General features: G+C 43.4%; 5 protein-coding genes across 9 annotated transcripts; all 5 read left to right on the forward strand.

Annotated features, from left to right (window-relative positions):
• The first annotated feature begins 13,986 nt into the window (after window positions 1–13,986).
• On the forward strand, window positions 13,987–16,516 carry LOC139410062 (SWI5 homologous recombination repair protein). 2 transcript variants are annotated; one of them, XM_071155498.1, is made up of 5 exons: window positions 13,987–14,243; window positions 14,959–15,007; window positions 15,100–15,203; window positions 15,476–15,570; window positions 15,898–16,516. In XM_071155498.1, exons 1-5 carry the CDS (start codon window positions 14,140–14,142, stop codon window positions 15,960–15,962), a joined length of 417 nt encoding a protein of 138 aa, XP_071011599.1. In that variant the 5' UTR covers window positions 13,987–14,139; the 3' UTR covers window positions 15,963–16,516. The 2 variants fall into 2 exon arrangements, with proteins under 2 accessions (XP_071011599.1, XP_071011600.1); XM_071155499.1 differs by having other exon boundaries at window positions 14,022–14,243; window positions 15,901–16,078.
• Window positions 16,517–18,468: 1,952 nt separating this feature from the next.
• On the forward strand, window positions 18,469–49,970 carry LOC139408910 (long-chain fatty acid transport protein 4-like). Its single transcript, XM_071153360.1, has 13 exons — window positions 18,469–19,003; window positions 23,787–23,948; window positions 30,646–31,040; window positions 33,450–33,608; window positions 33,915–33,984; window positions 38,045–38,136; window positions 38,571–38,680; window positions 40,521–40,730; window positions 41,289–41,415; window positions 41,787–41,924; window positions 42,746–42,910; window positions 45,153–45,299; window positions 45,525–49,970. The coding sequence occupies exons 2-13, from the start codon at window positions 23,788–23,790 to the stop codon at window positions 45,680–45,682; spliced, it is 1,932 nt and encodes a 643-aa protein (XP_071009461.1). The 5' UTR covers window positions 18,469–19,003; window position 23,787; the 3' UTR covers window positions 45,683–49,970.
• Window positions 49,971–61,473: 11,503 nt separating this feature from the next.
• Window positions 61,474–66,816, forward strand: LOC139408912 (prostaglandin D2 synthase a). Of its 4 annotated transcripts, none has more exons than XM_071153365.1 (7): window positions 61,474–61,688; window positions 64,592–64,734; window positions 64,861–64,937; window positions 65,148–65,258; window positions 66,065–66,166; window positions 66,291–66,317; window positions 66,429–66,816. In XM_071153365.1, the coding sequence occupies exons 1-6, from the start codon at window positions 61,593–61,595 to the stop codon at window positions 66,314–66,316; spliced, it is 555 nt and encodes a 184-aa protein (XP_071009466.1). In that variant the 5' UTR covers window positions 61,474–61,592; the 3' UTR covers window position 66,317; window positions 66,429–66,816. The 4 variants fall into 4 exon arrangements, with proteins under 4 accessions (XP_071009466.1, XP_071009464.1, XP_071009467.1 ...); XM_071153363.1 differs by having other exon boundaries at window positions 61,495–61,688; window positions 66,065–66,178; XM_071153366.1 differs by having other exon boundaries at window positions 61,496–61,688; window positions 66,404–66,816.
• A 145-nt stretch (window positions 66,817–66,961) lies between these two features.
• On the forward strand, window positions 66,962–74,830 carry LOC139408911 (alpha-1-microglobulin/bikunin precursor). The gene is made up of 10 exons (XM_071153361.1): window positions 66,962–67,701; window positions 68,368–68,510; window positions 68,635–68,711; window positions 68,986–69,102; window positions 70,188–70,289; window positions 70,441–70,502; window positions 70,711–70,798; window positions 72,797–72,964; window positions 73,594–73,767; window positions 74,676–74,830. The coding sequence occupies exons 1-10, from the start codon at window positions 67,588–67,590 to the stop codon at window positions 74,702–74,704; spliced, it is 1,074 nt and encodes a 357-aa protein (XP_071009462.1). The 5' UTR covers window positions 66,962–67,587; the 3' UTR covers window positions 74,705–74,830.
• Window positions 74,831–79,482: 4,652 nt separating this feature from the next.
• On the forward strand, window positions 79,483–80,442 carry LOC139410063 (cyclin-dependent kinase 5 activator 1-like). Its single transcript, XM_071155500.1, has one exon. The coding sequence runs from the start codon at window positions 79,483–79,485 to the stop codon at window positions 80,440–80,442; it is 960 nt and encodes a 319-aa protein (XP_071011601.1).
• Window positions 80,443–144,179: the final 63,737 nt, after the last annotated feature.

The following is a 144,179-nucleotide window of genomic DNA, read 5'->3' on the forward strand; positions in this document are numbered from 1 at the left end:
CAGTCATGAAGCGGGCACAACAAAGCCTATTCCCCTTCAGGAGACTGAAAATATTTGGCATGGGTCCTCAGATCCTCAAAAAGTTCTACAGCTGCACCATTGTATGGTTGCCTGGTATGGCAACTGCTCGGCCTCCGACCACAAGGCAGTACAGAGGTTAGTGCGAACGGCCCAGTACATCACTGGGGCCAAGCTTCCTGCCATCCAGAACCTCTATACCAGGCGGTGTCAGAGGAAGGCCCTAAAAATTGTCAAAGACTCCAGCCAACCTAGTCATAGACTGTTCTCTCTGCTACCACACGACAAGCGGTACCAGAGCACCAAGTCTAGGTCCAAGAGGCTTCAAAACAGCTTCTACCCCCAAGCCATAAGACTCCTGAACATCTAGTCTAATGGCTACCCAGACTATTTGCATTGCCCCCCCCCCCCCCCTCCTCACCACTTCCACTCCCTGTTGTCATCTATACATAGTCACTTAAATTAATTAGCTCTACCTACATGTACATACTACCTCAACTAACCGGTGCCCCGGCACATTGACTCTATACCTGCACCCTGCATATATTGTTATTTTTTACTGTTGCTCTTTAATTAATTGTTACTTTTATCTCTTATTCTTATCCATATTTTTTTTAACTGCATTGTTGGTTAGGGTCTCGTAAGTAAGCGTGTGACTAATACAATTTGATTTGATTTTAAGGATACTATGGTGTTGAAGGCTGATCTATAGTCAATGAACAGCATTCTTAAATTAGTATTCCTCTTGTCCAGATGGGATAGGGCAGTGTGCAGTGCAATGGTGATTGCATCGTCTGTGGATCTATTGGGGCGGTAAGCAAATTGCAGTCTAGGGTGTTAGGTAAGGTAAAGGTAAAATGACCCTTAACTAGCCTCTCAAAGCACTTCATGATGACATAAGGGAGTGCTACGGGGCGGTAGTCATTTAGTTCAGTTACCTTTGCTTTCTTGGGTACAGGAACAATGGTGAACATCTTGAAGCAAGTGGGGACAGCAGACTGGGATAGGGAGAGATTGAATATTTCCAGTTTGTCTGCGCATGCTCTCAGTACGCGGCTAGGACTGTCTGGGCCGGCAGCCTAGCGAGTGTAAATATGCAGAAATGACTTACTCATGTCGGCCAAGGAGAACAAGAGCCCACAGTCCTTGGGAGCCAGCCGCGTCGATGGCACTGTGTTATCCTCATAGCGGGCGACGAAGGTGTTTAGCTTTTCCGGGAGCAAGACATTGGTGTCCGCGACGTGGCTGGTTTTCCCTTTGTAATCCATGATTGTCTGTAGACCCTGCCACATACGTCTCGTGTCTGAGCCATTGAATTGTGACTCCACTTTGTCTCTGTACTGATGTTTTGCTTGTTTGATTTCCTTACGGAGGGAATAATTACACTGTTGGTATTCGGCCATATTCCCATTGACCCTGCTATGGTTAAATGTGGTGGCTCGCGCTTTCAATTTAGCGCCAATGCTGCCATCTATCCACAGTTTCTGGTTTGGTAGGTTTTAATAGTCACAGTGGGAACAACATCCCCTATACACTTTGTGGTGAACTCAGTCACTGTGTCCGTGTATACATCAATGTTATTCTCCGAGGCTACCCGGAACATATCCCAGTCCGGCTGATTAAAACAATCTCGAAGCATGGATTCTGATTGGTCAGGCCAGCGTTGAATAAACCTTAGCACGGGTACTTCATGTTTGAGTTTCTGCCTATAAGAAGGGAGGAGCAAAATAGAGTTGTGATCTGATTTGCAGAATGTAGGTGGGGGAGAACCTTGTAGGCATCCCGGAAGAGAGAATAGCAGTGGTCGAGTGTTTTCCCAGCACGAGTACTACAGGCAATGTGTTGATAGAACTTCGGTAGTGTTTTCGTCAAATTTGCTTTGTTAAAATCCCCAGCTACTATAAATGCAGCTTCAGGATATATGGTTTCCAGTTTGCATAAAGTCCAGTGTAGTTCCTTGAAGGCAGTTGTGGTATCTGCTTGAGGGGGAATATAGACAACTCTGACTATAACCAAAGATAATTATGTTGGGAAGTAATAAGGTCTGCATTGGATTGTGAGGTATTCTAGGTCGGGTGAACAAAAGGACTTGAGTTTCTGTACGTTTTCACAATCACACCATGGGAGGTTAATCATGACGCATAAACCACCACGCTTCGCTTCATTCCTGTCTGTGCGAGGTACTGAGAACTGTGGTGGAAATTTCAACATCATGTTATTCACATTATTTTTCTATTAGAACTTTCACACTCTGTCTGTTCTTCTGAGAGGAGTCTCTGAGGCTTAACGCTGACAGTGGATTTACGATGCCTTGGTGATAAAACCTGAAAACTGCATTCCATTATTAGTGTCTGTGTGAAATGTTGGCCAGGCAAACCCTCCCTCCAGTTTATTTCTCCCACATCACAGATGAATACTGCACTTCATCATTTGTGGGAAGCACCTAGTGTCCTATGTTTTTTTATTTAACCCGTATTTTACCAGGTAAATTGACTGAGAACACATTCTCATTTAGAGCAACAACCTGGGGAATAGTTACAGGGGAGAGGAGCTGAATGAGCCAATTGTAAGCTGGGGATGATTAGGTGACCAGGACGGTATGAGGGCCAGATTGGGAATTTTGCCAGGACGTGAGGGTTAACACCCCTACTCTTACAGTAAATGTTATGGGACCTTCGGTGACCACAGAGAGTCAGGACACCTGTTTAACATCCCATCTGAAAGACAGCACCGTACACAGGGCAATGTCCCCAATCACTGCCCTGGGGCATTGGGGGGAAAAAACATTTGGACCAACTGGAAAGGGTGCCTACGACTGGCCCTCAAATACCACTTCCACCAGCATCTGGTCTCCCATCCAGGGACAGACCAGGACCAACCCTGCTTAGCCTCAGAAGCAAACCAGCAGTTATTATGCTGCTGGCTTGCTACATTCGTTTTTATCTATAAACAAGTAGTAAAATCTTGCTGTCTGTTGCATGAGAGTACAATGTACTCTTGTAGAATTTTACATATATGTTATTTGTCACGGAGACCCAGGAGGACTATAAAGAGTTGTAACCTAACCTAACCCAGCTAACTTTAGTTGTTAACAATGTTGGGCTGTGGTGGTTAGTTAGCCAGATTAGTTAGCTGGCTATGCTAGCTAGCAGGCTAAAATAGCTAACATTAGCTGGCTGGCTAGCTTGCTGGCTAAGATAACTTCATATAACATTTGTTATGTATTTCCAAAACATGTGGTTACATTTTTGCTACCTTAACTTTAAGGCTGCCCTGAAATACAAGTCACCAGATTTGATGAGGTACTTTTATTATGAAAAGGCCTCCACTGCTGAAACATAAGTCACTTCCCCCTCCCCCCACTGACGGCTTCGTTCTCACTCTTGGTTGTTACAAGCAGTGTGGCAGTGAGTGTGAGAAAAAGCACTGTGCAGCACCACCATCATTACTCACTGAAGTAATTGATGCTCTGTGTCATTCCATTTCTCCAAATGTCAAATTTTTAAGTTAAGGGTTAAGGTACGGGTTAAGATTTGGGATAGGCTTCGAATAAAAAACTAGAGTCCACGACTGTGATCAAACACACAACCTTCTGATCCAGAGTCATGAGATTACCCCTACCCACCACCCGTTTCCACAGCACCCTATGAAAATCCTAACTTAATTTATTTTAAGTGCTCACTATTGCCCCTAGTGGCTGGTATTGAAGGTATTTCCTGATGTCCTCAGGATATGGATAGACGTCCAATTTCAACGTCAATCTTGAAGGACCTGGCTATGTATCTAACTAGCTAATGCTGGGTAGTTCTGGCTGTGTGAAAAACTGAAGGGGAATTTTTTGAAGCCAATAATACTTGCAAGCTACAGAATTGTTTCCACAATCACCGTCTTAGTTTTCGTCATAGGGTCAGCAAGTTGGCTATGGATTGTACCACCAGTCAAGAACAGAAAAACAATATATTTTTTCAAAGGAAGGGCAGGTAAGTAAGGTTCTCAACTGCCTGCACACCACCCCTGGCAAACTAGCTGGCAAATTTGAGAACTTTCAACTTAGATGTCATTAACTTAATCACAGTGATCATGGGTCGTGAATGTGTGTTCCATGTTTTAAAACTTTGTTTGGTGCTATCATGATCATAGCAGGAGAGTGACAGCCATGAACAGACAGACAAGCAGAGAGAGAGAGAAGCCACAAACCAACAGGTAAGTCAGAAGTGCCTCTCCAAGCCAATAGAGTTCATAGACTGGTGATATGTCACATTGTGAATCAATCTGAATTCTCATATATGGTCTCTGATGAAATGATAGCATCTTAAGTCTAGAGGGTGTATTGCATGTGTTAACATCATTTAGGAGTGAAGCAGCCATGATGATACCAACAAACAGACACAGGCAGAGAGAGAGAGAGAGAGGCTACAAACCAACAGGTAAGAAGATAGTGTACAAAATGGTGGTTTAATTGAATATATCCACATTAACAGTCACAGTGGTATTCAGTACAGTATGAATGGCCATGGCCCTAAGACTGATTGGACTGTACCAGAGTAAGTGCCCCTCTGCAAGGCCCCCATTAGCCTTGTAAAATTTCCCATTTGTAAGTTAAGATTTGTCTATATCCTTTCCTCAAAAGTCACTAGAATTTAAACCGGCATGCCCCCGAACCCCCGTAGCGGAATGTGTCCCCCCTCAATGTCAGGGTCGCTCCTACGCCCCCTCTCTCTCTCCGTCCCAGTGGAGAGCAGGGGGGTGTCTGCCATGTGATTTATAATGTCTGGCAGTAATACCAGTGAAGTGTTGTTAAGATGCAGTGCAGGGGGGGGGCATCATGAATTATAAACATGATGAAAGCCACCGCCGCCGCCTCCTCCTCCTTTCCTCCCCTCTCCTCTCTTCCATCCTCTGTGTCTCTCTCCTCTTAACCTTCTATCCACTCCTCCGTCTGTCCTCTATCTTGAACCCTCCCTCCCCAAAGTAAAACATATTTTCACACTACCCTCCCCTTGTACTCTAAAATAAATTAAACAACCTCATAGAATTAACTCAAAATAATGTTTCCAAAACCACAAATAACAATAACTGTATCGACCCTGTGTTTATAAACGTGGATGTCGACTTTTCCACTTCAACATGCTCTTGTGGCACAGTGGATGCCACACAGGGCTACTGGCCCGAAGGTTGAGGATTCCCCGAAACCACAGACAAGCTCACTCTCCCTGCCTGTTTCATTACACTACGATCAGAGACAGCTGCAGACAATGATCAGCTCGGGGGAAGTCAGATTATCTACATTTTGATGCCATATTTATAATTATATACAATATATGCAACCAATTTTCCACCAACAGGTTTCTGTGCCAATGCAACACACACAAACAATAAAAAAAGAATACAGAATTCGATACTTTAGAATCAAGGTTTCCCTATGTCAATCTCGACGAACAGAAATACACTATACGGCCAAAAGTATGTGGACACCCCTTCAAATTAGTGATTTCGGCTATTTCAGCTACACCCGTTGCTGACAGGTGTATAAAATCGAGAACACCGCCATGCAGCCTCCATAGACAAACACTGTCAGTAGAATGGCCTGTACTGAAGAGCTCAGTAACTTTCAGTGTCAGCATCATAGGATGCCACCTTTCCAACAAGTCAGTTCGTAAAGTTTCTGTCCTGCTAGAGCTGCCCCGGTCAACTGCAAGTGCTGTTATTGTGAAGTGGAAACGTATAGGAGCAACAAAGGCTCAGCCGCGAAGTGGTAGGCCACACAAGCTCACAGAACGGGACCACCGAGTGCTGAAGCGCATAGTGCGTAAAAATCGTCTGTCCTCGGAACTGTGCCCCCCAAAAAAACACACAACCCTCCCCAAAGCAAAAACAAAATGTTTGACAACCCTCCACTATTTTGGACCACCTCTCCACCTCAGTACATTGCGCTCTGACCCTTAGTTGCTGTGTGTGTGTGTGTGTGTGTGTGTGTGTGTGTGTGTACGTGTGTGTGTGTGTGTGTGTGTGTGTACGTGTGTGTGTGTGTGTGTGTACGTGTGTGTGTGTGCGTGTGTGTGTGTGTGTGTGTACGTGTGCGCGTGCTAGTCAGTGTTTGGTCCATTGATCTTAATTCTGGCTCTGGTATTTCTTTGTTATTTTAATAAAAATGGTAGATACTGTATATACAGACCCAGTCAAAAGTTTGGATACACCTACTCATTCCAGGGTTTTTCTTTATTTGTACCTTTTTCTACATTGTAGAATAATAGGGAATACATCAAAACTATTAAATATTACATATGGAATCATGTAGTAACCAAAAAAGTGTTAAACATAATGACAGCTTTGCACACTCTTGGCCTTCTCTCAAGCAGCTTAATGATGTAGTCACCTGGAATGCATTTCAATTAAAAGGTGTGCCTTCTTAAAAGCTAATTTGTGGAAGGTGAACGGATGATCTCCACGTGTGTGGTTCCCACAGTGAAGCATGGAGGAGGAGGTGTAATGGTGTGGGGGTACTTTGCTGGTGACACTGTCTGTGATTTATTTAGAATTCAAGGCACACTTAATCAGCATGGCTACCACAGCATTCTGCAACGATACGCCATCCCATCTGGTTTGTGCTTAGTGTGGAAATGATTTGTTTTTCAACAGGACAATGACCCAACACACCTCCAGGTTGTGTAAGGGCTATTTGACCAAGAAGGAGAGTGATGGAGTGCTGCATCAGATGACCTAGCCTCCACAATCACCTGACCTCAGCCCAATTGAGATGGTTTGGAATGAGTTGGACCGCAGAGTGAAGGAAAAGCAGCCAACATATGCTCAGCATATGTGGGAATTCCTTCAAGACTGTTGGAAAAGCATTCTAGGTGAAGCTGGTTGAGAGAATGCTAAAAGTGTGCAAAACTGCCATCAAGGGAATGGGTGGCTACTTTGAAGAATCTCAAATCTATTTTGATTTGTTTAATACTTTTTTGGTTACTACATGATTGCATATGTGTTATTTCATAGTTTTTATGCCATCGCTATTGTTCTACAATGCAGAAAATAGTTTAAAAAATAAAGAAAAACCTTTGAACGTGTGTCCAAACTTTTGACTGGTACTGAATATATTTCTGTCAAAAAATCCAATGTACCTGAAAGAATATAAACTCCATCTCAACTGTAAGATGCTTCTTCTATCACCTTTCAAGTCTATCTGTTACAAAATAGATACCAGATGCCAGAAGCGTTAAAACACCCAAACAGAGTTCTGATGTGACGTGACCTTTCTTTACAAAGCCAACAAACTTCATCCTCCTGTTCTGTGGCTTAGCTGGGGGGAGGTATGTGGGTTTATAAAGGCATATTGATTGCTCAACTTCTTTCTTCTGTCTATTTCCACCTCAGGCTAAACAGGTATACAGAACCACTCAGAACATGTAGAGTGGTAGATACACCCAGTGGTAGCAGCATTTAGAAGGCAGGGAAACCATGAAGGGATCCTAGTGTATTTGTATTTGTATATATTAAGGATTCCCATTTTCCTGGGGTCCAAACACATTAAGGCACACATCAGATAACATTATTACACCACTACATCCAGTGGGGCAAAAAAGTATTTAGATTGGATCTTCCTATTATTGTGAAGCAGAATTCACCAAGCGTTGGATGGTTCACCCACTAATAGGGAACGTGAGTTGGGTTTAGACCGTCGTGAGACAGGTTAGTTTTACCCATCCGTCTGTCATAGCAAGTTCTCCCACACTGTTCCTGGTGTTTTGGTCCATTCCTCCATGCAGATCTCCTCTAGAGCAGTGATGTTTTGGGGCTGTTGCTGGGCAACACGGACTTTCAACTCCCTCCAAAGATTTTCTATGGGGTTGAGATCTGGAGACTGGCTAGGCCACTCCAGGACCTTGAAATGCTTCTTACGAAGCCCCTCCTTCGTTGACCGGGCGGTGTGTTTGGGATCATTGTCATGCTGAAAGACCCAGCCACGTTTCATCTTCAATGCCCTTGCTGATGGAAGGAGGTTTTCACTCAAAATCTCAAGATACATGGCCCCATTCATTCTTTCCTTTACACGGATCAGTCGTCCTGGTCCCTTTGCAGAAAAACAGCCCCAAAGCATGATGTTTCCACCCCCATGCTTCACAGTAGGTATGGTGTTCTTTGGATGCAACTCAGCATTCTTTGTCCTCCAAACACGACAAGTTGAGTTTTTACCAAAAAGTTATATTTTGGTTTCATCTGACCATATGACATTCTCCCAATCTTCTTCTGGATCATCCAAATGCTCTCTAGCAAACTTCAGATGGGCCTGGACATGTACTGGCTTAAACAGGGGGACACGCCTGGCACTGCAGGATTTGAGTCCCTGGCGGCGTAGTGTGTTACTGATGGTCGGCTTTGTTACTTTGGTCCAAGCTCTCTGCAGGTCATTCACTAGGTCCCCCCGTGTGGTTCTGGGATTTTTGCTCATCGTTCTTGTGATCCTTTTGACCCCACGGGGTGAGATCTTGCGTGGAGCCAAAGATCGAGGGAGATTATCAGTGGTCTTGTATGTCTTCCATTTCCTAATAATTGCTCCCACAGTTGATTTCTTCAAACCAAGCTGCTTACCTATTGCAGATTCAGTCTTCCCAGCCTGGTGCAGGTCTACAATTTTGTTTCTGGTGTCCTTTGACAGCTCTTTGGTCTTGGCCATAGTGGAGTTTGGAGTGTGACTGTTTGAGGTTGTGGACAGGTGTCTTTTATACTTATAACAAGTTCAAACAGGTGCCATTAATACAGGTAATGAGTGGAGGACAGAGGAGCCTCTTACAGGTCTGTGAGAGACAGAAATCTTGCTTGTTTGTAGGTGACCAAATACTTATTTTCCACCATCATTTGCAAATAAACAATGTGATTTTATGGATTTTTTTTCTCATTTTTGTCTGTCATAGTTGAAGTGTACCTATGATAAATTACAGGCCTCATCTTTTTAAGTGGGAGAACTTGCACAATTGGTGTCTGACTAAATACTTTTTTGCCCCACTGTATCTACAGTACCAAATGTATAATACCACCATACAACAATATTACAATGTACGTGTATGTACAGTGCATGTGCTAGCATGTGTGTGCATATGCGTGTCTGTTACTGTGTGTGTGTGTGTGTCTCTTCACAGTACCCGCTGTTCCATAAGGTATATTTTTATCTGTTTTTTAAAATCTGATTCTACTACTTGCATCAGACACCTGATGTGGAATAGAGTTCCATGAAATCATGGCTCTATGTAGTGCTGTGTGCCTACCTTAGTCTATTCTTGACTTGGGGATTGTGAAGGGACCTCTGGTGGCATGTCTTGTGGGGTATGTATGGGTGTCTGAGATGTGTGCTAGTAGTTTAAACAGACAGCTCGGTGCATTCAGCATGTCAACACTTCTTACAAAAACAAGTAGTGATGAAGTCAATCTCTCCTCCACTTTGAGCCATAAGAGATGTACATGCAAATCATTGATGTTGGCTCTCTGTGTACATTTAAGGGCCAGACATGCTGCCCTGTTCTGAGCTAATTGTAATTTTCCGAGGTTCCTCTTTGTGGCACCTGACCACACGGCTGAACAGCAGTCCAGGTGCAACAAAACTTCAATGCATGTAGGACCTGCTTGTTGATAACGTTGTTAAGAAGGCAGAGCAGCACTTTGTTATGGACAGACTTCTCCCCATCTTAGCTACTGTTGTATCAACATGTGTTGACTGTGACCGTTTTACAATCCAGAGTTACTCCAAGCAGTTTAGTCACCTAAACTTTCTCAATTTCCACAATAATTATTGCACGATTTAGTTGAGGCTTAGGATTTAATTAATGATTTTGTCCCAAATACAATGTTTTTAGTTTTTCAAATATTTAGGACTAACTTATTCCTTGCCACCCATTCTGAAACTAACTGCAGCTCTTTGTTAAGTGTTGCAGTGATTTCACTCGCTGCAGTAGCTGACGTGTCTAGTGTTGAGTCATCGGCACACTGTACATAGACACACTGGCCTTTCAGGAAGTATTCATACCCCTTGACCTTTTCCCACACTTTGTTGTGTTATAGCCTGAATTTAAAAAGGATTAAATAGATTGTTCCTCACTGGAATACCCACAATACCCGATAATGTCAAAGTGGAATGATGTTTTTCAACATTTTTACAGCTGAATTATCATGAAAAGCAGAAATGTTTTGAGTCAATAAGTATTCAACCCCTTTGTTTTTGCAAGCCTAAATAGGTTCAGGAGTAAACGTTCGCTTAACAAGTCACATAATAAGTTGCATGGGCTCACTCTGTGTGCAATAATAGTGTTTAACATGATTTTTGAATGACTACCTCTTCCCTGTTCCCCACACTTACAAATATCTACAAAATAACGACACTCGGGCGAGCAGTGAATTTCAAACACAGATTCAACCACAAAGACCAGGGAGGTTTTCCAATGCCTCGCAAAGGAGAGCACCTATTGGTAGAGGGGTAAAAAAATAGAAGACAATAAATATTCCTTTGAGCGTGGTAAATTTTATTAATTACACTTTGGATGGTGTATCAATACATACAGTCACTACAAAGATACAGGCGTCCTTCCTAACTCAGTTGCTAGGGAGGGAGGAAACAGCTCAGGGATTTCACCATGAGGCCAATGGTGACTTTAAAACCGTTACAGAGTTTAATGGCTGAGTTTAATAGGAGAAAACGAAAACATGCATCCTGTTTGCAATAAGGCACTAAAGTAATAATGCAAAAAATGTGGCAAAGCAATTCACTTTTTGTCCTGAATACAAAGTGTTATGTTTGGGGCAAATTCAATACAACACTCTCTGTATATTTAAGTATAGTGGTCGCTGTATTATGTTAGGGGTATGCTTGTATAGTTAAGGACTGGGCAGTTTTTCAGGTAAAAAAAATGACGGAATAGAGCTAAGCACAGGGAAAAACCTAGAGGAAAACCTGGTTCTGTCTGCTTTCCACCAGACACTGGGAGATGAATTGACCTTTCAGCAGGACAATAACCAGAAACACAAGGCAAATTTACACTGGAGTTGCTTACCAAGAAGACAGTGAATGTTCCTGAGTGGCCGAGTTACAGTTTTGAGTTCAATTGCCTTGAAATACTGCACAATTCAGGTGTGGAAAGCTCTTAGAGACTTACTCAGACTCACAGCTGTAATCACTGACAAAGGTGGTTCTAACATGCATTGGCTCAGGGGGTTGAATAGTTATATAATCAAGATATATTAGTGTTTTTCTTCACAAATGTGGGGTTTTTTTTACAAAGAATTTTGTACATTGATATTACAGAGTACATTTTGTGTACATCGTTGACAAAAATGTTGAATGAAATTCATTTTATCTTTGTAACACAACAAAATGTGAAACATTTCAAGGGGTGTGAATACTTTCTGAAGGCACTGAGCATACGAAACATTAGGAACACCTTTCTAACGCTGAGTAGCACCTACCAGTTTTGCCCTCAGAACAGACTCAATTTCTCTGGCAAGGTGTCAAAAGTGTTCCACAGGGATGCTGGCCTATGTGAACTCCAATGCTTCCCACAGTTGAGACAAGCTGGCTGGATGTCCTTGGGTGGTGGACCATTCTTAATACACACAGGAAACTGTTGAGCTTGAAAAACCCAGCAGCGTTGCAGTTCTTGACACAAACCGGTGCGCCTGGCACCTACTGCTCAAAGGCTCTTAAATCTTGCCCATTCACCCTCTGATTGGCACACATACACAATTCATGTCTCAATTGTTTCAAGGCTTAAACTTCCTTCTTTAACCTGTCTACACTGATTGAAGTGGATTTATCCAGGCTGTATCACAACCGGCCGTGATTGGGAGTCCCACAGAGCGGTGCACAATTGGCCCAGCATCATCCGGGCTTGGACGGTGTTGGCCATCATTGTAAATAAGAATTTGTTCTTAACTGACTTGCCTAGTTAAATAAAAATAAGAAAAAATGTAAATAATAAAGTGGCATCAATAAGGGATCAGAGCTTTCACCTGGTCAGTCTATGTCATGGACTTCTTAATGGTTTGGACACTCAGTGTACAGTACTGCTAGAATATTCCACAGCACCAGAGAGAGAGTAGCCAGTGAGAACACACACATACACACACACACACAGACACACATATGTACTGCACGCACACGCAAGCATGGCAAGCTCACACACAAACTTGACATAAGCACACACACACCTTCCGACACACACATACCTGTTGCATAATTATCACAGTTTCAGACCCTGAGAGGTCACTACAGGACCATTACCACATGTTTTTGATCCCCTGATTTCTAAAAGGAGAAAGAGGCTATGTGCCTCTCTGAATGTTTCATTCTGCGCACTCCTCTTTCTGTAACGTCTGATAAATAAAGCAAGAGGGCTCGCAGAATGGGATGCTTCTTTTGGTCCTTTATTTTGTATGGAAAATGTCATCTCGTTTTCTCCTTTGATATTTTCCTAGTGAACCGTGAGGTAAAAAGACAGCTTGTTCATGAGGCTTTATTTGGATAGTCCATCTGTAGATGCTATACAGACTTAGTAACACTTACTAACCCTAAACTTAACCCTTAGCTTAACCGTTAACCATCATTCTAAACATATCCCTAACCTTAGCAAGCAGTGGCTTATCAACAGATAGTTTGTTGATCAGTATAACCATCAGTAGAACATTCCTGGATGGACTATCTGAACTATCCAAATAAAGTGTGACCGCTCTTTCCTGAGATAGCTACAAGAGTACCGACTCTACGTTACGATCAACATCAAATCAATTGCTATTTGTCTCATGCTCCGTAAACAACTAGTGTAGACTAACATTGAAATGCTTACTTGTCGGCCCTTCCCAACATTGCAAAGAGAAAAAAAGACCAGATAATAGAACAACGTTAAAACACGAGGAATAAATACACAATGAGTAACGGCAACTTGGCTGTATACGTGGGGTACCAGCATCGTGTCGATGTACAAGGGTACGAGGAAATTTAGGTAGATATGTTGTGTACATAGGTAGGGATAAAGTGACTAGGCAACAGCGTAGATCATAAACAGTAGCAGCAGTGTATGCGATGAGTCCAAATAGTTAAAGGCGCTGCATGGTCAATACGTCGTCTGCATTGCCCGTGCAGCATTTATGATGATACGGCCTGCGCAGAACTCAAGGCATTCATACGTCTAGCACTTCGTCGACCAACGCAACGCTGTTGTCAAGGAAGTTGTCAAGGAAGTGAGTTTGTGTTGATACAGGACATCCCGCTCTCATCTACCGTCAAACCAATCATGTCAATGTGGAGCTAGATATACGTTGCCATCCACATGTTGCCACATTGCTTCTACACCGTGCTTCTACACCTGCATTGCTTGCTGTTTAGGGTTTTAGTCTGGGTTTCTGTACAGCACTTTGAGATATCAGCTGACGTAAGAAGGGCTATATAAATAGGTTTGATTTGATTTGAGAGCCACACAACGATGCGGTACAGAGCTCGATTTAGCCTCTGAGTGCATCCAGAGGCTCCGTCTTTACGTCACATACGAGTCCTCCGACCACATTTTCAGATCAAGGATAAATTGGTTAGTGCAAAAGGGTCAATGCAGATAGTCCGGGTAGATATTGAATAATGATACAGCTTCTACCCCCCACGCCATAATACTGCTAAATAGTTAAATAGTTCATTATAATTCAACAGTATCACCATGGGTGCCATGGAATTTGTGCTGAGGGGAAAACACTTGCTAGGCCTATACAGTGCGAAAATTAAAAAATATATATATGTCAAAAATGTAATTCAATATCAATATGAATTTTGCATAATTCAACAAGGGTATTTTTATTTTATTGTCCTTGAGACCTTCTGACTTGGAGTTGGGCTTGTCTCCTGGTGAAATAGTTTTGGTTAATGCCGCCGCTTAGCGGTCAAATAGTAACATCACACATCGACCCATTTAATGCTGAGGACCAATGAAAACGCCGTACGTTTTCTTAGCGCGGGAAAGAATGATGTCGATAACTACATAGGCAAACTACAGGGAAAAGGCGAAGACACACACCCCACGGAAGCCAGTTTTGAGACGTCGTTTTCGCATAGTTTGTCATTTCATCTTGGCTAATATCCTTCGAGGTGCTATGGCTACAGAACGGAGTCCTGAAATATGTGGGAATGTCCCGGATGTAACGTTGTCAACGCCAAAGGGGAAGGACTTCTCTACAGCTAAAGGGGCTCATAAAAGGTACGAAAATAGTGTTCCACAAAGTCCCAAATCTTGTTAACTGGACAGGGTCATAGCTACCTTTTTATAGCGTGGGGTGACACTATTGTAATTGCTCCACATTCAATGTACTTTTCTATCACTGTGTCGTAGTTAGCGTCTATTCAGTTGTTCGCTGAAAGGTTGTGATGCTTCATCTTTGCCGCTAGGTGGCGGTAGTGTAGCGTTATTGAATGTTACACGTTTGAAAACTATACAACGTACAAGGCAGGCAGATTACTTTTTTTTTTAAAAGATGCTATGATCAAGTACACCTAGAGTAATAAACCAATATATTGAATGGTGCCACACAATGGACTTTTCCACAAGCTAACTGCACTTCCATCAAGGTACAAACTACCTGGCAGAGAGTACTAGTTGCATTTTCATGAATCAATGAAGTTTGTGGCAAAGCAAATTCCATAGTGTGGCACCATTTCAACATCTAGGTTGAATAATCTAGGTTTATTTCACATTTATCATACCATTCCCTCTTGAACACAACTTGATATAACTTTGTGACAGGATCTTGAACGTAATCTTACCTACCTTATCTTTAGGCCTAGATCCCTGATAACCTGGCCAGACTCTTATACACACTGAGATGTGGCATGTGATACTATTCCATCTAGGTTATAGATCAGTGATTTCATTGAATAGGAAATATTCTACTTGTTTTCTTTTTCCTCCCCTTTAGGACCCCATACTCGGGACACACAAAAGTCCATTCCAGCTTCAAATCACCTGTAAGCCTTCTGATGTGGAATTGCTTTTGCATATCACACACACACACATCACAACATGTTTTGGCATCATCATAGTCCTTGTCTTTCCCCAGGTCCAGACCTCCAGTACTGGCCCTGCCAAGCCTGAAGAAGAGCTAGAGGAACTGAAGAAGAGACGGGCAGAGTTAGACTCTGAGATTACACTGTTGGAGAAAGAGTGCGTACAATGGGGAATAGAGTTGAATAGTAGAGCAGTTTAAATGTCATTCCTTAAGATGTCCTTCACTGTGGTTATTCTACTGAATGGAGTGAAAATCTTTTACTTGTTGATTAGGTTGTGTGTGTGTTATCTGATAGTGATGTCCAATATTTGCAATAACATTAACACTTCGGTTTCTATACTGTTATCAGTTCACAAACAATGCATTGGCGGTATAAGATGAAACCATGTCTGTTGAGAGACTAACCAATTTGTGTGGATTTCTACAGTGGGATCAGAGTTGATGAGTTGGAGCAGCACATCGACTTGCTACATGAGTACAACGACATCAAAGACATCGGACAGTCACTAGTAGGCAGGATAGGTGAGGCCTACACACACACGGGCGTACACACACACACAGGTGTACACAGTATACAAACGCACACACACACAGATTTTCACATTCACTAACTACTCTGCCACAATCTAATCAGCTTTGGTGGTAGTAAAATGTTTTTCTTCCATTCAGTAGAATAGCCATAGTGATGAAGGACATCTCACGGACTGACCATAATATCATTTCGAACTCTTCTACTTTAGTTATTCAAATAATTTCAACTCTATTCTACTTTTCTGAAAATTACATTAAGTCAGGCAAGCACAGATCGTGTTGGAAATGATTTCAAACGTGTGTGTGTGTGTGTTGCAGCAGCCCTGAGAGGAGTGACCACACGAGACCTGTATGGCCAATTTGGGCTTGAGCTGGATGACTGAGGGAGAGCGAGTGGGTGCCCATCCTATGCTCTGCCCCCTCCAGAACAAGAAGGAGGAGGGGCTAAGTTGCGTTCTTCAACAGTCTTTTCTTTGGTGGGTGTTTGGTGCGGTATGGCCTAATCTATATCGGTATAACCATGTGTGTAGGCAGCACAATTGCCTCTGGGCCAACAACAAAAGTGGAAATTCAGAACAGTACAGAATTAATTGTTGCACATCGTTCTCTTCTACTAACCCCCCCCTCCTGTTATGGGTCTTGAGTGTTGACAAAGAACTAAGAGAACGGATGAATCTTAACTTCAAAACGGAATCTACTTGCTCTCCTATATTGCACTCATATAAGAGAGTAATGCATTTATTTCCATTAAGTATAGTAATGGTGCATACTCTGCTTCAGAAGTTCAAGGGCAAACTGACTTTAAACTAACATCTGCTCTATTTCCAAAAGTGGTGCTGGCAAGTTTATTAGTAAAACAAATCTTTTACTTCATAAATGTATTATATTTGCAAATTAAGTTCTGGCAAGTTCCAATAAAATAACTATTTGTGCAGTATGTTTTGTTTTTGACTGCATGTTTAGAGATAAAGTGAATTGTCCCTCCAGTGTCTTCAGAGGTTTTTGTTGGGCTTGTTTTTTGGAGGAGAACGTTCTGTTGAAGATCACTGAGGAGAATGATTGTCACTGATTGATTTAAAAAAAATAAGAGGTGCCTTGTCATAATCTATGTGGAAACCACTAATATTTTGTCTTGAGCTGAAAGTGGCTGTAAGAAGTGCTGCCGCACTGCCCAGATGATCCAATGATTAATGTGGTAGGCTTTGTGTGTTTTATCTCCTCTTTAGCATGAGTCAATGAGCATACCCAGTGGACGCAAGCTAGTTGTTTCAACTTAATTTTTCAACGTGTCATGGACAGTACATTGGATTTGCAAAAAGTCATCAATGTAAACTTGTTTTGAGAGTGAAATTTCAGCCATAGAATTGTCATCATGGTAACCCATTTTCAACATAGACAAACCTTGAATGAAATATATTCAATTAGTGCCTTTGAAACATCAGATCTTCAATGTTCTATCCACTATCGGAATAAACAAAAGGCTGGGCAGCACCTCCTACTGGAGAATTGATCTATCTACAGCTATCCATTTGGTCTTTCCTTTCCTGAGATAATCCATCCACCTGGCAGGTGTGGCATATCAAGAAGCTGATTAACAGCATGATTGTTACACAGGTGCACCTTGTGCTGTGGACAATAAAAGGCCACTCTAAAATGTGCAGATTTGTCACACACATCAATGCCATACATTTGGAGATTTGGCAGTATGGATGAATGCCGGTTTCAATTGTACGGGCAGATGACAGACAGCGTGTATGGCGTCATGTGGGTGAGCATCTTGGTGGCGGTGAGGTTATGGTATGGGTAGGCATAAACTAAGGCCAATGAATACATCTCCAACTAAATTAAAAATTAAAGTTAAAGAATAGGATTAAGCCAGTGGCTCAGATTAAACTATCCGAGCCTTAGATACATGTCCTTTAAATGTTGGTTGAGTTGTCCACCTAACACAATTCTACGTGACTTTTGTAAATAGCCTATCTTACAAACTAAGTTTTTATTCAACCTTAAAACGAGTAACACAATCCATGGTAACATTTTGAGGTTACTGTAACTATAAAAGTCTTATGTAATCATAGAAAGTGTGTATGTTCAAGATAGCATGCAAAGGTTTCTGGTCTGTGGAGATCTTCACATATATAAATATCTGTGCAGAACCTTGAACAGCATTGATCACTTACACAATTATTTAAAAAAATATATGTAACCTCAACTGCAATACAGGTCATTTGGTTGTGCTATTAGTTGAAGCACAGTGATAACATATTAAGTTGTTGTATAAATACAACATATCTTACATTGTATTCCCATTTCAACTTTATTGTGCTTTTTTGAGTGGGCGAGTAAAGGTTGAAATTCCATTAATCAACGTCTCAACCACAAATGACCCGAATTTCCATGTTGAATTGATGTGGTGTGCCCAGTGGTTTCCTCTGACTATAGCCTACCGAACTGGCCAAGTGTTTATTCACACTTCCTGCTTTAGAAAGAGCTTGCAAAATAGCAAGCAACCGCTCATTAAATTAAAAAAGGGCTTTCTGTAAATGATTAAGTATTATCCTGTGATAATTTTCGCAGCCTAAAAACAATTGCCTGCACAGTGCCTCACTGACTATATTGCCATAAAAGAATGTGGTTATGGTGTGAAACGAATGCCTTATTGAACCCTGCACCTACCTCGGTCCATATCCGAGCATCCGAACAGTACCAGTGCTGCGCTCTGGTGGAGGCCTGGGTTTATTATGGACAGACTAGAACTACCGTTATGCGCAGGTCTGGTACAGTGAGCGGCTCCCACGATATGACTGTATACGGTGATCTACCCTACCCTACGATTTGATGCTGTGAGGGTTTTACGTGCGTCTCATAGACCCGCATCAGGGATATGTCACTACCGGGTGGAAACGGTCGTGCACCCACTCGTCTGCAGGGCCGCATTTCCTTGACAGAATTTCTGCGGCAAGCTCCACCTCTATCGGAGTCAATTATAAACTATGGGCGCTGTGATTCGTCGTAGGTCATGCCACTCATCGTTTACACATAACAGTGTATACGAAGGGGGCGGGCTCAACTAAGAAAATTATAGTCATTTGAATTACTGTAGCGAGAGAGCTCATGGCTACAATGAAGCTGAAAAAAAAATGATACTGACGATATGAATTAGCTGATGATTTAGATGGGGGCAAAGTCGAACCAAGGAGGCAGGCGAATTTGATATAATCCTACAGGAGGAAGGGCAGTTCGCTGAAACCCTGGTGTGTGTGCTGTGTGTGTGTTGGGTGTGTGTGTTCCAACGCACAAGTAAAAGCCAGAGAGCGGTGGAAGGCTTTGCTAAGCCGATCAAGGCGGAATTGTAGACTACAAAACGGGTTCCACGTCCGGTGTAATACGCACATTATTGTGATTGTGGGGGACGTGAAACAAGGTATGTCAAAGAAGAACACTCACACCACTTGTCATTTCTATTTCCCTCAATGGGCTGGTTTCCGGCTCCATGATTATTTAGTAGCCTAGTGAGGTCCGAATAGCGTAGGCTTCACCAACTGTCCTTTAACAACCTTGCCAGTGTATGGAAGCCTGTGTTTGAATGGACCAGGTTCGAATCTGTTGGACGATTCTATTCCGTTATGTAGAATACCCTAATATTACATCTTGTCCGTGCCAAGAGGGCGTGTGGCCGAAAATCGGCCAGCGTTGACACACTAAATTGAGAGGCTACAGAATAGCCACCACCACTTCCATTCTGGTGTGTATTTCGTTGCGCACTATAGCGACACATGCAACCTTGCTGATTATCACCTTATCATAAATCGATCGACACCATGGACGTTCGATCGGATGTACATGATTGAAACCTTTTAGAGATGTAACGGTTCTGATTTATATTTGGTCGGGTCGCGCACATGGAAATAGCTGCTGGTGTTGGTCGAGTCTTTTTTTTATTTCCCATCAGCAGTGAGCCTGCCTCTCTCTCTCTCTCTCTCTCCCTACTACCGCAGTACTGCTGCTGTGATGCTACTGTACGCGCGTTTAAATTTCCGGGATGTAGGCTATAGCTATAGACCATCTATAGATGCGCAGGTTGCCAAACATTCTCATTTTCCAAGCCCCTGCGTAAGTTGTGATGTTGAATGATGATTTATAGCCTAAATAGTCATATTATTTAATCGCAGCGATGTTTAATCCTCTTCTGTGGGCCATAGCCTAGGCTACATTATAAATGTATGTAGCCTATTGCCATGCTGGCCAGATGGTGTTATATCCGCTGATGATGAGCACTTTGACGCAAGCGATAATTTGTTATCATAATCATGCTCCCGCCTCCTAACAGAAAATATTAGAAATAAGAATCATGTGTTCTTGTTGACACCGATGCATAGATAGGAACCTTTATCTGACGCGACTATCTCATTAACAAAAGGCACTGGCCATATCAGATAGCATTGAGATGGACCAACGTCAACACATTATTGTTACCGCCGGTGTCCTCTGCCCTCTGGCTCTGTGCTGGTTCTGATCTGTATGTCCAACAGTAAATAATACATTTTTATGTCATCTGTGAGCCCAAGCTTGCTCTGTAAGTGGACAGATAAAATTGTAACAAACAACATTTCTCACCTGTAGCCTACTGCATAGCCTACTGCATACTGACATGACACTAATGGCCCATAGCCAATTTTATAATTCTTTGATACCAAAATATGTCATAGGCAGAGACACCTTTTGGCTTTGTTTTTACGTCAATATGGCGCTGGCCTGGTACCTGGCCTGGAGAGCCCTTGTGGTCAGGACATTCCCAAACTGGACCTTGCAAAAACAAATCAAAATCAAATTTTATTGGTCACATGCTCCGAATACAACAGGTGAAGTGCTTTACTTATGAGCCCATTCCCAACAGTGCAGAGTTTTTAAAAAGTAAGACAAATATTTCAATAAAACAAGGAAATAGTAACACAATGAAAACAATAACAAGGCTATATACAAGGAGTACCAGTACCGAGTCAATGTGCAGGGGTACGAGGTAGGTAGAGGTAATAAGGTATGTAGGGGTAAAAGTGACTAGGCAACCAGGATATATAGTAGCAGCAGCGTGTGGGAAAGTGTGTCTATATGTGTCGTGTCAATATGCGTGTGTGTGTTTTTTGTGTATGTAGTGTGTGTGTGTTGGAGTGTAGTATGTGTGAGTGTGTGCGTAGAGTCTAGTCAGTGTGCAAAGAGCGAGTGCAAGAGAGTCAGTGCAAAACAATTAAGATAATAAAATAATAGAGGGGGTCAATGTAAATAGTCCGGTTAGCCATTTGTTCAGAAGTCTTATGGCTTGGGGGTAGAAGCTGTTCAGGTGCCTTTTAGTCACAGACTTGGTGCTCTGGTATCGCTTACCATGCTGTAGCAGAGAGAACAGTCTATAATTTGGGTGGCTGGAGTCTTAGACATTTTTTAGGGCCTTCCTCTGACACCGCCTGGTACAGAGGTCCTGATTGGCAGGGAGTTCTGCCCCAGGGAAGTACTGGGCTGTACGTACCAACCTCTGTAGCACCTTGCGGCCGGATGCCAAGCAGTTGCCATACTAAGCGGGGATTCAGACAGCCAAGATGCTCTCAATGGTGCAGCTGTAGAACTTTTTGAGCATCTGAGGGCCTGTGTCAGCCTCCTGAGGGTGAAGAGGTGTGGTCGTGCCCTCTTTTAAAAAAAATATTATAATTTTTTTTTTAAATGTAACCTTTATTTAACTAGTTAAGAACAAATTATTTTTTACAATGACGCTGGGCCAATTCACGACTGTGTTGGTGTGTTTGGACCATGATAGGTCCTTAGTGATGTGGACTAGAGGTCGACCGATTATGATTTTTAAACGCCGATAGCGATTATTGGAGGACCAAAAAAGCCGATACCGATTAATCTGCCGATTTAAAAAAAAAAAAAAAAAAACGTAACTTAATATAAAACATCAATAAAATCAATTTAGCCTCAAATAAATAATGAAACATGTTCAATTTGGTTTAAATAATGCAAAAACAAAGTGTTGGAGAAGAAAGTAATATGTGCCATGTAAAATATGTGCCATGTAAAACATTTAAGTTCCTTGCTCAGAACATGAGAACATATGAAAGTTGGTGGTTCCTTTTAACATGAGACTTCAATATTCCAAGGTAAGAGGTTTTAGGTTGTAGTTACTTTAGTATTTATAGGACTATTTCTCTCTATACCATTTGTATTTCATAAAGCTTTGACTATCGGATGTTCTTATAGGCACTATAGTATTGCCAGTGTAACAGTATAGCTTCCGTCCCCTCCTTGCCCCGAACCAGGAACACATAGACAACAGCCACGAAGCATCGTTACCCATCGCTCCACAAAAGCCGCGGTCCTTGCAGCGCAAGGGGAATAACTACTGCAAATCTAAAAGCGAGTGACGTTTGAAACAGTATTAGCGCACACCCAGCTAACTAGCTAGCCATTTCACATGGGTTACACCAGCCATTAGGCTGATAGGCTTGAAGTCATAAACAGCGCTGTGCTTGCGAAGAGCTGCTGGCAAAACACACAAAAGTGCTGTTTGAATGAATGATTACGGGCTTGCTGCTGCTCAGTCAGACTGCTCCATCAAATCAGACTTAATTATAACATAATAACACACAGAAGTACGAGCCTTTGGTCATTAATATGATCGAATCCGGAAACTATCATTTCGAAAACAAAACGTTTATTATTTCAGTGAAATACGGAACCGTTCGGTATTTTATCTAACGGGTGCAGGCATCCCTAAGTCTAAATATTCTTGTTACATTGCACAACCTTCAATGTATGTCACAATTATGTAAAAGTCTGGCAAATTAGTTCGCAATGAGCCAGGCAGCCCAAACTGTTACATATACCCTGACTCTGCGTACAACGAACGTAAGAGAAATGACACAATTTCACCTGGTTAATATTGCCTGCTATACTGGATCAGTAGTTATAACTAGTGATTATGATTGATTGTTTTTTATAAGATAAGTTTAATGCTAGTTAGCAATTTACCTTGGCTTCTACTGCATTCACGTAACAGGCAGGCTACTCGTGGAGTGCAGTGGTTAGAGCGTTGGACTAGTTAACTGTGCGGTTGCAAGATTGGAACCCCTGAGCTGACAAGGTGAAAATCTGTCGTTCTGCCCCTGAACAAGGCAGTTAACCCACAGTTCCTAGGCAGTCTTTGAAAATAAGAATGTGTTCTTAACTGACTTGCCTAGTTAAATAAAAGGTATACAAAAAATCGGCGCCCAAAAATACCGATTTCCGATTGTTATGACAACTTGAAATCGGCCCTAATTAATCGGCCGACCTCTAATGTGGACACAGAGGAACTTGAAGCTCTCGACCCGCTCTAATACATATTGCAAAGGACACCTTGCTTTTTGAAAGGCTGTGAGGAAAAAACATGTTATGAAGCATTCTTGGAAAAGTTACAAAGCATAAACTAGACCTTTACTTTCGTTCACTTGTAATTTAGCATAAAGCCTATCCAAAAAGACATGTAGTGTAGGTCTAAATCTGGAAATTATAAATAGGTAGGAAGACGTTTAAAGGGGGAAATGGATGTGCAATACAGAGAACCTCTATAGAGATTTAGAACAGAGAACGTTTGAGTCCCCACTATATTCTGATCGAGAAGAGCCTGAATGATCAGAATGGATCAGCAACATCCCGACCCCGACCCCACCATACCCAGCTGTGAATGCTGCTCAGGAAAGGCTCGGAGGCAGCGAATGTCAAAGGTCGCATTTTTAGTCTCCTTCCTCATCTAGATAGGCAGGGTGTAGGCCTATGCACGGTTACACTTGACACATCACTTATTCAGTAGAGGCTCCTATCCAGAGAGACTTACAAAAAGTGCATTCGGCTAAGGAAGGCGAGTCTACCACACACCACACACCACAGGTTCATTGAAAGTGCAACCTCTGTGCTAGAATAAAATGACATACCAGTAAATGAAAGTAAAGGTCTAGTTTATGCTTTGTAACATTTTATCATGTTTTTTTCCTCACAGCCTTTCAAAAAAAAATCACGGTGTCCTTTGCAACATGACAGGCAAATACCCTCTCGTCACGTCACCGACTGTACAGTAACTTGTGTTCAGAACTTGGGACCACTGATTTGAAAGCCCTTAGAAAATATTCTTGAAAATTGATAGAATGTGTTGACATTGTGACTTGTTTCCTACTCTCCAGGATGATGCGCCTGGCCTGCTGCACTGTCCTGCTCTTCGTGCTCCGTCTCCTGGTGGGCCTGCCCTGGTTCCAAGTCCTCCCCTCCATCCTCATCTTCTACCTGGGCTCTGGAGGTTGGAAGTTCATACACATTTTTGCCAAGACCATCGGCAGAGACGTACAGTGAGTGGGAGTATAGTGTGGGCTGCGGTGTGTGTGTGTACCTGTCTACAAGTACACAGGTTTGTTTTTCAAGTCACTCAGAAGCCTGTTTTATGGAAACATGTGTGTCAGTCCTGCTTGGTTTTAAGACCTTTCAAACAACAGATAATTTGACCATGGCTAAATAGTTGTGTAATCATCTCCAGCAAAAAAAAGCAGCATATTCCTGTAAGACAAGCTAAAGTGTGTGACCGGGGGGGGGGGGGGGGGGGAGGAGGAGTGTTGAGGACTCCTGAGGTTTGTCTGTGTTGTGACTTCACAGCTCGCTCGACAAGACCATTGGCCGACACCTGGAGTGAGTAGGGGGTTAGGGGTATGTGTGTTACGTTCCCCAGCAAGAAAACAAAAAATGTACGCTCAAAAAGTAAGGAGAACTAACAAAGAGTCACTGACAACAAGCAAAACTAAACAGTTGTGGTTTTAAGAGGGGTTCTGAAAGACACTCATCTGGGTGTCCACTGAAAGCTGACGAGCAACAGCAACTGAGACCTAAAAGAAACACACCATGAGCGCCCACTTAATTTGCCCAAAAACAAGCAAACAAAATTTAAAACCAAACTTAAAGACAGGAAGCAAAGCAAAAAAGTGGAGCGAAACAACAACAGGAAGTCATTGCTCCTTAAACCAGTTTACAGCTTTGCAGAACAGATCTAAAACAACAAATGCGACTAGGACTAGGAGTGCAAATGTCTCCTACAAGAAAATGATCCTATTCCTATAAGACAAGCTAAAGTGTGTGACAGAGGGAAGAGTTGAGGAGTTAATCAGGTCAGGTATGGAGGGTTATTTCAGAGAGAACAGAGACATAGCGCAGACACACGAGAGAGACAGGTGCTGAGGTTTCTCTGCGTTATAAGCTGTTCACCTTTTTTTTAGTTTTTTTTGAACCTTTTATTTATACAGGGTTTTTTCTCATTGAGATAACATCTCTTTTCCAAGAGAGACCTGGTCCAACAGCAGCAGGGGGAACAGCGTGTCAGACAAAACCATGGTGACAGGTACAGCCACTACCCCTCGCCCCCATGTAACCTTTCAATGTTTGCAGATCTGAACGGTCTGGAATGGTGTAGTGGTGTTGACCTTACACATCTGCAAACATTGAAGGGGAAGGGGAATCGGTTGTTACCCGTATCTGTCACACTGCTGAGCCAAGCCGAGCTGAGTTGTACTACTCTAGCCTGGTTGTGCGTCCACCATGGTTCAGACAGGAAACGTCACGTATTAGTTTAGCCATTCATTCGAAGAATGCAATACATGCAGTACTGTACGTTAGCCTTGGCGTTAGGCTTTGCTCCTTCGGGGCTAGCTCACTGACCGATCATGCATCATGTAAGATGTAATAATTCCGGCAGAAAACAAGGTACTGCTATACCAATCCCCCTGATCGAAAACAAAAGCAGAGCCCAAACAGGTGGAGGCTGGGGTGGGTGGTGGGAAAGCAGGAACACAGACAGGCATGGCGAGTAACGCATGTTACAGCATTAGCATGTCACCGAGAACACCAGCGCATAGCTTGTGCACGGCAGCCATCGGAGTATGTGTGCGTTAACCTGGTTGACTAATAGACCACCATTTAGTTTTTATTAGGATCCCCATTAGCTGATGCCAAGGCGCTACTCTTCCTGGGGTCCAAACAGGAATGAAAGAAGAAACAACACACCACAGCAATAATCTACATCAGAAACGCAACAAAACATCACACAATACATTGTGCACTATACAAATGTACAATGCTCCATCATTGCCATTACAATATTGGTGTGTGTGTGTGTGTGTGTGTGTGTGTGTGTGTGTGTGTGTGTGTGTGTGTGTGTGTGTGTGTGTGTGTGTGTGTGTGTGTGTGTGTGTGTGTGTGTGTGTGTGTGTGTGTGTGTGTGTGTGTGTGTCCACAGCTATATTGAGGTACAGTGATGAATCAAATTGGTGCAATATCAGCTGATGCAACACTCGTGTTTCCTGTATGAGCCCTTTGCTCTTTATTTCAGACAGGAAACCATTTTATTAGACGATGACAATACATGCAGCAACATCAGCAGTGGAGCTCGGCTCTGCTCCTTCAGGGCAGCTCACTGCATGTCCGATATAATAATAACAGGCAGATATCAAGGTATGCTATACCAATCCCCAAAACAGACAATGGACTATGTGCACGGCAGGCGCACGCCACCAAGAGCTTTTAAGATCACCTATGTAATATGGTTGCTACTGCATATGTGTGACGTGAAGGATAAACTACGTGTAAGCTACAGCAGGCACACCGTACTGAGATAGCTCCTCAGAAAACCACGAGTCGGCTATATACCTCACCCCCTCGGGCCTTATTGCTTCATTGCAGAGAGAATGCAAAGAGTGCGCAAAGCTGTCATCAAGGCAAAGGGTGGCTACTTTGAAGAATCTAGAATGTATTTTGATCTGTTTAACACTTTTTTTTGGTTGGTTACTACGTGATTCTATATGCGTTATATCCTGGTTTTGATGTCTTCACTATTATTCCTCAATGTAGAAAATGATAAACATCAAGAAAAACCCTGGAATGAGTAGGTTTGTCCAAACTTTTGAATGGTACTGTATATAGTAGTAATGACACGATTAGCAATTACTGCAGTAACTCATCTAGGCTTCCACAATCTCTGTTCGTAAGCAGCAGAGGCCAATGATCTTGAGGTTACGCTGGGACCTATTGAGAAGCAGTAGCAGCGTCCATGCTGGAGTGGGCTGTCTGTAGCTCAGAGCTCGCTCTCAACGCTGGTCGAAGGAACCAGAGCCATGATGAGTTGCAGTATCTTGTCATTTTTGCTAGCATCATTGTTCGACAGGGGTTTGCCAGGTGCAGCCCGTGGTCAGCATGCAGTTAGCATAACATGAACGAGAGGACAAAGGCAGTGTTAATTCTAGTGATGACAACTGATGTTCCATTGCTAGTCTTAAATTCTTGGAGTGTATGAGAATACAATTAACATGGGAGTGGTCATAAGCAGCCAGAACTTGAGAGATCATACAAGATTTAAAGGGATGGAACATATGGTGTACTTCGGAATGACGAACCCATAAGAGCCATCACACGCCTCTGGAAAAGCGTCAGTGCTTTAACGTCAAAGTCAAACTTGTGTTCTAATGAGAGAGGAGAGATACTCTTTGATATACACGATGGTCGCTTCTTCGTAGGCCATGAAGAGGTGGTCAGATGTTATTCCCGAGCAGACTACACGCGGAAGGGTCCTGACACCTAAAATCAACTGAAACCCTGCTATTGGACCGTTGGTGAGGAAGGCGGCATTCGCCTGAATGAGATTTCTAAAAGGAAACGACACAAGGCGAGAACCAGATGCAGACACAGGAGGCAAATGGTTTTAGCTCTGTTTATTATAGTCCAAGGGATAGACAGAAGGCAGGCCGGAGACAGGCAAGGGTTCATAGCCAGGGCAGAGTCCAAAAGGGTACAGGGCGGAAGGCAGGCTCGAGGTCAGGGGCAGGCAGAGTGGTCAAGCAGGCTCGAGGTCAGGGGCAGGCAGAGTGGTCAGGCAGACTCGAGGTCAGGGGCAGGCAGTGTGGTCAGGCAGACTCGAGGTCAGGGGCAGGCAGAGTGGTCAAGCAGGCTCGAGGTCAGGGGCAGGCAGAGTGGTCAGGCAGACTCGAGGTCAGGGGCAGGCAGAGTGGTCAGGCAGGCTCGAGGTCAGGGGCAGGCAGAGTGGTCAGGCAGGCTCGAGGTCAGGGGCAGGCAGTGTGGTCAGGCAGGCTCGAGGTCAGGGGCAGGCAGAGTGGTCAGGCAGGCTCGAGGTCAGGGGCAGGCAGAGTGGTCAGGCAGGCTCGAGGTCAGGGGCAGGCAGAGTGGTCAAGCAGGCTCGAGGTCAGGGAGAGTGGTCAGGCAGGCTCGGTCAGGGAGAGTGGTCAGGCAGGCTCGAGGTCAGGCAGAGTGGTCAGGCAGGCTCGAGGTCAGGGGCAGGCAGAGTGGTCAGGCAGGCTCGAGGTCAGGGGCAGGCAGTGTGGTCAGGCAGGCTTGAGGTCAGGGACAGGCAGAGTGGTCAGGCAGGCTCAAGGTCAGGGAGAGTGGTCAGGCAGGCTCAAGGTCAGGGAGAGTGGTCAGGCAGGCTCGAGGTCAGGGACAGGCAGAGTGGTCAGGCAGGCTCGAGGTCAGGGACAGGCAGAGTGGTCAGGCAGGCGGGCCCAGTGTCAGGGCAGGCAAAGATCAAAATCAGGAGGACGAGAAAAAGAGAGACTGGGGAAAAACAGGAGCTGAGAGAGAGAACTTCTGGTTGACTTGGCAAACAAGACGAACTGGCACAGACAGAAAACACAGGTATAAATACACAGGGGATCATGGAGAAGATGGGCGACTCCTGGAAGGGGGTGGAGACGAGCACAAGGACAGGTGAAACAGATCAGGGTGTGACAACATGGTTATATGACAGAGAACACCGTACAGAGAGAAGAGCTGACATTAGACTGCGGCAGATCTCCACAGCTCAGCCATGACATACCAAAATATACTGTGCATCTGGAAAGTATTCAGAACCCTTGACTTCTTCCACATTTTCTTACGTTACAGCCAATACCACATAATGACAAAGCAACTAAAAAAAAGGCTCATTTATAAAAAATTTAAAACATCAATATTACATTTATTACAAGTATTCAGACCCTTTACTCAGTACTTTGTTGATATGTGTGGAAACGAACCCAAGCATGGTTTACGCATAGATTTGTGCCTACGCGTGACTGATAAATGAGGACCCTGGTCTTTTGCCTAAATCTTAAGTGTGAATTGTTAGCTTCTATCTGCAATATTCCAGTCAAGGAAAAGTAACATAATTTGGGCTTACCACAGTTTAGGATCAACCGGAAAGATGCTCATTAAACTTCAAGCCTATTAATTGCAACAACAAAAAAACTAAAAGAAGTTGAACCAATGGTTGCAGAGGGATTTATCCCTGAAAAGGTTGAGTGTTGCTATCTAAATCTGAGGGGCTCCAGGCTCCAGGCTTCCTTACACAGCTCAGTCCCAACATCTTGATAACAAAATGGGTAAATCTGTTGACCAGATGCTTTTCGGAAAAATCGTACACGGAAAAATCGTACACGTTATATTAGGAAATCTGTCGTTATGAACGCATGAATACGGTGGTGTCCATTTTTGTGGATTTCCCTACTTTGAATAATACTTTTAAGGTAAATTGGACATTCCTTAATAAATAATACAACTTCAACTTGGAATTTCATCCCTCATATCTTCTCCCGTTTTGGTGGCTTCAATTTGTTTCTGCTTTGCAACTACAACATTCGATGAGATTCCTACAGAATCATCTGCTTTTCATCGACAAGTGTTCTTAGCGTGGTCATTAATATATAACCCTACTTTTTCCCCGCATAGGTATTTCATTTGGAACAATAAGGATATTTTGTATAGAAATTACTTGCTCCCTCAGAACAAGAACAGATACTTTATTTCAAGGGAATGTTGTATCTATTCATGATGTCACAACTTACTGGAATACATTAAGTCAATCATATCTGTTGGAAAAAAAAGGTTTGGTTATTACCACTCAAATACCTGCTTGTTAACAAGGTCAAAGAGGTCTCTTTTACAGGATGATTTATAAGTGTTACCCTGCGAATCATTACCTGAAGAGACAAACAAAAGACATATTAACGTTAACTCTACTTGTTGTGATGAGCATCCAGAAACAGTTTTGCAGTTATTTAGTCATGCTCTACATGTGTAGAGATTAAGGCAAGGTATTTATAGATTTACAATTGAAGATGTTCTTGATGACTTTTGTTTGTTATGGGAGAATGTACTGCTCGGGATTTCCTTAACTATAATAAGGATAAAGAAGAAAAATGTACCTCTTAAATTTGCTAATGTCATATTCATGAATGTAAATTCACTAAAGGGATAGTTCACCCTAATTACAAAATGACAAATGTGTTTTTCCTTAGCCTGTAAGCAGTCTATCGACAAGGTATGACAGCAATCCATGCTTTGGTTTAGTTAGAATTTTAACTTTTTTATTTAACTAGGCAAGTCAGTTAAGAACACATTTTTATTGTACAATGATAGATTACCTCTGCCAAACCCTCCCCTAACCCAGACGACGCTGGGCCAATTGTGCGGAGCCCTATGGGACTCCCGATCACGGCCGGTTGTGATACAGCCCGGGATCGAACCAGGGTCTGTAGTAGCACTGAGATGCAGTGCCACTCGGGAGTAGTTAATTGAAAACAATCACAGTAACATACTCAATTGTTACCCATAAATGATTTGATATTGATATAAAAATGGCTACATTGGATTTTTAAGAATACAGCATAGAATTCTAGAAATTTCTCAATTTGAACTTTGATACCAGATGCAAAACAGAGATCGATGGTATTGCTTTATCACTATGTACATCACGTCCACTGCTAAATAGTCAGGAAAAAACATGCAGAACAACATCAGGGTCGTGTTCATTAGGGCACTTAAGTTTAGGTAGTCCCTCCCTGTTTCAAACTGATTCTGTCTGTTTGGTGCCTAGTGAACACGGCCCAGTTTACTACCATGTCTCAACATTCAGATTAACTTTGTTGTTCTCTTTAGACTCTTAGCACCTTTGAGCTGTTGTTGTTGTTGTTGTCGTCGTATTCTCACCCTATCCTTCACCTCCTTCCACCCCTACAGTGCAGCGGGCGTCCTCATCAAGGTGAAATGGAACGTCAAGCGTCACCTGCGGGAACGAAATACCCTCCCGAAGATCTTCGCAGAGACCGTGCGTCGCCATGGGGACAAGACAGCGCTCATCTTTGAAGGCACCGGCGAGAAGTGGTCCTTCCGGCAGCTGGACGAGTACTCCAACCGCGTGGCCAACCTGCTGCTCCAGAGGGGCTTCGTGGAAGGGGATGTGGTGGCTCTCTTCATGGAGAGCCGGTCCCAGTACGTGGGCCTCTGGCTGGGTATGGCCAAGATTGGTGTGGAGGCGGCCCTGATCAACTTCAACCTGAGGCTGGAGGCCTTGGTGCACTGTGTCACCATTTCCAACGCCAAGGCTGTGGTGTTCGGCAGCGAGCTGACTAAGGGTGAGGAGAGGGGGGTGGAGGGAGGAGAGGATGTAGGACTAGGTGAGGAAGTGGGGGGGATGGAGGGAGTGGACGGAAGGAGTGATTGGTTGAGTGACAGGTTGCTGGAAGCAGGGCGAGGTGGCGATTAATACTCCAATTTTAATTTTAATTTAATATAATATATCGACGCAAAGCGTATAAAAGAGGGGCAAAGTACTGCTTTTTCAAACCGATTTGACTCATGATTCTTCGACTCACGCACATTTTCTCTGTCCTTCACATCGGAGTGTTGCTGCAGGCTCTTTGCATGCCATGACCAATCAGATTCACGGAAATTGCAGGTAGCGCGGACCGGGCCCAACGCACAAAGCTCAAGGGGCGCTCTCCACTTTTTTAACACATCACTCACGACCACAGGAGGCAGGCGAGGGGAGGATGGCTCATTATAATGGTTGGAATGGAGTGAATGGAATGGTATCAAACACATGGAAACCATTCCATTTATGTCGTTGCAGACACTTCTATGAGCCCGTTCTCCCCAATTAAGGTGCCACTAGCCGCCTGTGCTCCCGACAGACACAAGCAAAAACTCTTGAGTTTATATTTTATTAGACCTACAGTTGCATAGGGCAGGACTACACGATGCAAACCTGCATAAAATCAAGCTCAGCCCTGTAACTTTTATTGTCTAATCATGTTGCTTCCTTTGTGTCTGTGTATAGGAACCCCCCGCAAGTCCTTAAAATATCATTCATATGAACAAGTACAAGGTTGCAGTTTGACAGGGTTTTCATCCTCCCCGAGGAGTTTTTCCAGGAGTTTTTTAAAACCGTGTGACCTGATTAGAAAAACTGTGGTTCCATCATAGCCCATATTAAACCTTTTTACAAAAGATTAATCACGTTATACTGTATGAGGTCCGGAGTTTTACCTGGTTACGTTACCAGATCAGGAAAAACTACTGGGCCCAGCTATTTTTTTTCTTCTCCCCAAACCACTCTGGGACCTGTGGTGCCACCTCTGGCTGAAAGCCTTTGTTTTAAGGAAATTGTATACACCACGGGCTGGTTTTACAGACAAACAGTGCATTCGGAAAGTATTCAGACCCCTTGACTTTTTCCAAATTTTGTTAGTTTTAATTCTAAAATTGTGTCATACCTAACTTTATCTGCAACGTTATAATCCATTTTGTTGAACTCAAGCTATAATTTCTGCCGCAAGCATATTGCCTTGTACTTGTACTCGTTCCTCTCGCTACTGCGCGACACACACATACTGTACACACTTTTATGGTCATTATATGCTGCTGTTACTCTGTTCTTTTATTTTACTCTTATTATTATCTATCATGATACCTAGTCACTTTAGTTTATTGTCCTTCTGAAAGGTGAATTCATCTCCCATTGTCTGGTGGAAAGCAGACTGAACCAGGTTATCCTCTAGGATCTTGCCTGTGCTTAGCTCCATTCTGTTTATTTTTTTATCCTGTGAAAACTCCCCAGTCCTTAACCATTACAAGCATACCCATAACATGATGCAGCCACCACTTATTATTTATTATCTATCTATCTATCTATCCTGATGCCTAGTCACTTTACCCTGCTTTCATGTACATATCTACCTCCAATATCTCGTACCCCTGCTCATGGATCTGGTACTGATACTCCCTGTATATATTGTGTATTTTATTTTATTCCTCTTGTGTTAAAATTGTATTATTATTATTTTACTCTGCATCGCTCTGCATTCTCTTGGGAAGGGCTTGTAAAGCAAGCATGTCACGGTAAAGTCTATACCCTTTTGTATTCGGTGCTTGTGACAAATGCAATTTGATTTCATTTGGTTCAGAAGCAGTCTAGCCAGTCCACAACAACGTGTCCACTAGCTAGCTAATATATATATATTTTCTTTCAAACTACTATGCTTCCGACGTGTTTACGCGTCCAACATGTCTGCCTACGAACGCGAGGAGGAAGTGTTCCAAATTTGCAGGCCAGCCTTTATTATATTTGAACTGGAATACACAGACGAGGAGCCTCGACAGATGGAGGATGACAGAGAAAGGAGAGAGAGAGAGAGAGATGTCTAATCTATAGTAAGAAGAGGAAGGACACATGACTATTAACTATGTAGAGATGTGGGGTCCTGTTCAGACTAATGATAAAGCATACAGTATATATCAAGTCTTATCTTTTATCCGTTGGTTTATATGTTTAAGTCAGGGAACCCTGCACCCCTCTGCGTTTTAAACATGCCAAATGCAGTCAGCATATTTTCCTGCTGAGAGAATGCAGACCGAGTAGGTTTTTATTTTATTTGCGTCTCTGTTTCTGTGAAATTAACTTTTAACTCACTCTCTCCTGTCATTTCTCTCTCCCACTCCCTCCCTCCGTCCCTCCCCATCCCTCCTCTCCCTCCGTCGTCCAGCCATGTGTGAGGTACACAGTTCCATGGGGAAGACAGTGCAGATGCTGTGTTCAGGGGACTGGGACCCCAAACAGGTTCCTGTGGGGACAGAGTGCCTGGAGCCTCTTCTGGACGCTGCCCCCATCCACCTGCCCAGCCGCCCAGACCGCTGCTTCACAGGTCAGTCAATCTGTCACTCAAAATATCCATCCAATCACACTCAGACACTGTATAAGGAGCCAGACCTGGGCTCAAATAGTTTATTCTTACAAATATTTTGAGCATTTGATTGAACCTGTCTGAAGTGCAGTGTTTCCACTTTTGGGACTATTCCATTGCTTCCATTGCGCTAGCCAGGCAAGATCAATCAAGCCCATAGTTGTACTGGTTTGTCCACTGTTTTCTATTGTATTTCCTTTATTTTGACTGTTTTTTCCCTTATTTGTTTTTGTATGTGTTTATTGATTTCTTGTCTCTGTCTTACAGATCGTCTGTTCTACATCTACACATCTGGGACCACTGGGATGCCCAAAGCTGCCATTGTGGTTCACAGCAGGTAGGCACTAAGTAGCTCCTCTTCTCTCTCTCTCTCTCTCTCTCTCTCTCTCTCTCTCTATTCTCTCTCTATTCTCTCTCACTCACTCACTCCCTCTCTTTGTTTCTTGTCTTTCTCTACACTATCTCTGAGGAGCTCCTTTTCAAAGAGGAGTGTTTGTAGAAAGACGAGTGCGGGTGCTCTCTCTATCTATCTATCTATCTATCTATCTATCTATCTATCTATCGTGACTTCAGGAAGTATTACTGCCCCTTGACTTATTGCACATTTTGTTGTGTTACAGCCTGAATTTAAAAAATGTATAGATGTATTTTCTCATCCGTCTACACACAATACCACATAATGACAAAGTGAAAACATGTGTTATAAGATTTTAGCACATTTATTCAAAATGAAATACAGTAATATGTAATTTACAGTGGGACAAAAAATTATTTAGTCAACCACCAATTGTGCAAGTTCTCCCACTTAAAAAGATGAGAGAGGCCTGTAATTTTCATCATAGGTACACTTCAACTATGACAGACAAAATGAGAAAAAAACATCCAGAAAATCACATTGTAGGATTTTTAATGAATTTATTTGCAAATTATGGTGGAAAATAAGTATTTGGTCAATAACAAAAGTTTATCTCAATACTTTGTTATATACCCTTTGTTGGCAATGACAGAGGTCAAACATTTTCTGTAAGTCTTCACAAGGTTTTCACACACTGTTGCTGGTATTTTGGCCCATTCCTCCATGCAGATCTCCTCTAGAGCAGTGATGTTTTGGGGCTGTTGCTGGGCAACACGGACTATCAACTCCCTCCAAAGATTTTCTATGGGGTTGAGATCTGGAGACTGGCTAGGCCACTCCAGGACCTTGAAATGCTTCTTACGAAGCCACTCCTTCATTGCCCGGGCGGTGTGTTTGGGATCATTGTCATGCTGAAAGACCCAGCCACGTTTCATCTTCAATGCCCTTGCTGATGGAAGGAGGTTTTCACTCAAAATCTCACGATACATGGCCCCATTCATTCTTTCCTTTACACGGATCAGTCGTCCTGGTCCCTTTGCAGAAAAACAGCCCCAAAGCATGATGTTTCCACCCCCATGCTTCACAGTAGGTATGGTGTTCTTTGGATGCAACTCAGCATTCTTTGTCCTCCAAACACGACAAGTTGAGTTTTTACCAAAAAGTTATATTTTGGTTTCATCTGACCATATGACATTCTCCCAATCTTCTTCTGGATCATCCAAATGCTCTCTAGCAAACTTCAGACGGGCCTGGACATGTACTGGCTTAAGCAGGGGGACACGTCTGGTGCTGCAGGATTTGAGTCTCTGGCGGCGTAGTGTGTTACTGATGGTAGGCTTTGTTACTTTGGTCCCAGCTCTCTGCAGGTCATTCACTAGGTCCCCCCGTGTGGTTCTAGGATATTTGCTCACCGTTCTTGTGATCATTTTGACCCCACGGGGTGAGATCTTGCTTGGAGCCCCAGATCGAGGGAGATTATCAGTGGTCTTGTATGTCTTCCATTTCCTAATAATTGCTCCCACAGTTGATTTCTTCAAACCAAGCTGCTTACCTATTGCAGATTCAGTCTTCCCAGTCTGGTGCAGGTCTACAATTTTGTTTCTGGTGTCCTTTGACAGCTCTTAAGTCTTGGCCATAGTGGAGTTTGGAGTGTGACTGTTTGAGGTTGTGGACAGGTGTCTTTTATACTGATAACAAGTTCAAACAGGTGCCATTAATACAGGTAACGAGTGGAGGACAGAGGAGCCTCTTAAAGAAGAAGTTACAGGTCTGTGAGAGCCAGAAATCTTGCTTGTTTGTAGGTGACCAAATACTTATTTTCCACCATCATTTGCAAATAAATTCATTAAAAATCCTACAATGTGATTTTCTGGATTTTTTTTTTCTTCATTTTGTCTGTCATAGTTGAAGTGTACCTATGATGAAAATTATAGGCCTCTCATCTTTTTAAGTGGGAGAACTTGCACAATTGGTGGCTGACTAAATACTTTTTTGCCCCACTGTACATAAGTATTCCCACCCCTGAGTCAATACTTTGTAGAAGCACCTTTGGCAGTGATTACAGCTGCGTCTTTCTGGGTAAGTCTTTAAGAGATATTCTCACCTGGATTGTGCAACATTTGCTTATTATTATTTTCAAAATTCTTCAAGCTCTGTCAAATTGGTTGTTAAGCACCTCCAGTGTAGATTTTGCCTTGTGTTTTAGGTTATTGTCCTGCTGAAAGATGAATTAATCTCCCAGTGTCTGGTGGAAAGCAGACTGAACCAAGTTTTCCTCTAGGATTTTGCCCGTGCTTAGCTCCATACTGTTTATTTTTTATCCCCAAAAACTCCCCAGTCCTTAACGATTACAAGCATACCCATAACATGATGCAGCCACCACTTTGCTTGATAATGTGGAAAGTGGTACTCAACAATTTGTATTCAGGACAAAAAGTGAACTGCTTTGCCCATGCAGTATTACTTTAGTGCTTTGTTGCAAACAGGATGCATGTTTTGGATTTCTAAAAATGTTGTACAGGCTTCCTTCTTTTCACTCTGTCAATTAGGTTAGTATTGTGGAGTAACTACAATGTTGTTGATCCATCCTCAGTTTTCTCTTATCACAGCCATTAAACTCTGTAACAGTTTTAAAGTCACCACTGGTGTCATGATCAAATCCCTGAACCGTTTCCTTCCTCTCTGGCAACTGAGTTAGGAAGGATGCCTGTATGTTTGCAGTGCCTTGGTGTATTGATACTCCATCCAAAGTGTAATGAATAACTTCACCATGCTCAAAGGGATATTCAATGTATGCTTTTTAAATGTGTACCCATCTGTCAATAGGAGCCCTTCTTTGCGAGTCATTGGAAAACCTCCCGGGTCTTTGTGGTTGAATCTGTGTTTGAAATTCACTGTTAGACTGAGGGACCTTACAATTATCTGTGTGGGGTACAGAGATGAGGACGTCATTCTAAAATCATGTTAAACACAAGTATTGCACACAGAGTCCATACAACTTATGATGTGAATTGTTAAGCACATTTTAACTCCTGGCCTTATTTAGTTTTGCGATAACAAAGGCGTTGAACACTTATTGACCCAAGACATTTTAGCTTTTCATTTTTAATTCATCTGTAAAACTTTCGGAAAACATAAATCCACTTTTGACATTGTGGGGTATTGTGTGTTGGCCAGTGACGACAAATCTCAATTGAATCCATTTTCAATTCAGACTTGTAACAAAAACAAAATGTGGAAAAAGTCAAGGTGTAAATACTTTCTGAAGGCACTGGATCTCTCTCTTTCACTCCACCCCTCCTTCCCCCTCTTCTAACTGTCTCTCTCTTTCACTCCATCCCTCCTTCCCCCTCTTCTAACTGTCTCTCTCTTTCACTCCATCCCTCCTTCCCCCTCTTCTAACTGTCTCTCTCTTTCACTCCATCCCTCCTTCCCCCTCTTCTAACTGTCTCTCTCTTTCACTCCATCACTCCTTCCCCCTCTTCTAACTCTCTCATCCATCCCTCCTTCCCCCTCTTCTAACTGTCTCTCATCCATCCCTCCTTCCCCCTCTTCTAACTGTCTCTCACTCATCCCTCCTTCCCCCTCTTCTAACTGTCTCTCTCTCTTTCACTCCATCCCTCCTTCCCCCTCTTCTGTCTCTCTCTCTTTCACTCCATCCCTCCTTCCCCCTCTTCTAACTGTCTCTCATCCATCCCTCCTTCCCCCTCTTCTAACTGTCTCTCACTCCATCCCTCCTTCCCCCTCTTCTAACTGTCTCTCACTCCATCCCTCCTTCCCCCTCTTCTAACTGTCTCTCTCTCTTTCACTCCATCCCCCCCTTCCCCCTCTTCTAACTGTCTCTCTCTCTTTCACTCCATCCCTCCTTCCCCCTCTTCTAACTGTCTCTCTCTTTCACTCCATCCCTCCTTCCCCTTCTTCTAACTGTCTCTCTCTTTTACTCCATCCCTCCTTCCCCCTCTTCTAACTGTCTCTCTCTTTCACTCCATCCCTCCTTCCCCCTCTTCTAACTGTCTCTCTCTCTCCCACCTGTGCTTGACAGGTACTACCGCATGGCAGCGTTGGTATACTATGGCTTCGGGATGACGTCTGATGACGTGATGTACGATTGCCTTCCACTCTACCACTCTGCAGGTAACAGTGCTGCGAGTGCGGGTGTGGTGTGTGTGTGTGTGTGTGTGTGTGTGTGTGTGTGTGTGTGTGTGTGTGTGTGTGTGTCTGCACGTGGTGTGTGTGTCTGCACATGCCTGTGCGTGTCTGTGTACGTGCATGTGTAGGTGCGAGTGTGTGCTTGAGAGGGTGAAGCTAAATGTGTGTGCGTGCACGCGTGTGTGTGCGTGTCAGTCATAGTCGCGGAAAGTAGGGGTGCTGAGGTCGCTGCAGCACCGCCTGAAAAATCTGACTAAAAACAAATACTCAGAACTCGTTTTTCTTTTTATGAATAGCGCAGGCAAAATAAAAACAAATTCAGCATCGCCCACCCAGCAAACTACTTTCCGTGGCTATAGGTGTCCGTGTGTGTGTGTGTGTTACCTCTGAAATACTAAACACATACATATGTTGCCCAGGTAACATAGTCGGAGTGGGGCAGTGCCTGATCCATGGCATGACAGTGGTCATCAAGAAGAAGTTCTCTGCCTCCCGGTTCTGGGATGACTGTGCCAAGTACAACTGCACGGTGAGCCACAGACACACACACACTCCGCATAGTGAGCTATCTAACTCCGTAGCCGAATGAGTACAGAGTAGCTCAGAGACTGGAGGATACATCTGTACAGAAAAGGAAAGTGGGGATCAGTAGAGACTGAGAGGAGATACTGTACATGTTTTGGGTTAGTTTGGTTTAGAAGGTAGTGTTGTTAATGTATTGTTCCACTGGGCTGATGTTTATCTACAGAAAAGCTCAACGATAGCGCAGGGAGATTTGGTTTTAGGATTAGGGGGTCTGGGAGAAATCTGTTCAGGATGTCTAAGTAGTGAAATCTGAGGTAGTGTTTTTGGGTAAGGGCTCTGCAAAGGGTTGTAGACAGCATTATAAAAGCAGGTTGTTGTCTGTTTTTCTACAGAAGTACCCAAAGATACACTACCGTTCAAAAGTTCGGGGTCACGTAGAAATGTCCTTGCTTTGGATAGAAAAGCAACTTTTTTTTGTCCATTTAAAATAACATCAAATTGATCAGAAATACAGTGTAGTTATTGTTGTAAATGACTATAGTAGCTGGAAACTGCATAATTTTTATGGAATATCTACATAGGCATACAGAGACCCATTATCAGCAACCATCACTCCTGTGTTCCAATGACACGTTGTGTTAGCTAATCCAAGTTTATAATTTTAAAAGGCTAATTGATCATTAGAAAACCCTTTTGCAATTATGTTAGCACAGTTGAAAACTGGTGTGCTGATTAAAGACTAGTTGAGTATCTGGAGCATCAGCTTTTGTGGGTTCGATTACAGGCTCAAAATTCCCAGAAACAAAGAACTTTCTTCTGAAACTCATCAGTCTATTCTTGTTCTGAGAAAGGAAAGCTATTCCATGCTAGAAATTGCCAAGAAACTGAACATCTCATACATCGCTGTGTACTACTCCCTTCACAGAACAGCGCAAACTAGCCCTAACCAGAATAGACGGAGGAGTGGGAGGCCCCGGTGCACAACTGAGCAAGAGGACAAGTACATTAGAGTGTCTAGTTTGAGAAACAGACACCTCACAAGTCCTCAACTGGCAGCTTCATTAAATAGTACCTGCAAAACACCAATCTCAACGTCAACGGTGAAGAGGCGACTCCGGGATGCTGGCCTTCTAGGAGAGTGTCAAAGAAAAAGCCTTATCTCAGACTGGCCAATAAAAATAAAATATTAAGATGGGCAAAAGAACACAGACACTGGACATAGATATGGCTTTCTCTTTGCAACTCTGCCTGGAAGGCCAGCATCCCGGAGTCGCCTCTTCACTGTTGACATTGAGACTGGTGTTTTGCGGGTACTATTTAATGAAGCTGCCAGTTGAGGGTTTGTGAGGTGTCTGTTTCTCAAACTAGACACTCTAATGTACTTGTCCTCTTGCTCAGTTGTGCACCGGGGCCTCCCACTCCTCTCTCTATTCTGGTTAGAGCCAGTTTGCGCTGTTAGCTAACACAACGTGCCATTGGAACACAGGAGGGATGGTTGCTGATAATGGGCCTCTGTGCGCCTATGTAGATATTCCATAACAATTCTGCCATTTCCAGCTACAATAGTCATTTACAACATTAACAATGTCTACACTGTATTTCTGATCAATTTGATGTTATTTTAATGGACAAAAAAGTAGCTTTTCTTTCAAAAACAAGGACCTTTCTAAGTGACCTTAAACTTTTGAACGGTACTGTAGCTCAAGAAGATTTGTGGAATAATAAAGTAAGGGTGTTAAGAGTGGTGTGTGTGTGGCCAGGTGTTGTAGTTCCTCACTCATACCCCCTTGTCTCGCTGTGCTGGTGATTGATGGATTGACTGACTGATTGACTCTGTTCTCCAGATTGTCCAGTACATCGGGGAGATCTGCCGGTACCTGTTGAACCAGCCAGTAAAGGACATAGAGCGGCAACACCCGGTCCGCATGGCGCTGGGTAACGGCCTGCGCCAGTCCATCTGGGAGGAGTTCACCTCTCGCTTCAACGTGCCACAGATAGCAGAGTTCTATGGTGCCACAGAGTGCAACTGCAGCCTAGGCAACTTCGGCAACATGGTGAGGCGTTGAGGCGGACATTTTGGTTCTAGCACAAACCTAGATCTCAGATGATATGGCTCTCATGGGGCATGTTCTGGTCTTTTACTATAGTATCTAATCCATGGGGATCGACGTCCACTTTGTAACGCTGCCTGGTCTTAATTATGTTCTCACGGGGCTCAAAGAACTCACCAGTCTTGTCGTTTATTGTATGGTATTTAATCATCAGGAGTAAAATACTGTATTAGTTGTCACTCTACATTGAATTTCTCCCATTGGTTTGCCTCGTCTGACCTACGTAGCTATTGGCTGTAAGGTTAACAGAGTTTCAGTGCACCGTTTGTCTGTAACAGTAGTTGAATTGGGTTGACCAGTAGTTTGGGTTGACCAGTAGTTTGGGCTGACCAGTAGTTGTATGTGGTAGTGTTGCCTCTATTGTCAGACGGTAGCGTAGCGGGTCCAGCAGCCAGATCCTCCCCTTTCATCTACCGCACAACCCTGTAGTGTACCCACTAGTTGTTAGTTGGGTTGATGTTACAGTGTGGTAATGTCGTAGTAATGCTATCTATCCACCAGACGGGAGCGTGCGGGTTCAACAGCCAGATCCTCCCCTTCATCTACCCCATCAGACTGGTGAAGGTGGACGAAGAGACTATGGAGCTCACTAGAGGGCCCGATGGAGTCTGCATCCCATGCAAGCCTGGTACGTCCCCGTCCTATACCCATTCAATACCTATTTATACCTTCTTTTTTTTTCTCTTTACAGTGGTTGAATATTTAGTTTTGCCCCCCACCTATAAAGTCACATTTTAGTTCACCAATGTCTATTAGGAGAAGCAAAACCCAAAGCAAACTGGTGGAATGGACAACCGCAGACTGTGTATACTTGGTTAAGTAAACTAAGTAAACATTTGTTAACAAAAGCAGCAAGGTTGCACAAAAGGTCGCTGTGACTAAAATGTTGTGTTTGTTGTGTTTGCAGTAGTTGAGTTGGCCAGGCCTGTTGCTTTATGTAATAGACTCTCTGTCTCTCTCTCTCTCTCTCTGTCTCTCTCTCTGTCTCTGTCTGTCTAGGTGAGCCCGGCCAGTTGGTGGGTAGGATCATTCAGAATGATCCCCTGAGAAGGTTTGATGGCTACGTGAACGAAGGAGCCACCACCAAGAAGATCGCTAACAACGTCTTCAAGAAGGGAGACAGTGCCTATCTGTCAGGTAAAAGGCTACTAAACTTAATCATAGATCCCCCTGTCTCTATCAATCAATCAATCAATCAATCAATCTCTCGCTCTCTCACGCTGTCTCCTTTTCTCCCTCTTTCTCTCTTTCCCCTTTTTTTATCTGTCTCTCTCTCTCTCTTGTTTTCTCTCTCTTGTTTTCTCTCTCTCTCTCTCTCTCTCTCTTGTTTTCTCTCTCTTGTTTTCTCTCTCTCTCTTGTTCTCTCTCTCTCTCTCTCTCTCTCTTGTTTTCTCTTCTCTCTCTCTCTCTCTCTCTCTCTCTCTCTCTCTCTCTTGTTTTCTCTCTCTTATTTTCTCTCTCTCTCTCTCTTGTTTTCTCTCTCTTGTTTTCTCTCTCTTATTTTCTCTCTCTCTCTCTCTCTCTCTCTCTCTCTCTTGTTTTCTTTCTCTCTCTTGTTTTCTTTCTCTCTCTTGTTTTCTCTCTCTCTCTCTCTCTCTCTCTCTCTCTCTCTCTTGTTTTCTCTCTCTTATTTTCTCTCTCTCTCTCTCTCTCTCTCTCTCTCTCTCTCTCTCTCTCTCTCTCTTGTTTTCTCTCTCTTGTTTTCTCTCTCTCTCTCTCTCTCTCTCTCTCTTGTTTTCTCTCTCTTATTTTCTCTCTCTCTCTCTCTCTCTCTTGTTTTCTCTCTCTTGTTTTCTCTCTCTCTCTCTTGTTTTCTCTCTCTCTCTCTCTCTCACACACATTCTGTGGTGTTGAGGCATCATGGACCAGTATGGTTACTTGTAATTTACAAACGCACGCATACACACACACACACACACACACACATTCTTATGCTTATTACCCCTGTCTCCCTCAAGGCGATGTCCTCATCATGGACCAGTATGGCTACATGTACTTTAAGGACCGTACTGGGGACACGTTCCGCTGGAAGGGAGAGAACGTGTCGACCACGGAAGTGGAGGGGACGTTGAGTCGTCTATTGGACATGAAGGACGTGGTGGTCTACGGAGTCGAGGTCCCAGGTACAGTAACACAGATCTCACAGATCTCATATATATATATATATATATACACTGAACAAAAATATAAATGCAACATGCAACAATTTCAAAGATTTGACTGAATTACAGTTCATATAAGGAAATGAGTCAGTTGAAATAAATTCATTAGGCCCTAATCTATGGGTTTCACATGACTGGGCAGCGGCACATCCATGGGTGGGCCTGGGACGGCATAGGACCACACCCTTGGGAATCAGACCCACCCACTGTAGAGCCAGGCCCAGCCAATCAGAATGAGTTTTTCCCCACAAAAGGGCTTTATTACAGACACAAATACTCCTCAGCACCCACCCTCCCCCCTCTGACGATCCCGCCGATAAAGAAGCCGGATGTTGAGGTTCTGGGCTGGTGTGGTTACACGTGCTCTACAGTTATTAGGCTGGTTGGACCTACTGCCAAATTCTGTAACACTGACGTTGGAGTCAGCTTATGGTAGAGAAATTAACATTACATTATCTGGCAACAGCTCTGGTGGACATTCCTGCAGTCTGCATGCCAATTGCACACTCCCTCAAAACTTGAGACGTCTGTGGCATTGTGTTGTGTTACAAAACGGCACATTTTAGTGGCCTTTTATTATACACAGGTGCACCTTGGAGAGAAATTGGAGAGAAATAAGCTTTTTGTGCGTGTGGAAAATTTTTGGGATCTTTTATTTCAGCTCATGAAACAAAGACCAACACTTTACATGTTGCATTTATATTTTTGTTCAGTTTTGTTAGGTTCTAAATTAACCTATTAAAACTCACGGATGCTTAATAAATCTCAAACCAAGTTTATTCACACACAGCTGCATAAGACAAAATACATAATCACACAAGCGCTGGTATTTAACCCTTTCTCCTATGCTGAGTCTCCTCTTACACATCTGAACAGCCGATGCATCTCTCTTGCTAGGCAGAGCCTTAGTGATATCTGTTCTTCCTCAATTCATTTGACCTGACCTCTGCCCAAAAGTGCTCACTCCTCCCCAACTCACGGCTGTCATGTTGACTCGTACCAGACCGTCTATTTTCCTCCCATAGGATCCTTGATGGCTAACAATAACATATCCGGACAGAATGTAAACATTATGCATTCCCCTCTCTCCCTCCGTGACATGAATAAGTATATTTCATATTCTCAGAACGGTATATGTATTTGGGCAGAAGGCAAGGAGAGGTGAGGGGAGTGGTGATTGAAGGGAGATATCTTGCTCTGGCTCCACCCCCGAGCCTTATATGGACTTCCTGCCCCAACGAGGCAAGCATGTGGATCATTAAGCCATGGAGTGCTTGGGGATAAAAGAGGAAGCGGGCTGCACAAACAGGGAGAGGTGTGCGTGCGATCTATATTAACTGTTGTGACCTGGACTGCCCCCCCCCCCCCCCCCCCCCCCCCCCCATTGAACTGGGTGAAGTGGAAACCCCACCCCCCTGAGCCTGCTACTATATATATGACCTAAGGATGCTAGACCACCCTAGGTCAGCACGGCTCTTTTTTTTTTCAGCAGTGGGGACATAATCCATGTTACCCTCACCCCACCTCTTAAGCATTATAGTTTCCCCACGGAAAGGGTCATAGATACCCTGGCACTTTTTTAACTTTCTGTGGACAAACCCAGCCACACAGCCAAGAGAGCGTATCAATCGATGTTTCTTCTGCATGTGACCAAACAGAATGTGTCAAAGGAAGCACTTTGCCGTTCTACGAGGGGCGTCGGACTGAGTCGCCATGTCGAAATAGAGCACCACGTTAGCTTCAAAGCTTATGTGAAACTCTCCCCAGTTCTGGTGATGGGAGGAGAAGAGGAAGAACTGCAGCGCTGTGACTGCCAATGGCGTGTCACGGGTGTGTGCTTTGCTTTGCGCTCTCAAGGATATGTTGTTAGTCACGTCTGTCTGCTTGACTGTGCTTTGCCGACCGACCATGTCGCCTACTGGCGGTAATGTGGTGGCGGTGAGCACTGAGCAGCAGACAGGCTTTGGAATGTTTGACCCCATGATGTCATCACTAAAGCATGTTTTCCTCTTTAAGGCAATTCCAGCCGCCTCTTGGTTGTTACAGCAGATGTGAATGACTTGATCTTTCACTAGTTGTATGTACAGGTCGCCCTTTCAAAAGAGTTGTATAACCTCAGTGGTCTTTTCCTGGTTAAATCGAGGTTAATTAAATCGAGGTTAGTAAAATAAATAAAAGCTTTTGGGGTTTTATGTTGTCTCAGGAGCCGAGGGGAAGGCTGGGATGGCTGCCGTAGCAGACCCAGAGAGGTCTACAGACCTGGACAAGTTTGGGAAGGATCTGGAGAAAGCCCTGCCGCCATACGCACGACCCGTCTTCCTACGCTTCCTCAACGAGGTCAACAAGACAGGTGGGTTCAGTCTGGAGCTGTGTCCCAATGATCTCTCCTTCCTCCCAAAGTGTGCATTTGTTCACTTTGAAATGAAATTACTGGTATAAGAAATGTGGCGGAAACTCCCACTAGCCCATGCCTCCGGCAATCCAATGCTTTTAGATTTGTGGGAAGTAGTGAACTAGTGCACACTTCTCTACCGCACTACCACCTCTCCTCTTCTCCCTCACTCTCCTCCTCCAGGCACCTATAAGTTCCAGAAGACAGAGATGCGGCGGGAGGGTTTTGACCCAAGCATCACGTCAAACAAACTGTACTTCCTTGACCCCAGCAGGGGGCGCTATGTGGAGCTGCACCAGGAGCTCTACAGCAGCATCATCTCAGGGAAGCAGAAACTGTAAATGTGACATCTGATCTGGTCACTCTTTGCCCCCCCCCCCCTCCCCCCAGCCAATATTCCTAAACCATCCCTATCCACCCCCCACACACACACAGAAACACCCCTATACCTGAAGTCACTCTCCCTCCCCCCAGAAAATCTCTAACTCCCACAACCCCCCTATCTGCTCTCTCTAAGCCCACGCCCCTCGTTACCTCAGCAACCAGAAAGGGGCAGCTGGGTCTCATCTGGAACACATGACAAGCCAATCTGACACCCTATCCCATGATACACCTAGAGCGACCTTTGCCCTTTGACCCCTGAGGCACTTCCCCCGACCCTTCGTCCGCACCCACCCCCCACCCCACCCCAGAGCGTCACATGACCTGGACCAGGAGGAGCGCCCGCTGGAAGGACACAACTTGTTCGCTGAGAGGGGCATGTGGCATGTCTCCAGAATGCAAAAACATAATAACTTACTCCAAATCTAAAAAATAAAAAAAAACCTAGTTAGAGGAACATGAACATGGCACAATGAAGGAACGTGAATTGAACAAAGGAAACACTCCTATTGGTCTGTCGGGTTTGTCTGTCTAATGTTGATGAGGTCACTCCATCTGAGGCCCAGCCTGCACAATGCCCAGTCAGTGAACAGTGGCTTCTGTTGTGACACAAAATGACAGATGGTTTTAGTGGAGCGGGGTCTGCCCATCCATGTTAGACATACAGTACAGCAAGCCTAGAGGCTGTATGTCAGGGGAGGGAGATTCACATGTGGTTGAAACTGGGATCCAGCATTGGCAGATCAATAATCAGCCAGCCATAAGGTGATCTGAGAAGAAGCTGTCTATAATATTGAAATATGTCTGCATTACACCAAATATATTTAATTTGTAGAATAGTCTTTACATATTTAAAAAAAAATAAACGATGATGTTTAACATCGAGTTCCTAATAAAATGCTAATCAAAATGCTAATCATGTTATGCCATGTCCACGATTGCACTCGGCTTTCTCCTGACTTCCCCTTCACTACCTTACGGGGTTCTCCTCCCCTTCTTCAACCAACCACCGGCCGCTAGAACACATAACTCTCACAGTTTCAAACATGATTCTGAAAGTTCTGAATCTGGGATAGAAGATTCTGATTCTGAAAGATTCTGAACCTGGGATAGAAGATTCTGATTCTGAAAGGTTCTGAATCTGGGATAGAAGATTCTGATTCTGAAAGGTTCTGAATCTGGGATAGAAGATTCTGATTCTGATTTAGATGGGGAGGGTTTCTGTCAGTATTGTGCAGGTTGGGCCTAAATGGTATGGCATAGTGGATATTTTAAAGCCGGATAAAGAGAGCTGAATTGAAAAGCACCAACTTCTGTCCGTCTCTGTGGCGGATTTAATATGAGCAGAGTAATATTCTGGTGCCTCAGAAGGAATTCAACTCTCTCTCAGACTCTGGTGCAGCAAACCAAACGATCGAAGAGAGTTGAGAGGAAAGGGCAAAGATCATTCTCTTCGTCATCGTTGTTTGTTCTTCTTCTTCCTTGTTTCATCTTCTTAGCAGCATGAATGATCAACACAAACAGAGCACTGTGCCTTCACTGTGAGTTTACCGACTCAGATTCACAGGCCCTGTCCCATAACACCCTACTCCTTCACCCCTCACTCCCTTCTGTCCTATAGTCTCTCCCCTCAGTCTCTTCCCTCTCTCCCCTCAGTCTCTTCCCTCTCTCCCTTCTGTCCCGTAGTCTCTCCCCTGTCTCTTCCCTCTCTCCCTTCTGTCCCGTAGTCTCTTCCCTCTCTCCCTACTGTCCCGTAGTCTCTCCCCTCAGTCTCTTTCCTCACTCCCTACTGTCCCGTAGTCTCTCCCCGCAGTCTCTTCCCTCTCTCCCTACTGTCCTGTAGTCTCTCCCCTCAGTCTCTTCCCTCTCTCCCGACTGTCCCGTAGTCTCTCCCCTCAGTCTCTTCCCTCTCTCCCGACTGTCCCGTAGTCTCTCCCCTCAGTCTCTTCCCTCTCTCCCTACTGTCCCGTAGTCTCTCCCCTCAGTCTCTTCCCTCTCTCCCTACTGTCCCGTAGCACCCTATTCCCTCAATCTCTATCCTTTACTTATCCATTCAACTCTCCATCATATTATTCCCACCCTCTCACTCCCGTTAGGCATGTCTCCCACCAAAGTACCTCACACTCTCATCCCACCCGGACACTTCTGTTTTTGATCCTTGCTTCTCTTGCGGCTAGACATTTTCTGTCATGCTGTAATTTTTCTCAGAGCACATAAATGCACTTCTACCGTCTCCACTCCGACGACTGTCAGTGTACACTCTATCTCTGTGTCCTCTCAAAACAAGCAAACAAATCATGAGCCAGTTCGGCAAGCCAAACATCCTGTCTGTGTGAAGTCGATGGTGGAGACCAGGGGAGAAGGATTCTCCTACCACGCTGAGGATCATGGGTAGTGTAGTTTGCCAGGTTCCCAGGTTCCTCCCCTTTGTCTCCTGTCTGGTGTGTCTGTCGTCTTACATACGTGCACACCGGGATGATGAGGAGGAAGAGGAAGTGATGACATTGCTCTCCAGCTCTATCCACCATTTTGTGTATTTATTATTAGTGATGATCGTTTTGTTGCTCACAATGTTTAAAGAGGAAAAGTGTTTGTGGAAGAAAACAATTAGACCAATAGTTATGTTGTAAAGAGGAATATATACATTTTGGGGGTTATATATGAGAATGCTGCTTTGACGTTTTTGATCCTGGGGTGTCATAGGATAGTATGACCACGAGGTGGCGCATGACTGGGCAGGCCCAGAGGAATCTGTATGGGCATTGGGCAATAGTCTGAAGTGGTTTCCTCGCTTGTCTTCTTTCCTTCATCTGCACTGATATGAAAGGAGTGGAGACAAGTGAAAAACAGCCATAGCCGTATTGCTTTCACCTAACCTGTTGTGTTGTTGTGTTAAAGGAGAGGAGACCAGGAGCGGGATCTATTTTAGACTATTGAGATGCACCTCCTGTCTGTCCCAGATGTGTTTCCCACTTCCTTTTTTGGGGGAATTTAAATGATACATATTTTAAGTATGAATTATTCCTTATTTGAATGTGCATTGACTGTGTCAGAGCTATGCGTTGTGTTTGTTTGTTATTTTTCTCTGTGTGTAATCAAAGCTTTAATGTGTCAGGATTCTGGAAGTGAGTGAAGGGGCTCCGCGAGTTTGTCTGCCTGTTAGACCGTTGACCAGCACCCACACCTATGACAGCCCCTGACCACTGGAGGGCGCCAAACGCCATCCCTTCTATACAGTCTGCTGTGCGGAGGCCCTCTGTTTTCATACCTGTCCTGCATTGGTCACAATGTGACACACGCACAGATGAAAGTCGAAGGAGAGTATGGCAATATCAGAGTGTATTGTTTGGATAGCTACAGTCCAACCGCTTAAGAAACAGGTTTAGTCCTACATTCCATTCCAATATGTCTCCTGTCAATCAATCAATCAAATGTATCTATAAAGCCCTTTTTACATCAGCCGATGTCACAAAGTGATGTGGAGAAACCCAGCCTAAAACCCCACACGGCAAGCAGTCTCGTCTCACAACTGTGCAGAGTTCCCTGAGTCTGGCGAGCGAGATTACTCTGTCCCCAGCAGAATAAAAATATGTGGAAACTTGAGATGAGTATGAATAATGGCCACGTGCTTACTTTATAAGCCATTACATCAATACTGTTGCTTTGCACTGTAACTTTGATGCCGCTATTTCTAAAGCCTTGTGGGCAGGCGTGTACAGAGAATAGGCCTACCTAGTACCCACACATCCCAATTTCAGAGTTATCTTTACATACTGCTATCTTATTCCTGTGACACTGAATAGAGAGACGCGAGTGTCACAGACTCTCTGAGGTTATCAGTTTACTCTGTTTGGTGATGTCCAGAGACAACTCCCTAGCTGCTAGGAAGTTGTGTAGAACGCACACACTAAGGGGTAAGAGGCTAGGAGTTGTTTCTGGACAGGGCACATGTGTCACAAACCAATGGGAGGTATTGTAACGTGTGTGTGAGGGACAGGGTGTTGGTCAGGTCTTTAACCAGAGGGAGGCGCTGTTTCCCAGCAAAATCATCCTGGCTGCTGCCTAACACACCAGTGAACCCTCATTCCATAGGACTAAACATTATTATTATGTCCTACTAACAAACTGTATCAAAGAATGTCTGATTTATTTATAAAATATATTGTTGAAATATCAATGCATTGCTCTTCTATAGTACTGGGGTACTGGGATGATGGATAACGAATAAAACTGATTGATGAATGGAAACTTACTTTGTTTACCTTGGTTGTATATTGTGTTGAAGTGAAGAGTCCCAAATGGTAAATAAATAATGCTCTATACCTTTATTTTGTATGATTTGGTTCATATCAGTTGCATGGTATGCTTGAGCCAATCATGAGACCCGATGATACTGACAAACAGGAAGTAGGATGTAGCCTGCATTGAATATGTTAGGTGATTTTTGGAGTCATGGGTAACTGCATAGACGGAGTGTGTCTGAAAGTGGGCATGTAAACAGAAGTGGTAGGATCAACAGAAGCTACGTTAGTTCTCTTAACCTGCAATGTAAGCTGGCCCCCACTGTACACCTGGCTGTGGCCCGTAAAACCAATAATGGAGTACTGATGCTACACCCATCGCTATTGATCCATCCACTGATGTTAAACCCATCGCTATTGAGCCATCCACTGAAGTTACACCCATCGCTATTGAGCCATCCACTGAAGTTACACCCATCGCTATTGATCCATCCACTGATGTTACATCCGTCGCTATTGATCCATCCACTGATGTTACATCCGTCGCTATTGATCCATCCACTTCTTTTGCAATGCCCACTTTCAAACACACTCCAAGTATGCAGTTAACCATATTTAGATTTTTGTCTCCTTGTTCTCAATGCACTAGCCCTTGATATATCAATAAAACTGCATCAGACACCTAAACCTATCATGGGGTAGTGAGGATACTTGTAAGGGTTTTCAGAGGTGGAAGAAGGATCGGACCAAAGCACAGCGTGGTAAGTGTTCATGATGTAATATTTAATGAAACGAACTGAACACTGAAATACAAAACAATAAAGTGAACGAACGAAAACCGAAACAATACCGTGTGGACCAAACACTCACACGGAAAACAAACACCCACAATCCAAAAGTGAAACCCAGGCTACCTAAGTATGATTCTCAATCAGAGACAACTAACGACACCTGCCTATGATTGAGAACCATACTAGGCCGAACACAAAAACAAAAAAGTGAAGGACGATTCTGGCATCGCCTGGCTGACTGACGGCTCTGGCGGCTCCTGTCTGACTGGCGACTCCTGGCGGCTCTGGCGGCTCCTGGCTGACTGGCGGCTCCTGGCTGGCTGGCGGCTCTGGCAGCTCCTGGCTGGCTGGTGGCTCTGGCGGCTCCGGGCTGACTGGTGGCTCAGGACAGACGGGAGACTCTGGCAGCTCAGGGCAGACGGGAGACTCTGGCGGCGCTGGGCAGGAGGAAGGCTCAGGCGGCGCTGGACAGGCGGGAGCACCTGTAGGAAGGAGACGGAGAGACAGCCTGGTGAGGGGGGCTGCCACCGGAGGGCTGGTGCGTGGAGGTGGCACCGGATAGACCGGACCGTGAAGGCGCACTGGAGCTCTTGAACACCGAGACTGCCCAACCTCACCTAGTTGAATGCTCCCCGTAGCCAGGCCAGTGCGGCGACGTAGAATAGCCCGCACTGGGCTGTGCTGGCGAACCGGGGACACCATGCGTAAGGCTGGTGCAATGTATGCCGGCCCGAGGAGACGCACTGGAGACTAGATGCGCAGAGCCGGCTTCATGGCACCTGGCCCGATGCCCACTCCGATACGGGGAGCTGGGATGCTCCACCGCATAACACTAACCCTAACCCTAACCCTAACCCTTGCTTTGGGGCGGCAGTATTCCCCTGACTGTGCCCAGGGTCCTTTGCCGTCCAGAATCTCTTCCCAAGTCCAGTTCTCCAAATATCGCTGCCTCTCCTGCTGCTGCTCGTTACCACGCTGCTTGGTCCTTTGGTGGTGGGTGTTTCTGTAAGGGTTTTCAGAGGTGGAAGAAGGATCGGACCAAAGCGCAGCGTGGTAAGTGTTCATGATGTAATATTTAATGAAACCATACAAAAACCATACAAAAACAAAGACAAAACAAAGGAACTAAGGTCAGAACGTGACAATGCTGATGTCCTCTTGTCTATAAATGACTAGCTGGCTTTAAATCATGCATGCAAAAATATTGGCAATAGTGAATCCATATTAATAAATAGGATTGAAATAGTATTTTTTTGGGGGGGGGGGGGGGGGGGGGTTATATTGTAAAATGACATGTTGCTCTTCTGACAGTGTTGCCCAGTGTATGACTCAGTCAAAAAACAAAGGCTTCTTGGTTGGTAAAAGGACAAACAGTGAATTGAATAATTGTTTTAAAAAAAAGCACAAATGTCCCTTTATCTGTCAGAATCCTACGACTGGTGTATTTGAAGCTTGGTCTTCTTTGCTCTCCTCTCAGAATTGTAGTAAAGAATTTTCAGCAATGTCTATCATTCCCTCTCTACCTGCTGCAGCTGGGCACTGTCCTCGGCGGATGCTCAACGAAGTGGAGAGTCTCAAATGACCAGTAAGCAATGGTCTATAACCATGTTATATGGTATGCCTGAGCCAATCATGAAACCCCGATGCTACTGAGAAAAGGAAGTAGAATGTAGAACTAGAAACCTGCAATGAATATGCTATGTGATTTCGGGGAGAATCTCAATTGCATGCTCCTCGCATCCTCTCTACTCGCTCCATTCCGAAAACCCATTGGAGGAGAAGGTCGGAGGGGCGGGACCTCTGGCTTTCTCATCCAATGGGTTTTGGCGCCAGGAGTATGCAACTGAGTTTCTCTCCGTGTCTCCTTGTTTTCTCAATGCACTCTAGCCATTGACATGTCAAGAGAACTGTGTCAGACATCTGAACCTATTATGGGGTAATGTGTATTGTGTGTGGAGAGCAAAACACCTCTCTACTCGAGCCTCCTATCTGATGATTGACTGTGGCATAATTCTGTATCTCTCTGGTCTCAGAAAGGATCACTCCAGTTTAGGAAGGGAAAATCAACGAGGGGGCTATGCGTTCTCTGGAAAATAATGAACCATGTGGAAGGTGTGTTCCATGACACACTTTCGGAGTGGAACTGACCTTCCACAGAGTTGCTTTATTTCCCAAGGAACACAAAGAGCCCCGAGCTGATTGTCCCTTTTATACCATGGCTATAATTTTAACAAATGTATAGCTAGAAATGTGTTCATTTGCGGGTATAAATGTGTTAAACATCCACTGAAGTAGCTAACAAGTTTGCTAGATAGTGACAGTAACCAAACAAACAGACTTGCTAGTTTAGCTAACCAAACTATAAGTCCTAACTTGCTATTATGAAAATCAAATTCACCGATGCCAATAATGTTTTCAATTTGACTTTTGCTTTCAAAAGCAGCTCAAACATAGAACATGCAAGAACTATATCCATTGAATTCATGCTCTAGAATGCCCTTCAAGCCAATCAGAAACGAGTATTCAACAATGCCATGGTATAAGTAATATTAGTAAACCCTTCTTCTTCTCACCAACCTAGCCACATGATGCACTTTTTATTTATCATTATCAAAGTTAGCGGTGGTAGGACTGATTACCAACGACGATGAGGCAGCCTACAGGGAGGAGGTCAGAGACCTGGCAGTGTGTTGCCAGGACAACAACCTCTCCCTCAACGTCAGCAAGACAAAGGAGCTGGTCGTGGGCTACAGGAAATGGAGGGGCGAGCACGCCCCCATCCACGTCGATGGGGCTGTAGTGTAGCGGGTCGAGAGCCTCAAGTTTCTCTGTGTCCTCATCACCAAGGAGTTAACATGGTCCACCACACACCCACACAGTTGTGAAGAGGGCACGGTAGCTCCTCTTCCGCCTCAGGGGCTGAAAAGATTTGGCATGGGCCTTCAGATCTTCAAAAAGTTATACAGCTGCACCATTGAGCGCATCTTGACTTGTTGCATCATCGCTTGGTGCGAAAACTGAAACCACTCGATTGCAAGGCGCTACAGAGGGTGGTGAGTACGGCCCAGTACATCACTGGGGTCGAGCTCCCTGTAATCCAGGACCTCTCTCTATGCCAGGGGTCAGAGGAAGGCACAAACGATTGTCAAAGACTGCAGCCACCCAAGCCATTGACTGTTCTCTCTGCTACCACACGGCAAGCGGTACCAGTGCACCAAGTCTGGAACCAACAGGACCCTGAACGAACCACAAGACTGCTAAAGAAGACCGTTAAATAGCTAACCAAATGGCTACCCAGAGTACCTGCATTGACCTTTTTTTGCACTGAATCGATGCACACACACTGGACTCTACCCACACACCCACACATACAGTGCTAGTCAAAAGATTGGACAAACCTAATCATTCAAGGGTTTTTCTTTATTTTTACTATTTTCTACATTGTAGAATAATAGTGAAGACATCAAAACTAGAAAATAACACATATGGAATCATGTAGTAACCAAAAAAAGTGTTAAACGCTTGTTTGAGACTTGTTTTTCAACAGGACAATGTTGGCTGCTTTTCCTTCACTCTGCAGTCCAATTCATCCCAAACCATCTCAATTGGGTTGAGGTCGGGTGATTGTGGAGGCCAGGTCATCTGATACAGCACTACGCCTTCTTGGTCAAAAAGCCCTTACACAGCCTGGAGGTGTGTTGGGTCATTGTCCTGTTGGAACAATGTCCACTAAACTCAAACCATATGTGATGGTGTATCGCTGCAGAATGCTATGATAGCCATACTGGTCAAGTGTCACCAGCAAAGCAGTGTCACCAGCAAAGCACCCCCACACCTTCACACCTCCTCCTCCATGCTTAACGGTGGGAACCACAGATGCGGAGATCATCCATTCACCTACACTGCGTCTCACAAACACACACTGCTGTTGGAACTAAAAACCTCAAATTTGGACTCTTCAGACCAAAGGACAAATTCCCACCGGTCTAATGTCCATTGCTCGTGTTTCTTGGCTTAAGCAAGTCTCTTCTTCTTATTGGTGTCCATTAGTAATGGTTTCTTTGCAGCAATTCAACCATGAAGGCCTGATTCACGCAGTCTCCTCTGAACAGTTGATGTTGAAATGTGTCTGTTTCTTGAACTCTGTGAAGCATTTATTTGGGCTGCAATTTCTGAAGCTGGTAACTCTAATGAACTTATCCCCTGCAGCAGAGGTAACCCTGGGTCTTGCTTCCTTTGGCGGTCCTCATGAGAGCCAGTTTCATCATAGCGCTTGATGGTTTTTGCGACTGCACTCAAAGGAACTTTCAAAGTTCTTGACATTTACTGGATTGACTGACCTTCATGTCTTAAAGTAATAATGGACTGTTGTTTCTCTTTGCTTATTTGAGCTGTTCTTGCCATAGTATGGACTTCGTCTTTTACCAAATATCTTCTGTATACAACCCCTACCTTGTCACAACACAACTGATTGTCTCAAACACATTAAGAAGGAAAGAAATTCCACAAATTAACTTTTAACAAGGCACACCTGTTAATTGAAATGCCTTCCAGGTGACTACCTCATGAAGCTGGTTGAGAGATTGCCAATAGTGTGTAAAGCTGTCCAAAGGTGGCTACTTTGAAGAATCTCAAATACAAAATATATTTTTGGAATTACTATATGATTCCATATTTGTTATTTCATAGTTTTGATGTCTTCACAATTATTCTACAATGTAGAAAATAGTACAAATTAAGAAAAACCCTGGAATCAGTAGGTTTGTTCAATCTTTTGACTGGTACTGTATGTGGGAACTCCTTCAAGACTGTTTTAAAAGCATTCCAGGTGTAGCTAGTTGAGAGAATGCCAAGAATGTGCAAAACTGTCACCAAGACAAAGGGTGGCTATTTTGAAGAATCTCAAATATAAAATATATTTTGATTTGTTTAACACTTTTTTGGTTACTACATGGTTCCATATGGGTTATTTCATGTCTTCTACAATGTAGAAAATAGTAAAAAATAAAGAATAGCCCTTGAATGAGTAGGTCTGTTCAAACTTTTGACTGATACTGTACTTACACTAACTTACCAACACAGACACACTGCATACGCCCCGCCCCACACACTTAACATGCGCTCACATTCACACTGATGCCACACACACACACATACACTTTCAAACTCACTACATACGCTGCTGCTACTGCTCAGTCTATTATCTATCCTGTTGCCTAGTTACTTTACCCTTACCTATATGTACATAGCTACCTCAATTACCTAGTACCTCTGCGCATCGACTCTGTACTGGTACTCCCTGTATAGAGCTGTGTTTTTTAAAAACTTGTTTTTGTTATTAGTTATTTACTGTGAATTTATTCCTTGTGTCACTGTTTCTATTTTACTTTTTTTAACTCTACAGGTTCTTTTCCAACAATGCAAATAAACATTTCACTGTTAGTCTACACCTGTTGTTTACAGTGCCTTGCAAAAGTATTCATCCCTCTTGGCGTTTTTCCTATTTTGTTGCATTACAACCTGCAATTTAAATATATTTTTATTTGGATTTCATGAAATGGACATACACAAAATAGTCCAAATTGGTGAAGTGAAATGAAAAAAGATTGTTTAAAAAAAATTCTCAACGGAAAAGTGGTGCGTGTATATGTATTCACCCCTTTGCTATGAAGCCCCTAAATAAGACCTGGTGCAACGAATGACCTTCGGAAGTCACAATTAGTTAAATGAAGTCCACCTGTGTGCAATCTAAGTTTCACATGATCTGTCACATGATCTCAGTATACATACACCTGTTCTGAAAGGCCCCAGAGTCTGCAACACCACTAAGCAAGGGGCACCACCAAGTAAGCGGTACCATGAAGACCAAGGAGCTCTCCAAACAGGTCAGGGACAAAGTTGTGGAGAAGTACAGATCAGGGTTGGGTTATAAAAAATATCAGTACCTTGGACCTCCCACGGAGCACCATTAAATACATTTTCTTTTTAAATGGAAAGAATATGGCACCACAACAAACCTGCCAAGAGAGGGCCGCCCACCAAAACTCACGGACCAGGCAAGGAGGGCATTAATCAGAGAGGCAACAAAGAGACCAAAGATAACCCTGAAGGAGCTGCAAAGCTCCACAGCGGAGATTGGAGTATCTGTCCATAGGAGCACTTTAAGCCGTACACTCCACAGAGCTGGGCTTTACGGAAGAGTGGCCAGAAAAAAAGCCATTGCTTAAAGAAAATAATAAGCACATGTTTGGTGTTTACCAAAAGGCATTTGGGAGACTCCCAAAACATATGGAAGAAGGTACTCTGGTCAGATGAGACAAAAATGTAGCTTTTTGGCCATCAAGGAAAACGCTATGTCTGTTGCAAACCCAACAACTCTCATTACCCTGAGAATACCATCCCCACAGTGAAGCATGGTAGTGGCAGCATCATGCTGTGAGGATGTTTTTCATCGGCAGGGACTATGAAACTGATCAGAATTGAAGGAATGATGGATGGCGATAAATACAGGGAAATACTTGAGGGAAACCTGTTTCAGTCTTCCAGAGATTTGAGACTGGGACGAAGGTTCACCTTCCAGCAGGTCAATGACCCTAAGCATACTGCTAAAGCAACACTTGAGTGGTTTACGAGGAAACATTTAAATGTCCTGGAATGGCCTAGTCAAAAACCCAGACCTCAATCCAATCGAGAATCTGTGGTATGACTGTGGTATGAAGATTGCAGTACACCAGCGGAACCCATCCAACTTGAAGGAGCTGGAGCAGTTTTGCAAAAATCCCAGTGGCTAGATGTTCCAAGCTTATAGAGACATACTCCAAGAGACTTGCAGCTGTAATTCCTGCAAAAGGTGGCTCTACAAAGTATTGACTTTGGGGGGGTGAATAGTTATGCACGCTCAAGTTTTCATTTTTTTGTCTTATTTCTTGCTTCAAAGTGGTAGGCATGTTGTGTAAATCAAATTATACAAACCCCAGAAAAATACATTTCAATTCCAGGTTGTAAGGCAGCAAAACAGGAAAAATGCCAAGGGGGTGAATACTTTCTCAAGCCACTGTATGACGCATGTGACAAATAACATTTGATTAGATTATTTGTCTTCTGTTTTTCTGTTCTGTTGTGGCATTTAGGAACAACATTAAGCAATGGTAGTGAAGGTGGTGTGGCAGAGAAGCAGTGGTGAAAAAACTACCCAATTGTCACACTTGAGTAAAAGTATAGATACCTTAATAGAAAGTTACTCAAGTAAAAGTGAAAGTTGCCCAGTAAAAATACTACTTGAGTAAAAGTCTAAAAGTATTTGGTTTTAAATATACTTAAGTATCAAAAGTACATTTAATTGCTAAAATATACTTAAGTATCTGTCACGTCCTGACCTTAGAGAGCTTTTTATGTCTTTTTGGTTTGGTCAGAGTGTGATTTGGGTGGGCATTCTATGTTCTTTTTTCTATGTTTTTGTATTTCTTTGTTTTGGCCGGGTATGGTTCTCAATCAGGGACAGCTGTCTATCGTTGTCTCTGATTGCGAACCATACTTAGGTAGCTTTTTCCCACGTGTTTTGTGGGTAGTTGTTTTCTGTCTAGTGTTCTTCACCAGACAGGACTGTTTTGTTTATTCACTGTTATTTTTGTTTAAGTGTTCAGTTCAATAAAAGTCATGAACGCTGTGCTTTGGTCCGATTCCTCCTCATCCGACGACGACACCCGTTACAGTATCAAAAGTAAAAGTATTAGTAATTTCAAATTCCTTATATTAAGCAAAGCGGACGGCACCATGTTCTTCTTTTTAAAATGTACGGATAGCCAGGGGCACACTCCAACGCTCAGATATGATTTACAAAAGATGCTGTTGTGTTTAGTGTGTCCCCCAGAGCATAGGCAGTAGGGATGACCATGTGTTCTCTTGATAAGTGCGTGAATTTAACCATTTTCCTGTTCTGCTAAGCATTCAAAATGTAAGTACTTTGGGTTGTCAGGGAAACTGTATGGAGTAAAAAGTACAATATTTTCTTTGGGAATGTAGTGAAGTAAAAGTTGTCAAAAATATAAAAACGACTTAGTGGCAAGAAAAAGTATGTGAACCCTTTGGAATTACCTGTATTTCTGCATAAATTTGTCATAAAATTTGATCTGATCTTCATCTTTGTCACCACAATAGACAAACATAGTGTGTTTAAACTAATAACACACAGATTATTGTATTTTTCTTGTCTATATTGAATGCATAATTTAAACATTCACAGTGTCGGTTGGAAAATGTATGTGAACCCCGAGGCTCTCCAAAAGCGTATTGGAGTCGGGAGTCAGCTAACCTTGAGTCCAATCAATGAGACGAGATTGGAGATGTTGGTTAGAGCTGCCCTGCCCCATTAAAAAAACTCACACAATTTGAGTTTGCTATTCACAAGACGCATTGCCTGATGTGAACCATGCCTCGAACAAAAGAGATCTCAGAAGACCTACGATTAAGAATTGTTGACTTGCATAAAGCTGGAATGGGTTACAAAAGTATCTCTAAAAGCCTTGATGTTCATCAGTCTACAGTAAGACAAATTATCTACAAATAGAGAAAGTTCAGCACTGTTGCTACTCTCCCTAGGAATGGCCGTTCTGCAAAGATGACTGCAAGAGCACAGGGCAGAACGCTCAATGAGTTTAAGATGAATCCTAAAGTGTCAGCTAAAGACTTACAGAAATCTCTGGAACGTGCTAACATCTCTGTTGAAGATTCTATGATATGTAAAACACCAAACAATAATGGTGGTCATGGGAGGACACCACGGAATAAGATTTTTTGTAATTTTTTAAACATTGCTAAACATCTGAAGTTCGCAAAAGAGCACCCGGATGTTCCTGCAAAATATTGGCAAAATATTCTATTCTAACATCTGGCAAAATATTCTGTGGACAGATTCAAGTTGTTTGGAAGGAACACACAACACTATGTGTGGAGGAAAAAAAACGCACAGCACACCAACATCAAAACCTCATCCCAACTGTAAAGTACGGTGGAGGGAGCATCATGCTCAGGGGCTGCTTTGCTGCCTCAGGGCCTGGACAGCTTGCTGTCATCGACAGGAAAAAATGAATTCCCAAGTTTATCATGACATTTTGCAGGAGAATGTAAGGCTATCTGTCCGCCAGTTGAAGCTCAACAGAAGTTGGGTGATGCAACAAGACAACGACCCAAAACATAGAAGTAAATTAACAACAGAATGGCTTCAACAGAAGAAAATAAGCTTCTGGAGTGGCCCAGTCAGAGTCCTGACCTCAACCCGATTGAGATGCATGGCCTCGGGAGCGGTTCACACCAGACATCCCAACAATATTGCTGAACTGAAACACTTTTGTAAAGAGGAATGGTCCAAAATTCCTCCTGACCGTTGTGCAGGTCTGATCCGCAACTACAGAAAACGTTTGGTTGAGTTTATTGCTGCCAAAGGAGGGTCAACCAGTTATTAAATCTAAAGGTTCACATACTTTTCCACCCTAACACTGTAAATGTTTACACAGTGTGTTCAATACAGACATGAAAACGTATAATTGTTTGTGTGTTATTAGTTTAAGCAGACTGTGTCTATTGTTGTGACTTAGATGAAGATTAGGTCAAATTTGATGACAAATTAATGCAGAAATCCAGGTAATTCCAAAGGGTTCACATACTTGTCTTGCCACTACAAGTAGTACTGTCTGGCTGTACATGCATACAAAAACATTGGCAAGGGAAATCAATATTAATACAAATAATTTGAAGGCCCAGTGCAGTCAAAAAAGTGATTGTCCTGTGTGTTATATGCTGTATATATCTACACTATGAGGTTGGAATAATACAGTGAAATTGTGAAAATCCTGATAATGCCCTGATAGTGTAAGAGCTGTTTGAAAAGACCGCCTGAAATTTCTGCCTGTTTTGGTGAGATGGAGTTTCGGCCTGCCTGGTGACATTACCAGGTGGTAAATTAGTTAATAGACCAATAAAAAAGTGAGTTCCAAACCTCTCTGCCAATAGCAGCTAGTTTTCAGTTTTTTTCATTTCCACTCAGACCACCCCTAGACAGTCCTAGCTAAATTCTTGCTTGAGAAATTGCTCTTTGCTAAGAAGCTATTTTTGTTTCTTTGTGACCATTTTATTTTATTGTATTTGTATTGAGATAAAATTTTAAAAAATGTCTGCTTTGGACTTAAAACTGTTGTCTTTTTTGTTTTTCTTTAATATTGTAAAATTACATTTAGCTCTTCTGAGAGTGTTTCCCAATGTATGAGTCAAAAACAAAGACTTCTTGGTTGGTAAAAGGACAAACAGTGAATTGAATAACTGTTTAAAAAAGCACAAATGCCCCTTGTCTGAATACTTTAACTGATGTATTTGAAGGGTGGTATTTGAAGCACTCCTCTGTCCTGTCAGGAATTCAGGAATTCAATGTCCCTCAGGAATGCTCACCAAGGATTCAGGAGCCAACTTGTCTATCATTCCGCATTCACATGCTGGTCGGAACTAGGAAACTCATAAATGTCCAACTTGCTAACTGGTTGAACACGACATGTTTATAACTACAACCGTTTAGCAAGTCTGAAATGTCTGAGTTTTCTAGTTCCGACTGGCACGTGAACGCGGCATCATTCCCTCTCTGCCTGCTGCAGCTGAGCACTGTCTTCAGCTTCTGATCAATGATTGGCTGGGCAAATAATGGGCGGACTTGAGAAAAAAATTGGCATTGCCACTGTAGTCCAGCTCCAGTCCAGCTTTTCACTCTTTTACAGTTCAGTTTTGTTGCAGAACAGGGTACTTGTCTTTCTCTCCTCCTCTCTCTCTTTCCTTCTCTTCCTCTGCAACCAACCATGAGGATCACCTTTGTGACAATGGCCACGGCGATGGTGTGTTTGATGGGTGTCCATGGAGACGTGCAGCCTCAGAGAGACTTCGACCTGCAGAGGGTGAGACCAGACTCAAATCAAATCAAAGTTTATTTCTTGCATACACAGAGCGCAATGTTAAAGCAGGTGCAGCGAAACACGTTCTATCTCCAGCAGTGCAGTAAATGTCTAACAGTACAATACTAATACGCAAATAATCAACAACAACAAAAAGAAACAAGAAATATCCGAAGGAGCAATATCAGAAGGAGCCAGAGTCATGTCAGAGTCCGTGCTGCTTCCTTCTTTCAACTGCTTGCTTTAATTACCCAGGGTGCATCAGTGAAGGGCCTGCTCTGCTCCCACAAGACATTTCACATCACACTAGCTGGGTAATCTAATCTTTGTGGGAAATGATTAAGCTCATTTTTAGAGGGCAATGGCATACTGTTGTATTGGTTTTTCATTAGGTGACGCATAACTTTAAAGGGCAACTGCACTTCCTGATTTGGCATTGTTTTAGATTTGGTTAATTAAGAAATGCTAGAGGTCATGACTGAATTCAAACGTTAGTTGCTTTCAGGGTGTGATTTGATGTGGTGTCTCGTGTGTGTTCGCAGGTGGGAAGAGTTTTCCAAATTATTAAGCCAATTAGCTTCAGCCGGCTGGTGTGCGAGCGTGGCAAAATTGGTTTGACTTTGGATAGCCTTGTTATGGGCCGTCAATAAATTACAAAATAAAAATCTGTCAATATTTTCATGATGCACAGCTTTGAGCTTTCTCATTAAATTCTTTCAAAATGTGTATATTAATTTCTACAAGGTTGAGGTTTTAAGTCGTTGAAATTTGGAGCTTTTGTATTATTTACATATTGTTCCACAGGCAATACAATCGGGTTGTGTGCAGCTGCACTCCGAATTGATGATTACTTGTGTGCTGCCAGCTGTGGGCTTGTGGGCAGGATTGAAACAAACCCATCCTTCATTTATGTTGTGATTCAATCCCGACCACAAATCTCACAAAACTGTTTTGGACAACAGTGAATTTATGACCAAAATTATCCTATTTACACGTTATACTCAATTCTGACAGTGGAATAAATGTTTAACTCATGTCAATGCCACATAGGCTGTTTCCTAAATGAGAAGTTGTTTTTTAGGGGCAGTTTCTCTTCAACCTCGACCTCTAGTCCGTGAGTCTATTATTTAAATAAGTCATAGACATGTTCCCCGTCCCCACAGGTTCAGTACTCATTGGCTGTCTGATAGGGAACGGAACGTTGTATCCGTGTGGTCGGGACGGGACCGCATTAGGACAGAGGCAGAGGCTGAACCCAAAGCAAACAGTGCTAGGGTCAAAGGTCAGGCAGACGGCAGGGTTGCAAAACAGATAGAAGGACTAGCAATGCACGCTAAGTTCCCTCGGCCCATGGCCCATGGACAGACACAGATATAGAACTAACTTCCTTATTAGATAATTATCTACAGTACCAGTCAAAAGTTTGGACTCACCTACTCATTGAAGGGGTTTTCTTTATTTTTACTATTTTCTACATTGCAGAATAACAGTGAAGACGTCAAAACTAAAATATTAACACATATGGAATCATGTAGTAATCAAAAAAGTGTCAAACAAATCAAAATAGGTTTTATATCTGAGATTCTTCAAAGTAGCAGCCCTTTTCCTTGATGACAGGTTTGCACACTCTTGGCATTCTCTCAACCAGCTTCATGAGGTAGTCACCTGGAATGCATTTCAGTTAACAGGTGTGCCTTGTTAAAAGTTGTGTTGTGACAAGGTAGGGGTGGTATACCCGAGATAGCCCTATTTGGTAAAAGACCAAGTCCCTATTATGGCAAGAACAGCTCAAATAAACAAAGTGAAACAACAGTCCATCATTACTTTAAAACATGAAGGTCAGTCAATCTGGAAAATGTCAAGAACTTTGAAAGTTTCTTCAAGTGCAGTCGCAAAAATCATCAAGCACTATGATGAAACTGGCTCTCATGAGGACCGCCACAGGAAAGGAAGACCCAGAGTTACCTCTGCTGCAGAGGATAAGTTCATTAGAGTTACCAGCCTCAGAAATTGCAGCCCAAATAAATGCTTCACAGAGTTCAAGTAACAGACACATTTCAACATCAACTGTTCAGAGGAGACTGCGTGAATCAGGCCTTCATGGTCAAATTGCTGCAAAGAAACCATTACTAATGGACACCAATAAGAAGAAGAGACTTGCTTGGGTCAAGAAACAGGAGCAATGGACATTAGACCAGTAGAGATCTGTCCGATGGTCTTGTGAGACGCAGAGTAGGTAAAATTGCTGCTGGCCTATATACATAGACATGATCACTTTAAGAATGTTTACGTACTGCCTCCCGGGTGGCGCAGTGGTCTAGGGCACTGCATCGCCACCAGAGACTCTGGGTTCGAGCCCAGGCTCTGTCGCAGCCGGCCGCGACCGGGAGGTCCATGGGGCGAAGCACAATAGCGTTGTTCATGTTAGGGAGGGTTTGGCCGGTAGGGATATCCTTGTCTCATCGCGCACTAGCGACTCGGGCCTGTTTCCTCCGACACATTGGTGCGGCTGGCTTCCGGGTTGGATACGCGCTGTGTTAAGAAGCAGGCTTGGTTGGGTTGTGTTTCCGAGGACGCGTGGCTTTCGACCTTTGTCTCTCCCGAGCCCGAGCCCGTACGGGAGTTGTAGCGATGAGACAAGATAGTAACTATACTACGAAAATGGGGTAAAAACAAAAAAAGAATGTTTACATAATGTTTTACCCATTTCATATTTATATACTGTACATCCTATTCAACTATTCTATCCACGTATTCTTCAGACAGGTTTGACTCCCTTTGTGTAGCCTACTATCTCTATGTTATGGTCAGTCCGCATTAAATGCTGTATGACTGGGTAGGGTTACTCTTATAGAGTAGCTCTGATAGAGCAACTCCAGTGGGTTTGACTCTGTCTATGTGTTCAGTTTGCAGGGAAGTGGTACCGTGTGGGCCTGGCGTATGACTCCCCAGGGTTTACTGCCTCATACAGAGACAAGCTGAGAGTGTCCATGGGCATCTTGAATCCACAGACCAACGGCGACGTCAACCTCACCATGTGGACCCAGAGGTGGGCAGGAACACATCCTTAAATACAACACTAGAATGGACATTGGCATTCTGGCAAAATAACCACAGGACTGACATCCTGGCCAGGACATTCATATCGTATGTTATTTTTTTTGCTTGTGTGAAGATCAACAGGTTGCCGCAGTAAGCTTTACACGTATGAGAAGACGGCGATACCTGGCGCCTTCACCTATTTCAGCACCCGTGAGTCCTCTGCCTGCCAGCACTAATGCTATGCAGCTCAATAACAAACCAGTAATTATGTCCCCCCCCCACAAAATCGGCCCATGGCTGAATGTAGTTGGGGACCCCTGCTGTACAGAGTCGCTGATCTTTGCGTCGGTATTGTAGTCTTCTTTTCTTTTTCTTTTTTGTTGTTGAAAATAATGAGAAAATATGTTTGTGTTTTTCCAGGCCATAACAAAGTAAAGGACATCACAGTAGTGGAGACCAACTATAATGAATATGCACTGGTCCTGAAGCACAAGAAGATGGACAGAGAGTACACACAGGTGGCCCTCTATGGTAAGTCTGCTCTTCGTGGTAGAGGTGTGACTGACCAGGTTTAAACCAGGGTCTCTCATGCGCCAAAATACCATTTTTTTTCTACTTGCCCAGAGTCAGATGAACTCTTTTGTATGTCTCTATGTAAAGTTTGAAGATAATTTAAGTTAGCTTATTGTTAGCTATCGCAAAGACTGGAGGGCAAGGTTCACCTAACCATCTCTGTTGCATAGGCTTAGAATGGGGCAATATGCTCATAAATCAGGCACATTCGAAATTGGACGCATTTCCTGAGGAAAATTCCTTCAAAACCGGACACTTTTGACAACAGTGAGTGCTATTACCATCAAGTAGGCTTGGGTTTTGCTAGGGCACGGTGGACCAGGGTGGTGGACGAGCGTAATCCCTTAACTTCAGATAGACGTAATCTCATGACTCCAGATCAGAAGGTCAGGTGTTCAATCCCAGTAGTGGACACTCGTATTTATTACAAAACGTTTCCTATTCCAAACCTTAACCCTTACCTTAAACATTCTGAATGAGTGCCTAAACATATTGTTTTAACCCTTAACCTTAACCCTTAACCTTAACCCTTAACCTCGAAATTTGGAGCAACTTCAAAATTTGGCGTTTGGAGAAACAATGCTTAGCGGGAGGAGTAAACTCAGTGTCAAAAAACTGGAAATGTCGCGTTTGTAGCTGCTTTGAAACTTGACATTTGGACAAACATGGCTAAATGACTAATTCTGGAGTGAGCCTGTACATTGTGTTTGTTGAAATGCATATTTGCTTGCATCAAACGTTGCCGTTCGTCCGTCTGCCTGCAGGTCGTTCTCAGAAGGTAAAGCCTGAAGTGATTCAGAAATTTAAAGACTTTGCCACATCTCATGGATTTCCCAAGGACGCCATTCTGACCCCACCACCTGCAGGTAGTAGCCTAAGTATGGACACACACACAGACACAAACAGTCCCTACATTTCCCGTCTCTCAGCTGTACGACTGAAAGCAGACAGTGTGTAACACAGCGTTGTCGTGCTCTTTGTTGTTTGCAGAGAACTGTCCTCCCTATGGACGCTAAGGTGAGTCACTGGAAATCCTTTCTACAGACAGTCTATGTTGTGGTCGACTGACTACCGGAACACTTGATTTTTTGAATAAACTGCAGGTTTTGTTTTTGTGCTCTCCTTCAGATCAGAGCAACATCATGATTACTCGTTGATTTGCTTCGCCGCACCAGTTTCCCGGCACCTATTAGACATTTGTCTCTCCATCGGAGCACAGCATCAGGATGGGTGTCAACTTGACACCACACGTTTCACTGGGCAACAACCGAACCTCAACACGCTTTACCTCACAAGGGTGAAATAGTATAACCACTAATGACAGATGCACTCTTAGACAGCCCGTCTTATTTTATTCCCAACATCCTCTCTGATGTCTGTCTGTCTCTTGTCCCCTCGGTACAACGGACAGTTAAATTCGTTTTCCTTTCTGAATCCGATAAACAAGGGACATCATTGTCTTGTATAACACCGCTATGGCTGAATAAATGCTAGTGTCCCTCTGCCTATGGTGCTACGTGGTGTCTGTGACCTCTTTGTCTTTTTCCCTGCCTATTGGATCGCAGCCCTGAGCGCATAAGAGTGTTAGAGCGATTAAAGGGAGAGAGAGATAGAATTGGAGAGACAGACAAATCTAAAATAGGGGAGAGAGACACTGATTGAAAAGGAGATACTGAGAGAGAGAGATAGAATTGGAGAGAATGTGAGATAGAGACGGGATACAGAAGAAACTTGGGAGACATATATTTAGAGCATTGTTCAACGCAGAGTAGACCCTGTTTTTGTGTGTGTGTGTGTGTATGTGTGTGTGTGTGTGTGTGTTTATGTGTGTGTTTATGTGGGTTTAGTTCCATATGTTTATCTGAGCAACTCATGTTCATACCACATACATAACAGGTTACATGTTTTTGTGATGAAGAACCACAGGGTTCAGCCCTTGAGCAATAATTGATTTCGCTATGCATGCTACAACTCTGTGGCGCTGAAATGTAATGATTTTTTCCCTCCTTAAATTCCACTTTGATGTTCAATGTTTCAGAAAAAGGGACAAACAGTCAGATAAAGGAGAACTTTGCTCTGTTTGCTGTTTGTTTTCTGCTGGAGTTTGAGGGGGTACAGAGAGGGGTAAATACATATGGGTCAATGCTCTCTGGTTTGCTAGCCTAGTCCAGTGGAGGGATGGAGGGATCTGAGGTAGAGGGTTGGAGGGGTGGGTGTGATCTCCCAGCAGATCCAGGGGCTCAGAGGAAACTCAGTCGGAGGTTGGTATCGGAGACACACAGACAGAATGCAGCAGGGTGCCATACTTGTGGTCCTTTTGGTCCTGGTGAACTCCCTCCATGGTGTGCCAGTGCTTGCCGAACCGCTCTTCCCCACACAGGAGAACTTTGACCTGAGCAAGGTAAGAGTTAGTCTCTTAGTCATCGCGGTTGCTCTTTCTCCCTTTCTCGTAGCCTTCCCAAGGAGTTTGCTCTGTCTCTCTTGCGTTCTCTCAAATATTCTTCAGTAGCACAGCCGTAACCAGTTGCACGTTTACAAATGGTGCATACTGGATGGGTAGTTGTCTGATTCAGTTGAGAGGTCAAAATGTGTTTGCTTTTGATCAGCTTGTACGGTCTAAAGTGTTTCTATGGGTGCCTATTAACATCTGTAAGTACTGCATTGTTGGTCTGAAAAAAAAACTCCATCTTGGAACCCAGAACCAAATTATGTTTTGGTTAATCATGCCACATGACCTGGATTTTAACCTTTTATTTTAAGCCTTTTCCGGAAATGAGAATTAGACCAAAAATGAAAGCAATAATTTGTCTGAGGATAACAAGAAATGGGGACATTTTGATGAAAAAGCTTTAAATAAAAGTTCAAATCCAGGTCATGTGAGCCTAGTAGTGCATACATATCTCTCTCTCTCTCTCTCTCTCTCTCTCTCTCTCTCTCTCTCTCTCTCTCTCTCTCTTTCTCTCTCTCGCTACCTCCACCCCCCCCCCCCTCTCTCTCTCTCTCTCTCTCTCTCTCTCTCTCTCTTTCTCTCTCTCTCTCTCTCTCTCTCTTCATCTTCATGGGTCAGTTCATGGGGAAGTGGCATGATATTGCGGTAGCTTCCACCTGTCCCTGGATGCAGCGCCACAGAGGAGACTCAGCTATCGGCATACTGGAGCTGCAGGCCGGGGACACTGAAGGCAAAGTCAGCATGAAACGCAGCATGAAAAAGTGAGGTTACACACACATATGCGTGTGTCTCTGAACAGCCTCTAACAGTGCTACTGGATTCACCATAGCTTGACTAAATATATTATGGACGTACGTGTGTGTGTGTGCGCGTGTGCGTGTGTAGGCACGGGACATGTAAGCAGATCTCCGGTGATTATGAGCTAACAGACACACCTGGAAGATTCACCTACCACGTTGCCAGTGAGTCTTTAATGTCTGTTCATACCCTGAATCCACAAATCAAGTCATCCCTTACCTCCTGGGCACTTGTAGATCTGAAAAAAAAACATGTGTCCCCTCTGATATGCAAGATGGAATTGCAGCTAATGGCTTTCTAATACTCTCAGAATGGGAGGTAAGGGCCAGGGATTTTAAAACAAAATGTATACCACTGTCTTACCAACCATATTTATAAAGTCAAAGGTGGCGGGTCATTGACAGTATGTACTGTATGTCTGTGTTCTCCTCCATGCAGAGTGGGGGGCTGATGTTGATGCCTATGTTGTTCACACTAACTATGATGAGTATGCCATCGTCATGATGAGTAAACAGAAGACAGGTGGCGAGAAGACCAAGTCTGCCAAGCTATACAGTGAGTGTCACTACTAATATGGAGCAGATAGCCTAGCGGTTAGTGTTGGGCCAGTAGCCGAAAGGTTGCTGGTACAAATATCCGTACAAATCTGTCGATGTTCCCTTGACCTAACCCTAATCCTTACTTGCTCCAGGGGTGACGGGCTACTATTGTTGACCCTGTGAAGCGACACATTTAACTGCACCTATCCGGTGTTTCTGACAAAACTTTTAAAAACATTTTTTTTTACTAATGCACCTGTATAACACAACACCACTGAGACAATGGGCGGATTCGATTATGCTGAGCCGCAGGGCCCCGGGCAAAGGCCTGTCACGTCATCCTGAAAAAAGCGGGGAGGGAGGTGCTCCCTTCTCAAATCGAACCGTAATCTGTGCTGCTCTGTCATTTCTTTCAACAAGGCATCGTCCAGCATCATATACAACATCTCTTTGCCCTGTGTAAATGTTTGCATTTGTCATTGGGAAGGCACTTTTGCATGGGAAATCACAGAATCCTACTAATTACTACCCATGCTTAATTACGTTGCTTTTGTTTTGAGCCAACTTCGCCGAGGCCTTTGAACAGAGCACCTGGCTCACACCTGGGAGGTAGCCCGGTTCAAAATCTGATGCAATCAACTTTCAGCCGATGCAAAACACGCCTACACGTGCGCCCGGGTGAGATTAATCAAACCCCTTTATTAGCCTGGTTCCAGCTACGATGGTTGTTGTCATGTTTTGCGCAAGGCCCGAAATTGTGTTGTTGATATTGGATGGGTCTAAGAGTAGACGGGGGTCCAGGTTTTTTTCTGACATTTTAAAATGCATTTCCTGCAATTCTACACAGTTTGGCGTGACTTATTATGCCTTATTATGAGGTGTATTTTGAAAGCACAGTATAAGTGGAAGGCCCAAACAGAAATAAACAGAACTATGACAATGACTTTAGGAGTTGGCAGGACCACAAACAGATCTGGGACCAGGCCATTCACAACTATAATGACACAGCTATAATGTTATTATCGTAGAAATAGATTTTATTTTTCTGGTTAGTCCTGTATATTCTGCAGCAGAACTAAATGAAAATGCTGCCTCCTTCAGGCCGCACCATGGAACTGCGGACCACTATCTTGGACGACTTCAGGAGGCTGGTGAGGGAGCAGGGCATGGCTGACGACACAGTCATCATCAAACAGAACAAAGGTACAGACACACAAACGTGAGCAAAACACACACGTACGCACACACACAGGCAGGCAATGTGTGCACACAGGCACAAACACACACACCTGTGACATCCACTATGTGTCTGAACATTCTTTGACCTTTGAACCTCTGCTGTCTCTCTCCACAGGCGAGTGTGTACCAGGAGCAGAGCCTGTAGCAGCAGAGTCTCCATCTGAGATTACGGCACCGGTATTTCCTGTATTCAATGATTCAAGTTTCAATGTTGAGGTTGTACCCCGTATCAGAGACGGAGATTTAATTAAAAAGTGGATTTAGTTAATCAAATTCTAATTCCACATTTTCTTAATTGAAAAGCATTGAAGATAATTTTAATTGGATTTGGAGTTAGCACGGAATTGACCCCAACCCTGCTAACTTCTCACCTGTCTGTCTCCAGAGAGCTAAGAGGAACATAGTCCTCCCTGATCCTGCCCCTGTGGAGGGCTCCGGTATGGGTGATGACACCATGATCTTCCGGAGTGCAGGTGAGAGTGCATGATGGGCCTGCTAGCTATGCCATTGACCTCTAAATTGAAGGTTTAGCCTACACTTTGTGTGCGTCTAGTCAGTGAATCTCTGGAAGCTGATAGAACCAATTATGTACAGTGCCTTGCGAAAGTATTCGGCCCCCTTGAACTTTGCGACCTTTTGCCACATTTCAGGCTTCAAACATAAAGATTTAAAACTGTATTTTTTTGTGAAGAATCAACAACAAGTGGGACACAATCATGAAGTGGAACGACATTTATTGGATATTTCAAACTTTTTTAACAAATCAAAAACTGAAAAATTGGGCGTGCAAAATTATTCAGCCCCTTTACTTTCAGTGCAGCAAACTCTCCAGAAGTTCAGTGAGGATCTCTGAATGATCCAATGTTGACCTAAATGACTAATGATGATAAATACAATCCACCTGTGTGTAATCAAGTCTCCGTATAAATGCACCTGCACTGTGATAGTCTCAGAGGTCCGTCAAAATCGCTGAGAGCATCATGAAGAACAAGGAACACACCAGGCAGGTCCGAGATACTGTTGTGAAGAAGTTTAAAGCCGGATTTGGATACAAAAAGATTTCCCAAGCTTTAAACATCCCAAGGAGCACTGTGCAAGCGATAATATTGAAATGGAAGGAGTATCAGACCACTGCAAATCTACCAAGACCTGGCCGTCCCTCTAAACTTTCAGCTCATGCAAGGAGAAGACTGATCAGAGATGCAGCCAAGAGGCCCATGATCACTCTGGATGAACTGCAGAGATCTACAGCTGAGGTGGGAGACTCTGTCCATAGGACAACAATCAGTCGTATATTGCACAAATCTGGCCTTTATGGAAGAGTGGCAAGAAGAAAGACATTTCTTAAAGATATCCATAAAAAGTGTTGTTTAAAGTTTGCCACAAGCCACCTGGGAGACACACCAAACATGTGGAAGAAGGTGCTCTGGTCAGATGAAACCAAAATGGAACTTTTTGGCAACAATGCAAAACGTTATGTTTGGCGTAAAAGCAACACAGCTGAACACACCATCCCCACTGTCAAACATGGTGGTGGCAGCATCATGGTTTGGGCCTGCTTTTCTTCAGCAGGGACAGGGAAGATGGTTAAAATTGATGGGAAGATGGATGGAGCCAAATACAGGACCATTCTGGAAGAAAACCTGATGGAGTCTGCAAAAGACCTGAGACTGGGACGGAGATTTGTCTTCCAACAAGACAATGATGACATAAAGCAAACTCTACAATGGAATGGTTCAAAAATAAACATATCCAGGTGTTAGAATGGCCAAGTCAAAGTCCAGACCTGAATCCAATCGAGAATCTGTGGAAAGAACTGAAAACTGCTGTTCACAAATGCTCTCCATCCAACCTCACTGAGCTCGAGCTGTTTTGCAAGGAAGAATGGGAAAAAATGTCAGTCTCTCGATGTGCAAAACTGATAGAGACATACCCCAAGCGACTTACAGCTGTAATAGCAGCAAAAGGTGGCGCTACAAAGTATTAACTTAAGGGGGCTGAATCATTTTGCACGCCCAATTTTTCAGTTTTTGATTTGTTAAAAAAGTTTGAAATATCCAATAAATGTTGTTCCACTTCATGATTGTGTCCCACTTGTTGTTGATTCTTCACAAAAAAAATAGTTTTATATCTTTATGTTTGAAGCCTGAAATGTGGCAAAAGGTCGCAAAGTTCAAGGGGGCCGAATACTTTCGCAAGGCACTGTATATTACATATACAGTTTATTGCATACAGTGACTTACATAATGTATGTCTACGCAGGGATGGACTGGCCATAGGGCAATTCTGGCAAATTATAATTATTTGGCTAATAACAGGGTTCTCAGGGGGGAAAATGATCCGGTGTTTTAGAAATTCTAGATTTCTGGTGCCAGTCCATCCCTGTGTGTATGGTTAGCACACACAATGTACTGCACTTACCAGACTGTCTGACTAACAGTGCTACACTGCTACCGTACATCTCTCCTCAGAGTCCTGTAAGGCGGAGCCAGACGCAGGTCCCTGTTTTGGGATGGTGCAGCGCTACTTCTACAACTCCACCAGTATGGGCTGTCAGCTGTTCACCTACGGAGGCTGTATGGGCAACCAGAACAACTTTGTAACTGAGAGGGAGTGTCTGCAGAGTTGCCGCACTGAGGGTAAGGGGATAGTGTGTAACAGAGGTGGTTATTCTGTAGGCGAACCAGACTCGAGTGATGGGTAATCTTGTGTAAGACCTCAAGACTTCCGTTAGCTCCCCAGAGCTAATGCCTTGACTTTAGCTCTGTGGGCTAATACAGTCTTGTGGTGCGTAGGAGACGCAGGCTTTACTTCCACCGGACAATTTACTACACGCTGTTTGTTTATTATCTATGCATAGTCACTTCGCCCCCACCTGCATGTATAGATTACCTCAACTAACCTGTACCCCCGCACACTGACTCGGTACCGGTGCCCCCTGTATAGAGCCTCGTTATTGTTATTCTTATTGTGTTACTTTTTATTATTACTTTTTTATTTTAGACTACTTGGTAAATATTTTCTTCTTCTTGAACTGCACTGTTGGTTAAGGGCTTGTAAGTAAGCATGTCATGGTAAAGTCTACACTTGTATTCGGCGCATGTGGCAAATAAAGTTTGATTTGATAACCTAGTTGGTAATGTGGCAATGCTCAACCCACTTTTCTGATACATTATGGTGCTCATGACAGTATCCCATAGGCTATGTGTAAGACTAGATGGTCTCTAATGTGTTATCCTCCTGTCTGGTGAGGTGTGTCTCCCTACAGCTGCCTGCAGAATGCCCATGGATGCTCAACCCTGCACTGGGCAGCCCAAGATCTGGGCCTTCGATCCCAACTCTGGACTCTGTCTGGAATATAAAAAGGACTACTGCCAGGGCAACAGTAACAAGTTCTACTCCAAGGGGGAGTGTGACGAGTACTGTGGGGTGATGAAGAATGGTAAGAGAGATCTATATACATGCTCACACGCATACATACATCAGCTAGTGACTGGATCGAGCTGCAACAAACACAGTTTTATCTCAACTTCTTCATTCAAAGACTCAATCATGGACACACTTACTGACAGTCGGGGCTGCTTTGCGTGATGTATTGTTGTCTCTACCTTTCCCTTTGTGCTGTTGTCTGTGCCCAATGATGTCTGTACCATGTTTTGTTGTCTCTACCTTTCCCTTTGTGCTGTTGTCTGTGCCCAATGATGTCTGTACCATGTTTTGTTGTCTCTACCTTTCCCTTTGTGCTGTTGTCTGTGCCCAATGATGTCTGTACCATGTTTTGTTGTCTCTACCTTTCCCTTTGTGCTGTTGTCTGTGCCCAATGATGTCTGTACCATGTTTTGTTGTCTCTACCTTTCCCTTTGTGCTGTTGTCTGTGCCCAATGATGTCTGTACCATGTTTTGTTGTCTCTACCTTTCCCTTTGTGCTGTTGTCTGTGCCCAATGATGTCTGTACCATGTTTTGTTGTCTCTACCTTTCCCTTTGTGCTGTTGTCTGTGCCCAATGATGTCTGTACCATGTTTTGTTGTCTCTACCTTTCCCTTTGTGCTGTTGTCTGTGCCCAATGATGTCTGTACCATGTTTTGTTGTCTCTACCTTTCCCTTTGTGCTGTTGTCTGTGCCCAATGATGTCTGTACCATGTTTTGTTGCTACCATGCTGTGTTGTCGTGTGTTGCTGCCATGCTATGTTGTTGTTTTATGTCTCTCTTTATGTAGTGTTGTCTCTCTTGTCGTGATGTGTTTTGTCCTACATTTTCATTTAAATAAAGGTTAAATAAAAAATTAAATATACAGCTAAACATTAAAATATGGCAATATATTTTCTTTTGACTGTGTACTTGTGTTACAGGAGAAACTGAGTTCCTGAAAGCTAACTGAAGGAGATTAGAGGTCATAAGGAAGAATACATAGCACAGATCACTGTCTGGGTTAGTCGTCTGACAGAATACCTACATCATTCAATACAGAATAGAACACAGCACAATAAAATGATGGATTAAGCTGCTTGGATTCATGTCTTTGTGAGCTTTGTCTTTTTTTTTTACATCAATAGTTGTCATAAAGTGCCTTACATTAACAAAGTCTTCATGAATACATTTCATTGGGTTTATATGTGGTTAACCAACATTATGCTTCTCTTGCTTGGAACACCGAGTGCTCAATTCAATCTGTAGCGCTGAAGAGCTGCACTACAGTGCGACAGCACTGTAGGCCTAGATTCAATCAGATGAAGCTTTAATTGGCGAGAACCAACGCCAGCATGGCTGATGGGTTTGGCTGTGTCTGAGGTGGAACTGCATTGGAGCTGTCAAATCAGTGATCAGCTGGCTGCTCTTATGATCATCTTGTGATCACGAAGCCACACCCATCCCACTCGCATTAGAAGTTCCGAGCGAGAAAGTGTGCGGTCTAAATAAATAATGATGCTCAAATATAAAATAATTTAACTAAATAATGAGGATGAGGTGTATATTACATCCAGGGGGGAGAACAGATTTAATTTCTTACAGATACAGGACACCCAATTGGGCGCACACTTTTTTTTATTTTTATGTAGAACAACAATTACAGGGTAGCCTACTCTGCTGACACTGACAAACAGATCAATACAAACAATGTTTTCTTAGTTTGACGAAAAGGGTTACACGAACACAATAGGATGTCTATCTACCTTGGAGGAAATATTGTCCAAAAACAGTTTTTCCTTGATTGTATTTTAAAATGATTGCGACATGCCTGGCTGGGTCTCTCAGCTTATCCTTGACAGTCGCAACTCAACAATCATCTATTTGGTATTTGCAGCACTCGCTACCCAAACGGTGGGCCCTTCCGACTGTAGGCTATGTGATGTAAAACATTCCACAGCTTTAAAAAAAAAAGAAGCTAATGATCCTCTGTGGCCAAATCATGCTTTCTGGTGTTGTAACCTATTATGAATAATTGTATTTATTTCTGTATTTAAGTCTGGCAGCCCAACTGATTGGCAAAGGTACTGCAAATCAAGAAATGTGACTAAACTAAATAAAAAGAAACTACACTATGAAACAAATAAATAATATAAAGAATGATAGTAAAAACCTTTGGGGCACCTTAAATGAAATTTTGGTTAAAGAAGATAACTCGGCCTCTTCATTCATTGAATCAGATGACTCATTCAGCAAAGCCCACTGATAATGCAAACTACTTTAATGACTTTTTCATTGGCAAGATAAGCAAACTTAGGGACGACATGCCAGCAACAAACGCGGACACTACACATCCAAGTATATCAGACCAAATTATGAAAGACAAGAATTGTACTTTTGAATTACGTAAAGTCAGTGTGGAAGAGGTGGAAAAAAATGTCTATCAACAATGACAAGCCACCGGGGTCTGACAATCTAGATGGAAAATTTCTGAGGGTAATAGCAGATGATATTGCCACAATTTAAGCCTAAAAGAGAGTGTGTGCCCTCAGGCCTGGAGAGAAGCTAAAGTCATTCCGCTACCCAAGAACAGTAAATATCATGACACAAGGCGAGACCCAGGTGCAGACACAGGAGGCAGATGGTTGGAGTCTTACAATATTTCTTAATTCAATAGCGTAAGGCAAGAGAATAGTCATGGACAGGCAAAACGGTCAAAACCTGAGTCCAAACGGTACCGAAGGACAGGCAGAATCAAGATCAGGGCAGGCAGGATGATCAGGCAGGCGGGAAAGTATTCCAGTCAGGCAGGGGTCAAAACTTGACAAACATACAAGACGAACTGACACTCAGAGACAGGAAACACAGGGATAAATACACTGGGGAAAATAAGCAACACCTGGAGGAGGTGGAGATAATTACAGGAACAGGTGAAACAGATCAGGGCGTGACAGTAAAGCCCCCTTTACTGGCTCAAATAGCCGACCAATCAGCCTGTTACCAACCCTTAGTAAACGTCTGGAATAAATTGTGTCCAGATACAATGCTGTTTTACAGTAAACAAATTGACAACAGAATTGCAGCATGCTTATAGGGAAGGACACTCAACAATCACAGCCCTTACACAAATGACTGATGATTGGCTGAGAGAAATTGATGATAAAATTATTGTGGGGGCTGTCTTCAGTGCAGCTTTTGGTATTATTGGTCATAGTCTGCTGCTGGAAAAACATTTGTGTTATGGCTTTACACCCACTGCTATAATGTGGGTAAAGAGTTACTTGTTACTTTAATGGAAGCCTATCAAATATAATCCAGTTAGAATCAGGAATTCCCCAGGGTAGCTGTCTAGGCCACTTGGTTTTTTTCCATTTTTACTAACGATATGCCACTGACTTTGAGTAAAGCCAGAGTTTCTATGTATGCGGATGACTCAACACTATACACGTCAGCTACTACGACGACTGAAATGACTTCAACACTCAACAAAGAGCTGCAGTTAGTTTGAGTGGGTGGCAAGGAATAAGTTAGCACTAAATATTTCTAAAACTAAAAGCATTGTATTTGGAACAAAACACTCACTAAACTCTAATGCAATAAATAATGTGGAAATTGAGCAAATTGAGATGACTAAATTGCTTGGAGTAACACTAGATTGTAAACTGTCATGGTCAAAACATATTGATGCAGTAGTAGCTAAGATGGGGAGAAGACTGTCTATAATAAAGCGATGCCCTGCCTTCTAAACACACTATCAACAAGGCAGGTCCTACAGGCCCTAGTTTTGTCGCACCTTGACTACTGTTCAGTCATGTGGTCAGGTGCCACAAAAAGGGACTTAGGAAAATTGCAACTGGCTCAGAACAGGGCAGCACTGCTGGCCCTTGGATGTGCACAGAGAGCTCATATTAATAATATGCATGTCAATCTCTCCTGGCTGCAAGTGGAGGAGAGATAGACTTCATCACTACTTTTATTTATGAGAGGGATTGACATGTTGAATGCACCGAGCTGTCTGTCTAAAATACTGGCACACAGCTCGGACACCCATGTATACCCCACAAGACATGCCACAAGAGGTCTCTTCACAGTCCCCCTGTCCAGGATAGACTATGGGAGGCACACAGTACTACATAGAGCCATGACTACATTGAACTCTATTCCACATCAAGTAACTGACGCAAGCAGTAAAATTAGATTTCAAAAACAGATGTTCTTGTTTTAATTTATTTATGGAAAGCCAGGGACACAGTCTAACAATATTTTACAAACCAGATCAGAGGCAGTAGGGATGAGTTATCTTAATAAGTGTACATTGTAAATGTAACGAGCACATCTTTTCTTTCTGAATGTTGTCAAGTAGAAGTAAAAGTTAAAAAATATATACATTCTCAAGTAAAGTACCAGTAACCATGGAAACAAGAGTTTTCCAGTGTGTGTGTCATGTTCATGCAGATTTACAGTGATATTTACATTACAAAATCAGTTGTCTTAGTGTTACCCAGAGAACAGGATGGTCTTAAATGCCTGCTCTCTACTGCACTGACCCAATATCTCCTACAGACAGACACACACAGGGAGAGAGATTTGAGTTTGTGAGATATTGATAATATATTGGGACAGCAATTAGGGATGGGGAGGTACTTGAATATTCAAACCGAGCTTAGTCTAGTATTGGATCAACTGTTGTATGATTTTTTTTAATTATTTAAAACGTTTGAATGAAGTTGTATAAGCTTTTAATTCAGCTAGTGCTGGTTCTTATGTTGCGTTTTAAATGAAAATGCAATTTATCCTAATTTTATAGCGCATTTTAAGCTAGCCCTCCAGTCAGTCCTGACATAGAAGAATGCCTGTATGCTCCCCACTTCAAATAGCGATTATAGGCGCGCAAATATTCGTCCCCAGGCTAAATGCGCATTATTGGAGTAGATTGCTGAAGTGAATTTACTAAAGCACAATTTAGGCGGAAGAATAGTCTGCTGGTGAACGAGATAAGCGGGAGCCTGACAGAGCTGCCAATATAATTTGACAGACCATTGAGAATCATGCAAAACACTCGCCAGATACATGTTATTCAGCCACTGAGGACAGAAATGTAACGCCGTGACGTAGCAGACACTCAGAGGTTATTTCGTTTTCAAATTATTGAGCTGGGCTGTATCAAATATGAGGCAAATTCTATCACGGGGAACGTCAGACTTTATTTATTTGTTTATTTATTTATTTTTGCCAACATCAAACTTATAATCTTTCACAAAATCGCCTCTATGACATACTTCTTTATTACGACGTGGAAACTCGATTTCAGAACCTTGGACAATTCTGATGGTCACAACCATAACAGCCTTGAACTCAAAGCACTGGACAACCCGTCTTTACCTTTCAATTAACAAAGAAAATATACAAAATATCTTTATAACTTTTTCACATATCAACTTGAAATCAGTGAGTAATATTTTTGTTTCGCTTTGGAATGTTATATTGCTCATGTTTATGAACACAGAGCACTAATGTCTATGCTTAATACTGTGATTTAGAATCTGTCCCAAATGGAACCCTGTTTCCTATATAAAGCACTGCTTTTGATCAGACCCCTTTGGGCCATGGTCAAAAGCAGTGCACTTTATAGGGAATAGGTTGCCATTTCAGAGACAGCCAGAGCTGAGCTAGCTAGGCCAACTGAACTGATGCCATGCATTTCATTTTGCTAATATTGAAGCATTTTGTTTTCCACAGGCACCATTGACCATGGGAACCGCAATGTCTATCTCGCTCCGCAAGAAGGCAGTCCTCTTCAAAGATGGGCCGGACACTGTGGGCCACTTGATGGAAGTCCAGACCGGTAAGAGCGCAAAAGACAAGACTCTGAAGCGCTACTCACCATGGAGGCGGAGTGTGAAGAAGAAGAGCTCCAAGAAGGTGCAGGCCCACGAGAACACCAACCAAAACAACATTGCCCATCTGAGTAATGAGAACCTGGAGAAGTCTCAGTCCTTCTCCAACCCGTCCACCCTCACCCTGGAGAAGTCTCAGTCCTGTGACAAGCTGTCCACCCAGGACCTGAGCACTCCAGCCATCTCCAACAGCTCCAACAACGCCGCCTCGTTGGTCGAGACGGCCCCCTTATCCAACTCAAACACGGCCCCCGACACGCCCCAGAGGGTGACCGTCCAGGACCTCGACACTCCCAGGAGGCTGGTGATGGTCCACGCTACAACCGGCGAGCTGCTGCGCTGCCTGGGTGAGTTCCTGTGCCGGCGCTGCTACCGGCTCCAGGACATGTCTTCCATGGACCCGGTGCTGTGGCTGCGGGTGGTGGACCGTTATCTGCTGGACAACTGCTATCAGAACCAGAGCTGCATCAATCCGGCCGCTGTGGTCTTCCTCTACATGCTGTGCCGCGAGGCAGTTTCCTCCGAGGTGGCCACCTTGCACGAGCTGCATGCCGTGCTGCTCACCTGCCTCTATACAACCTGCTCCTACATGGGCAACGAGATCGCCTACCCCCTGAAACCCTTCCTGGTGGACACCTGCAGGCAGACCTTCTGGATCCGCTGCATGACCATCACCAATCTGATGAGTGTCAAGATGCTCCAGATGAACACAGACCCTAACTTCTTCTCCCAGGTCTTTGCTGACCTGAAGAACGAGAGCCAGAATGAGGAGAAGAAGAGCCGCCTGCTCAGCGGTGTGTACAGCACTCAGTGAGGGACCTTGGGTATAGGGGCCAGGGGAGGGCGGGTGCCAACTACAGTCTGACATTTCAAAATGAGAGGGAGGAGGATTGGTTGAGGAAGGGGGAAGAGGGTGAGCTTTGATGGGAAAAGATGATTTATAGATTTTAAGGGTTAATGTGAGGGTTAAAAAAAACACCTTATGGAACAACAGGGACTGTGAAGCAAAACAAACATTAGCACAGACACACACACACACACACACACACACGCACTATACATACACAACATACGCACTATACATACAGTGGGGCAAAAAAGTATTTAGTCAGCCACCAATTGTGCATGTTCTCCCACTGAAAAAGATGAGAGAGGCCTGTAATTTTCATCATAGGTACACTTCGACAATGACAGACAAAATGAGAAAATAAAATCCATAAAATCACATTGTAGGATTTTTTATGAATTTATTTGCAAATTATGGTGGAAAATAAGTATTTGGTCAATAACAAAAGTTATTGTTTGTTTGGGATCATTGTCATGCTGAAAGACCCAGCCACTTTTCATCTTCAATGCCCTTGCTGATGGAAGGAGATTTTCACTCAAAATCTCACGATACATGGCCCCATTCCTTCTTTCCTTTACACAGGTCAGTTGTCCTGGTCCCTTTGCAGAAAAACAGCCCCAAAGCATGATGTTTCCACCCCCATGCTTCACAGTAGGTATGGTGTTCTTTGGATGCAACTCAGCATTCTTTGTCCTCCAAACACGACGAGTTGAGTTTTTACCAAAAAGTTATATTTTGGTTTCATCTGACATTCTCCCAATCTTCTTCTGGATCATCCAAATGCTCTCTAGCAAACTTCAGACGGGCCTGGACATGTACTGGCTTAAGCAGGGGGACACGTCTGGCACTGCAGGATTTGAGTCCCTGGCGGCGTAGTGTGTTACTGATGGTAGGCTTTGTTACTTTGGTCCCAGTTCTCTGCAGGTCATTCACTAGGTCCCCCCGTGTGGTTCTGGGATTTTTGCTCACCGTTCTTGTGATCATTTTGACCCCACGGGGTGAGATCTTGCGTGGAGCCCCAGATCGAGGGTGATTATCTTGTATGTCTTCCATTTCCTAATAATTGCTCCCACAGTTGATTTATTCAAACCAAGCTGCTTACCTATTGCAGATTCAGTCTTCCCAGCCTGGTGCAGGTCTACAATTTTGTTTCTGGTGTCCTTTGACAGCTCTTTGGTCTTGGCCATAGTGGAAAATGGAGTGTGACTGTTTGAGGTTGTGGACAGGTGTCTTTTATACTGATAACAAGTTCAAACAGGTGCCATTAATACAGGTAATGAGTGGAGGACAGAGGAGCCTCTTAAAGAAGAAGTTACAGGTCTGTGAGAGCCAGAAATCTTGCTTGTTTGTAGGTGACCAAATACTTATTTTCCACCATAATTTGCAAATAAATTCATTAAAAATCCTACAATGTGATTTTCTGGATTTTTTTTCCTAATTTTGTATGTCATAGTTGAAGTGTACCTATGATGAAAATTACAGGCCTCTCTCATCTTTTTAAGTGGGAGAACTTGCACAATTGGTGGCTGACTAAATACTTTTTTGCCGGTTTCGGTTTCGGTTTCCGATCAATTCACTAATTGCGTCTGACATGCAGTAATGTTAAATAATGGTATAATAGCCTATAGTCTTCTGGACATGTTGTATTAATTGTGAAAGGCTCACGTTTTACCGGTATGGCATACCCACCTAATTTATTTTACGGGACGCCATACCGGACCATAACGCCTTACTTTCACCCTATCGCGAATGTTGTTGCATGAATTGGACCAAAGTGCAGCGTGGTTTGGGTTCATCATCTTTCATTATGAGAACCGGCACAAAAACCATAAAGAGCAAAGAAACGAACGTGCAGCTTTGTCGTGCTCAAAGGCAACAATACAAAAACAAGATCCCACAAAAAAAACAGTGGGAAAAGGCTGCCTATATATGATCCCCAATCAGAGACAACAATAGACAGCTGTCTCTGATTAGGAACCATACCAGGCCAACATAGAAATGAAAAAACTAGACTACCCACCCTAGTCACACCCTGACCTAAGCAAAATAGAGAATAAAAAGGATCTCTAAGGTCAGGGCGTGACACAACCCTGATTACATCTCAGATTCAAGTGTTTGAACTTGTAAACAAGGCTACATAGGATTTATTTTTTTGTTGTTGTTGGTGTGCCTGTTTTGCATGTTTTTTAGACATTAATATATGTCACATATCAGTTTGCAAACAGTTAATAAAGCTGCATACAAACATGGTCACTTTTTTTGATTTCTTGAGTAAGGCATCCCCAAAATGCAAGTGTTTCAGCCGAGCTCAGTGCTTTCTGTGGTGGCGATTGGTAATGTTCTCTAGTTGCGACATGATTGACTCAGTGTTCTGTCACTCATAGGGACACTCCCTCACCACAAAATCTATGGGGAGAGCTCAAAAATGTAAGCACATTGGGTGCAGCCATAGAGTTACATTAGAAGTGCCCATCCAAGAAGGATCAAGGTCATTGGCCACAGAAAAAAATAACGTCAAATCACATCATATCTACTGTAACTTTGATTGGACTGATCAGGTCAACATAAAACTTTCAAAATCTTCATCATCATGAATCAAGTTGACAATCTACTGGGAAATCCTTTTAAATCGTTGTCACATTAAGAGACATTATGAAGAGAAATTATAGATAAATCGTATTGTGATCATCGGCCATTGGACATAAACATTACACAACAATTTGGAAATCGCAAATTCAACAATGAGTGGTTTGGAAGGACTCCATGTCTAACTGCAAGCATTGCAAAGCAATCACTAGACTGCTATTCAGTGGAGAGGGGGTGTGGTCCAAGTCTGGGTTTAAGGGTCTCTTTTCCAAGCTTAAAAGGATAAACATTCAACATAGGCCATGCTGTCAATCCAGCATGACCTCTGTCGCATTCAAAACAACTGGAAACTCGGAACTGAGAAATCTCAGATTTCATTGAAATCAAGACAACTTGGAATTCGAAAAAAAACGAGGTCCGACTGGGAAAATACATTTTGAACAGTCACCCAACTCTGAGTTCCAAGTCGAGAACTCGGGCCTCTTTCTAGAGCTCCGACCTGAAGATCACCGACGTCATGATTCCTACCTTGTTTTTTTCTGAGTTCCCAGTTGTCTTGAAAGCACCATAAATCCAGAGAATGCCAGACTTTGATGTCAAAGTTTGATGACAAAATGTGCCCACGAAGAACCGCTGTGCCACCTTCCTGTTCAAATGAGCACAGCACAACAAGGTGAATCCAAAGATTCTCAATTCACATCACAAATAGCATGGTAAGTGCAGTTAGTATGAGTATTCAAACACAGCTATTGTCTTACTTTTGATGACATCATCACTGTGGTCGGGCACCTTGCTGGAGAGGGAGGCAGAGGGTAAAGGAAAGCGAGACGGTGGATGGTGGTTGGAAGAGCCCTATTGATAAAGACGAACATCAAGACAAAGCAGCTGCTTTATAAGTGGGATGCACTGTTGAGCGCTACATCCCGAGGGGTTCGTGCTGATTGTACGGAGATTGTGACAGCCAGTTAAATGGCTTCCCTTAAGAAGGAAGGAACAAGATATGTGTCAGGAGAAGTGCAGTATTATCATACGGAGGAGGATATCATCATCATTATCATAGTATTATCATACGGAGGAGGAATGGATGGAAAAAGAGAGTAAGATGAGGTCTAAGAGAGAGAGGGAGGAAGACGGTGAGCTTGAAGTCGGTTAAAAATGTTGGAAAAAAGGGAGATGGTTTGTAAAAGAAGATTGGTACAAAGAGTAAGCAGGGTGAGAAGACAGGAGGAGAAATTGAAGTGAATGTATGGGTGTTAAGTGTGGTGAAGCACCGAGGGTCAGGATAAAGATGAGTCTGTGACAGTAGGAGTGAAGTTTTTGGGAAAAGTGGACCCTTGCCTTTTGGCAGATCCATTTGTGGTTTTGAGGTGGGTGAAAACAGAGTGCTGGAATTGGTGAGGGTAACCAGAAGTGGTCTTGTGATAATTGTTTGTGTTTCTGTTGGTCAGCGGGAGAAGGCGCTCTGGGTTAAACTAATGGGGGCAAGAGATGTGAATTGTTTTACGCTCAAGAAAAGGGTGCCATTAAAAGGAGTGAGTTCTGACTTGGTGTACAGGGAGAATACTGTAAGAACAGCCCATGTTCTGAATTCTGTCGCTGTACATTCCAAAAGTGTTGAACAAATAGTTATATTGACTACGCCCGTCCTAGCTCGCTCATTCATGTCTTAATCGAAATTACGGGTTGCCTAATATACGCCAGTCGTCCCCTTATGCCATAGCTTGTACATATGAATTGTCAGTAGAACCCACATTTGTTTAAGCAAGTCAGCCATATAAGCTGTTTTTTTAAAAGGCAATAAATGAGGCTGAATGAGCTGTTTCGCTGATAGCCAGGTGTAGCATTGGTAAGGTTTTGGGACTGCTGTTGGGACAGCTTTATGTAGGCCCTAACAGTTTGTGGACAATGAATGTATTGTTTAGTGCTGTGTTGTGCTTTCCTGGCACGCATCACATGTTTTTGTTTTTGTTTGCCCCACCAAGATCTACATGCTAAAATCACCAGTGGTATTCGTCATAAGGCTATTGCAGATGATTCATTGATAGCCAACAACTAACATCTCATTTAAAAGTCAATTAAATATTTTATTGTCCCAGTAGAGGAATTCATTGTTTACAAACTATAAAGAAACTACAAAAAAAATATACATGTGGGTCATTGTGGGTTAGGTCTGAGGTGTGTGAATCAATAATCAGCAGAGGGAGATGTGGCTCCAGTAACAATTGCAGCCCTCGAGTACTCCCACCTAGCCCCAGCATCAAGCCCTCTCCGCCACCTCTCCTCCCCGGCTCTGCTTTGCTCCGATTGGCCCAACCAAGGAACAACTGGAGCGGTGCTAGCTTCCTGCTCCTGGTTCCCAGAGTTCCCGGCTGCTCTCTGCGCTGCGTTCCGCTGGCCCGTAGAATGCTGGGAATATCCGGAGAGGAAAAGGGAACTGACAGCATCGAGTGACCTTCCGTACAAGGGCACATCACCTGGTCGGACTGAGAGAGGTGCCAAATAAATACACCACTGGCCCAGCTCGGGGCTTTTTCACAGACAAGTCTCACACAACTACTGGCACGTACACATGGCTCAGGAGACCATTGCAGTTTAGCTTTCACATCGAAATAGAATAGAATACACGTTCACTCTCAGGCTCGAGACAATGATGCAGTCAGTGCTCAGTCAGTGCTTTAGCATAGTCTCTCACTTTTGCATGCAAACATGCTCTCAGTGTACGTGTGTGTACATCCAGTGCTTTCAGAAAGTATTCACACCCCTTGACCTTTTCCAATTTTTGTGGTTGTTACAGCCTGAATTTAAAATGGATTAAATGTAGATTTTGTGTCACTTTGCCTACACACAATACCCTATAATGTCAAAGTGGAATTATGTTTGCATCGACTGTGTGTGCAATAATAGTGTTTAACATGATTGTTTAATGGCAACCTCATCTATGTGTCCCACACATACAATTATCTGTAAGGTCCCTCATTGGTAGATAAAAAAAGGCTATTGGTAGATAAAAAAAGGCTTCCCGAGTGTACGCAGCAGTCTCAAGAGCTGCAGTGCTTGAGGCATCACTACAGATCCGGGTTCGATCCCGGGCTGTGTCACAGCCGGCTGCGACCGGGAGACCTATGGTTAGGGTTAGGGGAGGGTTTGGCCGGCTGGGATGTCCTTGTTCCATCACGTTCTACCAGCTCCTGTGGCGGGCCAGGCGCATGCACGCTGACACGGTCGCCAGTTGTACGGTGTTTCCTCCGACCCATTGGTGCGGCTGGCAGTGTGTCAACAAGCGGTGCAGCTTGGCAGGGTCGTGTTTTGGAGGACGCATGGCTCTCGACCTGCGATGGGACAAGACTGTAACTACCAATTGGATATCACGAAATTGGGGAGAAAAAGGGGTAAAAAATAAAAAATATTTGTAACGGTTTTCTTGATGAGAAGGAGAGTCGGACCAAAATGCAGCGTGTAGATTGCGATCCATGTTTTAATGAACAAACGTAAAACACGAATCAATACAAACACTCCAAAATAAAGAACGTGATGAACGTAACGAAAACCTAAACAGCCCTATCTGGTGAAAACACATAGACAGGAACAATCACCCACAAACACACAGTGAAACCCAGGCTACCTAAATATGGTTCCCAATCAGAGACAATGACGAACACCTGCCTCTGATTGAGAACCATATCAGGCCGAACATAGAACTGGACAAACTAGACATGTAACATAGAATGCCCACTCAGATCACACCCTGACCAACCAAAACATAGAAACATACAAAGTAAACTATGGTCAGGGTGTGACAATATTGAATATTCTTTTGAGCATGGTGAAGATGTTACTTACACTTGGATGGTGTATGAATACACCAAGTCACTACAAAGATACAGACGTCCTTCCTAACTCAGTTGCCGAGAGGAAGGAAACCGCTCAGGGATTTCACCATTAGGGCCAATGGTGATTTTAAAACAAAACAGTTTAATGGCTGTGATAGGAGAAAACTGAAGATGGATCAACAACATTGTAGGGACTCCACAATACTAAGCTAAATGAAAAGAAGGAAGCCTGTACATAATACAAAATATTCCAAAATATGTGTCCTGTTTGCAATAAGGCACTAAAGTAAAACTGCTAAAAATGTGGAAAAGGAATGTACTCTATGTCCTGAATACAAAGCACTATGTTTGGGGCAACACATCACTGAGTACAACTCTTCACATTTTCAAGCATGGTCGAGGATGCATCATGTTATGGTTATACTCGTCATTGGCAGATAGGACATTTTTAAGGATAAAAATAAACTGAATAGATCTTAGCACAGGCAAAATCCTAGAGGAAAACCTGCTTCAGTCTGCTTTCTAACAGACACTAGGAGACAAATTCACCTTTCTGCAGGAAATAACCTAAAATACACGGCCAAATATACACTGGAGTTGCTTACCAAGACAACGTTTAATGTTCCTGAGTGGCCGAGTTACAGTTTTGACTTAAATTGGCTTGAAAATCTATGGCAAGAAATGGCTGTCTAGCGATGATCAACAACCAACTTTACAGAGCTTGAAGAATTGTAAATATAATAATGTGCAAATATTGTACAATCCAAGTTTGCAAAGCGCTTAGAGACTTACCCAGAAAGACTCACTGCTGTAATCACTGCCAAAGATGATTCTAACATGTGTTGACTCAGGGGTGTGACTACAGTACTATTGTAAATGAGATACAGTAGTTCTGTATTTCAGTTTCAATCAATTTCAATAAACATTTCTAAAAACATGTTTTCACTTTGTCATTATGGGATATTGTGTGTAGATGGGTGAGAGAGAAAAAACTATTCAATTTTGAATTCAGGATGTAGCACAACAAAATGTGGAATAAGTCAAGGGGTATGAATTCTTGTGAAGGCACTGTACACGTACACACACACACACACACACACACACACACACACACACACACACACACACACACACACACACAGAACAGAACACTTTCAGACTGACCAAATATGCCAAGATACACACTCACAGAGCACACATACTAGACATACATGGTGAGCAAACATACTAGACATGCAGTTTCTGGACTGCCTTTTTCAAGTTGAAGTACCTACCCATTTTATGTGTGAATATAAGTATATCAGGGATGGGCAACTGGAAGCTTGTGGGCCAAAGGAATGCGGAACCCTTTTGACGGCCCTTGGATCAATGTTTTGGGGGAACTCAGTTGGGCTCTCAACTTACTTATTGCATGTTAGAATAGTAGAATATACAAGGTGTCATTTCGAAATTTGGTTGTGGATCAGCGCTTTTTCTCTTGTTATGTCACTCACTGATAGTCACTCAAGTAGCCCATGTCATCAAAATGTTTTGGTAAGTTAGTCTAGCAGTCAGCAGTGCAAGTATTCATGGAGGCCAAGAGAAGCCAGGCTTCCCCAAGCAATGTACCAATAAAAAAAACATAAAATAATTTAGATTTTGTCTCTCTGTGTTTCATACAGTTCCTTAAATTCGCAAGAGTCATCTCTCACAGGAGAATAAATCAGAGAGAGCGAAACAGCGCCCCTCTGTCTCTCTATGTGTAGGCCATCTATCTGATGCTGTCTGGTCCAAACTAGCACGACATTGTTGCTGTCTGTAGCATTGAAGGCAAGGGAAGCCAGTGAGTTAAAAAAAAAATAATAATAATAATAATTGGCCAATCAGCATTGATCTAAGCTGAACGAGCTCAACTGTAAATGGTCAAGAAAAGTGTCAAGGGAAGCCGGCTTGGACTTGGCGTCACTCCTATCAAATTCAATTGAGAGCATACGTCATTGACAGAAAAACTTGAATTGCTGCATCTCGTTGTGTTGTTGTTGCTAGCTAGTCAGCTAGCTAAAATTGGCCATTTCCTAAATTAGCTATGGATTGAGATAGGGATTTGGACTTGTGGTTTTACTTAATTCTTCATACTGGCCAATGATTATAACGGTGATTCTGATCCAAACATTAATTCATACATTGTTGTGTCCCTGGCCTGAGAGGATGGAAGTTCAATATGTAGCTAGATGTAAAAGGCTAATGTTAACTAACATTGCCCATTAATGGAAATTAGGCTAGCGAGCAAGCATTTTAGCCAGGTAGCCTAAGACAACAAAAAATAAAAGTGTGTACTCCTGACCCCTCCTGTCTCAGCCTCCAGTATTTATGCTGCAGTAGTTTATGTGTCGGGGGGCTAGGGTCAGTTTGTTATATCTGGAGTACTTCTCCTGTCCTATTCGGTGTCCTGTGTGAATCTAAGTGTGCGTTCTCTAATTCTCTCCTTCTCTCTTTCTCTCTCTCGGAGGACCTGAGCCCTAGGACCATGCCCCAGGACTACCTGACATGATGACTCCTTGCTGTCCCCAGTCCACCTGGCTGTGCTGCTGCTCCAGTTTCAACTGACCTGAGCCATAGGACCATGCCCCAGGAATACCTGACATGATGACTCCTTGCTGTCCCCAGTCCACCTGACTGTGCTGCTGCTCCAGTTTCAACTATTCTGCCTTATTATAATTCGACCATGCTGGTCATTTATGAACATTTGAACATCTTGACCATGTTTTGTTATAATCTCCACCCGGCACAGCCAGAAGAGGACTGGCCACCCCACATAGCCTGGTTCCTCTCTAGGTTTCTTCCTAGGTTTTGGCCTTTCTAGGGAGTTTTTCCTAGCCACCGTGCTTCTACACCTGCATTGCTTGCTGTTTGGGGTTTTAGGCTGGGTTTCTGTACAGCACTTTGAGATATCAGCTGATGTACGAAGGGCTATATAAATAAATTTGATTTGATTTGATTTGATACTGTATGATAGAGTGATAGACGTTTTGTCAACAAGAAAGAGAGGAGGATGGCATTGGTGTTTCTCTACAAGTAGGGTGAATCAAGATGTTTTTCCACTTGCACAAACGTGCACGTACACACACACGAAAACACAAAAATCAGAACCATGGACAGCCACTTCATTTAGCTTATGTTGATTGGACTGAATTGTTTTTGGTATCTTTTAGTTGCCACTGTATTAGACTAAGCAGAGGTGATTTGATGATGTTGAAATGTTGAAGTTGAACTGGTGCGGGAATAGCGGAGGCAGCTCCAGTTTTCTTTGCGACTCGCGGTAACTCTCTTTGGTTCTAAATCAATATTTGTTTATAGTGGTCCAAAAATGTAGGAAACATTAACTTGCTTGACCATGTTGTCGGTCATGAAACGGTCTGTTACTGCACATGCAATATGCTTTGTGGACTTCACTGGACAGAGGTTGCTATCCGGTTTTGTGATAAAACAAAGGTGTGGTTGAATTTATTCTGCCACTGTGTCTTGATATTGTCTCGGGCCTTTAGGACTATATATCACGGTCGCAAGGCTCATGAATTAGCAGGTTATAGAGCAAACAAGGCAATTATCACAACACACAGGTTGTAATATGGCTTCTTTTCTTTTTGATGGGACATCCCCAGTGATTTTACCCTAGCACTGCTACTGGAAGCCAGCTATTTAAACTTAGTGATCATGGTCGAATTACTGGCCGTGGGGCCCCCCCATTGATTTTGTTAGTAACTCTCAATCAGATATATTAAAACCTGCAAACATTTCTCTTCGCCCTATAGAAAAACGCACATGTGGGTACGCAAGACCTGCGAGCAACTGTGGCCCCTCACGATGAGTTCGGATTTTTTTGTGGCCCCCACCCCCATCAAAGTCGCCCATCCCTGAGGTGCTGTATATGAAAACAATCCCTCAACACTGATGTATGCCTCCTTTATAACACTATTTCAGTATTAGCTATTGTAAGTTGAAGGTTTTGGTCATTGGCATTCAAGTTGGCTATTTCATTGTAGTTGGGCCCCCTTTTTCAACACTATTTCAGTGTAATGTTTCGAGTGAAAAGAGACTGTGAAGGAAGTAATGAAAGTGCAGTGTCCCCTCTCGGTTACAGTAGCCCTGTTTCTCGTGTGAGACTGGCACACAAAGTGGCACAGGCAGACATTAACTGACAGATATGCCCACAGTATTTGCTCTCTGGCAGAAAGAAAGAGTTCCCATGGAAATTCTCAAGATGTTTTCTAACAGCTTGAGCAAGTGGGACCGGCAGAAAGCAAATACACATGAAACTGTGAGACTGCGACATTTTGGGCAGAAAGTGCCCCTCTTATCGCCCTTGTGGTTGCTTTCTCACGGTACCCTGATAAAGAGTCTGTGTCTGTCTGTCTGTCTGAGTTGAGGAATGGTACGGCAGTGTAATGGTGGGCAAATATCTGTGGAAGGAGAGAGGAGAGGATCCAGACCAGTAGACTGGATCAAAAGACTGGGCTATCTACTGCTTGCCTGCCTGGTCTTTCCTGCCTACACACACAAGGGATCCCTTGAGTTCTCCTCCAAGGCACCGAGGGACACACACTCATGCACGAGAACAGTAGCACAGTTATCGGGAGTGATGAGCTCTACAGCAGGCTCGCACAACACAATCGCTAGTCCAAAAGATAATAACTTTCTGGGACTAACCACAAACATGACCAAGCCTGACCTGCTGAAGAGTGACAGACTCCATCCTGGCTGGAAGGGTGCTCTCATTTTATCTATCAATGTAGACAGGGCTCTAATTAATCTAGTTCCACAATGAGATAGGGTGCAGGCCAGGCAGCAGGCTTTTAGCCAGCCTGCCAGCTTAGTGGAGTCTGTCCCTAGCACAGTCAGTTTAGTCAGCTCAGTTTTCCCCATTGAGATGTGTCTGTGCATTAATGTAGGTCAGGCAAAACTAAACATGGCGGTGTTTGCCTTAGCAATCTCACTGGAATAAAGACCTCCTCCATTAATGTCATTAATTCAAGAGATTGTAATAATACCTTACATCTCAAAATGGCACAACTTAATATTAGATAAAACACTTCAATGGCAGTCATAGTCAATGAACTAATCACTGATCATAAACTTGATGTGATTGGCCTGACTGGAGCCTGGTTTAAGCCTAATTAATTTACTGCGTTAAATAAGGCCTCTCCTCCTGGTTACACTAGTGACCTTATACCCCGTGTATCGCGCAAAGGCGGAGGTGTTGCTAACATCACTTTTTATAGCTACTGTTTACAGACCTCCTGGACCTCGTATTCATGGCAGATTATATTCACATGTTTGGTGACTTCAATATTCACATCAAGAAGCCCACAGACCCACTCCAAAAGGCTTTCAGTACCATCATTGGCACTCCACCAAATTGGAAGTCTTCTGACTAGCTTGAAAAGACAGTACTGTGCAATATCGGAAGTCCCTTACTTCTGCTCGATCAGCCTACTTTTCCAAGCTGATTGAGGAGAATAAAAACTATCCAACATTTCTGTCGCAAAGCTAACTTAAAAGTAGCATTCTCCAAGTGAAGATTGTCTTCACGTCAGCAGTGATGAATTCATGAACTTCTTCGACGAAAAGACCATGATCATTAGAAAACAAATGACAGACTCCTCTTTGAATATGCATATTTTTTCCAAAACTCAGTTGTCTGCACAGAACTGCAGGACCTCGGATCAATGGAGACACTCAAGTTTTTTAATCCTGTATCTCTCAAACATTCACTAAAATGTCCATGGCCTCTAAACCTTCCAGCTGTCTACTGGACCCTATTCCAACTAAACTACTGAAAGAGCTAATTCCTGTGCTTGGTACGCTGATGTTAAACATAATAAATGGATCACTATCCTCTGGATGTGTACCAAACTCTCTAAAAGTGGCAGTAATAAAGTCTCGCCTGAAAAATCCAAACCTTGATCCAGAATATTCAAAGCACTATTGGCCCATATTGAATCTTCCATTCCTCTCAAGACATTTTGGAAAATCCTTTGCTCACCAACTCACTGCCTTCTTGAAGACACATACTGCATAAGAAACACTTCCGTCTAAGTTTAGACGCGATCATAACACAGAGACCACACTTGTGAAGGTGGTAAATTACCTTTTGATGGCTTCAGACCAAGGCTCTGTGCTCGTAGACCTTAGTGCCACTTTCAACATCATCAATCACCATATTCTTTAGATTCGAAACCCTAATTGGTCTACGAGGACAAATTCCTGCCTGGTTTAGCTCATCTCTGTCGGAAAGATATCAGTTCATCTTTGTGGATGGTTTGTCATCTGACAAATCAATGGTAAGTTTCAGTGTTCCTCAAGGTTCCGTTCTAGGACCACTATTGTTTTGACTCTATATGCTACCTCCTGGTGATGTCATTTTGAAACACAATGTCAACTTGTACTGCGATGTAGACGACGCACAGCTGTACATTTCGATGAAACATGGTGAAGCCCTGAAATTGGTTTTAGAAATTGGGAAGTGGATGGAGGAAATTTTGTTACTTTTAAACTCAAACAAAACAGAGATGCTAGTTTTAGGTCCCAAGAAACAAAGAGATATGCTGTTGGATCTGACAATGAATTTTGATGATTGTGCAGTTGTCTCTGTATCCTGATCTCTCTTTTGACGAACATATTTCAAGAGCAGCTTCTTCGTAGCATTGCAAAAATCTGAAACATTTGTACAAAAATGATGCAGAAAAGCTCATCCATGCTTTTGTCACTTCAAGATTACAATACTTATCTCTGGCTACCAGATCTAAGGCACTAAATAAACTTCAGTTAGTTCAAAATGTGGCAGCTAGAATCTTGACTAGAATATTGACTCTAGCCTGGCTTCCTGTTAATGCTAGGGCTGATTTCAACGTTTTACTGTTAACCTAAAAGCATTACATGGACTTGTTCCTACTTATTTCTCCAATTTGGTCCTGCCATACCTACACGTACATACCTGCTGTACATACCTATACTTCATTTCTACTCTTATTTGTATTTTTTACGTCTTATTAAATATAAGATATTGTGTTTTTCTTGTCTATAACTGTTCTGTACTTTGTCATGTATTTGTATCTTTTACAGTGCATTTGGAAAGTATTCAGACCCCTTGACCCCTTTTCCACATGTTGTTATGTTACAGCCTTGTTCTAAAAATGCTTAAATATTTTTTTCCCTCATCAATCCACACACAATACCCCATAAGCGAAAACAGGTTTTTAGAAAATGTTGCACATTTATTAAAAATAAATAAATGAAATACCTTATAATACCTTATACCTTATCAGACTAGTCAAGATCAAGGGAACGATGAGCGGAGCAAAATACAGAAAGATCCTTGATGAAAACCTGCTCCAGAGTGCTCAGGACCTCGGACTGGAGCGAAGGTTCACCTTCCAACAGGACAACGACCCTAAACACACAGCCAAGACAACGCATGAGTGGCTTCGGGACAAGTCTCTGAATGTCCTTGAGTGGCCCAGCCAGAGCCCGGACTTGAACCCGATCAAACATTTCTGGAGAGACCTGAAAATAACTGTGCAGTGACGCTCCCCATCCAACCTGACAGAGCTTGAGAGGATCTGCAGAGAAGAATGGGAGAAACTCCCCAAATACAGGTGTGCCAAGCCTGTAGAGTCGTACCCAAAAAGACTCAAGGCTGTAGTCGCTGCCAAAGGTGCTTCAACAAAGTACTGAGTAAAGTGTCTGAATTCTTATGTAAATGTGATATTTCAGTTTTTTTTATTTGTAATACATTTGCAAACATTTCTAAAACTCCCTGGGCCAGGAATTTGTTTTTGTTTTGTCATTATGAGATATTGTGTGTAGATTGATGAGGGGGGGGGGGGCGACTATTTAATACATTTTACAATAAGGCTGTAACATAACAAAATGTGGAAGAAGTCAAAGGGTCTGAATGCACTGTATGTGGACCCCAGGAAGAGTAGCTGCTACATGTGGAGTAGCTAATGGGGATCCTAATCAACTATTCTAAACAAACAGCTGGAGGCAGGGCTTTCTCCTATAGAGCTCCATTTTTATGAAATGGTCTGCCTGTCCATGTGAGAGACGCAGGATCGTTCTCAACCTCTTCAGTAGATCCTATGATTGAGTGTAGTCTGGCCCAGGGGTGTGAAGGTGAACTGCAAGGCACTGGAGAGACGAACTCCCCTTGCTGTCTCTGTCTGGCCGGCTCCCCTCTCTCCACTGGGATTCTATTACAGGGGCTGAGTCACTGGCCTGCTCACACTAGGAGGGTGCATCACGTCATGCCAAGGTTTTCCCCTCTATACTAAACCTGAGTGGGTTGAGTCACTGAAGTGATCTTCCTGTCCGGTTTTGCGCCCCCTCGGGCTCGTACAGTGGAGGAGATCTTCATCGGCTGTACTCGGCCTTGTCTCAGGGTAGTAAGTTGGTGGTCTGTTTATATCCCTTTGGTGGTGTGGGGGCTGTGCTTTGGCAAAGTGGGTGGGGTTATATCCTGCCTGATTGGCACTGTCTGGGGGTAACTTTTGAGAGGGCCACAGTGTCCCCTGACCCCCCTTGTCTCAGTCCCCAGTATCTATGATGCAATAGTCTATGTGCCGAGGGGCTTCGGTCAGTCTGTCCTATCTAGTGTAATTATCCTGTCTTATCTGGTGTCCTGTGTGATCTTAGGTATTCTTCATCTAATTCTTCTCTCTCTCTCGCTCTCTGTCTCTCCTCCCACCTGGTCATCCAGTTTCTGGTTTTCTGCCTGCCACTAATGGAACCTTGACCCGTTCACCGGACATGCTACCTTGTCCCAGACCTGCTCTTTCGACCCCTGCTTTCTCTTTCCCCCTCTCTCTCTCTCACCTGCTGACTCAACCTCTGAATGCTCGGCTATGAAAAGCCAACTGACATTTGCAGCTGACCTGTTGCACCCTCTATAACCACTGTGACTATTATTTGACCCTGCTGGTCAACGTTTGAACATCTTGAAGAACGATCTGGCCTAAACGGCCAGATCCACCCGACACATCCAGAAGAGGACTGGCCACCCCTTGGAACCTGGTTCCACTATAGGTTTCTTCCTAGGTTCCTGCCTTTCCAGGGAGTTTCCTAGCCACTGTGCTTCTACATCTGCATTGTTTACACTTTGGGCTTTTAGGCTGGGTAGCTGTATAATTTGTTTCCTGCATTTGTTTTTTACTAAACAGTATCCTACACTCTAAATAGTATTTTGAACGATAAGTAGGCTGTGCAGTAGTTTTAGTAAGGGAGTGAACGGGTAACACGGAGCAAATCAGATCTCTGAAATGTAAATGGACGGCCCTTGCTTCAGCAAAATATGTTTTACCTAAACCCTCCCTTGACACTTAAAAAGTAACCCTCTCCTATACCCAAAATAAAAATTAAAACATTAAAGTGGATAACAGAGAACATGTCTACCGTTTACCCTCTCTTCTTGGACAGACCAGAGTCTTAGATATGCAGATGTCCTTTAAGCATTATATGGCAATGCAGGAATTTTGATTAAAACACAGGGCTGCAGGCCAGAAGGTTGTGGGTTCACAGACCACCATGGAGTAGGGGTGGAAAGATCTCCTTTATAGTAAAAGCATTGCATGAAACTATCATCGTATTTCTTGCAATTCTATGTCATTTTACATATTAGATTCATCTTTTTTAATACCACACAAATTACCCGAAATTACAGGGTAAGAATGGACAGTGATAGGTCTATGTGTCATGTCTCCAATGCCAAATCAGTGTATTGTTTGCAACAAAACTGTCCCTGTTTGCAAATAATTACATCTGAGACGTCATTAGGAATCCGAGCATGGTACTTTCAAAAGTTAGGCCTACCTTTCCACCCCATCCTCCTGGTTACTCTTCTTCTGTGGCTTAACCCAAGGAGAGAAGGTCACAAGTGTTTCCCTAAAAGCTATCTGGGTTTCAACATCTATTGTTCAGAAAGTGAATAACTTAATCAGTTGATAGTGACAGAATTAGATTACTTCCCAAGCAGTCCATTTTTTGTTTCCTCGGCTATAGAAAGTTGTAGTTCAGCCTCTGAAAAAAATCATAAAAGTCTTCCCCAGGTATTTTACAGTTTGTTTCTAGCATAAAGCATCTCGGACTAAAGCGCTGTTGTGGATCACTTTAAATAATCGGATCGGTTTTTATTTTCTTCAAAATCTTACGTTAACAGGGGGCCTGTGCATTTTGTCATTTTTTTTAATAAAAGGTAGGCATATGGCAGTGGTTGCCAACCGGTCGATCTCGCTCGATTGGTCGATCTTCGAAGAATCCCTAGTCGATCCACCAAACATGTCTATAGAAAAGCCAACGATAAAGGCTTTTACGCTCCTTTTTTTAAATGCATTGTGCGCTGTTGGACGGTAGGTGCACTTGATTCGGATGCCCGGCGCACAGGTTAAGCAAAGTGTTCCCATTTTGAACCATTTAAACTCTGCCTGCCCGGCAGACCTGTGGCTAAATCGAGTGTGGCTACTGCACTGGCCAATTGGATAGCTCAAATCACTGTGCCTGCAGAGCTTCCATGACCCCAGCCACAGCAAAGTGTGATACTAGCCTACATATAATTGAGTAACTTTTAAAACCATGACCATGATCGAAGAACACAGCAAAGAGTGAGTTCATGTTAAATTCATTTATTTAGCACATTTATTCAACACTATTACGAAACGGAAAACAGGCTTCTCCCTACTTTCCCCTCGCTGCAGCCGCAATGGATGAGTAGCAAGGCCAGCGTATCGATAGCCCTGCGTTTTTATTAATATTATTAGCTCGTCGTGTCTATTTTAATACCGAGAATAATGGTACTTTCTCTGGTCATAGGAACAACATTCATTTACGCATGAGGCAGATGCAGTACGACTCGAGTTTTGCCAGCAGATGGAAGACTGTGTCCCCTCTCTCTGGTCAGTCTCGCCGGAGGAGAGGAAAGCAGGGACCGTGAGAGGTGGAACCTCTGCTGGTCTCTCCCTCTGCTGAGATGAATGCCGTGGTTAAAACAACTGGGAACAGCGGAAATCTCAGACTTCTGAATTCAGTGCGTTCCAGAGAACTGGGGAGAAAATTGTTTTAAATAGTCATCCATCTCGGATATCCAAGCTGGAAACTCTGGCATCTTTCTAGACCGAGTTCTCAGTTGTCTTGAAAGCACCATGACCATCAGACGCAGGCACCGTCAGTTCAGTCAAATCAAATGTATGCTCAGCTGTGCCTCGAAAGTGCTATGCCAACGTTGCTCTGCGCTTTTCCGAGCATACACTTCGTAGCCTATCGCCTGTAGGCTATGGATCATTTGATTGAGACCACACGGATAAGCCTATAAGCGCACTTGATATTGCAGGCCCAGCAGAGAATCAGAAATGGGGGGCAGCATCTGGCACACATCAATACATAGCCTAATAAGCAACTCATTCTAAAACACTGAGAAATATTGACATTTCATCAATTACAAATTACATTACAAACCCTCCCCTGGACGGAAATTGAAAAAGCCCTTATTCCCTTATCCCTTATTTTCCTCCAGGTACCCATTCTGTCCATTTCGATCCATCCAAGACAGATTTCAGACACAGCAAGTGACCACTGGGAGTGCCTGTGCGCATGTGTTGCAGAGAAAGAGGGACGGGGGATCGGTGCATGGGGCATAAGGAGGAAGAGCAGGAGGAGCAGGAGAATGTGTGTGTGTGTGTGTGTGTGTGTGTGTGTGTGTGTGTGTGTGTGTGTGTGTGTGTGTGTGTGTGTGTGTGTGTGTGTGTGTGTGTGTGTGTGTGTGTGTGTGTGTGTGTGTGTGAACACTATGACACTGATAGGTTTGTTGTGTAAGGACAACACAATGGACTGCCCAGTCCCAGCAGAAACTCCCATCCCTCACGTTTTGTCGAAAATATCCCTGGTGTGGGGACTCAACTCAATGGCAAATCATTTAGCTTGTGCTGGGTTTATGTCCTGTTGTAGTCTATATAGCCCGATTGCCCCATTGTGGGTGTTTTGTGTTTCTTGTTGAGTTTGATATAGTGGTGTTGAGGGATTGTGATGGGTCTGATGATGTAACTGTCTCTAACACACACACACGCACGCACGCACGCACGCACACACACGATAACAGAAGAAAAAGGCGCAAGGCTGCCTGCAAGGCACTGAATATTGTTTGAGAAAAAACAGCGAGTGTCACTTCTTAAACCGCTGCTGCACTGCGTTGTGAAATGCAAATGTGCCAAGGTTTTTCAGGGGAAAACAGAGTCGGGGTTTAGAGACGAGAGTTTAGAGTCAGGAGGCGTTTATTGCTCACAGTGGTTTCTGTTCAACGTTCTGAAATAACAAGGCATCCGATTTGCGAAGGTTGTGTTCTTTCACTGTATGTCCATGTGTTAGAGGATCACAAATAAAACAGTTGCAGAAAACAACTGCGGAATAGAGCGGTTGATATTATCAGATTCACGTCCGAGGAAAAGAGAGCTTAACCAGATATGCAGAATTATTAAGGCAACAGAGGGATGGGGGGAGATGGGTTGAGATAGGGGGACTGCATCTCTGTTTCTCACCCCTAGCCCTCCTCCCCCTTTACCCCCTCTATCCACTCTTGGCTCTTCATTCTTCTCCCCTTCTCCACACCTCCCCACTTCTCTCATTCAGCGTCTCTGTCCCCCCTCTCCCGCTCTCTCTCTCCCCCTCTATTTTCCTTCAGGCCTCCCCTCCCAGCCTCACCCTGAGTCCCAGCAGTGTTGGGGAGAGGGGGGCCCGGGGATGGGCCAGGGGTACTGAGGGGGGGATGACAATGGGGAGAATGGGAGATTGCGGTAAGGGGGCATAGTGAATAGGGCCATTCAGTGTGCCCAGCCAAACAGAAAAGACTCCCCTCTCACTTCAAACCCTGAGTTTCACTCTGTACAACTAGCCCTTTATTCTCCGTAATTACTCTCCAACACACATGGAGCCATGCACGCGCAAACTCTCTCTCTCTCTCACACACACACACACACACACACACACACACACACACACACACACACACAAAGAAGTGCAAGCACGGCGAAACACAAATACAAACACGATGTAGCCTAGTAGTATATGCTACATATGTATCATGCAATATACAGCATACTGAAGTAAAAATATAACGAATCCTCCTACATGTAGTTTAATACCCAGTGTTTATGACACAGTCATAGACTACACAGTATCATCCACATCATGAGTGTTGGAGCCATCCATCTAAACTCTCCTTGTTAGCTATATATGTGCATGAAGTATATACTGAGGTACAAATGTGAACATAACTACACCCATCCAGTGTTTATTGCATAGTGCTACACTACACAGTACACAGTAAGTATCATCCACATTATTCCTGAGTGTTGTTGCGGTCCAGTTAAACTCTACTGAGCTTGTTAACCTACATTAAGACCATGCTTATAGGCTGTCATGTCTAGGGCTGTTGTGTTGGGATGGGGGCTAGCTGATCCTTGTGTATTACATGTAAGTACATAGAAATAATCATTGTTTCACTGTATTATACATGATTAATATTTGGTGTGGTTGGCAGCATATGTCATGCAACGCGGGAGAGAGGAGCATAGATTTAGGCTTATATATCAACAAACAGTAAATACAAGGGTGCAGACAAATGGCATACTCTTAATGATCTTTCAGAAACTTTGACACAACCAATAAATATTTCCAGCAATATCCATACAGGATCATTGCATCTATTTAATTGCTGCCATTCAGTCTTCATTTTGTGGAGTTTTCAATGCATTATAGGCGACCTAATCCTGGAACCCAGCACCAAGTCTTGGAACACAGCTTGACACGTGAGACGAGCTCTTGAAAAAACTCCAAACTATGTCAATGTTGTGTTGTTACCGAGCTGAGTGTGCTTGGGATCGGCAGACCTCCCCACCACACATACACACATCCATGGTGTCCAGCTGGGCCCGGGTCAGGAGACAGAGATCCCCACAGACCCTGGAACATGTGGGGGGGGGGGGTTGACCCTGCCCTGCGAGGGAGCTTCATACCATCAGGCTCTCTCCAACCCCCTCCAGCCCGTCCAGGGGTGGACTGGGACAAGAATTCGGCCCTGGCAGTTTATCCACATTGCGCGCGCCCCCACCTCCCAGGCGGGCCACCAGCCTACACACACACCTCATCCCCACACGTACACCCTTCATTCTTGCCCATTCTGTAATGCCCAAGTCATTTCTACCGGGTGGGAAATTGTCATTGCTCCAAATTGTTGTAAAACTGGATAATAAAGGGCATTTGCCCAGGTATTGCTGTACCTCGTGCCATATAGTTAGAGTGTTTTTAACAACGGGATTAGTAGTGTTCTTCTTTAGCTTCTTAAAGGGAGTAAAGTACAAATATCGATCCAAAGTTTGTGGACAGCATTTCAGTCTGCACTCAGGGTAAGTATGGTTTCTTGGAGAACCAAAACATTGCAGCCCTAAGTTGTGCAGACCAGTAGTACCACAGTAGGTTTGGAAGTTGCACCCCCCCCCCTGTCACAGTCTAAATAAAAAAGAGAAAGTCTAAGCCTTGGTTTTCTGTTGCTCTAGATCAAATTTGATAGAATCTTTCTGATCTTTCTGATCTTTGGGGGGAAATAAAGGTGGTGGAGCGAGAGGATGCATAATGCATAAAGAAATTTGGGCAGAATATTGATCTTAATGATATTTGTTCTACCAATAATAGACATAGGCAATGATGTCCAGCTGTTGGTGGATTCTGTTACACTCGTTACCATGGGTTCGTTATTTGTTGAACTCATGGAGCAAATTTCTGGTGTGATTTTAATACCAAGATATGTGAAACCTCCATTCTGTATTCAGAAATAATGCTGTACAACTGGATTCAGGCTCTCTTGCTTGTTGAGGGAAAGGATAGCAGATTTGGTTTTATTAACTTTAAACCCAGAAAACTGACCAAATTTGTTATTTAAATTGGAGAGGGAAGCTAGATTGCAAATGAGTGCCTGTCATACTGTATGTGTTCCCCTGAATCAACACATACCCGAAGTGTTCATTATTATTGCAGGGCTACAGACTAACTCTTTACCCTTGTGTCGCCGGTGCCACTACCTTTTACAGTTGGTGGCACCAGCCCATGATTTTGTCGGACCCAAATCATGAATAATCATATTTTAAAGTAATTCATAGTGCTTCATTAATAAATACTGTCGAATAAATAGACTACAGAAGTTATTTCATCTAACACGCCCAAGCAGGAATGCATGATTCGAGATATTTTGAAGTTCAAACCAATCCACTGATTGCCATGAATTTCGGTTTGACCCATGAGACCTACAGGCCTACAGGCCTACAGTATGCCCTTGCAATGGCTGGAGTGCATTTTGCGCACGCATTGCTCCATATCTCAAAGCCATGTCAAATATCTTAGTTGTAAAATAGTTGCTATTGAGCTGAATACTATAGCTACAGAAAGCTGACCCTTCGCACTTCGAGAAGGACAAGGGGATGGTACTTTCAAAAGCTGTGTTTTTTTTGCGCTATTGCATTTTGTAATGCTACACCGGTCAGAATGAATTTTTCTCTTGAGCGCATGGGGGGGGGGAGAGAGTGGCACGCTCATGACAACAGTAGGACCCCGGTGAGAGCACAGGCACAGAGGCAGGGCAGACACTTTCATTACAGGAATCATTAGGATAATGCACTTCCCTGTTTGACCAAATCATGGTTTTAGCAGTCCCCCCCCCCAAAAAAAGTATGTTTTGAGTGAGATGACAATGCAGAATATGCTCGTTATACGTTTACAGGCACCCTTTCATTTTTTTGGGCTGTCTAACTGATGACAGAGCCTCCTCCAGCCCCCCAGCCTTCTGCGGTATCCCCTTCATGGGCTCCTTAGGGAAGGAGGCCCGGAGAAGGTTGGGTTGGGGGATAGGGGTATGGAGGGAGGGATTGAGGGAGGAAGGAGGGGAGTGGTGTCTGATCAAATGGCCCTGCTGCAGCCTGTTGCATGGATGTGGCCCAGACCAGACGCTCTGTTCTGTGCACGAAGGAGACCCACATACTCATAAGCGTGTGCGTGCGCGGGCACAAAAGGGGCTGTGTAGGAATGAGCCAAACAGTGGCAGAGAGAGGAGACGCAACACAAAGGGCGGGACAAAAGATGCAGCAGGCAGCAGGAGAGTACCGCGATGTGACGTGGGGGGGAGACGGGGGGCGAGGGCCAGTGGGTCAGGGGGGAAGAGGGAGGGAGGTTTGATGCTCCATATGGGCGCTCCCCTCGCCTTCCTCGCCCTCTCTGTGCAAACAGGCAGATGTCACATGGGCCGGCCCCGCCCCTATGGGCCAGCGGGTCACGACACACACAGAGGCATGGTGGGGTAAATAACAGAGCAGGAGGAAACAGGAGAGAGATGCTGGGGCCCAGCCCAGCTGCCTGCCTGCCAGAACAGCAACACCACAATACACACACACATGGTTATAGTCATACACACACAAATGCTCATTTAAATACACACACACATACTCATACACACAGGCTGGCACGCATACACACATAATCACACATATATGCTCATACGAACAGACATACTGATAGACACATACACACACACCACCGTATACATGCACACAAACAAATGCACATATCCATGCATGAAATACACACACACACAGAATAAGCACAACCACTATCATCCTCAAATGCATCCACTAACGTTCCCTGATGTCACTAGAGCATAACCCCGCTTCCAACTTTTTCTGTCAACCGCTGATCATTATTTGACTTCCTTCTCGCTATATCTCTCCCTCAACTTGTCAACTATGTACCTAAAATAATGCTCAGCACAATAACAGAATGTAAACTAAATGTAGAGCTCCCTCAGCCATATGGCGTGTTGAAGAAGGGGGTAGTGTGTGTGTGTGTGTGTGTGTGTGTGTGTGTGTGTGTGTGTGTGTGTGTGTGTGTGTGTGTGTGTGTGCTTGCCGCGTGTGTGTACGTTTGTGTGCGCACGCACACACACAAAGGCTTGAGACAGGTGTCACTTAGTAGGCTTGAGTAGGGTTACTTTACACACTGCAGTGACAGCTCTCCCCTTAACACCAGAGTATAAAACGGATTTGAATGAGAAAGGGGAGGACAGGGGGAGAGGCACAGGGAGGGAAGTGGGGCGGGGGGGGGGGGGGGGGGGGGGGGGCATGGGGGAGGGGGACTCCCCTTGTGTAACAGGTCTGCTGCTCGGAGCCTCCAGCATGTTATGGAGATGGAGGAGAAGAAGGGTCACCCCTCTGTTCTGTTCACTCTCACTCTCTCTATCCCTTTGCTGCAGCTCTGCTCTCCTCCGTCTCTCCCATCCCTTCCCTTGCCCGGGCCGTCCCTCTGCTCATTAGCATAGCAGCTGCAGAGTGCAGGGTGGGGACAGGGCAGGTTTGGGAATGGGGGGGGGGTCGCTGAGGGGAGGCAGGGAGTTTAGACGGGGCTCCAGTCAATGGCACGGCGTCTGGGTCGTGAATAGAGCTGAACCAAGACCCAGCAGCCCAGACAAAAGAGGAGGGGAGAGAAGAATGAATGAGTGAATGGGGGCGGCTTGTCACTGCGCTATGGAAAAGCACAGAATGGAGTGATAGAATGAAAGTAAAAGTTCAAAAAAGGAGCAGAGGGCAAGGAATGAACCGGCCTGGCCATCTCTCTCTCTCTCTCTCTCTCTCTCTCTCTCTCTTTTTCTCAGGAAGTGAGCAGAGCAGTCTTTGTGGTAGTCGAGTGTTTAGCGACAGACACGTTTTTGTTTTATTCTGGGAGAAAAGTGCCGAGGTCAGCGCCTTTTTAAAACGCGCTGATAAACCCTCCTGTCAATCCCATGTGCAGACGTGGTGATTTTACCCAAAGACAGCTTCACAGTACGTATCCAATCACATGTTAAATGCAATAGGAAACCCTTTGCAACTAGTAGAGAGGAAGTAGTTGAACTCAATCCCCAGGTTTGTATTCGGATGACTCTTTAGCTGCTTCTGCACAATCCTCAAGACAACGGTGGAATTTGCCTGCATAAACTGCACATATGATCCTATTGACAATAGCAAAGAATGATCAACAGTTGGTGGTATGTTGACCATAAACATGCGTGTCTTGTATGACTATGGTAATTTGCAACAGTAGTTGTAATAGATGAATCATTTAATATGGTACTATATCCTAATATAGTTTCTCTCTATAGGTCACAAAGCCCTCATCAGCCTTTAATACTTGGAAACACCACATACTCGATGTGATAAAGGGTTTCTCATTTTGCCTACCAACCTACCTTCTTAAAATAATTTAACATCTCTGCCTGCCCACTTCCAATTGTGTCATAAAAACAGTCCTTCAATTGATGAGGAAGTGATTTGAATTTAAAATCCAGACATTTAATAGCCTTTGACAGAAATAGCTTCTCCTTTCCATCTTATAGAAGTTATTGAAAATAGTTTTTACAACTATTGAATTGGTATTTCAATCTTCTACCAAATAAAAGCCCAATCTGGCCCTCATACCATCATGGCCACCTAATCAGCCCCAGCTTCCATTTGGCTCATTCATCCCCCCATTCCTCCTCTCCCTTGTAACTGTTCCCCAGGTTGTTGCTGTAAATGAGAATGTGTTCTCAGTCAACTTACCTGGTAAAAATACAGGTTAAATAAAGAATATAAAGCTGACTGCCTTCAATTTTAATTGACCCCAACCCTGCATAAAAAACATTTAGGCCTATTTGCTGTGTGTTCGGAAGTAGACGCCTGAGGAACAGTTTTCAGAGAGCGCAAGATCACAACAAAAGTGGACATTCGGGATTTGCATGCATGGGTTTGGCTGTAGATAATGCAATCCTCTGGAGGTGCTGGCTGTAGGAACAATTCAGTTCAGTTCCCCATGTTCGTTCCCCTCTGCTGAAGTATGAGAGAGCCTGACAACGGTACTGCTAACACATTCACCACCCACCCAAAGCAAACACAAAACATGGATTGAGCAAATTAAACCACCACCATGAGATCTCTGGCAGATAGGTTTGAGTGTGTGTACTTTCACACCCAGCTTCTTTCAGGCAAGACGAACACACCCCACTGAAACACACACACCGGCACAAAAAAAGAGTCCTTTTCTTTCTCTCCCTAGCTTCAGTCTCAGCTCTCCCACTCGCTATCTCTCTCTCTCTTTTTTTTCTCACTCTCTCTCTCATTCTCTTTTTATTGGGTGGACTCGGCTAAAATCATTTCCAAATCCCTGCTCTGATGTGCGACGGGCAGGGCAGGCACATGAAGAATCTATTAGCGGGCCTCTGCTCTGCTGTGTAGCTGCTCTGCTCTGGGACAGTGGCCAACTCAGCCGGCGGACAATAGGAATTCAACTCAACAAAAACATCCTGCAGAAGTGAGGGCGAGCGAAAGAGACGAATAGAAGGACGGGGTGGGGGGGGGAGCAACGCAGATAGAGAGTGCAAGAGAGAGAGAGGGAGAAGGGGGGTGCAAGCAGGAGAGAAAGAGCGAGAGGGAGGGAGAGACAGAGGGGAAGGCAGAATAGAAGGACAAGCAGCCACTATGTGGTCTCGAGCCAACAGCAGGGGTGAGTTTGGTCCTTTAACGCAAAGCATGAGTAATCCGGGTTTATGTCACACGTATCAAGAGCTACACTCCGTGCACGCAGACAGAGTACCAGATCATTTAAAAGCAATAGGCAGATATGAGTCTAGAGGCATCAGACCAAGTCTGAGAGCAACCGTTGCTTATCACACCTCTATAACTATGCACTGTACTAGTATAAAACTCAAGGAAACGTGTACGCATTCGTTTACAGAGGACATGCACGACTATGTTGTTGCCCTCCAATGTTGTATGAGCATAGCAGACAGCATTTTCTGAGACCTCAGAAATGGTACGCATTTCAACTTTGTATAAACGAGCACCCTTAGTAAGCCCATAAACAGGTTTATGTATGTATATGCAAAGTATGGGTAGTGGAGTAAAGCTACAGAGGAAAGGAGACACACAGAAAGGGAGGGAGAGAGAGCGAGGGAAAAGGAGAGAAAAACAGACAGCGTGCACAGGGGTTTAACAGAAAGCAGAAGATGGATGGTGTTGCAGAGCCACTGAGCTGAGCTAGGGACCTGCCCCAGTCTACACACACACACACACAGAGAGAGAGTAACATAAAACTTGCACAAACACACACACTGGGGAGGGAACCCTGCCTTCTCTTAAACCAGAACTACCCACAATCCTGTGCATAGCTCTTTTATCCAGAATGTGAAAAGAAGGAGGCCGACTGAATGACAAAAGGAGAGAATGGGGATCCGGGCGAGGCTGGGTCTGAGAGGGAGAGGAGGGGGGGGGGGGGTGAGGTGGTCTGTGCCCCTCGCCATTCTTCTCTACGGGAAACGGGGTGGGATGGCCTGCCTGGGCTGGGGGTGGAGTAGGGAAAAATAAACATATGCATAGACACAACAGAGAGTTTAATGATTTCTTTACTGGCTTGTACACAAACGTACAAAAATATTACAGCACTCATTTCCTCACCACACATCATCATGATCACAGTGTTGCAAATGTTCAAAAAGAAAACACAAACAAATACAAAAAAAAATGCAATCACACTCAAAATCAAACACGATGGAGCAACTGCATCACTCAAGAAACTCACGACATTTGTTTTGTGTCGCTCGGGAAAAAAAGCTAAACAAAAACAGAACTTGCCCCCCCCCCCCCCCCCCCCCCCGAAAAAATATGTCAGCACTTTACCTCATTCATTTACACCTATCCAGGCATCCACTCTTGGGCCATAAATGTTATGACACTGTTGAGTAGAGCATCTATACACCGTGCAATTTCTTTATGTAACAATGATCTTACCATCAAATGTATTTTACCACTTTCATAACAACAGGAGGAGGCAGCACTTCAAAAAAGAAAGTGCACCAAGATATTTTTTCAGTGTATATATACATACATACATATATATATATATATACCCGATCACAGAGATACAAACAACCTTTGCAAAAACAATACTTCACAAAGTTAACAAACAAAAGACATTACAACCTGGAGCCTTTTTTATACAATAGTATTTTGTTGTGTTCCTTTTTTTCTATTCAGAAAAAAAATTAAATGTTGACTTGATAAAAAGCCAAATCAACGACAGTCATCAGTGCAATATTAAACAAATATATATATATATATATATATAAAAAAACGATCAAGTTTAAGACCAGCGATGCATATTTTTTTGTTCCGCTAATACCAATCTATCCCTTGATGTTTCTTTCTATTGCTCTAGTTTGTTTATCCAGGTATATGGAAGGACAGTCCTTATTCCCTGATGTCCCTCTACTCATGGTAGGCAGAGCAGACCAAGGTCGCAACACAATGCCACACACAGGAGGAGAGGAGCAGGCCTCACACACACAGGCCTGGGCAGGGGGACAGCTCAGCTCGCTTAGGACACAACCGTCAGATGTATGCAACACACACACACACAGACTCACACACATGAACACGTACACATGCATACATACATGCGCACGTGTACACTCTCACACAAGGCTCCCCATTAAATGACTGTGATGCTATCGGGTTTTATATATCTTTCACTCACTGTCGGCCATTGAGTAAAATAAAAAATAAACACAAATTAAAAAGTAACATACAAGCAGCATAGAAACAAATATTAGGGTGACATGACTTTCAAAATGTAGCAGGCAGTTTTTTAAACCAATTGTGTTTGATATCCTGCAATAGTCATGTTGATTAATAATAGGTTTATACTCCTGCTCAGTAGTAACTAATTCTAAGCCTCAGCTCCTGCAGTTACCCGGACAAGCACCAGGGGGGGGGGGGGGGGGGGTTAAAAAGCTCCGCATTTTGTGCAATAAAACTCCCTGTATTTATAAGTTATGCAATAAAATTCCAATTTTGTGACTAAATAGAAACTTTAAAAAGGATGACGATATAATCAGTTCACCGATTTAAAAAAAAAAAAAAAAAACATTTGCAATGTGTGTTTGCAACCATACCTTTACAGAAAGGCAAACCCCTTTGCTTGTCACATTACCATTTGGTAGTAGTGTGGGAAATACATTGTCCCCGTTGAAGATGAGAAAGAAACTGTAAATAGTAACTATTGCTTTGCAGAACAAATACCATAGTTGTCCCCTAGCCTAAATCTGTGGTTTGAATAACATTGCCTTGGGGCCTTACTGCCAAAGTATCTGTTACTTGAATGGCTGTGTGAGTATGCTCATTATGTTGGCCTAGACAAGGTTGGGGATAGGCTACAGGAATCTTTGAGTGACTTCCTATATTGGAGTGTTGTGGAGTGAGCAAGAGTCCAATGATTTTGAATACTTTACAGTCGAGGTAGCTGGTAAAGAAAACCAAACGTGAAGTTCATCAGAGAAAAGAATAGTCTCTCCAGCGCAGACAAATTTAGGCTAATTGGGACATGATGGGATCTCCACACGGGACAGCTTATACTACGATACGAGAGTCCGAAGCAGCTTTATAGGTCACCCTAAATATTTTAAAACGTAATAGATTTGATTTGAGAGAGAGGAGAAAAAAAAAGAACCACAACATATTCAAAATGCATCTTCTCAATGTACCTTCATAAATATAACCCAGCCTGTATTCACAGTGATGACCAGGGTGTTGTTCGTTAAAATACTGAAAGGAGATAAAGTGAATTCCAAATGCGACTTTCCTGACGTTTTGATACAAAGCGAAAGCAGCGGTTTAATAGTACATTAACCATTGACACTGGTCGCACTGGCCTGAAAATACGTTGATGCCAGCCAAGCAGCCTGTTTGATGAAGGCAGAGCGCATTTAGCTACTTTTTTTATATATATATATAAAGAAACAAAGTAAAGCTATTGTGTACAGTACTTAACAACATTAGGTACATTGCTGTTACAATGAATACACATCTGGAAAAGCAAATTGGATATATCATAATGCCGCACTTTGAAATAGATCAAATCCTTTAATTTAAAAAAGAAATATAAAAGCCAAATAGATGATGGCATTCATTCCCCGTGCTCACCTCTTCTTCCCTTTCATATAGGCTATTCCAGCATGCAGCCACAGCATCAAGTGCCATCTTTTAGTATATCAAATAATTTAAAAGGGTCCTAACAAGTGAACAGCGTAGCTACAGGTCGACACCTCAAAAACAAAGCCCAATAAAGAAGCGTTTCAATGAAACAGCGGCAACAAAGATGGAACGTCCATCGCCGCGTAAAACTAGGCTGCTATCTGGCCTCGGGACCCAAACACCGGCTTAGTTGTTTTTATATGTCCCAATCTATTATACACATTCAAGAAAAAAAAAGCTTTAGTACCAACCCACCAAAATGGCGTTTATTTTTTTCAAGATTCATGCTGAAGCAGATACAAGAACCATGTGGTGTTTGACTCACGAGTCAGAGAGACCCGGATTTGGTTTTGATGAAAGGTAATTTACTGTGTGTTTTTAGGCTGTAATTTGGAACAACTATGTACAGATCGAAACGCAAGTTTACAAAAGCCTGGCTTTCCGTGTGTTTACCTGACAGCAGTGTAGCAGATCACCGTGCGCCAGAGGAGTACTTTGCCTTAGTGATGAGGTATAGGACTATGTCTTGGTGTCCTCCAAAAGCGGCAATGTGTAAGGCACTCCACCCTTCCCTGTTCGCCAATCGAATATCGGCTCCGAATTTCACCAGCAGTTTTACAAGTTCGAGATTCCCGTCGATGACTGACTGATGCAACGCCGTCTGTCCTTCGGGCCCGAAGGAGTTGACATTGAATTCGCAGTTTGTCATGTTCTGGAGCAACGAGTGAAGTTCCTTTGTGTTGCCTTGCTTCACCGCCTCTTGGAATACTCTCTGAGGCGCTGAGCAAGTTGATACATCCCCCTGACTCATTGTGAAACCAGGATAGGTATAGCCCCTGTGTCGTTCTATGTGATAATCACTGTATGGGTCTCTGGTGTGGGAATAGTGCCCAGATACTGGATTACTACCAGTTATGAGGCTCTTTAAAAATAAAAATAAATCGTATGCTATAGATAAGATAATACGAACACAATATATCCCAAACAGGACATAGACAAAATAACACACTTGGTGTGCAAAAGGTTGTCAATGGTTGCGAAATCCAAAATCCCGTCGCAGTGTGTAGCCTAGTCTCCTCTTTTGCCTTCGTGTCCCTCCCTTGTAATAGCAGCACCAGGTAGTATAGGCTATATTGCAGAGATGGAACAGAGCGACAGTTGAAACCTTTATTCTGTTGGTATTACTGGAAGAACAGCCACGGTATCAGTATCTCCAAACGCGGTGAATTTACCCTGCAGGATCCTGGAGTCGCGGCAGTTCGTATGGCAAGGGTAGCTGTGTGAGACAGGTACGATCCACATAAGTACACTGAACAGGGCTATATACTCCCTAACGTTTACATTCCAACATCGACATCAAAAACACGTTTTATGCACACTTTACACATAAGGTTCAGATACAAAATCCAATAATTGATGTTGTAGATTAAATATAATATATTTCGGTACTTGCCTGTGAGAATTGGACGGATCCTGGCGGCGACGTAGTATGAAATTCCCCCGCGTGCCCCGTGTTGCGTGTACTTCGTGCGGTCCCAGTGAGTCTCTGCTCCACAGTGCGCACGATGGGGATATTTTACGCGTCGTTTATTTGCATAACAATGGTACACAATAGAATCAACTCTTGTGAAATGTGCGGAAACCGAGGGAGGTAATAGGCTACTGGGTCCGTTTGGGGAGGGTCTAGAAGCGGTGAAACCGTAGAGCAAGGCGTGGTCTCTTGGAACCAAATGTCTCGTAGAAATACAATCAAGCGGAATCTATAAAATTGTCTCTCTTTTCTTTTTACTCACTCAAGAGAGAAACGCACTCACAAGAGAGACGTGACTCAAACGGGGAGTATGGTGTTGACATCGTGAAAAAATGCGGAGAAACAAAATGCAGAGAAAAGCAATATAATGCTGTAGTTGTTGAGCAGCAGATCGAAAGTATAACCCGGAGTAGGCTCTTGCGCATGGAGTCATAATACACGTTCCAAAAACGTATTATTATCGATGAACGACTAGTTAAACCACAGACGATCCGATTAAAAAAAATGTCAAAAGCAGAAGTACTACTGAACTGTGAAGGACCTGTTACGCGTCCTCTTTGATGTTTTGTCGTTGTGTTAATTCAGGCTCAGGTTTTAAAAGTTACGAACTAGCGACGCCGAGGTGTAGTTTGCTACTGTGTCAAAACGACGCCTTACTTTCTCTGAAACACTGACAACAACAAAAAAACAGCAAAAGTCGTAAGGGATTGTCACGGATGGTTTATACAATCAAATGCTGTGCCAATAGATCTGTTCATGGAATATTGTACACATAAAATATATATGATAGGCTTCCAGTAGTAACTACTATAAAATACTAAAAACCAAAACTTTGTTAGTTTTATCTCAAACAATCAGATAATGTATACTGTAGGCATACCGTATCTGATATGAAAGAGGGTGACAAAAAAAACGCATTGGCCTACATTAGGACATACACGCATGGCCATATTAATTGTCAATAACAAACTTAAAATTGGACAGAGAAAAACAAATGTCCACTTAAACTTCTAAAAAAATTAATGAGACCGGATCACAAGTCTAGTCTCTAACCCCCATCCATAAAATCAAGCCAAGGGACACCTCTGTGGCTGTTACGAGCCGTCGAAAATAGCAACGCGGATTTTCCAATTGTTTTATAGTGACAAGAAGCAATGGAACTTAACAAATAACAAAAGCCTGTGCGACTTCCTTTTGCAAGTGAAGGTGACATTGCGCATAGAATGACATGCAGTTCCACAGCAGCAGCATAGCTACCGTGGGAACCGGACGGCTGCAATTCTGTGCGTTGTTCTCGCGCCTTCTCACACGACTCTGGCGTGGAAACCACACCGTTATATCTTCACTAGCCTGGGAGTCCTACACATATAGACCGATCCGTGATACTAACCACCCTGTCTTTTCAAAGTGAAGCAGTTTCAGTTTGTCCACAGGTTCCCAAGAACTCAACTGTACATTTGGTGCATGTACCCACTGTGATGACTCATTATGTTGTGTTCAGTTAAAGGGGCCTATATCTGATACACAGGCATAATTTCTCACTACCAGAATCGCTCAAGGAACATGTATATAGTCTAGAAACAATAAAAAAAACTCATAACTTTATTGGCTATGTTAGTATTTCAGGGAAGGGGTAGCTTTGATTGGACTGATCATGTCAACATCATACTTTCAACATTTTAGCTAGCCAAGCAGTCATAATCACGAATCACGTTAACAATCTACTGGCAAATCCTTTTTAATACATGTCATATGAAGAGAAATTATAGATAAAAGGTATCGGTGCTCATCGGCCACTGGACATAAACATTACACAACAAATTGGAAATCGCTTATGCAACAAGGGGTTTGGTGGGAATCAGTGACTAACTGCAAGTGTGGCAAAGCAATCACTATTTTGCTTCCCCTGCCTGTTATTCGGGTCTCTTTTACAAGCTTGAAAGCATAAACATTCACACGCAAAACCATGGGCCAGAAAAGGTTGAATACATTGGCCATGCTGTCAATCCAGCATGACTTCTGCTGCATTCAAAACAACTGGAAACTCGGAACTGTGAAATCTCAGACTTCAGTGAGTTCAAGTCAACTGGGAACTCAGAAAAAAAACTATCTCCGACTGAGAAAATACGTTCTGAACGGTCATCCAACTAGGAATTCCAAGTCGGGAACTCAGGCCTCTTTCTACAGCTACGACCTGAAGACCACTGACGTCATGATTTAACCTAGTTTTTTTTCCAGAGTTCCCAGTTGTCTTGAAAGCACCAAAAATCCAGAGAATACCAGACTCTGATGACAAAATTCATGACAAAAAGGTTGTTTAAGTGAGCACAGCACAACAATGAGTCCAAAAATGTATTGTATTCTGCTGCATAAATTATGTAATATGCCAGGAAGATATGTATATTGTAGCTAAAAGTAACACTAAGTGTATGTTGTGTAGTAAGCTGTTAGTAGCCCATGTGCCTCACCTAAATAATTTGGTCCCTTTCCCCCTCATAATTTAGCCTACTGTTCTGACTTGGTAGTGCACATGTAGCCTATAACCTGTTTTAGAGAAATGTAATCATTGAATATTGTAAGAGCATTCATTGGCTGCTTATATGCCCCCTTTATTTATGCTATGGTTCTGACTTGGTGTACAGGGAGAATACTGTAAGAATGGCCCATGTTCTGAATTTTGTCGCTGTACATTTCAAAAGTGCTGAACAAATAGTTATATTGACTACATCCATCTTAGCTCGCTCATTAACGTCTTAATCAAAATTACGGATTGCCTCTTATCCGTTCATCGTCCCCTTATGCCATTGTTTGTACATATGAATTGTGAGTAGAAACCACATTTGTTTAAGCAAGGCAGCCATATCAGCTATGTTTTTTTAAAGGCAGTAAATGAGGCTGAATGAACGGTGCCCCTAACAGTGGGCACCGTTTGTCACCATTATCGTGCAATTCATGTATTGTTTAGTGTTGTGTTGTGTAGTATCTTTGCTTGCATGCATCTAAAACATTTTTGGGGAGTTTGCCCTTCCAAGATTTACATGCTAAAATCATCACTGGATGTTCTCATAATAACAATTAAGCTGACAATAAATTCACATAACAGAAAAACCCTAGATGAATTGTTGAATCATTCAACATATGTGGTGTTTACAAGTGTGTGTTACTCGTCACACTGCACACATTTCCATTTACTTGTACCATAGCTGAGAGAAGCAGAGTGCATTTTGGTAGCACACATCACTAAGGTGCAGCCCTTAAAGGCCTTCCCACACTGTATGTCAGATTCAGTCTTTTACGATTATTACATGTCACACTACGTGATGTTACCAAAATAAAATCTTGATATAAACCTGGCCAGATTGTACAACTCTCCTTCACATAGAGTTGATCATGCTGTTGATTGTGGCCTGTGGAATGTTGTCCCTCTTCAATGGCTGTGCGAAGTTTCTGGAAATTGTCGGGAACTGGAACAAGCTGTCCAGAGCATCCCAAACATGCTCAATGGATGACATGTCTGGTGAATATGCAGGCCATGGAAGAACTGGGACATTTGCAGCTTCCAGGAATTGTGTACAGATCCTTGCGACATGGGCCGTGCCTCATCATGCTGAAACATGAGATGATAGCGGTGTGTTCCAATGGACCTCAGGATCTCATCACAGTATCTCTGTACATTCAAATTGCCATCAATAAATGTAATTGTGTTCGTTGTCCATAGCTTATGCCTACCCATATCATAACCCCACCGCCCCATGAGGCACTCTGTTCACAATGTTGACATCAGCAAACCGCTCGTCCACCCAACGCCATACATGTGGTGTGCAGTAGTGAGGCCTGTTGGACATATTGCCAAATTCTATAAAACAATGTTGGAGGCAGCTTATGGTAGAGAAATTAACAATAAATTATATTTCAACAGCTCTGGTGGACATTCCTGCTGTCACATGCCAAGTGCACTTTCTCTCAAAACTCCAGACATCTGTAGCATTGTGTTGTGTGACAAAACTGCACATTCTAGAGTGGCCTTTTATTATCCCCAGCACAAGGTGCACCTGTGTAATGATTATGCTGTTTAATCACCTTCTTGATACGCCAAACCTGTCAGGTGGATGGATTTTCTTGGCAAAGGAGAAATACTCACTAAACAGGGATGTAAACAAATTTGTGTACAACATTTGAGAGTATACGTTTTTTTGTGTGTATGGAACATTTTTGGGATCTTTTATTTCAGCTCATGAAACATGGGACCAACACTTTACATGATGCGTTTATATTTTTGTTCAGTGTATATTGGAAATAGTTTTCATATGTAAGATTTATACAGTGGGGCAAAAAAGTATTTAGTCAACCACCAATTGTGCAAGTTCTCCCACTTAAAAAGATGAGAGAGGACTGTAATTTTCATCATAGGTACACTTCAACTATGACAGACAAAATGAGAAAAAAAATCCAGGAAATCACATTGTAGGATTTTTTATGAATTTATTTGCAAATTATGGTGGAATATAAGTATTTGGTCAATAACAAAAGTTTATCTCAATACTTTGTTATATACCCTTTGTTGGCAATGACAGAGGTCAAACGTTTTCTGTAAGTCTTCACAAGGTTTTCACACACTGTTGCTGGTATTTTGGCCCATTCCTCCATGCAGATCTCCTCTAGAGCAGTGATGTTTTGGGGCTGTTGCTGGGCAACACGGACTTTCAACTCCCTCCAAAGATTTTCTATGGGGTTGAGATCTGGAGACTGGCTAGGCCACTCCAGGACCTTGAAATGCTTCTTACGAAGCCACTCCTTCATTTCCCGGGCTTTGTGTTTGGGATCATTGTCATGCTGAAAGACCCAGCCATGTTTCATCTTCAATGCCCTTGCTGATGGAAGGAGGTTTTCACTCAAAATCTCACGATACATGGTCCCATTCCTTCTTTCCTTTACACGGATCAGTCGTCCTGGTCCCTTTGCAGAAAAACAGCCCCAAAGCATGATGTTTCCACCCCCATGCTTCACAGTAGGTATGGTGTTCTTTGGATGCAACTCAGCATTCTTTGTGCTCCAAACACGACGAGTTGAGTTTTTACCAAAAAGTTATATTTTGGTTTCATCTGACCATATGACATTCTCCCAATCTTCTTCTGGATCATCCAAATGCTCTCTAGCAAACTTCAGACGGGCCTGGACATGTACTGGCTTAAGCAGGGGGACACGTCTGGCACTGCAGGATTTGAGTCCCTGGCGGCGTAGTGTGTTACTGATGGTAGGCTTTGTTACTTTGGTCCCAGTTCTCTGCAGGTCATTCACTAGGTCCCCCCGTGTGGTTCTGGGATTTTTGCTCACCGTTCTTGTGATCATTTTGACCCCACGTGGTGAGATCTTGCATGGAGCCCCAGATCGAGGGAGATTATCAGTGGTCTTGTATGTCTTCCATTTCGTAATAATTGCTCCCACAGTTGATTTCTTCAAACCAAGCTGCTTACTTATTGCAGATTCAGTCTTCCCAGCCTGGTGCAGGTCTACAATTTTGTTTCTGTTGTCCTTTGATAGCTCTTTGGTCTTGGCCATAGTGGAGTTTGGAGTGTGACTGTTTGAGGTTGTGGACAGGTGTCTTTTATACTGATAACAAGTTCAAACAGGTGCCATTAATACAGGTAACGAGTGGAGGACAGAGGAGCCTCTTAAAGAAGAAGTTACAGGTCTGTGAGAGCCAGAAATCTTGCTTGTTTGTAGGTGACCAAATACTTATTTTCCACCATAATTTGCAAATAAATTCATTAAAAATCCTACAATGTGATTTTCTGGAGAAAAAAAATCTCATTTTGTCTGTTATAGTTGAAGTGTACCTATGATGAAAATTACAGGCCTCTCTCATATTTTTAAGTGGTAGAACTTGCACAATTGGTGGCTGACTAAATACTTTTTTGCCCCACTGTATGTCTGAACAGAATCATATAGGCTTCCCAAAAATAACCCGATCATTGTGATAGAATGTTTATTTAGATTGGAAATGTTGTGCATTTATCAAAATCCAGTCAGATGTGTCATGTTAATAAGATTATTAGGTAACTAGTTTTTCTTGCAAAGCATGTAAATGTTTAAATCAAACTATTATATTATTCTGACTATTCATGAAAATAATCTTATTGTGTGCGATCCAAGTGCTGGCCGTGTTCCTATTGGTCTGTCACCACGATCGGCTCGTAACACCAGCCACACTACTTGATAAATGCTCATCATTTTGGACACTGCCAGAACTTAGTCGGAGCCTACGACCATATTTTTTATTTAATTGAATTTATTTAACTAGGCAAGTCAGTTAAGAACAAATTCTTATTTTCAATGAAGGCCTAGTGGGTTAACTGCCTTGTTCAGGGGCAGATTTTTACCTTGTCAGCTTGGGGATTTGATCTTGCAACCTTTCGGTTACAAGTCACTAGGCTATCTGCCGTACTTAATCGACAGACCTAGACCCTGTCAAACATGAACGAGCCAAGACATCCGACAATTTTCCCACAAAGTAAACATTTTGTCTGGGACAGCACAATTGTGGCATAAGATGACTAAACTGGTACAGTCTGTGCAGGCCTTTAGTTCTTGTTGAGACAGAACCAGGGGCACAAGTTTGGTTTTAGAAGTGGGGGGGGGACATATAAAAAATATATATTATTATATACATTTTTAGGGAGTAGATCAGCTTTAATATTGCAGAAAGATTGTGGCTTCCATCAATGTAATTGTCTGCCTTATTTACAACCCCCCCATATATTTTATGGTAATATATATACGCCTAAGACAGCGCTACAGGGAGACAGGACGGACAGCTGATCGTCCTCGCAGTGGCAGACCACGTGTAACAACACCTGCACAAGATCGGTACAGCTGAACATCACACCTGCGGGACAGGTACAGAGTGGCAACAACAACTGCCCGAGTTACATCAGGAACGCACAATCTCTCCATCAGTGTTCAGACTGTCAGCAATAGGCTGAGAGAGGCTGGACTGAGGGCTTGTATGTCACGATTCTTCAAAATCGAACCCAGAAGCAGACCAGGACAAGGAGAGTAGGAAGAAGGTGAGTATTTATTTACAAGTGAATGTGAATGGGTAGATATATCCAGGTGGTGTAGCGGGTAGCGGTGGTGAGTTGATGGGAGTAAATAGGTGGATCCAATGGGGAAGCGGAATCCTCTGACGACCAGGCGGGAATGGGGTAAATGATCCGGGTGAGTAACTGAAGACAGAACAAACAGAGGTAAGTTCAAGGCAAGCAATACGTAACAATCAAAACAAATTCTATACTTGATACTCTGGCACAACATACTGTTCATGGCTAACGATCTGGCAGGGAATGGATGTCAGGTCAGAGCTTTTGAAGGGGAGAGGTGATGATCAGGACAGGTGTGCAGATTACTGATGGGATACAGGTGCGGGTGAACATCAATCTCCCAACAAGCTAATTCGCCCGGCAACCAGACAGGGTGCGTTCCAGGACACCGGAAACACACTCCAGGACAGAAACACAGGCAAACACAGACTCAGGAAGCGGGATTCGTGACATTGTAGGCCTGTTGTAAGGCAGTTCCTCACCAGACATCACCGGCACAAACCCACCGTTGCTGGACCAGTCTGGCAAAAAGTGCTCTTCACTCAAGAGTCACAGTTTTGTCTCACCAGGGGTGATTGTCGGATTCGCGTTTATCGTCGAAGGAATGAGCGTTACACTGAGGGCTGTACTCTAGAGTGGGATCGATTTGGAAATGGAGGGTCCGTCACGGTCTGGGGCGGTGTGTCACAGCATCATCGGACTAAGCTTGTTGTCAATGCAGGCAATCTCAACGCTCTGCATTACAGGGAAGACTGTAATGTGGTACCCTTCCTGCAGGCTCATCCTGACATGACCCTCCAGCATGACAATGCCACCAGCCATACTGCTCGTTCTGTGCGTGATTTCCTGCAAGACAGGAATGTCAGTGTTCTGCCATGGCCAGCGAAGAGCCCGGATCTCAATCCCATTGAGGGACCTGTTGGATGGGAGGGTGAGGGCTAGGGCCATTCCCCCCAGAAATGTCTGGGAACTGGCAGGTGCCTTGGTGGAGGAGTGGGGTAACATCTCAGAACTGGCAAATCTGGTGCAGTCCATGAGGAGGAGATGCACTGCAGTACTTAATACAGCTGGTGGCCACACCAGATACTGACTGTTGACCCTCCCTTTGTTATTTTGACCCTCCCAGGGACTTATTATTCCATTTATGTTAGTCACATGTCTGTGGAACTTGTTCAGTTTATGTCTCAGTTGTTGAATCTTGTTATGTTTATACAAATATTTACACATGTTAAGTTTGCTGAAAATGAAGGCAGTTGACAGTGAGAGAACGTTTCTTTTTTTGCTGAGTTTTATCAATTTTACAATAATTATCTTTTGTTTGTTTTTAGTCCCACCCTTCAGCTCTACTCAACCCCTCCCATCTATCTCTGAACTGTCACGCCCTGGCCATAGAGAGGCTTTTTATTCTCTATTTTGGTTAGGCCAGGGTGTGACTAGGGTGGGCATTCTATGTCCTTTTTTCTATGTTTTGTATTTCTATGTCTTGGCCTGGTATGGTTCTCAATCAGGGACAGCTGTCTATCGTTGTCTCTGATTGAGAACCATACTTAGGTACCCTTTTCCCCCACCTGTTTTGTGGGAAGTTAACGTTGTCTTTGTTCAGGGCACATAGCCCAAAGCTTCACGGTTTGGTTTGGTTTGGTTTGGTTTGGTTTGGTTTGGTTTGGTTTGGTTTGGTTTGGTTTGGTTTGGTTTGGTTTGGTTTGGTTTGGTTTGGTTTGGTTATGTTCGGCGTCATTTTGAATAAAGAAAAAATATACGCTTACCATGCTGCACCTTGGTCCAGTCCTTCAGCCAGCCGTCACATGAACACCATCCAGGTTTCTTGCTGTGATGTTTCACAAAACATCTGAACCTTTCTATTTTCAGAGATTCCAAATAGTGTAAATAAAAAATATTTTGTTTTGCTGAGAGTATTATTAATTATTGATCGATTAACTATAACATTTTAAATCACCCAGCAGTGCTATTTACATAGGGGGACATAACTTGGAAGGGGGCTTGGGGGTCCTCACATTTTTGGGGCGAATATTAAGCACGTTTCCTTCAATTCTACAAAATCTAATATGTCCCAGGCCCTTCTAGCCAACTCTATTTAGAACAACAAAAAGTAAGCAAAAATGTCCATAGTCATCAAGTTAGGTAAGATATTATTTAATATGTTTAAGTGTTTTATAAGACTGAACTAGGTACATAATATGGTGCATTTGGAAAGTATTCAGACCCCTTGACTTTTTCCACACTTTGTTACATTACAGTCTTATTCTAAAACATATTAAACCATTTTTCCCTCATCAATCTATACACAATACCCTATAATGAGAAAGAAAAAACTGTTTTTTAAACATTTTTGCTAATTTATGAGAAAAAAAACGGAAATATCACATTGACATAAATATTCAGACCCTTTACTCAGTACTTTTCTGAAGTACCTTTGGCAGCGATTACAGACTTGAGATCCTGTTAAGATCTGTCAGGTTGGATGGGGGGGTCAATGTAAATAGTCCGGGTGGCCATTTGATTAATTGTTCAGCAGTCTTACGGCTTTGTGGTTGAAGCTGTTAAGAAGCCTTTTGGTCCTAGACTCCGTTACCATTTGCCGTGCGGTAGCAGAGAGAACAGTTTATGACTTGGGTGACTGAAGTCTGACAATTTATTGGGCATTCCTCTGACACAGCTGCACAGAAATGTTCAGGTCTCTCCAGAGATGTTCGATCGGGTTCAAGTCCGGGCTCTGGCTGGGCCACTCAAGGACATTCAGAGACTTGTCCTGAAGCCACTCCAGCGTTGTCTTGGCTGTGTGTTTAGGGTCGTTGTCCTGCTGGAAGGTGAACTTTCGCCCCAGTCTGAGGTCCTGAGCACTCTGGGGCAGTTTTTCATCAAGGAACTCTATGTACTTTGCTCCATTCATCTTTCCCTCAATCTTGACTAGTCTCCCAGTCCCTGCGCTGAAAAACATCCCCACAGCATGATGCTGCCACCACCATGCTTCACCGTAAGGATGGTGCCAGGTTTCATCCGGACGTGACACTTGGCATTCAGGCCAAAGAGTTCAATCTTGGTTTCATCAGACCAGAGAATGTTGTTTCCCATGGTCTGAGAGTCTTTAGAGGCCTTTTGGCAAAGTCGAAGCGGGCTGTCATGTGCCTTTTACTGAGGAGTGGCTTCCGTCTGGCCACTCTACCATAAAGGCCTGATTGGTGGAGTGCTATAGAGATGGTTGTCCTTCTGGAAGACTCTCCCATCTCCACAGAGGAACTCTAGACCTTTGTCAGAGTGACCATCAGGTTCTTGGTCACCTCCCTGACCAAGACCTGATGGTCACTCTGACATCCTTCCCCAGATGTGTGCCTCGACACAATCCTGTCTTGAGTTCTTCGAATTCATGGCTTGATTTTTGCTCTGACATGCATTCTCAACTGTGGGACAAGTCTCTGAATGCATTTATTAGCCACTATAAATGCTAAATGACACAGTTTCTTCTGATAACAGTCTCCAGTGTCAACATTTCCAAGCAAACAAAAACATTTGTAGACACGCCGAGATAAAATAACAAGGCCACAACACATGCAAATATGTCCCTTTCTGTGTTTTACACCTCCAGCAGAATAATACCATTTCTAAGTGCATGATATTTAGTTTCAATGGCATATAGTACGTTCTATGGATGGTCTTAAACTGCAGTCATTTATGTCTGAGATTATATGAACATGACTGGGATTTCTAACATATCTGTTATATCCATTCATCATAATCAATCGCGTCTCCCAGGACTTCCTCTACCAACCCCAAGCCTCTACCAACCCTTGATACAGTTTGGAAATCAACTTTGGAGGTTTGTCAGACTGCCTTTAATAAATAGCATCTGTCTTTGTCTAGTGTTTGCTGGACAGAGAGAATAAAGTGTTGTATCTGCAAAAATTCACCTCACCTCTGTCACAGACTGGTCTTCCCTGGCCGCCTGACCCTGCTGAGACCCCTGTCACCATCTGTTCCTCCTAAAAATGCGGCATAACAAAGAATTCCCTTGGTGTACATTTATACATTATATTATCCAAGAATAGAATAAATGGTTCAACAATTGAAATTACCATTATTCCCAGATCCCAGACTGTAGCTTTAAGCTTAAACTGATGTCCTATATCTACTCTAGAATTACCCATCAATTCAAGATGGAAATTTGTATCATTCACTGAATATACTGCCAAATTCTCCTGTGCTCCGTAGACTGGTCTTCCCTGGCTGTCTGACCCTGATGGGAATTTTCCCACTCCTAAAAGGTAGGCTATAAAAATACCTCAAGAGTAAGTGCAAGTCTCTCCAACTATGCTCTCTTCAAACTACATCTAGCATATTGGCTAATATAGCCCATGTGAGAATCTCTGGTAATTTAACCTATTTCTTAAGGTATTTTTGAGTATTTTATATTGCCTATATGGCACAGAATTGCTGAGACCATGGCTGGCAAATGAGCTAAAATGAGCTAAAATAACTGCGGTTGGGTTTGGGACCAGTTCTTGCGGTAGCAGGTGAGAGTCTAAGAGAAACCCAGCGGATGCGGGCGGGAGCGGGCTGAAGAAATTGGTCTCGCGCAGACCTCTACTGTGCACCATGACCGTGAAGACTGTAACATTAGAGCTGTTTTTTACTGACCGTGTTAGTGTGAAAAGTAAGCAATTAGCTAGGGAAACTGACAGATCAATACAGTTACATTGCCATACTGACTAATACAACTCACACTGCACTGAAAATACGTCAGAATATCAATATCAATGGCCGATGGCTCCATCATTTGATTCAGCCGAAGGGATTTCCACCCTGTAGCACTCACGTCTGTAGCCATGAAGTGCTTTGAAAGGCTGGCCATGGCTCACATCAACCCCATCATGCCGGAAACCCTAGGCCCACTCCAATTCGCATACTGCCCCAACAGATCCACAGATGACGCCATCTCAAACGCACTCCACACTGCCCTTTCACACCTGGACAAAAGGAACACCTATGTGAGAATGCGGTTCATTAACTACATCTCAACACCATAGTGCCCACAAAGCTCATTACTAAGCTAAGGACCCTGGGACTCAACACCTCCCTCTGCAACTGGATCCTGGATTTCCTGACAGTCCGCCCCAAGGTGGTAATGGTAGGCAACAACACATCTGCCACGCTGATCCTCAACATTGGGGCCCCTCAGGAGTGCGTTCTTAGTCCCCTCCTGTACTCCCTGTTCACCCACGACAGCTTGGCCAAGCTTGACTCCAACACCATAATTAAGTTTGCTGAAGACACAACAGTGTCCTGATCACCGACAATGATAAGATAGCCTATAGGGAGGAGGTCAGAGACCTGGCATTGTGGTGCCAGGACAACAACCTCTCCCTCAATGTGGGCAAGACAAAGGAGCTGATCATGGCCTATAGGAAAAGGAAGCCCGAGAAGGCCCTCATTAAGATCGACCGGGCTGAATGTGGCATTGTCATGTCAGGATGACCTCCAAATCGATCCCACTCCAGAGTACAGGCCTTGGTGTAATGCTCATTCCTTCAACGATAAACGCAAATCTGACCATCACCCCTGGTGAGACAAAACCGCAACTCGTCAGTGAAGAGCACTTTTTGCCAGTCCTGTCTGGTTCAGCGACGATGGGTTTGTGCCCATAGGTGACGTTGTTGCCGGTGTTATCTGGTGAGGACCTGTCTTACAACAAGCCCTCAGTTCAGCCTCTCTCAGCCTATTGCGGACAGTCTGAGCACTGATGGAGGGATTGTGCGTTCCTGGTGTAACTAGGGCATCCTGTACCTGTCCCGAAGGTGTGATGTTCGGATGTACCAATCCTGTGCAGGTGTTGTTACACTGCGAGGACGATCAGCTGTCCATCCTGTCTCCTTGTAGCGCTGTCTTAGGTGTCTCACAGTACAGACATTGCAATTTATTGCCCTCGCCACATTTGCAGTCCTCATGCCTCCTTGCAGAATTCCTAAGGCACATTCACGCAGATGAGCAGGGACCTGGGCATCTTTCTTTTGGTGTTTTTCAGAGTCAGTAGAAAGACCTCATTAGTCTCCTAAGTTTTCATAACTGTGACCTTAATTGCCTACCGTTTGTAAGCTGTTAGTGTCTAAATGACCGTTCCACAGGTGCATGTTCATTAACTGTTTATGGTTTACTGAACAAGCATGGGAAACAGTGTTTAAACCCTTTACAATGAAGATCTGTGGAGTTGTTTGGATTTTTATGAATTAACTTTGAAAGACAGGGTCCTGAAAAAGGTCCGTTTCTTTTTTTGCTGAGTTTAGTATGTATAAGATAGAAGTAGAAGCCTAAGTTTTGTTGTCCATTCGTTTACTACAATTAGGAAGAAGATGGTAGGGTTAGGGGAAAATAATAAAGGAAAATATATTTGAAAAAATATATATATTTACCATAAAATATATGGGGGGGGTTGGAAATAATGCAGATAATTACATTGATGGAAGCCACAATCTTTCTGCAATATTAAAGCTGATCTATTTCCTAAAAAAATGTAATTATATATATAATAATATATATTTTTAAATATGTCCCCCCACTTCTAAAACTAAACTTGTGCCCCTGGTTCTGTCTCAACACGAACTAAAGGCCTGCACAGACTGTACCAGTTTAGTCATCTTATGCCACGATTTTGCTGTCCTAGCCAAAATGATTACTTTGTGGGAAAATTGTCGGATGTCTTGGCTCGTTCATGTTTGACAGGGTCTAGGTCTGTCGATTAAGTACCACTAAGTACGGCAGGTAGCCTAGTGACTTGTAACCGAAAGGTTGCAAGATCAAATCCCCAAGCTGACAAGGTAAAAATCTGTCCTTCTGCCCCTGAACAAGGCAGTTAACCCACTGTTCCTAGGCCGTCATTGAAAATAAGAATTTGTGTGGCCTCCCGGGTGGCGCAGTGGTTAAGGGCGCTGTACTGCAGCGCCAGCTGTGCCATCAGAGTCCTGGGTTCGCGCCCAGGCTCTGTCGTAACCGGCCGCGACCAGGAGGTCCGTGGGGCGACGCACAATTGGCCTAGCGTCGCCCGGGTTAGGGAGGGCTTGGTCGGTAGGGGTGTCCTTGTCTCATCGCGCACCAGCGACTCCTGTGGCGGGCTGGGCGCAGTGTACGCTAGCCAAGGTGGCCAGGTGCACGGTGTTTCCTCCGGCGCATTGGTGCGGCTGGCTTCCGGGTTGGATGTGCGCTGTGTTAAAGAAGCAGCGGCTTGGTTGGTTGTGTATCGGAGGACGCATGACTTTCAACCTTCGTCTCTCCCGAGCCCGTACGGGAGTTGTAGCGATGAGACAAGATAGTAGCTACTACAACAATTGGATACTACGAAATTGGGGAGAAAAAGGGGTAAAATTCTAAAAAAAAAGAAAAAAAAAAAGAAATTAAGAATTTGTCCTTAACTGACTTGCCTAGTTAAATAAAGGTACAATTAAATAAAAAGTATGGTCGTAGGCTCCAACTAAGTTCTGTCAGTGTCTGGTGTTACGAGCCGATCGCGGTGACAGACACGGGAACACGGCCAGCACTGAGATTGTGCACAATAAGGTGATTTTCATGAATAGTCAGATTAATATAATAGTTTGATTTAAACTTTGCAAGAAAAACTAGTTCCCTAATAATCTTGTTAACATGACACATCTGATTGGATTTTGATAAATGCACAACATTTCCAATTTAAATAAGCATTCTATAACAGTGAATTCTCTTTGAAAGACAGGGTGCTGAAAAAGTGATTTTTGTTGTTTTGTTGTTTACTTGGCAGTGTCAGAAGAAGGCCCAAAAAATTGTCAAAGACTCCAGTCACCCAAGTCATAGACTGTTCTCTCTGCTACCGCACGGTAAGCGGTACCAGAGCGGACTATTTACATTGCCTCCCCCTCTGTTTTTACACTGCTGTTACTCTCTGTTTATTATCTATGCATAGTCACTTTACAAATTAACTTGAGTAACCTGTACCCCTGCACATTGACTCGGTACAGGTACTCCCTGTATATAGCCTTGTTATTGTTATGTCATTTTACTTTAGTTTATTTAGTAAATATTTTCTTAACTCTATTTCTTGAACTGCAATTGTTGGTTACGGGCTTGTAAGTAAGCATTTCACAGTAAGGTGACACCTGACACCTGTTGTATTCGGCGTAGGTGACAAAAATAAAAGCCAACTTTTGGACAGCTCTCTCTCTCTCTCTAACGGTACATTAACTGGCAAAAGATTGCCAAGTTCATTTACTTCTGAAACGGGACAAAACAAAAGCTACATGATATTTCCATACAAACAACTGATGTCAGATATTAATAATAGCCACCTCATATCGCTATCTGACAGATAACTAGAGGCTAGAGCTGATCTGGCTGTGGTAGCTACTCGCTAGCGTAGCTTTTTCATTCACCTCAGGTGAGAGGGGATTAAACATTAGCTAACATTGCATGTCAGTTACAATACTAGCTCAGCACTGGTTTCGTTTTTTTCTGTTAAGTTAAACAGCAGTTACCTTGCCAGCTACATCAGGCAACTAAAGAGTAGCCAGTTGCTGTTCTGCTACCCTTTACAACTCTGTGAAAGAGCACAACCCTACACACTGAACCATGCTCAACTCTCTGGTCCAGCCAGCATTCCTGAAGCTTTGCCTTCACACAGCCTGTCAGCCCGCTCTGTGTAGTGTCCGCATGGTCCTAAATCCAGTCAAATAAACACTCCAAACAGCCTACCCAACCACTCGGAGGCGTCCACATAGTTCCAAAGCACACTGTGCTGCGTGTTGTATCACATTCCAATGCTAAAACTGGGGGGGAATTAAATGCAATTTTAGAATGTGGGAGGGACATGCCCCCCCCCCCTTCCCCGGTGAAAGTTGCACCCCTGGACAGAACGAATATCAAAATCAAATGCAGGCAATAATGATAACTTTGTACCTTAGTACTCCTAGTTTTGGAAAAATGTATTACATACATTACTTTGCAGTGTCTGTGGCATGTAGGCCTATTTTAGCAATATTTAATGGCATGGTACCAAATAGGCAGGCACCTTTAGACAATACTAAACCATTGCCCATGGTCATAGAGCTCCCTAAACTAGCCAGGAGAGATCCTAAACACCGCGGGAACATCTGTCTGCTAATCAGAAAGTGGTGTCTGGCCAGGTGGAAAACGTTTGCAAAGAACCCTGCAGGAGCCTTTCCCTGGCCAAGCTCTCCCAAACTGTGGCATTTGCTCTCCTCTTACTTGGCATGTCTAGGGCGCAGTTGAAGTCTGGAAAATGTTAAAACGCTATTTTCTTTCGACGAAGCCAACTAAAGCACTCAAACAGTAATATTGGAAACATGTTTGGATTAAAAAAGTAAGGTATTGTTTTGATCACGCCTTAAAAACGAGTAGTCTCATTGTTTGCCCGCCATACTCTCTAAAACGCTTTGACAAATAACTATTTAGTTTTATTCAGAGTCAAACGTCATCTACTGGAATGAAATCTATTCAATCGCTATTTTAACGCACACCACCATTCAAAGTTATTAGTAGCGTTTCCCCCAACACAAACCCGGGAGCAATCCGTGCGTAAAGTAGAATCAGGGGTCTCCAGAGGATGATCAATAAACAACAAAGTGAGAAGAATGTGTCAATGTTGTCGGGGATTGTAAGCGCATCTCTAATCTCCCATATTGGAGGCCCTCCCGTCATTTCAAGAGGGTGTAGAGTCAGAGCAGCCAAAACAACAAAAGCAGCCTAGTGACCATTCCTACTTCTCAGACTTCTAAAAGAGAAGCGTCTGAACGGTCTATAATAAGATGGGGGGGGGGGATAAATAAAAATGTTTTTCTATTGCTGATAAACATTTTTTTTTCATTCTTTCTCTACGACAGATAAGAAAACACAAAAGCGTGAGCTGCTATGTGTACAAACTGAAGCCAGCCAGCCAGGCAGGCCGTTGTGTTGGGTTTTGGCGCCGAGGCCAGGGAGAATAGACAGGACGGGAGGAGCCCCTAGCCTCTACTGACTCACATCACAGGGATTCTGTGGAGCGGGCTGTGACGTTTCAACAGAGGGAGGGGCTTCGGGAATCCAATTCATTACAGCACCACGTGTTCAAGGAGCGTGGGAAAGAGGCGAGCTTTTCTTCCCAGCAAAGAAAGAGCGAGGATCAAATAACAGTGCAGCAAAAGCTCTGCGAGCAGGCAGCTACTATACGCAGCGCGGCCAGGGCTCGACAGAATCCTGCAACCCTACAAATAGCCTACTACCAGGCGAGACAGATTATTCCAAGAGGGCTGGAGAGCGCACGCCACCATAACAATATAATACTGCAGTGGGGCTAAATGCTTCAATTCTGTATATATACTTTTCTATTGTGTTATTGACTGTACGTTTGTTTATCCCATGTGTTGTTTGTGTCGCACTGCTTTGCTTTATCTTGGCCAGGTCGCAGTTGTAAATGAGAACTTGTTCTCAACTAGCCTACCTGGATACATAAAGGTTAAATACATTTTAAAAATACGAACCTACTATTCAGGGTTCATTGAAACATTCTTTAAAACATGTCAAAGTTAAAAATAGACAAGACTAAATGGGACAGAGACCTCACAGTCAATTCGGTAAAGCGATGAGAACGCGCCATGCATGCACTGTTTTAGATTATATTCCGATCCAAACACCAGCTTTCTCTACAAAAGAACAAACCCCGATTTGACCTAAATTCTCTCTTTCAACGAGTCTACTTTCTCTCTACTGAATGAGGCTCAGCCAGACATACTGATCACATTTTTGGGGGGGGGACAAATTGCCATTGAACAATTATTGCTACTGTGAAGTAGAGTTAATCGCCTTCTAAAATGTAACGAATAAACTATTGGCCAAACTGTTGCCCGCTTGAAGTGCATTGCATTAACTCCTCTTTCCCCCGTGCAAATTGAGTCTAATTCATTATGAGGCAACATATTGGTTGCACTATTATTGCATTGCAACTTCAAATTAGGGATTTTAGCATCACCTGCATTGGTCATAGCCAGACAGATACAATAAATTCAAAACGTTTAATTTGGCTCTATACTCCAGCATTTTGGATTTGAAATAACATGGGTTATATGATGCAACAGTACAGAATGTCACCTTTTTATTTTAGGGTATTTTCATACATATCTGTTTTACCGTAGAAATTAAAACACTTAATGTAGCCTATATAGTCCCCAAATTCGAAGGTGTCATAAGTACTATCCTCTTTGTAACCTTTTATTTAACTAGGCTAGTCAGTTAAGAACAACTACCTATAATGAACGACACATGTTTACCTTGTCAGGTCGGGGATTCGTGTCCTTTCTGTTACTTGCCCAACGCGCTAACCACTCGGCTACCCGAGGCCGTTCAGTTCTAGTAAAGTAGTCAACAGTTTTTTATTTTGGTCCCATATTCCTATCACGGAATGACTACAACAAGCTGGATGCATTTGCAGTTGGTTTTGGTTGTGTTGTGTCCAATATAAATACATTGTAAATAATGAAGTGTGTCATTTTGGAGTCACTTTTTGGATTCACACATGAATGTGGATGCTACCATGATTATGTAAAGCATGAATGTGGATGCTACCATGATTATGTAAAGCATGAATGTGGATGCTACCATGATTATGTAAAGCATGAATGTGGATGCTACCATGATTATGTAAAGCATGAATGATCTTGAATAATGATCCGTAACGGAGTTACAAAATCATGCCCCCAAAATCATACTTACCTCTCACCATTACCAATAACAGCTGAGGTATAAAAAAAAATTGGGGGTGAGGGGCATTCTAACGGGAGTATTGTTGTGTTGCAGTGGGGACACTAATGTGTGCAACACTCGTTCCTACCATGCAACTACAGTGCCCCAGTATCTGTATTGATGATGAGATGTTGACCTTTAATAAACAATAGTTAAGCAACTGAAATGGTTTAACTGTTCAATCTGTGTCGTCTAAGATAAGAGACAGAACATGTATGAAACAGGTATGGTATTTTCGCCTCTAACTTTCTCACTCATCATTATTCATGATACATTCACGATTATCTGTAATCATGGCAGTATCCACATGAATGTATAATTGTTCAGACACATATTTGATTCTTACTTACAATAAAAGTGACTACAAAATGACAATTCATTATTTACCATTCATTTCTATTCAACACAACAACATTTGAAACACAAGCAAATCAAACTGCAAATGCATCCAACAAGTTTGTTGAGTCACGAGCTTGATGGGGTCCATTGTGTGCTAGGGACATGGGACCAAAATACTCAACTTTTGACTACTTTAATACACTATAACACCGTCAAATGGTGGCATGCATAAAGCGCTTTCATTTATGAACGGTTCAACATTCTGTACCGTTGCCTCAAATAAAACGTTCGATCTCAAATCCAAAATGCTGGAATATAGAGCCAAATTAAACATTTTTGCTTCGCTGCCCACATAAATATGTAGGGGACTGTAGATCTCTATAGTGGCACCGTCATCGATTAACAGCTGGTTTACAGAAAAGCACATTTTTACTTTACAGAAGTCAAAACAAGACTATTATGTACCATAACATTAGTCAACAAAAGCCTATATTATCTTGACGCTTGGTTATATAAATTGTGTGAGTTGAGTTCTGTGTTCATTTGTTTAGCATGGAGGGATAAAGCAGCTCACACCGCTGTTCACCAGGGACTGTAAGAGAAAAGGGGGCCAGGGGAGGGTTTGGGTTACCAGGTGACCTTGCCCCGGGGCTTGTGGGAAGAAGGAAAGACCCCCGAGCAGTCAGTCACATTGCACCACCAGTCACAGAGGTGGCACCATCACTATCCAAGTATGAGAAATGCCTCCAGCCGTCTTCGTTGAGCGATTTTGCATCATAGATTAGCCATTAGTCAAACTCCTCCCGTTGAAATTAACAATAAGATAAGAACAGAAATGGCCAAAACGTTGCGCAAAAGGAAGACAAGTAAAACTACCTAAAACGTTCTTGTGGAACACCATCATCAGTGATGATGAAGTTCTCTTTTTTATAAAACAACTTATTTGATATAGTAAAATGCAACATTTTATGCATGAAGGCCACATAATGCAGAACAGTATGCTGAACGTGGGACCATTCCCAGAAGACCTTGCCACAGCCAGTGCAGATAAAGAAGAAGGGCAACCTAGGTAGCAGGCCAGGGGGCACGGTGTGGAGCTGTAACGCTCCTGAGTGGCGCAGCTGTCCCTGGTTCGTATCCAGGCTGTATCACATCTGGTTGTGATTGGGAGGACCATAGGGCAGTGCACAATTGACCCAGCATTGGCTGGGGTAGACCGTCATTGTAAATAATAATTTGTTCTTAAGTGACTTGCCTGGTTAAATAAAATTCATTAAAAAAAAACACAGCTCCCCAAGTGAAGGTGAGTGTGGAAGGTGGAGGGGTCCATGTCTGAACGTGTGGCCCCTGTGGCCAGGAAGGGGACTGGGGTGGTAGACAGGTTGGGGGGAGGGTTGTCCCAGGTCTCACCTTCTGGTGGAACAGGAGCCTGCTGCTACTGTTGTAGAAACCCTGCAGAGAGGAATAGAAAACTCAGCAACTCCATTTACTTTCAAAATGAACATCTCTGACATTTGAAACCGGAAGGTGTCTGAGGAAGGGACAGGGAATGTACTTCTCTCCTTCAGCATGCGTGTCATGTCTTTCTAGGTAGCTTCAGGTACTGGTCACTGTTACCTTGAAAACTGAAGAACACACCAAACGTAATATTTACCTACTGCCTTAACATCTGCATGGTATTCACAAGAGACATGAATGAATGGAGCAGGGCACTGGCTACACACATGTACTGAATAGATGTGTCTGTGTCAACTGTAAGTTACTTTTGAATAAAAGTGACAGCTAGCTGAAGAAAAGAGAGACCGTATAAACCTTCCCAAACTAAGGCATTTCATGTGATGTTGTAAAGACCATCAGGCATTTCCGCAGCATCCACACAACAGACACACCCAGATACAGCCAGTTACCACCCCACCCACCGACCTCACACATACACACAGACACAGACACAGACACAGACACAGACACACACACACACACACACACACACACACACACACACACACACACACACACACACACACACACACACACACACACACACACACACACACACACACACACACACATCCGGGAGACAGAGAGGAACTGTGGGAGTCACCGTTCGCGCCTGGGTAGCACTCACACTTCTATGGTGCTTTTGTGTTCTCTAGTTCTCTAGTGTCACATGGCTGAGCCCTCATCTGTAGCCCCCCCTGACAGCAAACTGATGCTAAGAGCCCTGTCAATACCCCTGGACTCAACCCCTGTAAACAACACGCCACTTTGGAGAGGGCCGTGAATCAACAGACAAGTGTAGCAAAACGGTTTGCAAAGGAAAGATTCAAGCAAGTGTTTATTTTTGCATAAGTGCAGGTAGTTACTCCCCGTTTCAGTTCTTTGAACTCAGTTTGGTGTATAATGAATATGACCCAACTCAGTCCTCTGTGGGCATATTTAAAATGTATGAAAATGGACCTGGTAAGCCATTTACACAGGCTATGTTAGACCCTGCCTAGACAATGCCGCACCAGCTTGGCACAGCTCAAACCCTCTCTGACCAACTCAAACGCATACAGAAGCACGCTTGTGGAATCGTCCTCGGCACAGCATATCCTGGATACAAGGATGCTCGTATCTTCCCTAATACTGCCCTCACTCCGTGACCCCCTTCAGAGACTGGCTACCCAATTGTCGAGGACAAGTGTCAGGGAGATCCACCTGAAGTACCCACCTTCTCTCTATCCCACAGGCCAGGACTGAGAGATATATAAAGGAACCCATAACCTGCCTATGCAAATGGATCAACAAAACTCTTTGAGTGTCCTTAAAGGTATTAAACTATAGTTGTGAATTTTACAACTTGAACGTGTTACAGTGTGTTTTACTGTGTATTGTAATATCCATGTATTTTAGTGTCTTGACTGCCATGTGGATATCAGTAAAAGCTTGAACTTGAACTATAATAGTACAGTTTTAATGAATACCTTTGTATTACAACATTACTATTCAAAGTGAACAAAGCAATTATAATAGCATGTGTCTAATGTGCAAATGAGATGAATGTATGGGTTCCATCATTTTCTTGACTGAACATGATGCTCTTCCGTCTGTTACTAAGCAATGTGAGTGTAGTCTGTAGTGTAGTCTGTGGAGGTGTGGGACGTGTGTGTTGGAGTGTCACATGTGCTAACCTCTGGCTGTCTGAATGGAGACATCGCTCTCATGCCCCTCTGTATTCTACCTAGGCTGATCTCTTAACACACACACACACACATCGCTCAGACAGACAGGCAGGCAGGCAGGCACGCAGACACACACACACACACACATCACAGTGCTTCAGCCAGGACAACAGTGACTATTTACTCAGCTCAAAGTTTCCCATGGTCGAGCAAGTCAAAACCTGCACCGGTAACTCTCCCAGCTTATGCAAGTACTCACACACTCCTTTCTTTCTTTCCATCGACGTTTGTTACACAGACAGACACACACACACACACACACACACACCGTCCTCTCACACACACAGACAGAGAGACGCACAGGCACAAAGTTCTCACACAAATACAGACAGACACAACGTTCTCACCACACACACGGACAGAGATACACACAGACACAAGGTTCTCACACAAATACAGTACAGATAGTACACACCCTCCTCACCACCAGGGTTGGGGAGTAACGGTTTACATAAGGGATTACAAAAAAAGGTTTAAAAAAAAGGTAACTGTAATCAAAAACTATTGTAATCAGATTACAGATACTTTAGAAAAACTAGATGGTTACTTTAAGTTTAAGTTTGTTCTACCTGAGTGAGTCAGAGACCACTATGACCATAAATCAGAGACCACTATGATGACACACCAAATGTGTTTGATGGATCGCAGGAAAAGAGCAGGAATGGACTTTTGTAGACTACAGTCCAAGCTATGTCTTCCTATGGTGCGACTGCTGTCGGCATCCAAATATGATCCAACTTGAATAAATGTTTGGAGGTAAGGATGACAGCAGTGATGTAGTCTACGGCTATACGGATATCACTTATTATTGATATCTACATAGCCCATTGATGTGAATCACACTGCTGCTCTCTCATTTAGCTATTTGTGCCTTGTGGATTGTGGTTGATGTGGATGGCTGTTCACAAATATAAATGTATATTTCAACCCAATAATTGAATTCAAGAAGTTTAAGCTGTTTATCAATCATTGTTTTTGAAACCAGTGGACAGCCAGTGAAAAATGCGCTCTTGCAACACCTGCATAGTGCCTATGGAATAAAATTAGGGTTTTTATTGCTCAATCTTTTTCACGCTGATTAAAATCCATAAATCCATAGGCCTAATGGACACATGCTCAAACTCGCACACTTTGATAGACTTAAAAGGGGCCATCTGTAGTTCCTACATCCATTTTTGGACTTAAACATTATCAGTGGTGTAAAGTACTTAAGTACAAATACTTTAAAGTACTACTTAAGTAGTTTTTGAGGTATCTGTACTTTACTACTCATATTTTTGGTTACTTTTACTTCACTACATTCTTAAATATTTTTAAAAAAGTTTTTACTCCATCCCTGACACACAAAAGTACTCGTTACATTTTGAATTCTTAGCAGCACAGGGAAATGGTCCAATTCACACACTTATCAAGAGAACATCCCTGGTCATCCCTACTGCCTCTGACTTAGCGGACTCGCTAAAGACAAATGTTTTATTTGTGAATGATGTCTGAGTGTTGTATTGTACCCATGGCTAACCATCAATAAAAAATAAAATACAAATTGTGCGGTATGGTTTGCTCAATATAAGGAATTTGAAATGATTTATACTTGTACTTTGATACTTAAGTACATTTTAGCAATTCCATTTACTTTTGATACTTAAGTATATTTAAATCCAAATACTTTCAGACTTTTACTCAAGTAGTATTTTACTGGGTGACTTTCACTTTTACATGACTCATTTTCTATTAAGGTATCTTAACTTTTACTCAAGTATGAGATTTGAGTACTTTTTCCACCACTGTAAATTATATATATTAATGTAAAGATACAATTTAATCATAATATTTATTATATGTGTTCGAAAGTGATGGGTTAGAAGAAGCATACATAACCAACCCATAAAGTAAAATGTAACATCCATATATGGCCAGCTATGTAAACTTGAACATTGATTTATCCTGCAATAGATGTCGTTCAATTGGTAACATACATTTTTGTCTTCTTCTAATGTCTCTTAAGGGGGAAATTGTAATCAGATTCGGTTACTGAGTTTGGGTAATCCAAAAATGACATTACTGATTACAATTTTGGACAGGTAACTAGTAACTGTAACAGATTACATTTAGAAAGTAACCTACCCAACCCTGGTGACCACTCACACACCGTTGTCTCTCTCTCTTTGCTACACACACACACACACACACACACACACACACACACACACACACACACACACACACACACACACACACACACACACATACACACACACACACACACACACACACACACACATACACACACACACACACACACACACACACACACACACACACGACAAAAGCCACTCCTCAAGCCCAAAAATGTATAACATGAAATGACACCTTGATGTTAAAATATGACTTTTTATTTTGTTATACTGCATCTTCTTTCTAGAAGTATATAAATAACATATGAATCATTGTTCAAAACAGTAGAGGCATTGTCTTGTCTAGAGAGAGCAAATGATGTAAACTATGTAAAAAGGCAGTGACACTCTAGACCCAAACTGTTACAGACCTTTATCCATCCTGCCCTGCCTTACTAAAGTCTTCGAAAGCCAAGTTAATCAACAGATCACTGACCATTTCGAATCCCAACGTACCTTCTCCGCTGTGCAATCCGGTTTCCGAGCCGGTCATGGGTGTACCTCAGCCACGCTCAAAGTACTAAACGATATCATAATCGATATCGATAAAAGACAGTACTGTGCAGCCGTCTTCATTGACCTGGCCAAGGCTTTCGACTCTGTCAATCACCATATTCTTATCGGCAGACTCAACAGCCTTGGTTTCTCAAATGACTAACTCGCCTGGTTCACCAACTACTTCTCAGACAGAGTTCAGTGTGTCAAATCGGAGGGCCTGTTGTCCGGACCTCTGGCAGTCTCTATGGGGGTACCACAGGGTTCAATTCTCTGGCCGACTCTTTTCTCTGTATATATCAACAATGTCACTCTTGCTGCGGGTGATTCCCTGATCCACCACTACGCAGACGACACCATTCTGTATACATCTGGCCCTTCTTTGGACACTGTGCTAACAAACCTACAAACGAGCTTCAATGCCATACAATACTCCTTCCGTGGCCTCCAACTGCTCTTAAACGCTAGTAAAACTAAATGCATCCTTTTCAACCGTTCGCTGCCCGAACCCGCCCGTCCGACTAGCATCACTACTCTGGACGGATCTGAATTAGAATATGTGGACAACTACAAATACCTAGGTGTCTGGCTGCGACTGTAAACTCTCCTTCCAGACTCATATTAAATATCTCCAATCCAAAATTAAATCTAGAATCGGCTTCCTATTTCGCAACAAAGCCTCCTTCACTCACGCCGCCAAACATACCCTCGTAAAACTGACTATCCTACTGATCCTCAACTTCGGCAATGTCATTTACAAAATAGCCTCCAACACTCTACTCAGCAAATTGGATGCAGTCTATCACAGTGCCATCTGTTTTGTCACCAAAGCCCCATATACCACCCACCACTGTGACCTGTATGCTCTCGTCGGCTGACCCTCGCTACATATTCGGCACCAGGTCATCTATAAGTCTTTGGTAGGTAAAGTTCCACCTTATCTCAGCTCACTGGTCACGATAACAACACCCACAGCACGCGCTCCAGCAGGTTTATCTCACTGGTCATTCCCAAAGCCAACACCTCATTTGGCCGCCTTTTCTTCCAGTTCTCTGCTGCCAATGACTGGAACGAATTGCAACAATCTCTGAAGTTGGAGACTTCTATCTCCCTCACTAACTTTAAGCATCAGCTATCTGAGCAGCTTACCGATCGCTGAAGCTGTACACAGCCCATTTGTAAATAGCCCATCTAATCTACCTACCTCATCCCCATATTGTTTTTATGGTATTTCTTCTATAGTATTTCTACTTGCACATCATCATCTGCACATCTATTACTCCAGTGTTAATTTACTAAATTGTAATTACATCGCTACTATGGCCTATTTATTGCCTTACATCCTCAGGCCATTTGCACACACTGCATATAGACATTTTCTATTGTGTTATTGACTGTACGTTTGTTTATTCCATGTGTAACTCTGTGTTGTTTGTGTCACACTGCTTTGCTTCATCTTGGCCAGGTTGCAGTTGTAAATGAGAACTTGTTCTCAACTGGCCTTCCTGGTTAAAGAAATGTGATATAAAAATATATAAAAGTATAACATACTAACTACTTAAAAATAATGAAAGTAAGCAAAAATAAACGTAGATTGGTGTAAGTCATCCATACATAGACACAACATTTACAATGTGCAAAGATTTTTATGAGTGTAAGAGATTTGTAAGCTATCTCTTTCCACTCTTTTCACAGTGTCCCGGTATCTCACACTTTGGGACAATGCCAAAGATAATTCTCCTTGTCGTGACAACAAAGGCTATCAGAATGTGATACTGTTTTTCAAAGGAGAAGATGTGTCGGAAAAAAGAGAGAAAAGAGGGGGATAGTGAGTGAAGTGAGAGAGGAAAGGGGGGGGTGGGGGGAGAAACACCCCCCCCCCCCCCCCCCGATTGAGGAACACACACACACACACAGGCTCAGTCAGTCCCACTCTCCTCTCCTCTCCTGGTCGCTCCCATGGGAAAATCCTGGACTGCACACAGGAGGTGGGACTGGCTGGCTGTTGGGTCACATGACCTGAGCCACTAGCCAATAGAGCACCAGTGACCCAGGCCGCTAGCCAATGGAGCGTTAGTGATTTGATTCAATCTGCAGCGAGCAGAATGGAGTGAGTCAGGTAAAGATCTGCTAGGGAGGGAGGGAGGTGTAACAGCGTGGGAACTGGGGGTTAGAGAAAGAGAGCGAGACACTCTCCAGGACCAGCTCTCTCTCTCTCTCTGCTACCTAACTTCTCTGCTATGTGGTAGTTGGTATGCTAGGATCTATGGCCAACACATAGATACAGATGAAAGGGGGGGGGGGGGGCACATCATATGTTCGCTTCATTGAAACTAAAATAATAGTAATGGACAGTGGTAATACATGTAGGTGGGTTGTGGTGGACAAACCACACCACATTATCTGTGCCTGAAATGATGAAATTAACCACAGTAAACATTGTACAGTCCTCCAGGTAATTGATGTGTGTATCGATGTGTATAGTGTAATTGTTGTTAATTGATTTGTTCGCGCAGGTGCTCGTCTGCGAAAGAGACTGTGGTCTCAGCACGATTCTCTGCTTAAATAAAGGTTCAATGAAATAAAAAATATGGGTTTTGCTGCACATGACATGAAAATAAACCATGTTTATGCAAGCAATGTGTAAACTGAAATGGGAAACAAACAAAACCTTTGAAACCATAAAAGATTCTGCTCTAGTTCTCCCAGTTACAACTATGACAATCACTTCTTTAGGGGGGTAATGAGTACATTTAGCTGCTTTGCAGTAGAAAGCTCATTGGGTTTGAACTCTCCACTTTCACATCACAGGGACCTGCCTGCAGCTCTTTAATTAGTGCATCTGCCTGGGTTAATGTCTAGGCCTGACCTGCGAACTCTGTGAGCCTGAACTTGGAACAGCTAGGAGCCTGTCCTGACTAGATATCTAGGCATTTGATCAACCTCTGACTAACGTCACAGACAGTCAGACAGGCAGGCAGGTCGGCGTGTCCTCTGACTAACGTCACAGACAGTCAGACAGGCAGGCAGGCAGGCAGGTCGGTGTGTCCTCTGACTAACGTCACAGACAGTCAGACAGGCAGGCAGGTCGCCATGTCAGTCATATATGTTTTTTTCCCTTTCTGTTTTCCACCAACATACAGCAATGTGAAGAGAATCTATGTAATTAAAGGTTAAGTTGATAATGTTTGGTTATGTTGAGTATGTAGCCTAGATAATGTTAGGTTGCGGTTGCCTGTTGATTGCTAGTAGGGTTTCTTCAAACGTGTTTTTCCCTTTCCGTTTTCCTCCAACTGCGTGAAGTCAGAAAATGTTGGGTTATGTGCTAGATCATGTTAAGTTGCGTACCTAGATAATGTTGGGTTATGCTGGGTTATGTAGAAGATAATGCTGGGTGATGTAGCCTAGATAATGTCGGGTTGTGCTGTTGGGTTGTGCTGCGTTTCTTCTTGGCAGGGATGTGATCAGAACAAGACAGGAAATGAGGAAAATCTGGATTTTGGCTCGGGGAATGGTCAGTTCCAATTATATATCAACGGAGGATGTCAGAAAAACAGGAATTCCTTGTAAATCAAGAATAATCACCTCTCTGTTCTTGTCAGGGCAGCACTGCGCTAAGGCCACTAGCTTCTGTTAGTTAGGTGGTTGGAGATAGAATGTAGAAGGCCGGCCTCAGAGAGAGTCACATTTTGTCAGTAAAGAATAAATAAATAGAGCAGCTCGTCAATCTAATTAACAATAAACATCCCCATCGAAATATGTCTCTTTAAGATGGAGTTTTTTCTCTATGGGCTGCGTCTTAATCTACTGCACCCGCCCTTATCAGCCTCCTGCATCTGTGGTTGAAAGTGGCAGAGCTACACCAGACCCAGGTTAGATCCCGAAAATCGATCTCCTCACGAAAACATCTGTAGCGTCCGAACGGTTTGGCCTACGAAAACATGATCAGGCACGATGGCGTTCCCTGTTTTTTTTATTTATTTTTTATCTTCGACCCCCTCAAGCCCCACGGGGGACTCATCTGAAGTTGATTCCGCCACTGTGACAACCTCTGTCTGTAGCCTCTGAACCAGGTTACAAGCTAATGTGGAGAGGGGAGACTCTTACGAACACGATGTTCACGGGGGACTCATCTGAAGGTAACCCGGTACCGCTTTGTTTTTTAATGAATGGAAGTAGTGTTGTGCACCCCCAAAAAAGGGGGTTAAATATGTGTAAATATATATATATTACCAAGCTGTCTTATATGTCCTATAGGACAGACACTTCAAAATCTTATGCCTTATGACTTATTTTTTGACTGCCTGTTTTGACATGTATGAATGTGTTATTTAATGTGTTTCTATGTTGCTATATCAGTAAAGGCCAAATTCAATGTTTTACCAAATTTGTATAGGTATATTTTTCTGATAACTACCGGAGTCCTACAATTCCAAATCCAAAATCTAAATGATCTATAGTATGAGCATCTTAAAACAATTATCAGGTTGGAGTTAATGTGCAAGAAAAAGGGCCAGTCAACTAGGCAACAGAACAATTGATTGAGAGGAATATTTTTGGGTCCGTGGCTTAGCCCTCGGCTCCCGGCCAATAGGGGCTTTGTTTGGTAGTGGTTCGGGAACAGCCAGGGGACGGACGGACGGACGGACACACACACACACCCATTGATTGTGTTGAGAACTCTCTTCAATTACTGGCCAATGAGAGAGGATAATAGTCTCCGCACTAGATAGTCACAAATGCATGTTCCCTTTGCACTATGAATTCATTCCATTTTCCCTTTCACCTCTCTTTCATTCTGTCCTCTCTTCCCTTCTTTCTTTCGTTCCGTGGCCAGGCCAGACAGGTGAGGCTCGCTAACTCCAAATAGCTCCGGAAAAGACGTTGAAAAGGTCCTTGGACAAAGGTACATTGGGAGTAAGGAGTTTTTAAGAGGATAACAAAAACAGTGACTCCAACCATAAACATATCAAGAAATGGATTCAACAGCTAGTTTGTGAGTGTGCATGAACCAGAAGCAACTGTTTTTGGAATATAGACTGAGGGACAATAGTAGCTATAGATTGAAACATGCTGCAACGGGAGCCTAGCATACTAGATGAGGCTTATTACTGTGTTATTAATGTGCAATTAGTGTGTTATTACTGTGTTTATGACCAACACAGATACTGCTGTAATGACCAATAGAACCACATCTCATCAAACACACTCCCATCTCCACACAGTCCAGAGACCTGTATTCATAAAGCGTCAGAGCAGAAGTTCTGATCTAGGATCAGTTCCCATTCATTATGATCTAAGAGACCAAAACTCTCTTAGAGCTTAAATCAGCACTCCTACTATGAGACGCATGACACACACACACACACACACACAGCCACAGGGGTTTATTCAGTGAGGTAAACGTTTTCACAATGTCGCAGATAGAAATGGAATGAATAGAGCCAACAGGACTCCTTGCTATTCTATACCACGACAGACAACCATATCATAACCGTTCCACAAAGCTTCCGTTCCCAAAAGCTACTGTCCGTCATGGGAGCGCCACCGGATTCCGTTGTGCAACCCCGCTACCGCAGCCGCATATTTCACACCTTCCTTTTCACACAAGCACACACAAGCATGCACGGAATGTTATTGTAATGCTCCGTGGTTCATCCCCAACTGTAAATATTGACAGTGGCTGCCTCTCTGCCTGTTCAGCCCCCCTGAGGAACCTCTCCCTGAGAAAGATGTGGGCCAGGACTGGGAAGGAGAAGGGAAGGGCACCTGGGTGGTTCAAGGAGAAGGGCTGGCAGGGCAGGGCAAGCCAGTTGGGAGACTGAGGCAAGGTGATGTGGAACGGGGATGGGGAAGGAGAATGGTGCGTGGGTGGTACCAGGATGGTGTGCTGCCAGGGCTGGGACACTGGGGTGAGATGCTGGGCATTGCTGGGTAGGGTTAGGGAGACTGGGATAGAGGTAAAAAGGCAGGGATGGGTGAAAGGACTATATGTGTGGAGACACAGGCTACAGGTAGGCCTCCAGTTAGAGTCTATTGCACCTTTCCTTAAACACATGATCGGTTCTGGAACTTTCTCTCCAAGCATTGCCACTGACAGCCAAGCATCCTTAATTACCTGTGATGTGGCTGCTCTCTCTGTGTTCTTGTTCATCGCCAAGCCTGTATGTGGAATGTAGCTGGAGCTGTGCCAAGCCTGTGGACGCAGGACAAAGCCTGTATGTGGAATGTAGCTGGAGCTGTGCCAAGCCTGTGGACGCAGGACAAAGCCTGTATGTGGAATGTAGCTGGAGCTGTGCCAAGCCTGTGGACGCAGGACAAAGCATGTATGTGGAATGTAGCTGGAGCTGTGCCAAGCCTGTGGACGCAGGACAAAGCCTGTATGTGGAATGTAGCTGGAGCTGTGCCAAGCCTGTGGACGCAGGACAAAGCATGTATGTGGAATGTAGCTGGAGCTGTGCCAAGCCTGTGGACGCAGGACAAAGCATGTATGTGGAATGTAGCTGGAGCTGTGCCAAGCCTGTGGACGCAGGACAAAGCCTGTATGTGGAATGTAGCTGGAGCTGTGCCAAGCCTGTGGACGCAGGACAAAGCCTGTATGTGGAATGTAGCTGGAGCTGTGCCAAGCCTGTGGACGCAGGACAAAGCATGTATATTGCTGTAGCGGTGCCAGCTAACATTCCCCCGTCAGTCTCACCAGTGATCTCCATAACCCCATAACAAACTCCAAGAGAGCGCAAGACACTTTTCTTTTTCTGGTACACTATATGAACCAACTTCTGCGTCAACCTCTGAACTAAGCTGGTTCAGTCTGCTTGCCAGAACAATACATTCATTGGATGTCAATTCATGATTTTAGGAAAACGATAGTTTTCCAATTAGGATTGTCTAAGCGATTTATGAACAGAATTTCAACATACACAAATGGACTTCTTTTGAAATGGTTTTGGTGCCAAACATTTAGCTTTTTAGTCCTCCAGATGTTACTTCCGTCATTTAGGCGTTGGTTGCCAACATCGATTTGTCACAGATTTTTACATTTCGATCTCACGCCTCCTCACGGACAACAGTGTACGTGTCTTTCACACAACGCTTGGCTGACACTAGGTGTTTACTGTGCATGAAACCACAGAAGTGCATGATTGAGTTGATGGATAATAAGCACAAATAGGGCTTTCTTACCCTAGGATAAAATGTATCCGTGGGAAAAGTTGTTGGAGCACGCAGGCTGAGATAATAACAATACCTCTATCAGTGTGTGAAATCAATGGATGATACATGACCACTGACAGAGGTAATCATGTGGTCCAGACTAGTCTATAGATAGGACATCTAGCTGGGTTAATAATGTGTGTTTAACCTGAGAACACGCACACACCCACGCTGGGGCAGAAAAATGGGAAATGAATAGGTCAAACACACACACACACACACACACACACACACACACACACACACACACAAACGTGCGCACATACAGGGTGGGGGAGATAAAGGGAAATTAAAGAGCTGGCAGGATGGCAGGGTTAAGTGGTAATGATGCAGGATAAGGCA

The sequence above is a fragment of the Oncorhynchus clarkii genome, chromosome 5 (assembly GCF_045791955.1).
Source record: "Oncorhynchus clarkii lewisi isolate Uvic-CL-2024 chromosome 5, UVic_Ocla_1.0, whole genome shotgun sequence".
Classification (NCBI taxonomy): domain Eukaryota; kingdom Metazoa; phylum Chordata; class Actinopteri; order Salmoniformes; family Salmonidae; genus Oncorhynchus; species Oncorhynchus clarkii.

What these genes read in the sequence shown, in the direction of transcription:
- LOC139410063 (XM_071155500.1), top strand. Translation starts at nt 79,483, where the DNA reads ATGGGAACCGCAATGTCTATCTCGCTCCGCAAGAAGGCAGTCCTCTTC.
- LOC139408910 (XM_071153360.1), top strand. Translation starts at nt 23,788, where the DNA reads ATGATGCGCCTGGCCTGCTGCACTGTCCTGCTCTTCGTGCTCCGTCTC. An exon ending in TAGGCAACTTCGGCAACATG is followed by an intron (nt 40,731 to 41,288) that starts GTGAGGCGTTGA and finishes TCTATCCACCAG; the next exon opens with ACGGGAGCGTGCGGGTTCAA. An exon ending in CTGCATCCCATGCAAGCCTG is followed by an intron (nt 41,416 to 41,786) that starts GTACGTCCCCGT and finishes CTGTCTGTCTAG; the next exon opens with GTGAGCCCGGCCAGTTGGTG.
- LOC139408911 (XM_071153361.1), top strand. Translation starts at nt 67,588, where the DNA reads ATGCAGCAGGGTGCCATACTTGTGGTCCTTTTGGTCCTGGTGAACTCC. An exon ending in ATGAAACGCAGCATGAAAAA is followed by an intron (nt 68,511 to 68,634) that starts GTGAGGTTACAC and finishes GTGCGTGTGTAG; the next exon opens with GCACGGGACATGTAAGCAGA. An exon ending in CATCTGAGATTACGGCACCG is followed by an intron (nt 70,503 to 70,710) that starts GTATTTCCTGTA and finishes GTCTGTCTCCAG; the next exon opens with AGAGCTAAGAGGAACATAGT.
- LOC139410062 (XM_071155498.1), top strand. Translation starts at nt 14,140, where the DNA reads ATGGCTACAGAACGGAGTCCTGAAATATGTGGGAATGTCCCGGATGTA. An exon ending in GCTAAAGGGGCTCATAAAAG is followed by an intron (nt 14,244 to 14,958) that starts GTACGAAAATAG and finishes CCTCCCCTTTAG; the next exon opens with GACCCCATACTCGGGACACA. An exon ending in ATTACACTGTTGGAGAAAGA is followed by an intron (nt 15,204 to 15,475) that starts GTGCGTACAATG and finishes GGATTTCTACAG; the next exon opens with TGGGATCAGAGTTGATGAGT.
- LOC139408912 (XM_071153363.1), top strand. Translation starts at nt 61,593, where the DNA reads ATGAGGATCACCTTTGTGACAATGGCCACGGCGATGGTGTGTTTGATG. An exon ending in GAGACTTCGACCTGCAGAGG is followed by an intron (nt 61,689 to 64,591) that starts GTGAGACCAGAC and finishes CTATGTGTTCAG; the next exon opens with TTTGCAGGGAAGTGGTACCG. An exon ending in CTTCACCTATTTCAGCACCC is followed by an intron (nt 64,938 to 65,147) that starts GTGAGTCCTCTG and finishes GTGTTTTTCCAG; the next exon opens with GCCATAACAAAGTAAAGGAC.